This window comes from Elgaria multicarinata, chromosome 10 (assembly GCF_023053635.1).
Source record: "Elgaria multicarinata webbii isolate HBS135686 ecotype San Diego chromosome 10, rElgMul1.1.pri, whole genome shotgun sequence".
Classification (NCBI taxonomy): domain Eukaryota; kingdom Metazoa; phylum Chordata; class Lepidosauria; order Squamata; family Anguidae; genus Elgaria; species Elgaria multicarinata.
Window position 1 is genome coordinate 91744257 of NC_086180.1, and position 144179 is coordinate 91888435.

General features: G+C 42.7%; 2 protein-coding genes and 1 pseudogene across 2 annotated transcripts; 1 reads left to right on the forward strand and 2 right to left on the reverse strand.

Annotated features, from left to right (window-relative positions):
• The first annotated feature begins 14548 nt into the window (after positions 1 to 14548).
• On the forward strand, positions 14549 to 42236 carry NSG1 (neuronal vesicle trafficking associated 1). Its single transcript, XM_063135076.1, has 4 exons — positions 14549 to 14677; positions 21617 to 21733; positions 37909 to 38019; positions 41036 to 42236. The coding sequence occupies exons 1-4, from the start codon at positions 14549 to 14551 to the stop codon at positions 41234 to 41236; spliced, it is 558 nt and encodes a 185-aa protein (XP_062991146.1). The 3' UTR covers positions 41237 to 42236.
• Positions 42237 to 43141: 905 nt separating this feature from the next.
• Positions 43142 to 104542, reverse strand: STX18 (syntaxin 18). Its single transcript, XM_063135674.1, has 11 exons — positions 104327 to 104542; positions 62679 to 62746; positions 60401 to 60516; positions 60068 to 60145; positions 58560 to 58626; positions 57793 to 57908; positions 52617 to 52705; positions 50680 to 50738; positions 50332 to 50401; positions 47738 to 47818; positions 43142 to 44349 (listed from the first exon to the last, which is right to left on the reverse strand). Exons 1-11 carry the CDS (start codon positions 104504 to 104506, stop codon positions 44254 to 44256), a joined length of 1020 nt encoding a protein of 339 aa, XP_062991744.1. The 5' UTR covers positions 104507 to 104542; the 3' UTR covers positions 43142 to 44253.
• On the reverse strand, positions 99945 to 102998 carry LOC134404985 (tetratricopeptide repeat protein 38-like; annotated as a pseudogene).
• Positions 104543 to 144179: the final 39637 nt, after the last annotated feature.

Below are 144179 nucleotides of genomic sequence, written 5' to 3' on the forward strand. Positions count from 1 at the left end.
TCAACTACGAAAAGTCCACTCAGGAGTCACCCTCTCGGCGAGAGAAGGTCGAGCATATCTCCCGATATCGAGAGCTACAATACTACGCCACCTGGTTGCAGAGACTCTACACCGGCCACGGGTCTCGGCATGGACTGTGCAGAGGCTGCTAGGTTTAATATCTGCCACCACTGCAGTTATAACATTCGCACGCCTTTGGATGAGGATCCTTCAGAACTGGTTTCTAAGGAACTTCGACCTGCGCACCAATGCCCTCAGGACTCAGCTAACCCTACCACACTCAGTACGATCATCCCTTCTCTGGTGGCTGTCGACCAAGAACATACACCTTTCCAGATGCCCCCACCATCCAAGACGGTTACCACCGATGCTTCCCTCCTAGGATGGGGAGCTCACTGCGACTCCCTCCTCATACATGGTCGATGGTCCAACTCATTAAGCAAAGAGCATATAAACCATCTAGAATCGCTCGCTGTCGAGAGAGCACTGAAGGCTTTCGTAACAATTTTAACGAACTGCAGTGTCCTAATCTCTACCGACAATACCACGGTAGTATGCTACATAAACCAACAAGGGGGCACAAGATCCCACCCATTAAATCGTTCAGTTATGCGCATCTGGAATTGGTGCATCAAAAGAAAGATCTTCCTGACAGCCATACGTGTGGCAGGAACAGACAACACGATAGCAGATTCCCTGAGCAGATCGTTCAGCACATCACATGAATGGGAGCTGGACAAAAAGACCAGAGACGACCTTTTTCAGTTCTGGGGTCTCCCGACAATCGATCTCTTCGCAACAAAGGACAATTCAGTATGCCCCAATTACTGCAGCAGAGCAGGCCTGGGCCCCAACTCCCTAGGAAATGCCTTTGCCAGGACATGGAAAGGGGCATTACTCTATATGTTCCCACCATTTCCAATGCTGACACGGGTGCTATCAAAGATCCAGACAGATGGATCAGATTGCATTTTAATAGCCCCTTAGTGGCCCCGACAACCCTGGTTCGCTCATGCCCTTTGACTTTCGAACCAGGACTACATCAAACTCAGTCCGATACCGAAGCTCCTAACACGGAGCAACGGCAGAATCAGACACCCAGACGTGGAGACTCTGAGGTTAACAGCATGGAGGATAACTCCCCAGTACACTCCTCGAACATTACAGTAAATAAAATCTTGTTAGCCTCTCATAAGCCATCTACTAGGAGATCGTACAAGTGTAAATGGAAGAGATTTGCACTTTATGCACAACACAAAAGCCTCCAGCCCGATACATGCGGCCTCAACGATATTTTACAATACTTACTTCTTCTGTATTGAAAGAAATTGAAACTGTCATCAATCAGGGTTCATCTCGCAGCCATTTCTTCATTCCATCACGGTATTGAAGGGTTATTATTATTATTATTTATTTATATAGCACCATCAATGTACATGGTGCTGTACAGATTACACAGTAAATAGCAAGACCCTGCCGCATAGGCTTACAATCTCTCACCCTGTAATGAAAACATTTTTAAAGTGTTTAAAGAACATCATGCCCTCAACAAGACATATAGTCCCTACCTGGAGTCTATCCATGGTTCTGAAGGCACTTACAGGAAAACTCTTCGAGCCACTAGCCACGATTGATCTCAGGCTACTGTCATTGAAGGTAGCATTTCTAGTAGCTATAACATCAGAACGACGTGCGAGCAAACTCAGAGCCCTGAGGGTTGACCCACCTTACCTTAACTTCTATAAGGAAAAGGTGGTGCTCCGTACAGATTTAGCCTTCCTTCCTAAAGTTGTGTCGACTTTCCACAACTCCCAGGACATCGTCTTACCTGCCTTCTTCCCTAACCCTGCAACTCCTTTGGAATCTACTCTGCACATGCTCGATGTTAGAAGAGCATTGGCTTTTTACAAATCCAGAACAGAATCTTTCAGACAAACGAAACAGTTGTTTGTGTGCTATGGTGAGCCAAGAAAGGGTCTCCCTGTGTCATGTCAGCGCTTGTCACGTTGGATAACCCAGACTATTGAACTGACGTACACTTTGGCAGGCCTCTGTCTCTCTGAAACTGTCTCTGTCCAGTCTACAAGAGCAATCGCTACATATGTAGCTTTTCAGAGAGCAGTGCCGTTACATGACGTATGTAAAGCAGCAACTTGGTCTGCTCCATCCATGTTCATAAGACATTACAATCTCGACGTCCGAGCAAGACAGGACTGTTCCTTCGGAAGAGCAGTTCTCTCTGAAGTATTCAGGTGACACACCAACCCACCTCCAAGGTACGTCAGCTTGCTAATCACCCATATGTGTGATACGTAGAGACCCCGAAGAAGAAATGCAGGTTGCTTACCTGTAACTGTAGTTCTTCTAGTGGTCATCTGTGCATTCACACAACCCACCCGCCATCCCCTCTTGGTGGTGTGTTTCTTTGGGTTTTTTCTCCTGCACCCCTTTAACAGGGTGTCCTCTGATGTTTCAGGTATTATTTTATCTTTATTAGGTTATGTTTAGGGGGTCACAATGTCGGACTCCTGTAAACTGGCCTTTGGGCGGGAACCACGTGCACATGCGCAGTAGCGTTAGGGGTAGTTCCCGCCTAAAACGTTATACTAAGCTATTGGAGGTTCCGGTTCAGGTCTCAGCGCAGGAGCAGAGCCCATATGTGTGAATGCATAGATGACCACTCGAAGAACTACAGTTACAGGTAAGCAACCTGCATTTGTGGGCCTCACTTGTAAGTAGAAGGTATTGACGTTTAACAGCTTTAAGTGTTAGTCAGCAATTAAGTATAACAATGTTGTAAAAGAAGGCACACATTTTGATATACAGTGATTTTCCTGGAAACACTTTTCTGGTATGATTTCTTGTAGAAAGTGACATAAACGCCACTATATCTGCAAAGCATACTTCACTGGAGCTGATCAAAATGTTGTCTAGTTTCCTTTTGTATCCTGGGGAGTATGAAGGGAGACAAAGTAGATGAAAATCCATTTGTCTCATTTGACCTGTTACTGTAAGACTGTCTTTGCAAACATTTATTTCAATACTCAAAGGATTGGGCAGAATACCGTGCACAAGAACATCACATGGCCTAATGCCAAATGATCACGAGGTTACCAGCTTACCAGTTCCGATATACCCTGGCCTAAGGTTGATACAGTATTTGGGCTGCCATCAGTACCTGACAAAGTCCCTTCCTCATAGTAAAAAGGGGAGGGGGAAGTATCACAAGTAAAAAGAGTGATCATGTTGGTGAATTTACTTAGTAGAAGGACATTAGCACATCTGTTCCTATTTCATTAAATTGTTGTGTGCTACAAAATTTTGTTACCATTATTTTGTTACACCACCATTATTGATTAAAGCAGGTCATCAATGTCTTATTCTTACAGGTCTCATATATAGCTATCCCATTAATCACAATTGTGCTGTAGGTTTCTTTCAAATGATTTTTAACCTCTTTCTTTCAGATAAATCATAAGATTTTGACTGCTGCTCTTTGAGTTCACAATCACTTCCATCACTTATCCTGTCACTTTCCATTTTTATATTTTCTGTAGAAGTGCTCTAGGGAGAAACCAAACAGCTCTCCAAAGAAAACTAAAACGGCATCTCAATGACCATCCCATCCTGCCAGGCTGATTTCTTTGTCACAGAAACTCTTCCAGGTCACACTCAATGCTTGTTGCTGAGAAGCAGTTGTACACTTCAGTAAAGCATGTGGGTTGATCTGACATAGGCCATAGCTAGACCTAAGGTTTATCCCTGGATCGTCCAGGGGTCAAACCTGTTCATCTAGGTGACACACAGGAGATCCAGTGCTCAGGCAGGGGCGAACTCTGGATGATCCCAGGATAAACCTTAGGTCTAGCTGTGGCCATAGTCTACTACTCCTTCTGAAGAACTGATGATACAAAAATTATTGCATCCCCCAGTACTGAGAATTTTGCCTCACCTCCAAATGGCTTTATGAAGAACCATTTAGGGAGCAATCCTCCGGGCCCCAGGCAGTGTCTGAAGGGCCGTAGGGTAGTTCAGATCCCCTAACCAGAGGTTGGAGATAGCGCTCTGACCTTAGAGTGGGGAATTGGAGAACTGACCCTGCTCCCTTGCAGCCAGCATGGAAAGAACCACATCGGAAAGCAGCCTTCGAAAGGGGGAAAGGGGGTATTCAGTTGTTCAGAAGGCTGGAGAGGCCAGAATACAAGTTATCATGAAGCCTCTCGAGCCTCCTCCCCTCCCCTCCAAAATGCCCCAACTAGGCAGGCAAACCCCCCCCCCCATACCATCCAGTTACAAATGTAGGGCTGGAGGGCAGGGAGGCAAAGATTGCCTCCAGCGCTCCCCCCTCTCTGCATAGCATAACTATAAGCCTCTGTTTCCAATAAGTGAAGACTGGCAATACCTCTGCCACAATTTGAAAGTCACCGATGTGAAAACTTCACCTATAGTTTTGGTTTCTTCTCATTCGAGATAGTCAATAGCACTTCATCATGGGGTATGTTTGACTCGCAGGCTGGGTTTTCTTAGCTGCTGTATGCTCATACTTCAATAAGTGCTTCTGCATAGTTCATGTGCTAATGTAGATTGGCAACAAACACATGCACAGCCTGCAAATTGCTATTTCAAGTGGACACATGGTCTTTGAAGAGTTAGGTAATGCTCAAGAACATGGATGCCTCATTATATTCAGAAATAGGACAAGCACTCCATAAAACTTAGCTCATAAATGTATGAGCTGCAAAGTGAATTCAAGTCACTATTACTAGCTTACTAATGAGGTGGTATATATGAATGTGAGTCTTTGTCACTACAGTGCACGTTGTACTCTTCATTTTAATAATTGCAATACAATGCTATTCTTTCAATGGTTGTCTTGTATTGCTAAAGTGATTCACAAACTCTACTTGCTTGCATATTTAGTTATTTGTCAATGATGTCTTCTCCTATAATGGCAGCACCAATTACACAATATGACATTTTTCTCTACTTACAGGCTTACAGGATGTATTATATACAGTTTCATCCTCTCTTTTTTAATTATGTAATGTATGTGCTACTCTTTTTTCCACAGTCCTCTTCTATTCTTTTATGGAACTTGAAATCAACAAATATACATTTAAATTAGGGCTGTGCTCCACCTCGGATCGGAACCCCAAATCCAAAGCAGATCGGGGTGATTCGAACCCCTGAATTACAGATCCAAGGTGGTTTGGGGGATCTCCGAATCGGTCTGAACTGAATCAGATCTTTCTGAATTGATTTGGACCGAAGATTCGGATGCCATTTTAGGCCAAACCTCGTTTTTTCCCCATTGACTTTCATTGGGGGAAAAAACACCTATAACTTCTTTATTTTAAACATAGAAACTTGAAACTTGGTGAGGTTACAGATGGCTTTGTGTATGTCATGTGTGTTAATTTCAGACACAGATGTTCAGCGGTTTCCTTGCTATTAATTTTTTAAAAAACTTTAAAAGGGAGGGGGAGGAGTTTGCAAGGGGTGATTGACAGCTTCAACTCTCAATCGTCCTGAAGCCTCCAGCATTGTATCCCCCAATCCTGCTCAGGTTTCCAGCAGCCACCAATCGCAATGGTGGAAGAGGGCTTTAGGAAGGAGAGATCTTTCCTCATTTTTTCTTTGTGGGGATAATAATAATAATAATGGCAACCCTGTTAATTTTTTAAAGGTTTTTAAGAACAATTATCAGCTAGTGTTACAAAATATACATCATGACAATTATATCAAACAAATTGGAGGAAGTTCTATGGGTCAAAATGCATTATTTAATAGGAATATTGATACCCTTAGGTGTAATCTGGTGAATGAGAAAAATTTCACGTTCTCAGATCCACTCCATATCCCAAGTTTTGTGCCGCCACCAACAGCTGTGTATTGATACTTCAAGTGTGGCTTCATAGTTAACACACCCAAAAAATCAACTTTGTCATAGCACCTCCAAACCGCTCCCAAAGTTTTGTGCTAGTTTTGGTGCTTGCAGTCCAAATATATAAGGGACAGTGCTGTTATCCCTGTAGGGGAACCCTGGCTAAAGGTTGTTTGTCTTCCTTGGGAACTTCTCTACTAATAGGAATATCACCTCCAAATCATCCCCCACAAATTGCAGCAAACTACAGCCCTCCCCCACCCACCCACTGCAAACATCCATCCATTCATAGTCAAACAACCCGGCATCCCATTCAGACATCATCACATCAATGCACACACTGGCAGCACACACACACACACACACACACACACACACACACACACACACAGAGGACCACCCATTCCAAAGCACCCTCAAACAACCAGGCACCCTCACCCATACACTCACTCTGACACACAGACACACACACACACACCCCTTAGTCTTACCTTCTGCTTGCTGCTGCCGCTGCTTCCCCTTCTTCCTCCTCTTCAGCGCTGGGAGGGGGGGTGCTGGAGGCTGCATTGCTGGAAGTTCCTGCACACAGCCCCCAAACACTCGCCTCACGACGCAAGGCGATGGGTGTGGCTGGAGGTTTCGTTCCCGCATTTCCAGGAACACAGCCTTCAGGCCCGCCCATCGCATCGATCCGAGGCTTTTCTTGGCTGGCGCCATTGCGCTGGCCAAGAAAAAGTCTCAGATGTGTGCTGAGAGGCAACAGGTGGGGCTAGAGGCCAGTTCCGGTTGCCTCAGAGATCCTTGTATTTCCGGAGGTCTCCAGGGTTTTCTGGGTCATCTGGTCACCCTAATTAATTTGTCTAATCTGTTTTAAAGAACCTAAGGTAGGGGCCATCTTCACAATCTGTGGTCGTGAATTCCGTATGTTACCTAGGCATTGTGTGAGGATGTACTTTCTACCAATTAGCTTCACTAAATTTTATTATTATGAAAGAGAAAGAAAATTCGCATCATTCACAATTCAAATTCTGGTGTGCCAATTTTTGAGACAGCAAACTTTATTGTTTAACTATGTGCTATATGAAATCCATCCTTTCATTTCTCCTGAATCTCCCACCAATCAGCTTCATGTGATGACTCTGGGTTCTAGTATTAAGAGAGAGGAAGAAAAATGTCTTCCTATCCACTTTCTCTACACCATGCCTAATCATGTCTCCCAGTATTCACCTTTTTCTAAGCTTAACTATCCGAGACGTTGTAAACATTCCTTGTAGGGGAGTTCTTCCTTACCTTTGGGTCTTTTCTCCTGGCACAAGCAATATAATGCGGGCTTCTTCATCCCACATGCATTGCAGTTTATTGATCTAGTCCATACCTATTTGATTTTAGTAATATTGCAACAGACAATTCATTTACCCCCTTTACTTTTCATATTATGGAGTGAATTCATATGACTGCCAGTCAGTAACCCCCCACTACCCCAGATTTCCATGTGGCTGAGGGAATGTAGTATTGCTGGGCTTACCACATGGCCAGAAGCTATGAATGATGCCTCTCAATGTGGTTAGAGCCATCACATTACAAACAGGGAATATGTGGTTATGAGTTGTCTGAGTAAGCAACCAAAATATTTCTTCGACCATTCTTCTTTCCCGAGGAGACTATTGATTTTCCCTTCTGCTTCTCAGGAAACATGGGACAAAATAGATTTTCTTTCACTGAGTCAGATTTTTTTGGTCATGAGCATTGTTGATAATGGCAATGCCACTGGCACAGCAGAGAAATCCATTTCATTAGCTAACCTGCCAGCTGAATGGCCGTCAGCAACAACACATCTAGCCAATTAGAGAATTATGTCCCCGACCCATATCCTTTGGGCAGTTATTCCAAGGCAGTGTAGGCCCCCTATGGATGTGAATCAGTAGAAGTTTTCCTCAGGGACCCCATAGACCCTAAGAACCGCCCAGAGAGCTCCAGCTATTGGGCAGTTTAGAAATGTAATAAATAAATAAATAAAATTCATACATTGATTTTTTAGGATTTTTTAAATTCCCCCCTCTCAAACCATTATCCCCCTTAAACAAACACAGACACACGTTAATCCACCCCTGCACATTTATGGAGGAAGCATTTATCCTTTACTTTGCTGATGCAGAGCTCCACTGCTGCTGGTGGAAGTTTCTACGCCAGCCTTCTCCAACCTGGAGCCCTCCACATCAATTGGATGGAGCCCCCCCCCCCCCCCCCCCGGCAGTGGAAGCCCAGCCAGACAACAGAAGTAATAGTTTAACTGAAATAAAGAGCCTGAGTGACTCAGGTGTAGAAGCTTACTCACTCATGCCAGCCAGCCCAGCAGCACTTTCACTGTGGATGATTGACTTCTATGAGTCCAAGCAGAAATGTGCTCCCTCTCCCCCCTCCCCGCCCCAAGGCCAGAACCAGCAGCCAGTTAGTGTTTCCCACTCCCCTGAACACTGCGATTGGAGGAGATCACGTTCATGGATGGCGCTGTGGCAATTCCTAATTTTTTAGCCACAGATGTCAATATCAAAGCTACCCCTCACCCCACTCAGCGTCTTCCAAATATGGAGATATTCAATTGAGACACACACAGCCGGATAAGTTCAGAGATGTTAGACGCTCCAATTGGGCACATATCCACCCTGATATTAGTTGATGGGTTTGGAAGCGGCCATTCTCTGCTCTGGAATATTGAATATTCTGCAGATATTCAGTTACCAGATAATTCTGGGGCGGAGAGCAAGCCCCTACTGCTAACCATCTTGCAGAAGATGAGTACCAGGCATGGGTACTCTGTCCACCGTGAAGAGAGAATTCTCCCACACACAACATACTAACTCACCATGGATTGTGTTTTTGAGCAATCCGTGGTGGGTAGGTGTGTTGTCTGAACAGCCTCATCTAATTCTAGTTCCACATGTAAAACCATGATTAAACAAGCCTTGGTTGATTAAACCAGGGTTTCTTGTTACATGCAATGCAGGTCTATATTTGCCTCCAATTTAGGTTTTCCAGCCTCCAGTCTGCTGGAGGCGTGAGCCTTCGGCGCGAGCTGAAGCGCGAGAGCACAAGGGCTCTCGGCCTGAGACTCTCTGCCGTGGGTGCGAAGCCGGTCAAGCGGAACTTCTGCTCCGGAGGAAAACCCCAGCCGCGGTCCGGTCGCTACTACTTTCTGATTCAGGACACAATCTTCTCATTTCCTCCTCTCAATTCTTCTCTCCTCATATCCGTTCCTTATGGCTCGTTCCAAGTTCGTCTCTCCTAACTTAGTTCCTATTCGGTGTCTCCCCTCTTCTCAGCTGCCTTTTTCGTGTTCCTTATGGAACTGTCACTCTGTTGCTTCTAAGGCCCCTGTCATTCAGGACTTGTTTATCTCTAGGTCTCTTCACCTCCTTGCTCTTACTGAAACCTGGCTTCCCACCCATGATACCGCCATCTCTGCTGCCCTCTCTCTTGGAGGACTCTCTCTCACACTAGTCGCCCAGAGGTTGGGGTGGTGGTGTGGGTCTTTAATTATCTAGTTTGTGCCAGTTCCAGCCTCTTTCCATTCCACCTTCATATTGTTTTTCCTCCTTTGAGGTACATGTGGTGAGGCTCTTCACTCCATTGCGATTGCGGATTGCAGTTCTGTATCGCCCCCCAGGCTCGTCCTCAAAATTTATCTCTGATTTTGATTTGTGGCTGTCCTTTTTCCTCTCTGATAACTGTCCTACTCTTATTTTGGGTGATTTCAATATTCATGTGGATGACCCTCAAGACGCTGCAGCTCTACGATTTCGCTCCTTATCTTCCTCTTATGATCTTAAGCTTTGGTCTGATGTACCCACACATTCCCTTGGGCACTGTCTGGATCTTGTTCTCACTCGGAATTGCTCTGTTTTGGACTTTTCTACTGCTCACTTTCCATTGTCAGATCATCACCTAGTTTCTTTCAATATTATTCATAATCCTCCTCCTTCACGTCCCGCTTCTCGCTCTTGTCATGACTTGCAATCTATCAATTATGAGGCTTTTTCTCAGTCTCTAGCCTCCTCTCTTCCTTCTGTCTTTTCGGCTGTCTCCTTGGACTCAGCTGTCTCCTTCTTTAATTCCTCCTTATCTTCAACTCTTGATACTCTTGCTCCATCTACAACTCGGATAGTTCGTCCTTCTCAACCCCAACCGTGGCTCACCTCTTTCCTCCGCTACCTTCGCTCTTGTTCCCGGGCAGCTGAACACCTTTGGCGTAGGACCAGGGACTGGGCGGACTTTGTCCATTACAAATTTGTACCCTCCTCTTTCTCTTCTGCCATTTCATTGGCCAAACAGCAGTATTACTCAACGTTGATCCAGTTAAATGCTAGGCATCCTCAGCGGCTCTTTGCGTCCTTCAATTCTCTCCTGAAGCCTAATTCACCATCTCTCCCCGCCTCTCTGTCTGCTAATAACTTTGCCTCTTTTTTCAATGCTAAAATCCAAACTATTCGCTCTGATCTGGCCAGCTCTGCTCCTCTTCCAGTTCCTGTTCCTCATCTGTCAGTTCCTCCTGCAAATTTCTCTGCGTTTCCTTCGGTCTCAGCTGATGAACTGTCTACAATACTGCGCTCCTCGAAGCCCTCCACTTGTTCTCGGGATCCGATTCCCTCTCGCGTCTTTATTAACCTTATCCCTGCTATCCTCCCTTCCTTGCTTCATATTATTAATTTTTCTCTGTCCTCTGGTTCATTTCCTTCTGCTTTTAAACATGCTACAGTCTCTCCTATTCTCAAGAAACCTACTCTTGATAGGCTATCTCTGTCTAACTACCGACCTGTCTCTTTGTTGCCTTTTGTTTCAAAGATCCTGGAGCGTGTGGTCTACTCTCGTTGTCTTGATTTTCTTTCTAGTAACTCTGCTCTGGATCCCTCTCAATCTGGATTCCGTCCTTTGCATTCCACTGAAATAGCCCTTACTAAGATTACCAATGATCTTCTTACTGCCAAGTCTAAAGGCCATTATTCCGTTCTTATTCTCCTTGATCTAACTGCAGCCTTTGACACGGTTGATCATGATCTTCTTTTAGATTCCCTTCATGACCTTGGATTTTGTGGCTCTGTCTATAACTGGTTTGCCTCCTATCTAGCGGGTCGCTCTTTCAGCGTGTTGGCTAATGGCAGCTTGTCTTCTTTTCCCCTTTCTGTAGGGGTTCCGCAAGGCTCGGTGCTTGGTCCGCTGTTGTTTTCTTTATACATGTTGCCCTTGGGTAAGCTTATTCAATCTCATGGCCTCCAATATCATCTGTATGCCGATGATACACAATTATATCTTTCTTCTCCGGATCTTTCTCCTGATGTTCACGATCGTATCTCGGCATGTCTCTCAGATATCTCAGCTTGGTTGCTTCATCGTCGTTTGAAACTTAATATGGCAAAGACTGAATTGCTTGTTTTTCCTCCTAAACCTTCTCCTCATCTCTCATTCTTTCTTACTGTCAATAATGTTACACTTACTCCAGTCAAGGAAGCTCGTAGTCTTGGCTTTATATTTGATTCCTCGCTCTCCTTTATTCCTCATATTGAGGCAGTAGCTAAATCCTGTCGTTTTTTCCTGTATCATATTGCCAGGATTCGATCATTTTTGTCTGTCTCTTCTGCCAAGACTCTTGTTCATGCATTGGTTATTTCTCGGTTGGACTACTGCAACCTTCTTCTCACTGGCCTTCCTTCTTCTCACATCAGTCCGTTGGTTTCTGTTCACCACTCTGCTGCTAAGATCATCTTTTTGGCTCGCCGCTCTGACCATGTAACTCCACTTCTGAAATCTCTTCATTGGCTTCCAATTCACTTCAGAATCCAATATAAACTTCTCCTGTTGACCTACAAAGCTTTTCACTGTCTAGCTCCTTCCTATCTCTCCTCTCTCATCTCACACTATTGCCCCACTCGTGCTCTTCGCTCCTCTGATGCCATGTTTCTCGCCTGCCCAAGGGTCTCTACTTCCCTTGCTCGGCTTCGTCCATTTTCTTCTGCTGCCCCTTACGCCTGGAACGCTCTTCCAGAACATTTGAGAACTACAAGTTCAACCGCAGCTTTTAAAGCTCAGCTAAAAACTTTTTTTCCCCTAAAGCTTTTAAAACTTGATTTTGTTCTGACTTTATACTGTTAGTTTTACCCTACCCAGTGCCTGTTTACCCTACCCTGTGCCTGTTTGGCGCATTCTCTTCCCCTCCTTATTGTTTTATTATGATTTTATTAGAATGTAAGCCTATGCGGCAGGGTCTTGCTATTTACTGTTTTACTCTGTACAGCACCATGTACATTGATGGTGCTATATAAATAAATAAATAATAATAAAAATAAAATAGGAACTAGCTCTGGCTACTCATTGGTAAAAGTCAGAAAACTCCACATATGCTCAGATACTCTTAAATAACTATGCTGCGAGGTTCGAGACTGTGTTCTAACAATAAAGATAATTTCTGGAAATAAACTCCATCTGGAATTAAAACCTATTTTTAGTTACAACGCTAAACCGACAGTTGATGAATCAAAACAGATTTTTATTTTTTGATGTTAGAATTAATATAACTCTGACCAAAGTTCTCTGAACTGGAGTCAAGTCAGCCGGTTTCTTCTTTGCAGCAAACTATGTGTGGCTCTGCGTTTTCTTGGGCTTGCAGGCACGGTGCAAAGACGGGCCGAGTTAGCCGGCGGAATCTGCGGGCTATTCCCTCGCGGAGCGTTGTTCTGAGGTGATCTGAGCTGGTAAGGGCATCTTAGGCTCCGCTCGTCGTTCCCGCGTACAGGCCGCCACGGTCGCGAGGCTGTGGGAAATCGCCTCTCCCACCCCCGCCGTTGGCAGGACCGCAGTGGAGAAAGCGCCCCGCTCCGCCCCGGGGCCAGTGCGCGTCTCGTCTGGAGGAATGCACGAGGTCGGGGGCGGGGGGAGGAGGAAGGGGGGCGCCGGGGGAGGGCGCCGCTCCGGTCAGGTCCCACCCGGTAGGTTCCGCGGAGGTTTTGGCAGTGGATCCCCCCTCCCTTGGCGTGGGCCGTCTGTTGCTGCTCGTGTTTTCTTTCTTACGTTTACGGTTTTCTAGTTTCCTGTGGTTACAATTTTAAATGCTTCTGACACCTTTGCCCTGTCCGCCGCCATAGGATTTTCCTTTTAATTGAAAGGCGGTCTGCAGAAGAAGGGTCACTCAACAGCACTCCGGCGGGCGGGGAGCGGGCGATGCCCCGGGCGGGGGCGGCACGCGGATGCGGGGGAGGCGCCCGCCCCCCGCCGCTCTTGCCCATCAGGCCGACGGGGCGCTTCCTCGGAGCGCAGGCCGTCGCCACCGAGGCTCCTGGCTTCGCAGCGGCTGCAGCCCCCGACACAAAGGCTTCTGCGCGGCAGCTTGCAGCTGTCTCGCAGCCCCGGCACGAAGGCAGCCGCGCCGTTCATGCGCGGGGTGAGGGAGGGGAGGCGGCAGCGGGGCTGAAGGCTTGCCCAGCGCGCCATCCTCCGCTCCCGGATCTCAGGCCAGGCCGCCGTTCACGCGCACGCACACGCCGGCGCCTGCCGCAGCCCAAGCCAGCGGGGCGCCCGATTCCCCGACGCCCCTTTCTGCTCCGGGTGGGGTGGTGGTGGTGGTGGTGAGGGAGCGAGCGACGCGGCGGCTGCGTCACGCCGGAGGAGCTGCTGCCGCCGCGAAGCGCACCGCTGCCAGACGCACCCCGGCGCCGCCACCTGGGCTCCCCGCTCCCTCGCCTCCGCTCGCCCCCAAGCCGCTCAGGCGAGAAGACGCGCCCGCCGCGCCGCGCCGCCATTTCTGCCCCAGCTTCCTTGGAAGAGAGCGCGAGGCGGACGCGGATTCCCTTCTGGCCAGGCAGGCAGGCAGGAGGCGCCTCCGTCCGTCCGCCCGCCGAAGAACGGAGCAGCGAGCGGAGCAGCAGGAGCACGAGGCGAGGTAGCAGCAGGAGCACAAGGCGCGCGCGCGACAGCGCGAATGGATGCGCTTCCCTCCGGGTCGCGAGGCGCAGCGAGTCCCGCCCCCCCCCCCCCACATGGCCACCAGCCCCGGCAGCCGGGCGGGGAGACGCCGGCAGCTTTCCCGAGTCACGTCTCTGCGAAAGGGGACCAGCGGGAGGACAAAGGGGCCGGGGGCGCAGCGAGGGAGGGAGGGATGGAGACCCGGGTCGAGGAGGAAGGGGAGGCAGGCAGCCCGCCGATGGGTCGGGGGGGGGGAGTTGCTGGCCCGAGAGACGGAAGCAGGCAGGCAGGTCCTCGAGGAGGTCCACAGTGATCGGGCAGGAGGAGGAGGAGGAGGAAGGAACCCTGGCGGGGGTGGGAGGAGGCGCGCTCTCCTTGCCCGCGGGGGCTGCCTGCTCCTGGCCACCCCGGGCACTTCGAGCCCGAGCCCCCCGGGGCCAGCTGCTCTCTCCCGGCGCGCTTCATTGCGGTCGCGCAGCGCCCCCGCCTGGCCCCCTCGCTCCTCCGCCCCCCCGCCCCGGCCGATGACATTTGGGAAAGCGGCAGCGAGCGCGCCGTGCCTGCCTGCCTGCGTCCCTGCTCCAGAGAGAAGCCTCCGCCTGGGCAGGCGGCCTCGCCTAGCGCGCCCCTCCGTCCTTGCTGCAGTCGGAGCGTTCCCTTGACCCATCTGCACGTGCGCGTTTTTCAGGACTCCATTTCGTCCAAGAAGGAAAAATGGTGAAGCTGGGAAACACTTTTAGCGAGAAGAGCACAAAGCAGCCCCTCCTGGAAGATGGATTTGACACCATCCCCTTGATCACGCCCCTGGATGTCAATCAACTACAGTTCCCGCCTCCTGATAAGGTACAGTGGGCTTTTCGTTTCCCATCCCCCCCCCCAATCCCCCAACGATCACACCCAGATCTCCGGCCAGCAACAAAAGAATGGGGTGATATCTGGCACAGAGAGCGAGAGAGCTTGTGGAGCAAGATTTTATAGCACAGATTTTAAAATGTTCGTTCATGTTAAGTTCATTGTTATTTACTGTGTATAATTTAAACTACAAAATAATTGCCTGGTGTGTTTGTTTTTATTATGTAATATCTCTGTTCCATCTTTCGATCCCATTTTGGAGCATCTCAGTCTTCAAACCCAACTCCCCACTGCCACATAAATATAACGTGGCTTGCAGTCAGTTTGAACCACATGTGTATGAATAAGGGGCCTATCCTGAATAATGAAGTTACACCCTCCTCCTTAGTGTGGGCACGGGAGCTTCAGAACCATCCTTGGACTTGAGAGAGCAAAACCTGTCCCTAATCGGTTTCTCTAAAGCGCTTAAAGCAGAGCACAGTCCACAAGGGTCTCCCACACCTCAAGGGGCTGCTTTCACAGAGGACACAACTTGCCTTTGTGAAAGGGATGAAAAATCTGCATTGGCATTTTCAATGCCCCATTACCAACATGTTGAAATAAGACATTTTCTTAGGACTGAAAGGCATTCTCAGAGAATGGAGATGCTGTAGATTCAACCTGGTTTCATATTCATTCCTGGGAACGGCAGTGTTCACACAGAACAGGTAGTGTGGGCCTGGCGGGTGGGGGACCATTCCCAGCACCCTCGCCAAACTACAAATCCTAGATTTTGAAGTGAAGCCACACTAATGAAATCAGAATAAAACTAAGATATGTTTGGTGATACCCATACTGTAGAATTCCCTCCCCAGGGCTTTTAAGGTGCCTAGGGTATCTTTTTGGCACCAGGCAAAGACTTCAAGTTGGATCCAGGTTTAGTTGTGTGCAGCTGGGCTGGAAAATGCTACACACAGGGTCAGGAAACTCTGCCGAATGGGGTGGGCAAGTGGTGCAGTGGGGAGGGAGCACCCAAAAATTGGGCAGAAGCAACTTCTGTTCAGAGAAGGCAGATCCTGGATCCAACCTTTACTTATTCTCCTGGTTCATTTGATTTTATTGCTGCTGTATATACCGTATTTCTTCTATTCTAAGATGCCATCGATTGTAAGATGCACACTAATTTCAGTACACCAACAGAAAAAACGCTTTGATTCTAAGAAATAATAAATGCACCCACGATTCTAAGAGGCACCTTGTTTTTAGAGATGTTTATATGGGGGGGAAGTGCATCTTAGAATAGAAGAAATACGGTATTAAAGGGCCTTTTTATTTCTATGTAAGCTCAAAGGACAGTATATAATATTTTGAAAATAAATATTGTTTGGGAGGACATCTAGGGTATGTTCTGGTCCATTTTAACTTGCTTGTAGAGGAAAATTGCAGACAATAATTGGAAAACGATTTTGGGAACTACAGCGTAGAAATGCTTCAGGGCCTGGAACTCCTGGATAGCAGGTCTGAAAGCTGTAGCTGTTGTAACATAGGAGATACGAAGTCTTTGTTGCAGCTGCTATACATGCTTTTGTTCCTGGATGGGTGTGGCTCTTGCCCACCAGATACCTACTTCACAGACATGTACACAATAAGCTCAGCTACTCAATTGCTGCTGCAGAATGTTGGAGGCGAACGCTCCCAATCTTTTAATTTCTTGATATGATAGTATACGGTCTAGAAGCCCATTTGTATGTGTGCCGTGTCCTCTGGAAAATGTTACTGAGTTTGCGTACTTTGTAGAGGCTTTCAGAAGCTCATTGCTTTTGATGAGTGCCTTCCTCACCAGAAACGTATAAATAATTTAATTGACAGATGGGCATCAAGTACATCTGGTAACTATATTCTAGGATGGTTTTATTTGTTCTTATTATCTTGAGGACTCAATTCTGATGTCAGTTTGTATTATTTATTTATTTATTTATTGCATTTCTATACCACCCAATAGCCGAAGCTCTCTGGGCGGTTCACAAAATTAAGACCGTTCAAAGTATAAAACAACAATATAAAACCATAATATAAAATACAATATAAAAGCACAACCAAGATAAAAACAGCAGCAGTGCAAAAATACAAATTTAAAATACAAAATTAAAACAGAAAAGTTAAAATTAATTTATAGACTGTTAAAATACTGGGAGAATAAAAAGGTCTTCACCTGGCGTCTGAAAGAATATAGTGTAGGTGCCAGGCGAACCTCCTTAGGGAGCTCATTCCACAACTGGGGTGCCACAGCAGAGAAGGCCCTCCAACTAGTAGCCACCTGCCTCACTTCCTTTGGCATATGTATTTTGACAAAAATGACATGACTGCAAACTCATAGGAGGTCCAAAAAGTGAAAAGCTTTAGGCACAATCCCTACTGTACTTTTGTACAAGTAAGTAATGAGCACCTCTACCCTGATGTAAGCCCTCTCTGGCATTATTCTCTCCAGTGTTCATCCTGTGAGCACTGGAGATAGTCCGCAGTAGAAGTCTACTGCTGATAATCATGTCTGTTCATAGCATTTTGAACCCACATGGAAGCTGGGCAAAACCGGCTGGGAAATTGGGCCTTTTTTTGCTTATTTTTTCTACATTTTCTTTCTTCTAGATGGTAGTATGAAAGCTTGTTTCCTAGGCGTCTCTCCTTTAATCCTCATCAACCTCTTATTAATTTACACAATTAAGGATTTTATCAGAGGCTGAAAATGAGGAAGCATGTCCAGAGGCTTTTAATGTGTCCATGGCCACATCTACACCAAGCAGGATATTGCATTATGAAAGCGACATGCAAGTGGTATATAAGAGGCAGGAGCCACTCCAAGCAGGATATAGCACTATGAAAGCGGTATATGGTATGTGTCAATGGGCCCCACCAATTGTCAGTGCACTTCAATGCCACTATAAAGCAGTAGTGTGGCTCCTGCCTTTTATATACCACTTTCATACTGCAATATCCTGCTTGGTGTAGATTAGGCCCATATTTCATTGTGAAGTACCCTGATTATTTGAAAGTGAACAATGGTACATGGTAAAAATGCTTGTGTAATTTGCTGTTTGTATGAACAAGGATGATAGTTTTGGGAGCACTGCTTAGAACATATGTTCAAAGAATGTTTGAAACTTACCTTCCGTTTTGTAAATTAGCTTGTAGTTCTTAACTAGTTCTGGATAACCTTCCAGTTGAAGGTTAATTCAGCCAAACAAGAAAAGAGTTCTAGGACCCGTAATGAGGTCCGGAACATTTGATTAAACTTTTGTAAATACAGTTTAGTTCCATTAAATGCCAGTTTGCTTTGTCTGTGAAGACTTAGCTCTTGGGTCGTCTATTTTTAGGATATCAAGTTTTTATGCCAGCATGGGCACAAGACCAAGTTCCCAACTATCAAGATATTTAATATGCTTCTAGATGGCTTTTATAGTGCCATCATCCTGCCTCTTTCACATTGTCCTGGTTCAGACGACACTCTGGGCTTTGTGGTTAGCTTAACCATGTCCTCCTGTGGTTAACGCTAACCACATGCGGAATGCTTGCAGACAACCCTTTTAACCCTTTTGTGGTTAAGTTTTCCTTAACCACATGCTAACCACAAAGTACTGGCAGTTACGGCCATCATTTTAGAGCAGGCACCAATGAAACCAGCAATTACATGCATGCATTGCCCCGTTTAGTGAGTGGTTCCTTTGCTTTCTGCATCGCCATGCCTGATATACCCCTACAGTCATCACAGGGGAGGCAGAAGCCTTCCTGGACGGCTGCGCTAGCTGCATCATCAGGCAGCGCCGCCACAATCATCAGAACCTGAAGGGTGTAATGGCACCAACGAGGTAGGAGAAACAGATGCTTCGTATGAGGAAATTGCAAGCGGGGATTTAAAAAGCTCTACTGTAAGCACGCTCTGTTAAGAAGAGCAAAAATGGCTCAAAAAGACTAATGCGAAACATGAAATGGCAGCTGCAGCGAGCGTATCAATCGGCGTATCCAGAGCAGCCATAGAGCCCGCTGGCTAGAGTGGCCCCGCCTAGTTAGGCAACTCTGTACTGGAAGCTCTATGCCTTAACCCTGGCCCCTTAACCACATACATGTGTCAGTCAACATTTTTAGCCATGGTTAGTGCTGCTAACCATGTTGCACAACATGGTTAGTGAGCCTAACCACGATTGTGATTAATGGGGCAGATGGTTAGGGAAAACGTTTTAGACGACACTGTTAACCATGGTTAAGCATTTCGTTAACCATTTTGAGGTAAGCAGCATGGTTTAGTGTGTCGTCTGAACAGGGCCAGTGTTTTATGGGGAGGGGGATCTAGATGATGTCACCTTCAACTTAGATTCCTCCTGTGTTCTCCCACTGCTTCTTCCATCTTTTTTCTTATTGCAGAAAAACTGTGAAGGAAAAAGAATATGGAATTACTGCACACGGTCTCTCTAGAAAAAACAGCTTCCCAACATTCTGTACTCCTGTCCCAATACTGTGTCACACTCTTGCATGACTCATGACAACAAACTCCAGATGGGGCTATGCAAATATAAGCAGGCTTGATTTGTAATGGTCTGGGATAGAGAGCAGAATTTATCCCTCCAGTGCTCCTGAGTTACTTTTGCTATTTCATAGAATGAGAAAGCTGGATGGAGATTCAGGGTATCCAATGAGCAACTATACATAGCTGAGCTGTGAATCAGGACTTACACACACCCCACTGCAAATTTCACCTCTGCCATGAACTCACACATTCACCTCCATACCCAGATCCTAAGCACCGCCTTGTAGAATCTGTCTGCCAAATAGGAGGAAAGAACTTCCTTAAGGGTTGTTTCCTCCAGGCCGTATCCTTGACAAATGATCCAGAAGAATATGGTTGAGGGTACTGAACACTGTTGAGAGGTCCAGGAGAATTAACAAGGACCTACTCCCCCAATCACTCTCTCAGCGCAAGTCATCTACCAAGGCAACCCAAAACAATTTCTGTCCCCAAACCAGGGCAGAATTCAAATGGATTAAAAAAAAATCAATATCATTCAGGAATGCCAAAAGCTGAACGGTCATCATTTACCCAAGAAAGTAACCAAACAGCTTGAGCCTTGCCCCAAAAAGGGAGGTCTACCTCTGGCTGGTAGGTAGTGCAGCATGGTCCAGGGTGGGTTTCTTCAAGAAGAGCCTTAAAACCATCTATTTTAAGGTGGTTCCTTCTACATGATGCTTTGTAGTGTTATATAGTAGTGCTCAGCAACAGTCAACCAATGACAATAAGATAAGTTGAGTAATGATGTGATTGAAAAAGGGAGCCTTTAAAAGTTTGATTTTAGGGGTGGCTTTGCCTATGAAGAATTTAGTGGGGTAGCAGTTTGCCTCTTCTTATTCATGGGACATTTTGAAGAATACACCTGATAGTTCTCTCTTTGATATTGTTTTGGCAGGCAAATTCTGCCAGGTACAGAGAGTTTGTACATGATAATAATAGTACTTGATATGTATATAGCATTTTGCATATTTTCTCTCACTTGGGCCTTACCAAAGGACTGCAGTATAGATAATTCTAATTCACATTTTTTAAATAGGAGGCTAAGATATAATGACTTGCAAGAGTAACATATTGTCAGAGAATAAACATTCTCAAAGCAATCAGGATACAACTCTGTTTATTGAGATAGAAACCGCAGCTGTGGGAGAGCCAGACATGGGTCTGAATAGCACACCTGAACAAGGAACTTTTATACAGGTAGCTGACATTCAGACGGTGCATGTTACAAGTTGTTTGTTACATGGCTCACAGACATGAGTTAATCTTGCAGTCAAGCATTTCCTGCCAGCAAGGATACTTTATTTTCTGTAGACAGAGTGCATCTTTTGCAAGTGTGGACACATGAAAGAGAAGATGCCCTTTGCTGGATTTTCACAGCTTAGCTAACTTACAGCAGCCTCTTGCGAAGTACATGTGGCAAGAAATACATTATGCACAGTTCAGAGGTTTTAATAGTTGCAGCTGGGAATAACTTCACTCCTTCCAACCCCTCTCATTTTAAGTCTTATATGCCCAGAAATAAGAAATGAATTAATTTTTGGGCTGGCCAAGGCTTAAACTTCTGCCTCTACAATATGTAGAAAAGGCCTTTAAGTATGTGGACCAAATTTGACTTTTAAAGGAACCTTTTGGGTTAAGTTACCTTGCTGCTGTAAGCGTTCGGATATTGTGATTTTTGTTGGCTCTTATTTTTCTTAATTTATCATTTTTGAATTTTATTTTTGTAAACTGTCTTGAGGGTCATTGGCAGAAAGGTGGCACACTGGCGTATAAATGTTGTTGTCACTGTCATCATCCATGGGAACAACTGCATAAGTTCCATTCTAATGAACAGGGGTCCGTTTCTATTTATTTCACCAGGGCTTTTGCAGGAGAATTTCCTGGTGGATTATGCTCCTAGTTTTCAAGTTCCCAAGGAGGGATTTACATGTAGTGGAATAGTACTATTTTGTTGCATGCTGAAAATGTAGCTGTTTCAACAGGCATTTCCTGACCATTGATACTGTAAGCATAGAGTAACACCAGATTGGATATTATGTTTATTATGATTTTTTCTAGTTTTTTTTAATCTTGTTTTTACTGCTGCAATTTTTTGTAGTATTTTATTTCTACATAGCTTTGGATATTTTTAATATAAAGCAGTATAGATAGGTTTTTAAATAAATAAATCATGAACTGGGTCACTTTCTAGATGCCTGTGATATGGTAAGTTGAGGAGCTGTAGAACTAACCCAATTGTTCATGCTTGTGTTGTGGCACTTGGCAACAGTGCAATCCTTATTTAATGAGCGTGTTATGCACAAAGGCACAGATTGATGCATTATTGTATGATGCTGACTTTGGCTTCATTGGTCTAGCTAGTAATTGGTCTCCCATTGATGTTCCTTGAAAAGGTGGTGGTGAAGACAAAAACAGAATATGAACCTGATCGCAAGAAAGGAAAATTCCGTACTCCTAAAATAGCTGAGTTCACAGTCAGCATCACTGAAGGTGTCTCAGAACGGTTTAAGGTAAGTAACATAGCAGCTCATTTTCAAAGACAGCAAACAGATGCCAGATTTGGTTTATTGCATTTATAACCCACCTACCAGCTTGGTGGAGTCTTCAAGGTGGCTAAACATAAACTATATGGCAGATTTTGAGAGAATTCTAAAATGAGGGCTTAGAATCTTTAGTTCTTCAGTGGGTAAATTACAGTGAATTTTGCCAGAATGCCTGAGTGGAAGCAGTGGTGGCACCTGGAAAAAAATCCGAAGTGGTGGACAGAAAGGGCAAAGTATATTTCGAGGTGGGTGGGCTGCGTCTCACATGTTAAGATGTCTGAAAGAAAAATAACGGTGTATCTCACACTGAAACTGCCATCCTAACCATATATTCTGAAATAAGTCATATATTGATAAATTTAGGGGTTTTGTTTGTTTGTTTGTTCTTAAATATAACTTGTATTAGCCAAATTCAAATTAGTGTAAGGAAAAAGGCTTTCAAACAAGGTAGTGTCACTAAACAAGCATTTCCTTGACGTACAGATTAAACAGAACATTTTCTTTAGAAAACAGTTACTTTTGAACCAGTGCAGGCAGAACCAGGAAGGTCGACTCTTAGTGTAAGGAAAGTAAGAGTAAACTGAGGCCTTAGCTAGACCAGCGGTTATCCTGGGCTGATACCTGGGATCACCCCTGTGCGTCCAGCCCCGGGATACAGCTGTACACTTTGGGCCTGTTTTTCCCCGCGGTCTCGGGCTGAGCCCGAGACTGCGAGCATGTGGCCCGTTTCCGCAGCTTTCCTCGGCTCCGCGTGATTACTTGTATGGAGCCGGGAGCCGCGCACGGGGTGCAGCGCTCCTCAGGAGCACTGCACCCATTGGGGCTAGGGTGGGGGGAGTGGGGAAAGTTGGTAAAAATAAAATAAAAAACACTTACCTTTGCACAGGATCAGTGGACCACTCCTGCCTCTTTAAGAATAAAAAAAAATGGCAGGCATGATGCCTCTCTTCTTGAGGCCATCATGCCTTACATGTAAATGAGGTGAGATCTCACGTTATTCATAACGCGAGGTCTCCCCTCCTCTCCCCTGGAACAACAGCTACGTCTAGCTAAGGCCTGAGACACCTGGGCCCTGAACACCTAGGAAACCCAATGCATGTGAAGTACTAGTCTAAAGATCCAAAAGATGACATTTTTGAAGATGAAGCTCCTGATGAAGCTGGGTGTTGTTGTTGTTTATTGCAATCCATTGCCTTTGTAACATGGAATAAAAGAAATAACAGGCATTGAATATGGTACAGATTAATTGATGAGTAAACATCAAGGCTTGCACTGAGAGTAAATTCTCCCCATCCCCCACTCCTGTCCTAATTCTCCGAGGAGAGAAAAAAAGAAGACATGGAGAAGGTACAGATTAATTCTTCCCCCTCTCATTTTTCCTGGCCTACTGTCTTAAAAAAAGGGAAAAGACCCATGGAATAAGCAGATTAATTCTTCCAAGGGTGTTCTAGCTGGCTGGCTGCTGGTGCCAGAGTATAGTTTGGAGAACTGCCAAGAATAAGTTTAGGCATCAGGGGTTTTAAGTGTGATGCAGTTATGAGTGCCCCCACCCCAAACCTCAGTTACCTAACCCTAACTGGTGGGGCGGAAAGAGCCAATGGGATCACCCCCCCCCCCCAAAAAAAACCCCTTTCCCAAATAACACAGAGAAAGCAGTTTGTGGCAGAGCCTGCTTATTGAAAACAAAGGGAAGTGGGAAAGGAAGAATCCCATTTGACACACAGGCAAACTGAGGCAGCAGGCAAATAAAAGTCAATGACTGCAAGAATGTGTGTGTTTGGGTTACATAATTGCAGCATACTGAATTCCCAGAACCAACAGAGATCAGGCTTTTTTTAAAGTGTCTTTAAAAAAATCCAATTCATCCAGTGTACGTCACAACACAGAGAAAGGCATTTATAGCCAAGCCCACTTCTCCAAGATTTAAAGTAATGGGAGACCACAAAACCCATTTTACACGTAGGCAAACTGAGGCAGCAGGAAAATAAGAATCAATGGCTGTAAATAAGTGAGTCTGGGTTACATAATCACAAGTTTAAGAAGAAAAAAGAAGTGCCCCATAAAACAAAAAGAATTTAGCAAAAGGGAAAGAAAGGATTTTTTAAAACAACATGTTCACTGTATGGCTGAGATGCATTATAGCAAAACAAAATGGATTTTAGGCCATATTTACAAACAGTTGAACCCAGCAACTTTTGGGGGAACTGAAAGCAAAGAGGGGAGGAAAACACCAATTAACCCTCTCCTTGCCCAGAAGGGCTCCTAATACCCATTGGCAGTAACTTACTTCTGAGTAAACGTGCATAGGATTGCGTGATAAATCCTAAAAACTGGCACAAATGAAACTCTCTGGTCAGTTCACAACAATTAAAACCACAAAGCACATTATAAATTACAATATAAAATGTAAAAGTTTTCCCCAAAGTTCTGCCTTTTAATTTTTTTTAAAAAAAATGAAAATAACTGGAAAGCTGCAATTAGGAAGAGAGGAAGGAATCTTGGTGAGGGCAGTTGACACTGCCGGCTATTCTTCCTCTGAACCAGCCTTCCCCCAATCTGCTGCTCTCCAGAGGGTTTGAACTTCAATTCCCATCAGTCCCAGCCAGCTTGGTCAATAGTCAGGAATGCTGGGAGTTGTGGTCCAAACCATCTAGACAGCAGCTACCCCCCATCCAACCCACCAGATGCACAGGGGGGCAAGAGAGAAACTAGTACACTCTGTATGTTCCCTAGTGAGGGCAAAAAGCAGGGTTTGGGGCAAGGGGGTGGGGTGAGAGCAGCAATGGCTGGAAAGCTTAAACATGCCCTTCCCACAAATTCTTCCCCTAACTCCTAATTTCACCCTGGGATTTTACAGGGATTTAGTAACAACTTTTTTTAAAAAAAAGTCTGTATACAGCTTGTAAGTGGAAAGTGCTAATAGCCCTAACAAGTCATGATGGAATATAAAAAAATACCTGGAAAGTGTAGGTGATTCTCAGCAGACATCAACGGGTGTCTGGGCTTGCCTGGGACCCTAATCCTGAGTGAGGGGAAAGGACTCTTAAGAGGCTGAAGAAAGAGGAGAGGCTGCCCAGGGTGCTGCTCTAGCCTCGATCTTCTAAAACAGCTGCGCTTTGCCTTCAAGAAGGCAGCCCGCAAGCTGGGCCCACATGGCTCCTTCTCATGGCTCCTTCTCTGAAACTGGAGGTTGTGACAGCGCAGGCGCAGGGCTTCAGCAAGGCTAACTGTTAACCCTTGCCGTGCCTTGCCGAGGCTGCCTCGTCTGGGTGATCCCGCCTGGTAAAGCTGGCTTTGCCAGCAGCTGGGGTGGCAAAGTTTGGGGGGGTGCTTCCACACCCCCAGTGCCCCCCCTGGCACTGCCACTGAGTGGAAGGAACCCCAGACTGCAGAATTCCACGAAGAATTCCATATGCAAAATCCCATAAAATTAATAGGCGCCTATGGCTCAGTCCAACATGAAGTTATTTTGAACAAGTCTCATGGAAATTAATGGGAGCTGCAGGGGAATTCCACATTGAATTGTGTCTACACTTCATTTAAATCAATATGTACTGGTATAACTACGGGCATTTCTGCTTTCCCCCCACATCTATCTTTCTATATAAAACGCTTGTTTCTGTATGTTTCCGTGAAGATTCCAGCATTGCTAACCAACTGTGGCCCTGGCCCCCACTGTTACAGCTCAGCAACTCAAACGCAGGTGGGGAGTGGGGGGGGGAGGGATGACGGTTGGGACTCTAAGACCCAGCGGCTGAGCTGAGGCAGGCAAAAACAAACAAAGAAACCACCCTCCCCCATCGTGTGCCCTCGCGCTCTTTTCCCGCTCTCTTCACACTTGAGCCAGGAGCGGCTCTCCAGCCTTTGCCTCAGCGAGTGAGCGACTGAGTGTGCGCCCGGGTGGGCGGGGCAAGTCACCGTCTCCCACCCACATCGCCCCCTCGCTCGGGCTGTCCTCTGTCGCCCGCTCACCACCTTCTGGCCTTCCTTACCACACATATCCCCCACACACATAAAGACAGTGTTGTATCTGAGAAGAATGAGATTGTTAATTGTGTTTACAAAGAAATATATGCCTGAATAAAGAAATAAAATGCAATTTAATTAATAATCTTTAAGATATGCTAGAACAGCATATGTTACGCTGGGTACAGCTAGTTATCTTTAATTTCTTAAAATGCCTTTCTTTTCAGTGTACATACTGGTCAGCAGGCTACTTCAGAGATTTAGTGCTAGAACTCATGAATTTGCTGAAAACATTTATCCCATGCTATGTGTGATGGTGCATAAAAAAATTTGCCATCTGATTCTGCAAGCTTGCAAACAGCTACTGCTCTCGGCTGCTGTGGCAAGGATGAATTCTGTTCAGGTGATCAGACAGTCAAGCATTTGTAATTGGGAAGAAAGCTTGTTCTTTTTTGTGTTGAAAGTAAATACATTGCAGATAATTGAAATAGAAATATTTTGGCAGTTGGGCTAGTAACAAATTCCACGGACTAGCAATCATTGGAAACCTATTGGTAAGGTTGGGCATAAAGACATTTAGGCTATTCTTTGAAAGACTGGATGTCCTAAGTACGGTGGCGGGTGTGTGTGGTGGGAGAGACTACAAGGGAGTCCTCTCCTCAGGGAGCGGAGCTTGGGAAGGGAGAGGGGCAGGACAAGGGCAGGGTACGGATTCGTTTGCAGGCTGGTTGGGCTGCAGCTCAGGCCAGGTTAGGCCCACAGGCCAAAGGTTGCCCTCCCCTGGTTTAGCCCCTCCCACTTGCAACAGAAGCTATTGAGCATCATGTACCAGCACACTGACTTGTTCACAATAAGCTAAGGTTGTTTTCAATTCTTGCTTATTGTATTATGTGAGTGAGCATTGTGGTCCGAGCCCTTGATGGACTGCCCTATGAGAAGATGTGTGAACAGCTTATAATAACCAGGTGATTATCTCATTAAACACTGATTGTCTCTGTTGTAAATGCTTTGATTGAATCCAGTGGTGTTATTGTCATGTTGCATTGTGTGAGCTTTCAGGCAGCACAAAACATTCATTTGGCCGATCATCCCTGGACTGAAAAAGAAAAAATAAGATATTAATTGCATTTGGATGTAGCGAATATCTTGTTGAGTCTACCTGAGCCTTGGACTCAGTCTACCTGAGCCTTGCCCCCCGCCCCATCCCCTAGGCTAGGCTAAAGTAGCGAACAATAAGCATACATAATCCTCCTCCTTTATGTTTCTATCCGCACAACAACCACCCTGTGAGGTAGGTTGGGTTGAGAGTCTGTGACTGGCCCAAAGTCACCCAGTGAGCTTTTGTGGCCAAGTGGGGACAAAAACCCGGATCTCCCGACTCCCAGTCCAACGCTCCAGCCACTACACCACACGGGTTAGAGGCACTTCATCCTCTGTAAGCTGAAGACTAGGTCCTCTCCCACACTGTAGACCAGTGGTTCCCAAACTTTTTCAGGTCACCGCCCCCTTGGTTCCACAAACTCATGCCCAGTGCCCCCTACCCTAACCTATAAAAATCATTATTCAGAATAGCGGTTTTCAATGACCCACCAAGGAAGATAATAACAATAAAATTCAAAACAGTAGCAATTAATTGAATACTTTATTCAAAATCCAATTGGTGTGCCCCGCCATGCTGGCTGTAAACAGAGGCGTTTTCTCTCATTTCCCTCCCTCCCTCGGCAAGCCTGGGGCAGGTGCTTCCCATTTAGAGGGGATTCTAGGAGTTGAAGGACTTTTTTCGGTCTAAACATGCATAAAATTGTGCCTTTAACTTATCATGTCACACTAGCATGAATACAGGAATCAAATAGGATTTCCTTCTTCAGTGCAACACACTTACTTAGGAGTAAGCACCATTTTGTTATAGGAAAGGATAATGTATTTTAATTAAAATTTTAAAATAATTATCTGCCACCTGGTACAGAGTTTTCCTATGGAAAACCTGGCTGGGACTGAAGTAGAGGGTCACTAATTTTACTGTACTTATTGTCTTTAAATATGGTTAAATATCCCACAGTTACCTTGCTATTCTATTTCTACAATTCATTTTCTCCTGTCTTTTCTTCACCCTCTCTTCGTTTTCAGGCTGAATCCTATGCACATTTACCTCAGAGTAAGTTCTATTGATCTCAGTGGGGCTTACTTCTGAGTAGACATACTTAGGATGGTGTTGCAGCTCTGTTTTTATGGTGACACAAGATACACACATACCATGTTTACCAAAAGAACGCTTGAAAAAAGGGGGTTGGACACCCTGAAATAAGTAAGGAATTGTTTCAGCAAGCATTCTGAAAAAAGGTGCTGCTGAATCTTCTTTAGCCAGGAAGGACCTGGGGAATTGCAATTCTCTCTCCCTCCCCTTTTCTTTTCTCTCCCAATCCTGTTGTAGTCCAGATTTTTGGGGGTGGGGGGTGGGAGCACGCACACAGACACACAGCATATCTCTCTCTCTCTCTCTCTCTCCCTCTCTCTCCAACCCCCCCTCCCCCCAAGCCTCACAATAGCTGCCGGGCTGATTAGGACAGGGGGGCAGCAGCTCAGAGGGGAGATAGCCCCAACCTGCAACTCCTGACGGGGGGGGGGGGGAAGGAGCCTGGTGATACCTTGCAGCAGCACAAGCAGTCCTGCTCCCACTCACCCTGTTCTTGGCAGCTGCTCTGCTGCCTGCTGTGCTCCGTGTGCTCCTTCCTCTCCGCCGCAGGACTGCTGCTCCCGCCTTGTGCGGCAACTATCGCGAGAGGTCTGCCGGGGCAACTTGTAGGAGGGAGCAGCTCTGGCCGAGGGAGCGAGCGAGCGGCGGTGGCTCCAGCAGGAAAGAAGCCCTGGGCCCTCCTAGGCAGGAGAAGAGTGGGCAGAACAGCTGAATTTGCCGCTGTTTCCTGCTCTGCTGCCTCCTGTGGGGCCGCTGTGGGCTTGAGATAGGAGGAGAGAGCGGCTGCGTGAGTGAGAAAGTCCTTCCTGAGCAGGAGCCGTGTGGGGAGAGCAGCTGCATTTGCCGCTCTGTCCTGCTCAGTCCCTGGGTTTTAGGCCCTTCTGGAGAGAGCACCTCGAGCGCCCCCCTGCCGCCCCTTTGCCTGTTAGCGCCCCCTGCCAGCGCCCCCTGCCGTCCCTTTGCCTCTTAACGCCCCCCTATGCAATCCCACTGCCCCCCAAGGGGGCAGTACCGCCCACTTTGGGAACCACTGCTGTAGACAGTGGATCAGATATAGAGACTGATAAATTAAACAAGTAATCGTATTCTGTTGTTAGTCCCGCCCTTTGCAAGGAAAGTATGCTTTGGTAAACACTTCTGAAGAAAATGTTTGACTACAGACATCAAGGAAATTTGTCACAGTATTAGTAAATACTTTGTAAATACTTTGTTTTACACATTGTAAAAGCAAAGTATATACCAAAAGTTGCCTTAAAAGGAGATGAGGTGACTGTTATTGGAAGTCATTAATATATATTTTTAAAACTTCCCTCCCTCAATATTCAGTCATTGCTCTTCTTAGTGAAGGCTTTATTAATGTTCTACATGGTCATTTGAAAATAATTTCAGCATAGTTTTTTGGAGCCAAACTTGCCAAGATGCTGTGAGATGCATGTGTGATCAGTTTCTCCATGGGTGGTTTTTGAGTTGTTGTTTGGGTTTGACCATCCGATTAGAGCAGCAGTAGTGATGGACGGGTGCTTAACTCTTTCCCCTCAGGTTATTCTTTCCAATACAAATTGGTTTGTCCAGCTGCCTTCTGACCTGTGGTGAGAAAAATAAAAGTAACATATAAAGTGTTGCTCAGCAGCTGGAATAGCAGAGCAGTTTGGAAAAGCATCCATGGTTTCTGATAGGACATTAGTGGGATGAAAGATAATGTAGCCTGAGGGCAAGGCTATGTTCAGCTGGTGAAACCATGATTTGCATGTTATATGTTTGGTAGCTCAAACCATGGTTTAGCATGACATCTCAATTAAATCAGCATATTTGGTCCAATTAAGAATGTAGTTTTACTGGTTTCTAGAAAGCCTCTCTGCTTCTTAAGGGGCATCACAATCTTATAATGAAAATGATAAGACATGTAACATATTTAACATGCAGAATGAAGCATGGCAATAATTTGTGGATAAATTATCGACTTCTGCAATGCGCTCAACATAGGGCTACCTTTGTGCCTAGTCCGGAAACTTCAACTAGTTCAAAATATGGCAGCCAGGTTGGTCACTTGTGCACCTAGGGGTGACCATATTACATCAACTTTAAAATCACTTCACTGGCTGCCAATTAGTTTCCGGGCAAAGTATAAAGTGTTGGTTATTACCTTTAAAGCCGTACATGGTTTGAGTCCAGGTTACCTGCGGGATCGCCTTCTCCCGAACAATCCGCCCTGCATAATCAGGTCCTATGGGAAGGGTTTACTCCAGTCAGCCACAACTTGGTTGACAACTGTTACCCAGAGGACCTTTTCTTTTGCTGCCCCCAAGACTGTGGAATGTCCTGCCAGAGGAGATCCGTCAGCTTAAAGCTCACGAAGAGTTTAAGACAGCCGTAAAGACTAGTCTCTTTCGGCAGGCCTACCCAGATGAATTTTAAACCTAAGAATTTTAAGATATTGTGATTATATTATATTATATTATATTATATTATATTATATTATATTATATTATATTTAGTGTTGTTCCCTGCCTCAATGCAGAGGGAGAGGCGGGTAAAAAATAAAGATGATATTATTATTATTATTATTATTATTATTATTATTATTATTATTATTATATACTTCCAAGAGATATTCTAAAGTGAGAGGTCTACCAAGAACTCTCATGAAAAGCAAATCAACAGGTTTATCCATGCAAAAGAGGGAGTGGGTCTTTTCATAGAGGTACAAAGAAGGAAATCAACTATTTGAATTTATTTCCTTCTTTGTAACTGTATGAATTGACCCATTTCCTGAGTAACAATTCAGTCTCATATAATTGGAGGACTGATCAAATGTTTGCATTGTTATATATTGATGGAAGGCATATGAAAAATACAATGTCATGTAGGTATTATTTTACCATTGACACTCTGGGATTACTTTCAGGCTATTGGTTTGTTGGGTTCTGCTGCTAAGTAACAGGTTCACTGGAGAGAAGTTTCTGTAGGATTTTGTGCCTGTAGGGAATTACAGGTTGAATCTTGCTATGGTTATGTATCTTAATGCTGAATAGGGAGGAGGGGAAACCTATAATTGAAACTGACAGCTTTTCACTATAACACTTTCCAGCCCTCAAAGTTCAATTACATGGCTTGAGGCATTTTAGAAAGGACTGCCAATTCCTGTTTATGACCTCCCCTGTTTATAAACAGATTGGTAAATAAGGCTTAACATTTCAAAAGAATAAGGGATCATTGCGCATGAAAGTTTTCTCTGGACCCTTAGTAATCAGAATGTAAAGAGTAAAAGAAGGCTTGCCTTAAAATAATTATTTGTAATGATAAAAAGCATATTGCTGATGAAATACAGGATTTGGATTGCACATACACACAAATATCTTCAGGATTTCTACATCATTTTAGGAATGGGTTCTGCAAAAGATATGCACAGCTGAATAGGTGGCATATAGCAATAGAATTAGGTGCAGATTTAGTATACACTAGCATTAGAAAGTATATATAGTGAAAACGTATGTAGTGTACTTGTTTTAATATGATATGCATTGTAGAATATTTAACAATTATATCTGGAGGGTATGTGAAATTGTTCCTGTTTGACATTTGCCGAACGTATTCAGTATGAACATTGGTTATAGAGATGAGTCTTGTATGAAACATCTCTCTTTATATGCCAATCTGATAAGGCTCTTGGTTTGAGGCTGTGTGTTTTTGCCAGAAAATCATCCTAACAGATGGAAGAACTATACTACTAATTCTACATGGTTATTTAGAGGAGTGTATTCTAGGGGGTTGTAGATGCTGGAAGGATTCACAGGTAGATAGCAAAATGGAAAAGCTTCATCACTTCTCCAATTTATACCTCAGGAAATGTAGGGAAAGCTTCTAGCTATGTAGTAGGTGATTTTAGTGGTGCTGCACGCATACTACAATAGCCCTTGTGCATGGATTTTAATAAGGTGTGTACCCATCGTTCAGTTTCATACCATTACCACTCAGATTTTGCATTGTAAAATATATGCAAATTGTTGGATACAGTCTACAGCATGGGTTCTCAACAAGGGGGGGATTCCCCCCCGGGGGGGGGATTTTAGACTTCCTAGGGGGGAATTGGGACCACTGTTCAGCAAAGTATGATGTCCTGTAGATTATGTCTTCCTACACATGTTATTAAAAAACGTCCCAGAAAAGTGTCATGTTGTCTGCAAAAGCCAGGCCTTTGCTCTCTTTTTCCTCCCTCCCTCGCAAGTTTCAAGCTTCCCATTTAAAGGGGCAATGCAAAGCATGGGAGCTGAGAATGTAAAATGCTTTGCGTTGCCCCTTTAAATGGGAAGCTTGAAACTTCTAGGATTGCGAGGGAGGGAGGGAAAAGAGAGCAAAGGCCTGGCTTTTGCAGATGACATGACACTTTTCATGTGTCCAAGAACAGGCAAAGAAAAAACAATCATAGGTTTCTCATTGACTGTAATCTTCATAGAATAAAATAAACTACATTACACTGGAATTCTATTGAACTTTTTGTTCATTGAAGTATGCTTCAGTAATTTCAGTAAAGTTTAGTCTGTTAAGTAATTAGTTCTGAATATTAAAAAAACTAATTTTATTCAAGTTTTAAATTAAAATCTAGCAACATTTTCTATTGCTATTAAATTTGTAAAACTCTTCTATAAAAATAATCCAAATAAATGTATATGTACTAATATAGAAAAAAATAAAAGATTTTCAATATTATATGCATATTATTTGGAATGCACCTTTTGAGTTAGACTATTTTGGGAAGGGGGGGATTATATTCTGAACAATGGTGAAAGGCAAGAATGGAGCAAAAACGGTTGAGAACCACTGGTCTACAGGGTCTCAATAGGGATTAATAAGAGATCTGTAATCTCTTGCCTGCCTACACACACACACACACACACACACACACACACACACACAGGCAGTGCAGCTAGGGTTGGATTCAGATTTTCACTGGAAAAACTGTGCTGATGGACGTGACAAGGCAGCCCCTCCACTCCCCCGAAAACGCTACACAAAGAGCCAGGAGACTGCTGAATGAGGTGCCCCTACCCAGGATCCATCCCCTGGACGTTAGAAGGAATTGTGCCTCCCTCTCTCCATCTAGTCTTCTCTCTCTGCCAGATGCAAGTTACTAATGCAATGATGGAGACGGGGGTGGGGGGCTGGATGGAGCAAGGGGCATCCAGACCTATGTCATCCCAACATGCCACTTGTTTACCTGGCTGTGCATGTATGTAATTGGGCAAGGGAGGAAACAGGGCTGGTTTGACATCCACGTGAAAATTCTGTGCCTGTGATTCATAAGGATGGTGCTCATCTGATATTCAGTGATTTAAAAAACCAGTCCAGAGTTAAGCAGCAATTCTCTCTCCTCCCGGCACCAATGCAGCCACTGGTTGGAGAAGGCAACTCTGTGCACAAATGACAAAGGCACCGTTACAGGTGGTGGAATGTTTCAGGACATATCTCTGCTTGTTGGAGGGATTTTTGAACTCTGTGACCCTGAGGGTGTGCTTGCAGTAGCAGCAAGGTCCACAAGCGTCCACAATACCTTGGGCATTGGAGCACCAGGTAAAATGTTGAGTGCACTTCTGTCATGTAATCACTTCCGATCTGTAAATTTCTTATATTCCTGGCCCTTTTAAAGGAGACCATAGGTCTTTCCTGACATCCTGTGATAGCTTGGACAATGTGCCAGTGTCTCCTTACGCTTCCTTGCAGATGGTTTGTTATATGGTCATACGTTAGATTGCAGTTGATTCGGTCTGAGACCATTGTGAGTTTTTTTAAGCTAAAAGCTCTGCTTGTGGCTTAGACTCGGCCTTTCTGAGGCCTTGTGTGATCACAGCAATGGCCCCTTCCTTTTAATTGCACAGACAGGGTCTGCGATTCTTGTCTGAAATCAGTTGCTTTGGAACAGTTACGTTTTAAGCCTCAGGAACAGTCCATATGGGAGGCTATTTCTTAAAGTCTGGGGTGGGAGCGATCGTACTGGAGACATCTAGGTGCTCCGTTAGTAGACCACTTTTCAAAACAACATCACTCCTATGCAGACCTAAAGTTTTAGGCACTGAACAAACTTAACATACATGACGAGAAACTGTTACTAAGAAAGGAAATAGAATGGATTCTGAGGTTAAAAACTCTGAATCCCAGTGGCTTGAATGAGGAACTTGAATTTTTGCCACTCCTGTGACTCAGCAATTACTTGCAGATACCTCTATACCCCTGTGTCGCATTCGGAGACCTTGCCCTTATCACTGTTGCATAGAAGTACCTGGCAGAGTCCAGGAAAAAAATGGGGGGGGGGGAATGAACTAGAATATAAGGAAGGCCTTTGAATGACATTTTTCTCAGTCGTCATTGATTATTCAAGGAGACAATCACCTTGCTAGGAGTATTTCTGCAGACTTCTCTTATCAAGTAAGAAGTTGTATATTATATTTTTGTTAAAAGCTTTTTTAAAGATAATTTATACAAGCTTTTATGTATAGGCCTTAGCGCCTATATCTGTGCATAGGCCTTTGTGGCAATGTGCCTAGCTTTAATAATTGTATAATTTTATGTTATGTGTTGTCCCAAAAATGTAATTTTATATATTTTAATACTACAACCCCCAGAAGAAGACATTTGAAAGAACACTGGCTGAAACGTGTTGGGCTTTGAAATAAAATTACTTTAAGCACCCCAAGAACCTGTTTCTTTCCCTTTTTCTGTCCTGACCTGGATACTTCTCCTCCTTTTGGTTTTCTGGTTTTTGTGATGCTAATTATTTGTGTCCCCCTCCCATTTATATAGAATAAAGCCAGTCTATTGCAAACACATCCAAAAGGTTATAACCAGGAGAAAATCATTCTGATTAAATGAATCCATACATCTGACATTTGCTCCAACAGTACTTCTTTCCCCACTCAAAGCAATTTGCCCCCACACATAGCTGCATGCAGCAATCTTAAAAGCAAATCCATTTGCATTAGTATAAATTTGGATTTTTGCATATAAAATTGAGCTAGGAGAAAATGCTTCTTATCTAGCAATACTAATATCAGGGTTTCTGTATTTTCAGAAAATAAAAATAAAATACAAAGCAGCCCAAAGCATTAAGATTTGCCCCCTGGGCTCTGTTCATAGGCCTGTCATGAAGATATAGGTTGATGGGCACTAGAGACAGGGCCTTTTCAGTGATGGCCCTGCAACTTTGGAACTCTCTCCCAAGGGATACACATATGTCTCCTTCTTTATAATCTTTTAAATGGGCTTTAAAAGTGCTGTGTGGCCCTTTTACGTTACTGCTGGCTTTAGCTTAATTTGATTTTTATTGCAGTGCTGTGCTGGGTTTTAACTGTTGTGCTTAGTTTTTGTGATTATAGCCAGATTGCTTTTATGAAACTATTGTTTAATTGCTGTTGTTTTGAATTATTTTTGTATTCGGCTAAAAAGCATGCCTTTACAAAGTGGGATATAAATATATAAATTAAATAACCATTTAACAAAACTCCAAAACCAAAAAAAGAAAAACAACAAAACCGTAAAAAGCACTCTATGCCTTCAGTAGCTGAGAGCAGTGGCAATTGGTAGGGTGGCCGACAAACGGAGCTGGAGCCAATGACAGCTGGAGCCACTAATTTCTGATTTTATCCCCCACCCCCCTTGCTATGACACGGGTGTCGTGGCTCTGTGGTCTGACTCCCCATTGTCAGGAAACAAGACTGTGGATCCACAGCAAGTATCAGAGTGGGAGAGGGCTTTGCCTGCAGAACCAGCCCCAGGCATTTCCCCCTGGCCCAGGAGGAAGACCCCCCCCCAAGAAGATGCTTTAGGGCGGATTCCTGCATTGAGCAGAGGGTTGGACTCGATGGCCTTGTAGGCCCCTTCCAACTCTGCTATTCTATGATTCTAAGAGCTCGTGGCTGCCATCACTTCTCTGTCCTGGGGCCGTTCTCTTGCCATGTGGGCCTGCAGCCTGCGGAAGCACAGTGTCCGTTCCGGTGCCCAGAAAGACCTTCCATAGAAGTTACAGGGCGGGATCTCGAGGAAACCGCTCTTAGGACCCTGCTGGGATTTGTTCAACAGTTGTTCAAAACGTAAAATACATTATTTTGTCTTGTTACTCGAATTAAGCATCTTTGGGAGTTTAATCTGTCCCTACTGATCTGGATGTTCTTTCTAATTTGAATGGTTAAAGTGACATTTTAATTATTGTTGCTTTTTGTGGTTTAAGAATGGGTCAGAAATACTCATTGCACAGTAGCTGGGTCCGGATTAAATGTATTTCATCTCATTTAGTTTTCCTTTCTGGATCAACATCAGGACACCTGGCACATCTAATAAGCCAGTTCTCTGATTGTAGAAAGGCAGGTTCTGTAGCGTAGTGATTAGGACTTTGGTTCAGATCCTCAAACTTGGGTTCAAATCCCCCCCTGATTTGAACACAACCATAAAGCTCACTGGGTGACCTTGGGGCAGTCACCAATTCTCAGCCTAGCTCACCTCACAGGGTTATTGTGAGGATAAATTTATTAGTTTGAAAATATTTTGGGGCCCGGCTCTTTACTTTAATTTCAGCCAAATGTACCTTAAAGCATCCCTGACTGATGGCTGCCCAGCTGCCTCTTGAAGGCCTCCAGTGTGGGAGAGCCCACCACCTCCCTAGGTCACTGGCTCCATTGTTGTACTGCTCTAACAGCCAGGAAGCTCTTACAGGCCAGATTGGGACCTCAAGCAGGCTGGGTCAACATCAAGGGAAACTTAACTGGTGCCCACACTGCTATCTTTCTGGTGCCAGGCTAGGACATCTGTTTTCCTATGCTTTAAAAAAAAGTCTTTTAAAGTATATTTTAAAAATATTTTAGTATTTTTGTGTTTTATTATTTTTGTCCTGGTGATGTAGTTTATTATCCTACTCCCAGCAGTGTTATATTGTATTTTATAATGGTATAAAGTTCATGGCATGTGTTCATGGTGTTTTCTTATGAAAGAAAAACAGCCACCATCTTGGTTAAGCTTCACTAGGGTACTCCGGGACAAATGGAACACAGATGAGTGCCATTAACTAGCAGTCAGTATCATTTATGGACTTGACTCTGTACAAGATTATGTTTTTCTGTTGCTGAGAAGTGGATGAAATTCACCTAACAAGAGATTCCTATTTAACTAGGCAGTAAAGAGCTAGTTCCACCCCCACATTGCTCACGTAAAGGAACCAACTCTTTGCTGAGAGGAGCAGAAAGTGTGCATCTATTCCATCCTAGGGTTCTAGAAGGAATGGAAGGAAATGCACAAGCTCAAGGTGGTCTTCATTGGGATTGAACAAAGCTAGAATTTCAAGTAGCCCTAGAGACCACTTTGGCACAAGTACTGATATTAATCCACCATAGTTGTTTTCATAAAACATTTGACCAGTACAAATGCTAGATTACATTAACTCAACTGTTAGATGCAAGTTAGACATTATTAAGTGCACTATAGGCTAAATAAAGGCTGAAGAGGTAAAACAAGAAGTGGAAAAACTGGCCTCGTGTGACCAGAATTGGTCTCAGGGAGAGCCCTTAATGATAGTTACCTTCTGTTGCTCATCGGTTCAGTTGACGCACTATGTCAAGGCCTCCAGGCACAAGGTGGCAAGCCTCCCCCCTCTCCGATGTATTTCACATCATGTGTGATGCAGGTAGTGCATGCAGAAGCCTGTAGGCAGCGAGTGCCACTTCACAGAGCCCACTCTTCGTTTTGAGGAGGAAGGATTTCATGAATTGGGCGATCCCACAAATAGGACTTCATAGTATATCTTCACTTTAGAAGCACAGCGTGGAAGGGTCAATCTGCTCCTTCATTACATGAATTGGTGTGACAACCTGGTAAATTTCTGAACTGGGGCTGAAGTATAATCCACTTGTTTTTCTCAAGCTGTTATTTTTTTAAGTACTGTATAATTAATAGAAAATTGATCTGTTCGCAAGTAACCAGTCTTCTTTTGGTTTGTTGGCAGGTAACCGTTTTGGTCCTTTTTGCCCTTGCGTTCCTTACATGCATTGTATTTCTGGTAGTCTACAAGGTTTACAAGTATGACCATACCTGTCCAGAAGGTTTCATTTTCAAGGTATAGTATACAGATTCTTTATGTGTGCGTGAAAGAGTGAGTTTTAAAGACAAAGGGTTAAATCTAATTTTAGTCCTATTTTTAGTACAGTCGCTTCTAAAAAAAGCCCTCCCTGGACCTTAATCATTACGGACCAGTATCAAATCTTCTGTTTTGGGGCAAGGTGATCAAGAGGGCAGTTGCCTTCCAATTTCAAGCAGCCTTGCATGATACAGATTTTCTAGACTCATTTCAAACTGGCTTCAGAGCAGGATACAGAGTTGAAACCGCGATCGTCACCTTAGTGGATGATCTATGCCTGAGTATTGACAGGGCAGAGTCTCTCTGCTGGTATTTCTGGATCTCTCCGTGGTTTTCGATACCATCTACCATGGCATCCTTCTGGAACGCCTGAGGGGATTGAGAATCAGGAGCACTGTGCGGTTCCGGTCCTATCTTTCGGGGAGGTTCCATATGGTGCTGCTTGGGGATAGCTGCTCCTCAAAGGAGCTGTTGTATGGCATACCACAAGGCGCCATCCTATCCCCAATGCTGTTCAATATCTACATGAAACCGCTGGGAGAGATCATCCGGAGGCATGGGGCGGGGTGCTATCAGTGTGCTGATGACACTCAAATATATTTCTCTATGCCTTCGACAACAGTGTCAGCTAAGGATAGTGTGTCTCCTCTGAATGAATGCTTGGAGGCGGCAATGGGCTGGATGAGGAAAAACAAACTGAAGCTGAATCCAGACAAGACGGAGGTACTTACTGTTCTGGGTTTGGAAGTGTGTCAACCAGTTCTGGAAGGGGTTACACTCCCCCTGAAACACTGCGTTCACAGCTTGGGGGTACTTCTGGATCCATCGTGCCAAATGACAGCCCAGATAGATGTGACAGCCAGGAATGCCTTCCTAGAGTTGAAAGACTTAAAGATGGTAACTTTGAGGCTCAACTTCTGCAATGCGCTCTACGTAGGGCTACCTTCGTGCCTAGTCCGGAAACTTCGACTAGTTGAAAATATGGCAGCCAGGTTGGTCACTTGTGCACCTAGGGGTGACCACATTACACCAACCTTAAAATCACTTCACTGGCTGCCAATTAGTTTCTGGGCAAAGTATAAAGTGTTGGTTATTACATTTAAAGCCCTGCATGGTTTGGGTCCAGGTTACCTGCGGGATCGCCTTCTCCTATACAGTTCGCCCTGCATACTCAGGTCCTCTGGGAAGGGTTTACTCTAGTCAGCCACAACTTGGTTGACAACTGTTACCCAGAGGACCTTTTCTTTTGCCGCTCCCAAGACTGTGGAACGGCCTGCTGGGAGAGATTCGACAGCTTAATACGCTCTCTGAGTTTAAGACAGCCATAAAGACTAGTCTCTTCCGGCAGGCCTGCCCAGATGATTTTTAAACCTAAGAATTTTAAGACATGATTGTTATTTTAACAATCAAAAGATTTGATTGTTATTTTAATATTGTATCGGTTTTATATGCTCTTTTAACTAGTTTTATGTATTATATTGTATTCAATGTTGATTCCCACCTCGATCCAGAGGGAGAGGTGGTTAATAGATAAAATTATTATTATTAAATTTAACTATCTTAGATCCCATTCATTCAATGGGTCTACTCTAAGTAGGACTGACATTGGATTTAACCCAATTATATCCTGATGTGCTTTCTGTCAGTGGGCTTAATAATAAGGAAAACAATAATGGATAAATGCTAAAGGCTTATAAAATTATGAAAGACATGGAGAGCCTGACTGGATATTTTTCTTCCTCTGAAGTCATTTCATTTATTACATTTCTCTACCACCCAAATTCCAAAGCTCTCTGGGCTGTTTACAATCTTAAAAGTACAGTATTGTGCATAAAATAGAAACAGTTTAGCTACAAACATATAAACAGAGCAGACATGTCCACATATATGCACAACCATACATATCCTGGTTAAAAACCTATCATATGCTGCCGGGAAGGTCTTAATCCATAATTGGGGGGCAGCCACTGAGAAGGCCCTTTCCCTTGTTGCCACCTTCCAAACCTCCCTCAGAGGAGGCACCTGGGGGCTGCTGCCGTGACAGCATCAGGTTGCCTCCGCCTTTAGGGGGGAAAACGCTTTTGTAGCTGCAGGGTGTCATTGGGTAATCCCTACGCAGGAGGCAGTGTGGACTTTCCAGCGGCCATTCGGCTCACTGAGCCTGCCCCCTCACCTGATTTCATGATGACCTCGTTCTGGCAGGAAAAGTTGGGGTATGTCCCCAGCTTTTCTACTGTGCCTCTTCATCTCTTCGCCTCAGAGTGGGAGTGAATTGGCGGCTGCATCATATAACCAGTGCAGCACCAATTCGCAGCCACCGTGGGGCAAAGACTACATTTAGACATTTAGTCCAAAGCTCTCGCCTTAGACAATCAGTGTAACGTATGGGTAGGTTCATGCCGGGAGTGGCCCTCCATCTATTATTATTATTATTATTATTATTATTATTATTATTATTATTATTATTATTTACATTTATGTACTGCCCCATAGCCAAAGCTCCCTGAGCTGTTTACATAGGATAAAAACACTTAAAAACACTATACAAAAATTTTAAACCACAAGAACATCCCTCCCCTGCAGGTGATGGTTCTCCTAGGCCCCCTCAGCCAGCCAGCTAGCTTATATATCCCTCCCAAGAAGGGAGGGGGGGCGGTGGAAATTGTCCAAGCAGCTGGCTTAGTAACTGGGGGGCTGGTGCTGCAGGGAGTGGCAGCCTGCCAGGCAGAAAGTCCAGAGGGAAGAGCGGTGGTGGTGGCGACGGCAGCAGTGGCAGCAGCAGCAATCCTTCTCTCTGGATAGCTCTGGTAATCTTTTGTTTGGATTACTGCAATAAGTTTAAGATTTTAAAATCATTTTTGTTCATTTAAGTTTGTTTTACTTCTTTATGTGATAAAGTTTTATTTTTGTTATCTGCAGTGGATTTTTTTAAAACAACAACAAAAAGTAGTCTCAAAATATTTTAAATACATTTAAATGGTGGGTTGTTTTTCAGAACAATCAGTGCATTCCAGCTGGACTAGAGAACTACTACTCTGAACAAGACTCTAGCGCTAGAGGGAAATTTTACACGGTCATAAATCACTACAACCTGGCCAAACAGACCATCACACGATCTGTATCTCCATGGATGACCGTGCTTTCAGAAGAGAAACTTTCTGAGCAGGAGACTGAAGCAGCGCAGAAATTAGCTTAGAATGATTGACCTTGTTGATTGGAATGTATCAAGAGGGCTTTCATGGAACGTCTCATTGTTATGGATAATTTAGAGGTTACTCATATTTATGATGTAATTGCTTTGGGTTGCTGAAAACTGCTTTGCATAAAGGAAAAATACGAAAATGTAGACCATTAATGGCCAAGTGTATATCAACATTGCTTTAGAGCTTTAGCACCATTTTCTCTTGTAATAAAATGAACTTAAGTACATTCTTGCAAATTAAATTTTTCATTGAGCTATTCAGGGTTGTTTTTTTTTACATGCGAGCATTTTACTATCTTATCTGTACTGGTGTTTTGTTTGTTTTAAATTCAGTTTTGCAATCTGAGTGTTCATAGTCATCATTAGAAATTAGGCTGATTAGCTATGAGCTCTATCTAAAATTGGCTTGCTACTCCAAAATGAGTACCAAGAAATAAACTTGGCCTGTTACGGTTCACTATTCCAGATATGTTAAAGTTAATTAAGTTATTTGCAACAAGGCATGCTTGATTGTTGTTTTGTTATGGCTGTGAACATTTCACTGCGTTTCCACTATGCCTAGAGAATCCTGTATATGGACTTGCACCAAAACACAAAATAGACACTACAGAGATGTACGTATTAATGATGGATAATTATGTTTAGTGAGTGTGTAAGAATGTAAGGCGGAAAAATATTCTGATGAGTAGTGGAGCCCTATGGAATAAATAGTCGGAAAACCTTTCATTGTAGATGTAGCACGCAACATAATTTGTGCAACAAGGAAAGGAGGAGTAATTTTGTGAGAATTTTCTCTTTTTGTACAACATTAAAACATTTCCCTTTTTATATGTTGCAAAATGGTTTTTTGTTAGCAGCACCCTTTGGCATTTTCTAACCTTTAAATATGAAAGCTGCAATCCTAAGCATATTTACCAGGAAATCGATTCCACTGAACGCAGTGGGGCATTCACATAAACATCTATAGAACTGGTGAAAGGGAGAAAATGCATTAAATGTCCCCATCCCACTGCAGTTCCAATGGCATGTAGGGCGGGCAGGCAGGGTGAGGGGGGGCACAGAAATCAGAGACGTGTTGCCTTCTTGAGGTAAACTGAGGGGGAGGGACGGAGGCTATTGTAGACAAGTCTAGAACTATAGGTGCACGTTCCTTGTGTTGACAAACTCCTAAACTATTATGTTTATTATTTAAAAATCATTCAGAATACATTTCATCAATTTTATAGTTGAAAAAAGTGGGGTGAGCATTGGTGGTCAAGCTGCAGCAAAAGCAACAGGGGCTTGCAGCCTGTCTGGACTGAAAACAGGAGAACTCTGAATTGTGGCTTACAGTTGGGCCTGGACTGTTACCCACTTCTCCAGTGCTGTGTGGCTGTGCTATGCCAAGCCGTGCTTCTCAACTCGTGGCACTTCACAGGATGTCAGATGGTAGAGAAGCACCACGGGTTGAAAAGCACTGCAATAGAACAACACTCACTCAAAATTTGGAGTTGACTTGCCCAGCGTTGCTGGACTAAAGCATTTAGCTAACTACAGCTTGCATTTTGTTCATGTTCTGAACGTGCAATTTCCCAGTGGACATGTCAAAAGTTTCATTACTTTTGTAGAAACACGCTTTGCAATAATAAAAAATGTCCCTACATCTATAGTAGAACAAACATGGCCGGTTCCACTTTTGGGTTATGTCTCCTTCCAATACATCACAGTCTGTTTAGAAAATGCCAACTGCTTTTCCATATAGAAATTTTTTAATACTGAGCATAGTTATGTGTTGTAAAATAATTTTTAGTATGTCATCACTGCTGTGTGGAATTGCATAAAAGCAATAAATTATGTGCCAAATATTTCTTTTGCATTTAAAGAGTTCGATCCCATATAAACATATTAAACTATACCATGTTTGTATTTTCTAGTAGTCAGTACTCTATTGAATGTAAATTCACATGTAACTTTTGACATTTTCACTGTGTAAAATAAAGTATGATCATATCTCTCAAACTCAGTATGTTTACACACATGTATATTACATTTAGTATAAATAAAAAATGAAGGATTCCAGTGACTGCATTTGCAACAGAACGTCTTCCAATTTTTCAAGGTTCATTTCCAATGATGATTATTCTATATGGCCATGATGGAAGAATTTCAATTTCTTATTTTTTTATAGTGGTATTTTTTAAAGAATGAACAAGAAAGCACCTCTGATGTAAACTGAAATACCAACTGTGAATAATCTCATTCTAAATAGTCAAACTGTTCCTTTCTAATATAATGCAATCTGGAACTTGCTCTGTATCCCTTGAATCAGCAGATTTATTTAGGCCACTAGTTTAAGCAAGAGTATACTGGTTGGGACAAAAATGTGCTATATTTGGCTTATTTTTGCTATATTTGGCAATATTTCAGCAACTCATATTAGATAGATGGTCTGTATAAAACAATTGTCATACTGCCACAAGTAAATTTTGCACAGTGCTTATTACTAGAGGTGCTAGTACTTGCTATGAATTTCAGAGAGGTGCACTGAGTAATGGTATAGAACTACAACCAGCAACCCATATGTACAACGTAATTTTTATTTAGTGGGAGACCATGGGATTAAAGCTGATATTGGAGAGATGGCTGAAAAGCAATTTCTGTTCATGGACTACAACAGTTTCCTTTGTTAAACATCGTGAAGTTAAACCTAACTTCACGATGGCTTCATATTGCAATAACGAGCGTTACATTTTTATTGTGGATCTTCTGCCGCTTGCTCCATTTCTATCAGCTATCTAAAGGTTTTTCTTGTTGCAGCCTGTTCCTGAGTCGTAATAACAAAATGAATGTGACCAGAACATTTGTCAGAAGAATGTACAGAAATACATGTGTCTGATGATCAAGACATTTCCACCATGGCAAATGCATGAACTACAATAGACCTTTGCAAAGAAAACATCTTCAGCCAATATTGGTCCAGGTGGCTTCAGCAGGCTTCAGTCAAGGTGATACATGTAGTGAATAGGCCAAGGTTAGCTACCGTACCAGTCCAAGAATAACAAAGAAAAGGAGCACATCACAAGGAAGAAGAGGATCCACACACGAAATCCAGCATTATTCTTGATTGCCTGTAGAAAAAGCATTCACATTATTGTTTCCCTAAGCTGGCTTGGATTGCAATATCTAGTTCAAGAACAGGGAAGATCTTTTTATAGTTTTGGTCCCAAATACTTTATGTAGAAATGGCTAAAGTTAGGTCTTTGGGTCCAGCCACACACATGAATCACATGATTTGAGCAGAACACACTAAGGCTGGGGGGGAGAAAGGTTGAACTGCACCACTGCACTTGGGAATCCCCACATTTAGCTGAATCGTTGACCCAGAAATTTGGGGGTAATGATAGAGAACACCAACACACATTTGGCCAGTTGGCATGACACAAACGCTCGTTGTGGGTTATTTATTTAAAATATTTATATCCTGCCCTTTATCACTAAGATAAAAGACAGCGTACAGATAAAAACATACAGTATAAAACAATAAATATACACAGTTAAAAACAAACCATAATTTAATTAGAGTTACTGCACTTTACGGAAGGGGGCCTTCCTCAGAGGGAGGTGGGGTGGTGGCAGTGGTCCTGGAGCGGGCCTGTACCATTGTTGTTTTGGTGTGATGGAGGCACCAAAGACTGGTTCAACTTTTAACAGAATTTGTTGCTATCGCAATATGATGACACCGCAGGGACTCTCCAGGGCCACCTCACTCACAATGCTTTGCTCTGAGGAAGCACTCTGGGGACCTACATAGGAGTGCTGCCAGCCTTCTGCCCTAGAGCAGCAAAAGCTATTTAAATTTAAACAGTATTTGCTGCAGCAATAAAAGTGGCAATGGCATTCCACAGCTGGCTGGCAGGCTGGCCAGACAGCCTGCTAGCTATGAAGCACCATTGCCACTTTTACCACTGCAGCAAATGTTTAATGCAGCATCAGAGAGCTGTGGACAAGTGGCTGATGGTGGGATGTGGTCTGCCGCCCTTCCCGGGGTCATCCTTGCCTGCTCCCGGGATATCCTGTGTGTCATTTACACGATCCGGGATAAACCTTTGCTAATAAGGCCTAAAAGGCAGCATTGTCATTACTTGTCCAGGGCTGAGATTTGATTTTTCCCTTTTAGATTGGCTTCACAAGAAGTGGACCATAGCTATCTTTTACTAGGAAATAAAGTCTGTGATCTGTGTGTCTCAGTAGATCAAGACTGGGTGTACATTTGCGCAGAAGATACAACCAACAATGATGTCAATGTACTTTCAACATAAGAACATAAGAAGAGCCCTGATGCTGGATCAGACCAAGGTCCATCTAGTCCAGCACTCTGTTCACACAGGAGCCAGCCAGCTGCCCTCAGGAAACCTGCAAGCAGAACACGAGTGCAACAGCACCATCATGTCCATGTTCCCCAGCAACTTGTATACATGATACTGAAGGTTGTACTTAGCCATCATGTCTAGTAGCCATTATAATGAAAACCTAGGTTTATGCCTACAACTCCCAGCATGCCTTGGGCGGAAGGCCAGACTTACCAGCCTTTGGCGGCCATTGTGATTTCTCAGGTCCGTCTCGAACATCAACCCAGTTCCACATAAAAGGAAACAACCCACATAAATGGGCTGCATCCATTTGTGGTGCCTCCTCCCACCTGCCATGTGTGGTTTTAAACTCATAACTGGATACAACAGTGTGTCTTTGAGAGGCTGAACTCTGGACATGCTCAAAGGCCCCCCGTCCTGATATCGCTGTTTTCTCAGAAACTGGGGGAAGTGCACACGCAGGCTTCATCCTCAAGAGGGAGGGAGGGGGGAAATTCTGGGCACATGCCCAGAAATAGGCTCAATGAAGGGGGGCAAGTAGGTGGGCTGGCCCTGACCCTTCAGTACAGGCTCCTGGTGGAGCACTTGGTGGGCAAGAAGTGCAGGCCGAAGCAGTCCTGGCAGGACTTGGCTGGAGTTGGGCGCGTTCACTGACAGCTGCTTACCTCCCCTCCTTCGCAATACTCCTCCTCAATCCCCTATCGAAGAGCAGCATCGGCAATGAGAGGAGGGAAGCGCCTCTCAGAGGACGTGGGCACCCGTGTAGTACCGGCATGTAGTACCGGCATGTGCTGTTTGCTGTTAATAACTCTATCTGGGTCAAATAGCAGTTCTGGGGAAATTTGAACCAGGAAAACAGCATGGATGGGTGGGTGCTACAGCCCTGATCACAATTGGGTCCCCACAGCTGCTTTTTGTAAAGAAAGAGAGATGGTCAATCTTAAGCATGCTGTTTAAGCACAATTCAAGTCACATGCCGTTTGGATCTTAATCAGTGGCTGTATCATTCTATGTGACTTCACACAGGGGGTTGGACTCGATGGTCTTATAGGCCCCTTCCAACTCTACTCTTCTATGATTCTATGATTCCTTATATATGCACTTACTGTCGTGCAGATGGTTAATTTATACACGAGTTCATTTAACTAAAAAAATAAAAATAAGAAAGTGCCATGGTGTGTCTTCGGAGCACAAGTATTTTAGATAAAAGGCCCAAGTCACCAGTGGCCTTGACCACTGGTGACTCTCATTGGCTCTCTGCTGAAACCTGTTAAATGTAGATATTATATAGTAAATTATGCCAATAAAGTATTCTGTGTTCTGGCTGCCTTCCTTTTTTTCACAATAATAACTTCAGAGCACATTCATACAACAGTTCCTTGCGTCCACTGAGATCCGCTTCCCTACTATGTGTTATTTAGATATCTGGGCAATGCCGGGTATATTTTGAAAACATATTTTTAGGTTTGCATCTTTTTTCACTAGTAGAAAGGGTGTGTCCTGATTGTTTTTGAAGTTTAGACAGCTGCTCCAGCCAAGGAAAGATGGAAAGCATAGGCATTTCAGGGAAAACAAAAAATGTGGTTTATCACAAAGCTCTAATTTAAAATACAGTTCTTATTAACACAATTTCCCATTTATTCTAACAAAACAATTTGCTAACTCAGCCGAACTAAAAACAGCAACAATGTAAAGATGAATAAGTTGCAGAGAAATTTATTATTTATCAAATAAATGTTATTAACATTATTCATGAACCCAAGCAACGCTTCCCATAAAGCGGAGATGCTCCAGGCGTTTGATCATTTTAGTTGCCGTTTTCTGCACTTTTAAAGAACTACAATATCTGATATATTTTTTTAGGTGTGGTGACCAAAACTGCACACAATATTCTAAATGTGGTCACACCATAGATTTGTATAAAGGTAGTTTTATTCTCAATTCCTTTCCTAATAATGCCTAACATGGAGTTTGCCTTCTTTACAACTGCTGCACACTGGGCTGACATTTCAATCAAGCTGTCCACCACAACCCCAAGATCTCTTTTTTGGTTGGCTACATTATCAGCAGGCTGCTAAGGTGGGGCCTGTCATACTTTGGTCAAGAAGTATTCGATACAAAGCAAGACATTCATTAGGGAGATTACCTCTCTTATGTCTTCATTGCCTTCCTTGATGTTCTCCGTTGCACCCACAACTATCTGGTGGATGTTGTCAATATCAGCTTCCTGTTAAATAAATTAACATACTTTTTAAATTTTTAAAAAAATATTTATAATATTTATATACCATTCTGTATCTAAAATAGATTCTGGAGTGCTGCACGTAGGAATAAAACAGTAAAAAGAAAGTAGATTAAAAACAGCAAATTTAAATTTTCAATATAAAACAAAGGACCAATAAAAACAGTGTCTGGTCAGTTGAGGAAGGCTTCCTGGAAGAGAGTTGTTTTCAGGAGGTGCTGGAAGCAGTGAAAAACAGTACATTGTTAAATTACAGAAACAAAATGAATGGTTTTTTAAAAAAATAAAACATGAAAGAAATAAGTCTTCTCTCAGTTTAAGTGACTGGCCAGAATTAGGCATTAAGAGAGACATATAGTTTGTAGTGGAAATGTGAAAAACCGTTGTATACCAAGGAGCTAGTGGTGCATCACATTTGTTCTCTTCCACAATCCAACGTACCTGAAAGCCTAGCTTACATCTGTGCCTGGATTCTTTATCCAGGCTTAGTGGGCCTTCTGTGTTACGCCTCTTCAATCGTACACATTATCCCAGATTCTAGCTTCAGCTGTCTGCCTGGGAAACAGGGCCCCCAAGGTTGGGCGTAGTTTGCTACCGCCATCTGGCTCGTCTGCCTATCAATGGTTGAAGCTAGTTCTTTGTCCCATGGGGGGTAAGGAAGAGTCCACTAGGTGTATACAGATCTCTGAGGGAGGCCTCAGAAGCAGGACCATAGGCTGCCTCTGAAGCCACACCATAGCCAGAGAGTTCCTACGAGCTAGCCCATTATGGAGTCACATTCGCTGCTGATCTTTTCTGATGTTATCATGATAAGATCCAGGGGATCCCAGTAGATGAAAGGACTGTGCTTTGAAGATACCGTCTTCTTTTTTCTTTTTTTATTAGCCTATTTTGCTACTGGCAAAACAACAGGACAAGCCTAGCTGCCACCATAAACAGCGGCCCACCTCGTTTTCTTCCTCAGTAACATCTGGACATGGCATCATTGTGTGATGATTTTCTCCACCTCTGCAATTGGCAGGCAACAAAGGGACGCAGGGGTGTGGAAACGGATAATGCAGCACTTCAACACCTGTGGAATGTCCCCCCAGGTATCGCTAGGGAGGGGAGAGGGTAAGGTAAGGTGGAGTGGTTGCTTTTGGAGGCAGGAATACCTATGCCCTCACCCATGGCCTTTGGGTTTTTCACAAACATTCAAGTCCATCATATGAAGTCACTTGAAGTACATGGCAAGATTCCAGCTGTAAAGTCCAACAGCCTGTAAAATGACTGGTCAACTTCAGACGGTTCTGGGCCAATTTCTCATCCCTCCACAACAGAAATCCTGTCAAAATTCAGCAGTAATTCAACGGTGGTAAAAAGGCTGCATTTTCCCTTTAAAACAATGTGCACGGACAGCATACACCTTGTTTTAATTGCCAATCATGCTCCTAGAAGCTCCAGAGGGAGTGTGAATTTGCATTAGAACAAGGTGTGCGGTCCCCATGAGGCTTATTTTAAAGTAAATATGTGGTCCTTTTGCTACCACCACCACGCCGCCGCTGAAATTTGGCAGCAGTTTGGCAGCGTTAGCTTGGGAGGCCTCAAAAAAGGCTGCATCCCATAGCCTACCCTTGATCTAAAGGATGCTTCAAAGATGCCTCACCACAAGGATGTGGCATTCAAGTCTCCTAATAACAATGGAAAACCACATGGTATTAAGCTTTGAGTGAGCACCCTTTTAATTTAAACTTTAGGGTCAAAGTATATATTACATTAATTGCACAGAGTGTAGCTGAGGCATTTCTAAAACTCTAGAGAAGTGCATGTGCCCCCAGTTCAGATCTGGACCACTGTGCACAGGGAGGGGAGGATGCTTAAAAAAAAAGGGGAAGCATCCATTTGAACCCCTTTGAACATAAGTGGAGGGGATTTCAGGAAGCAAATGGTGGTGGTGGTGGAAACAAGATAAGCCTCATATACACACTTATGCGTAACTTGCAGTTTGACCCATGGTCAGCAACTTTCAAATTGAATGGAGTGGGGCGAAAGAAGGCAAAATTTGCCCCCATTTACAACATCCAGCACGTGTGTGTCTGAATGTTTTGTGGGAGCTTTACTGTTAGCAGTGGCCGTACAGCAGGCTTTTTCTCCCTTCCAGTTTTGTCTTGTTTTGCTGCCACTGCCATTGCCTGGCCTGGCCACCATTTTGATTTAACCCACAATGTCCCAGGCACAGGGTTATACCTCGGCAACACAGAGGAAGAAAAGTCTGGGCAGTTTTTACTCCCTCCCTCCCTCCCCCTCTTCCAATGCCCTGGAACTAGGCTATGCCCAGGGCCCGCTTTGCCTGCAGTCTAGTCCAAGTCCCCAGGCAAATCATCATGTTTTATCCCATCTAAATCTTACTTGTCTGCTTCTTTTTCCTCAATTACCGAGATACATTTTGCCTTTGCTCAAGAGGGCACTATGACATAATGGAAAAGGCAAGAGTAGAAGGGCCAAATTGTGGTTTTTACCTGTTGTAAGACTTTTTCTGTAAATATCTCTTGAAGTCTAGATATTTCAACCACCTTTCCTTCAATTTGTCTAAAAAAGCAACAAAAAGTCACACTAAATAAGTACAAGCATTCTTCATTTGTATAGACTGAAGTACATACAATATGATACATTCCTGACAGACTGAAGAATTGCATTGTTGTCATTAGCAATGAACTAGCAAACAGAGAAGTGCTGCAAATAGGAAAATGTCCATAAGCACATAAAATTCTGAGATTATTTCTATATAAAGCAAGTGGAACAGGCCGTAAACTATGGAACCTGGAGCAGCCACATATGAAGGACCAGCAAGTAAGAAGAAATTGTACCTCACTTCATCAAACAGGCTGTTCATTTCACCGACAAGGCGTTGGTTTTCCTGCTCAAACTGGGCGGGGGAGGGGCGGGGGGAAGGAGAAAGATAACAACATGAGGTTTAAAGATCTGAAGAGATTTACAGGAAGTTGTTAAAACAAAAAGGAGGATTCTCAAAGTGTTCTTAACAATAGTGCAAGCAGGAGTCCTTTATTTTAATCTCATAATATTTATCACATTTTTATGCCACCTTCAAAGAGCTCAGGTTTTTCATGAGCTTAATGATCGAAGTCTGATACTCTAGCAGCAACCCTTGGTTCTTTATATAAGATCATCTGTGCATGCTTTGCTATGTAAGACTCAAAAACATTTTTCCTTTTCTTTTCCCAGTGACAAGACAAAGCAACAATGAGTTCTTTTTGGGCTAGTGCTGTTTAGTTGAGTTACTCTGAAAGTGCATAATTCTAAAACTCTATGTCCAATGCAAAATAGAACATGACTCCTTCTGATGCAACAGAATTGTGTTGGAACTGCAAAAGTAAGTGATGCACAATATTCCCCCCACCCCTAAACTTGGTGTGTAGCTTAAAATTAATTTCTGTTGATTTGCCTGTATATGACACCTATTGGAATCTAATCCACTTTAGGACAAAAACTCTGCCATCAATGGCCAGTTTATCCTGCTGTTCTCTACTCTGACTGGCAGTGGTTCTCCAAGGTCTTACCCAACCCTGTTGCCCTTATATTTCTATTTTAACAGCAGATCCCAAAGATTGGAAATGGGAGAGTCTGCACAGCAAAGCATATGGTCTACAACCAAACCACAGGCCTTCCCTACATAAATAACAGGGCAATGGGAAGGTGCTTCTGCATCAAACTGCATTGATGGCAATGTTGGCCAGGTCATCAATAGATGAGAACCCTCATCTGCATCTGATTCTATTCTGATGGGCTCTTGTGTGCGTGGTACCCGATCCTGCATCAGGAAGGTCTGCATGTATTTAACTAGCAGGCCTGCTCAAGCAGCAAACTATTGTGCTTCTGGATCTGCATATGGCAAAGGGATGCTCATGCAGAAACCTGTCACTGCAAACACATATTCCGCTGGGTCAGGGAAACAGCATGATGGTAGAAAAACCACCTGCCAAATTCTTGATCCTCCTAGTTTTATTAAAGGTATGAATAAAGGTTTTCTAAAAGATGACCTTTACACATTTTTTTAAAAAAATCCAAAAATATGCAGGGTTTATTTTGGTATGACATGAAAAGGCCTCAAAAGGTTTCTCCCCTTAATTTATCTTTCTATCAGTAGACCCCTTATAAATATTCTTATGTTGCACTATATTCAAAAGAGGCCTCAGGTAGTTACACACATGTGTGTAAGACACAACCCCCACATCCCCCCTCACACCATTGTGAAAGACAACTTTAATACTATCCTATTTGATACACAAATAATTATATTATTCATTCTATCAATGCTCATTACTCCCCCCCTCAAAATGCATAATATATTAAGAAATGGACTGTGCCTAAGAATAATGTAGCTCACAAAAGGCAAAATTAGAATCAGAACATCCTACTTGTATAGGTTCCTTTATATTTCTCTATGGTAAAACAGCTTTTTCTGTTTGTGAATTGAAATAACAATTCACAAGAGAGATATAACTTCTTGAAGAGTAGCACGATTGCTGGAACATACTTGCCCGCTAATATCATGGCTCCACAACAATCTACTTTTTAAAATTATGATTAAAAATGCTAAGCAGTTACTGACAGTAAGAATTTGGAAAGCAAATGGAAAAGCCATGGACAAAATACATTTGTTACCAAGCCACTTAGCAGAAAAGCACAGGACCCTGCGCATGCATTGTGCTTATTCTATATTCAATAGCTGCGGATAGGATTAGCCAGGTAAAACATCAAGTAACAGGTAAGAAATAAAATTTACCATTTGGATTTCTTCAGGTGAAAGCTCATCTTCTCCTTTGCCATCACCCCAAAGTCCAAAATTAGCATGTTCATCTATCACATTCTTATCTGTAAAGGTAAAGAAAAAATAAATTAGCCTTCACAGCAAGCCCAAACTTGCCAGAACCATTTAATACCCATTCTTAGTTAAGCAAGAACTTGTTCATAGCTCTGTTTCCCTAAAATTAAGGGACTTAAAATTAATGTCTCCTGCCACACTTCCCCCTTTTGATGGAAACCTAGAAATATTATCTGAGGGTAGATACCTGCATCTACAGGCTTTCAATTAGATGAGTAAGCATTAGTCACTTAGGCCAAAAGATGCCCTTTCTGTGCTGCAAATAAGCAACTAACATGAATATCAACTCAGGGTTCTGTTGGGGAACTTCAATGAGGAACATTATTTGCATAAGTGAGAAGTTTGTGCAAACGCAGCACGTGTGGCTCTCAGGATCACCGGGAACAGCATAATAGGTTGGTTTAAAACTGTGTAAACATTAATCTTTTAAATGAAGGATCGGTTTAATGATGTAGCTTTCACACCCACCCTACTCTACTCCCTTCCCTATTCTGCAAGCAGCTTCCTGACAAAAGGGCTCAAGCCAAAGGCATGCTTATAGAATCATAGAATCATAGAATAGTAGAGTTGGAAGGGGCCTAAAAGGCCATCGAGTCCAACCCCCTGCTCAATGCAGGAATCCACCCTACAGCATACCTGACAGATGGTTGTCCAGCTGCCTCTTGAAGGCCTCTAGTGTGGGAGAGCCCTCAACCTCCCTAGGTAACTGGTTCCATTGTCGTACTGCTCTAACAGTCAGGAAGTTTTTCCTGATGTCCAGCCGGAATCTGACTTCCTGTAACTTCACCCCGTTATTCTATGTCCTGCACTCTGGGATGATCGAGAAGAGATCCTGGCCCTCCTCTGTGTGACAACCTTTTAAGTATTTGAAGAGTCTACCCACTAGTCTGTGCATTAGCTCCTATTTGGAGGTAGGAACACATATATTCCTATGTATCTTAAGGAAGTGCATATATGTTTGTAGGAAAGATTTTAAGATAAACTCAACTTTAAAGCTTCTGAAACCAGTGGCAACACTGGCAAAAAGTAACACCAGTTAAGGCCCAAATTCATTTCACTGTGCCACCTGCTGGGATATCTTGCTTAAATTTCAAAGCATCTACTGATCTACTTCATTTTATTCTATATTTTAATCTTGCTATTAATTCTGAAAGTTATTTCTTCAAGATACTTGGGTAACAGTTTTACTGATTCACTGAGCACTTGTTTATGTCCTTGCCAGTGAGTGTTTTCAATGAGACTGGCAACGTTGCTGTATAAATCAGATGCTGGCCTCTCTCGGGAGACTGTTCAGAGTGCTTCTGTTTAAAAACAATTCTGGATGAGGGATTATAAAGATGCTCCCCTGTGTATCTAGGCATAACGGCTGATATTACTGTTCACTTCCTTATTCAAACAAAGGCTGAACTCTAGGACCTGTAGAAAAGGCACGCTATGGCACTCCACTCAAGCTAGATTCCTTCTTTCCAGGGTAAACTTTTGGGGGAGAAAACCTGTTCTACAAATTTACAGAAGCCATCTATATACATGGGGTCAGCAATGATGGAGAAACCCACAATGGATTCAAATGAGCCTGGATTTCCAGGCTTCTGCACCAGTTTTGTCTGAGTCACACAGATTCTGTGGATGTACGGATCCTTTCTTTCTTTCTTTCTTTCTTTCTTTCTTTCTTTCTTTCTCTCTCTCTCTCTCTCTCTCTTTGGAGGAATTTGCCATGTGTGCATTAGCACAAATGCACATTGGCAAACGGAACTAAATTCTCGTATATCCGGGGGGTGGGGGCATCAGACTCCATCAATGAGCACACAGTGGAACAAAATGCCTGACAATCCGCCAAACACAGACACAGGCCGTTGCTAGACGAGGTGTTAGCCTGGTGTGAGGCCCGGTCTCCCTCCTGTGCATCCAGGTGACACACAGGGGATCCCAGGGTCAGGCCGGGCTAAGTCCTCGCTTGAACAGGGATAAGCGGATCCGCTTATGGCCTGGCTTTTCCGCAGCCCCGGCCTGAGGCCGGGGCTGCGGAAGGTCTAGCAGGGTCTGTGGCTTTTTCCGGCTGCTCTCTTACTTGCGAGTAGCCGGGAGAAGCCACGGACTGGGCACAGCACTCCATAGGAGCGCTGTGCCCATCGGGCTGGGGGGGGGGGAAATCACGGACAGGGGTGCGGAGGGGGCATCAGACATGACGAGCGGGCAGGGGGCGGGCATGGCGAGCGGGGACGGGCATGACGAACGGGCAGGGGGTGAGCATGGCGAGTGGGGACGGGCATGATGGACGGGGACAGGCATGACGAGCGGGCATGGCAAGCAGGGATGGGCATGGCGGATGGAGGGGAAGAAGGACGGGGAGAGGCCTTGTGGATGGGGACAGGGCCTGGTGGACGGGGGGAGGACAGGCGAGCGAGTGGGCAGGAGGGAGCATCAGGCATTGTGGGGGGGGGAGCAGGGGACCCTTTATTTTTTTTTTTTAAAAAAAACTACCTTTTTCAGCGGTGCGCTCCTGTGCACATGGCCCTTTAAGTGAAAAAAAATGCCGGATGCGACGGGGCTTTCCCTTGCCCCGTCACGTGTTACGTCTTGAAAAGGGTGACAGCGCACGCTAGCTGTAGCGTGCCGTCGCCCCTACTTCCCACCGGATTATGTGGTAGGTCTGGCAAGGCCCACAATGAATTTAACAAAATCCTTACATGGGGCTGACCTGAAAGCCAAAGAAGTATTAATAAGGTGAAGAGGGACTAGATAAATGTATGTGTGGCCCGTGGGGGGTGGGGGGTGGGGAGCAGACATCCTACCTGAAGCATGGGTGAGAGCTCCGGCTATTGGGCGGTATAGAAATGTAATAAATAAATAAATAAATGGGTGGGGTGGGGTGGCAGGAAGGGAAGGGGAAAACAGGTGGCTGAGCCAGCATTCAATTTGTCAGCAGGTACGTTTGTCAATGTCAGTTGTGAAGGCAGATCTCTTTTTATTATGTGGGCTTTCATCCCAATTTATTTTAGCTTGTGATGTTGGTTCAGTTTACATTTCATTAAAAACAACACCACCAAAAGTTTATGACAAGATAATCCAAATTCTGTGCTATGAATAGCTGAATTCTGGAACCTGTATAAAGCATGCAAATTAAGAACATTTTCATAGACTAGTCAGCTTATAAAACTAATAATAAACAGTAAGTGTCCCCTTTATTATCCCATAGGAACCAATTACTTTTAACTACTGCCAGTACTAATGACATGTGACATGTACATCCACTGCTCTCATTGCTAGGCAAATACAACCAGGACAAATATAGAATGAGAAAGAGGAAGGGAGGGAGGGAGAGACCATACAAGTAGTTGCCCTTAGTTCCAACACAGCTTCCGCTGTTAAAGCAGGCTTTCTCCTACATGGAAGACAGAGGAAATGAAGTTCAGAAAATAATGGATGTACTATTTTTCGTAGAAACCAGACCATCACCTAAGTTCTGTTCCAAAGAAAGGAAGTAATTCTGTTTTCAATTATTTGGAGGACTAAAATTGTTTTTTTGTAACTAATCTACCTCCAAGCATGGGTCCGTATGTTGCAGAAGCTCCAAAGGAGAGACAAGGCATCACTGTGTATGTAGGGCTTTCTCCCCCACCCAGCCCACGAGAGGTAGGGTTGGGGTTGGACAAGCCCATGTCACCCTGTCTCCATGTTGCAGAAGAGGGCAACTACAATGATCAAGGGGCTGGAATTCCCCTATGAGGAATAGTTAATTAGCTAGGATTGTTTACCTTGGAAAAAAGGCGAATAAGGGGAGACATGTGAAAAAAGTGGATAGGGAGACATTTTTCTTCCTCTCTCAAAATAGTAGAACCCGGAGTCATTCCATGAAGCTGAGTGGTGGGAGATTCAGGAAAGATCAAAGGAAGGACTTCTTCACACAGCGCATAGTTAAACTATGGGATTTGCTGCCACAAGAGGGGCACCGGGTTGGATGGCTTTAAAAGGGAGTTAGACAAATTCCTGGAGGAGAAGGCTACTAGTCAATGGCTACTTCCAGTATCAGATTCAGTATGCTTATGTACTCCGATTGCTGGGGAACATGGGCAGAAGGGTGCTGTTGCACTCATGTCCTGCTTGTGGGTTCCTCTTGACAGCTAGCTGGCCATTGTGTGAACAGAATGTGGGACTAGATGGACCTTTGGTCTGATCCAGCATGGTTCCTCTTATGCTCATGTGCACTACTTTGACATATTCTTATAGGAATTAATGACTATCATCACTGAGATGGGAGAAAGTAAAGAGATGGTCCTCCGGCACCTTGCTGAACCTGCCCACTGCATCTGATTTCTCAGGGGGATGTGATTTTGCCCCTCCCCTAAAAGCTAATCACTCCAGTTTGCACTCTCTGTTTGAGGAGAAAGTTTGGCTGGGGGAGGAGTTAATAAAGTAGGAATGAAAAAAAGTGGCAGTCTCTGAGGAGGGCAGAGAATGAGCTAAGAGAGAGAGAAATCCATAAAGGAAGTTAGTAGACCATAAGCAGGTCATATCTCAGCAGGGTGGACTGATGTGAATCAAGGTGATTTAAATCATGATTTCAATAAGCAAGAGCAAAAAGCAGTTTGAAGTCAACTTTCCAATTCGTACTTTGAATATTTCTTAAACAATGGTGTGTATGGTCAGATTTATTCTGAATTTTCAGCCACCTGCACGTAAAGCTACTGTCCCAACTACTTCACCTCCAGCAGCTCTTCAGAACAACCACGATCTACTTTGAGTCTATGGAGTGGGAGGGTACTAGGAGTATCTATGTGTCAATTCTTTCTTCTAAAAATTAACCAGGGCATTGACAGGAAGGCTTGCCACATGGGCTGAAAATTCCACGCAAGCATCCTGAAAATCTTTTGGATCCACCAACCTTGAGGATAAAACATTTTAATCTTTGCATATGTCAAAATTCCACTTTTATAGAATACATTGCAGTAGTGATGAAACCAACTGAAATTATGTTTCCTAAACGAACGAATGAATGAATGAATAGGAAGTTATCAATTTGGAACACATACACCCAAAAACTTAAAAAGTGGAGGATGGTACAAGAATGAAATATCACCTCTGTTGCCTTCATAAATGAGTTTTTCCTCAGATTCTTCAGAGGTTGTCTGGCCAGCTCTTTCAAGAGGAGACGTTGCTTTGGATTTATTGCTCTGCTCAGGCTCAAGTCTGAATCTAAAAGAACAAAAAAGTCAGTCAAGTGCAAACATACTGGTGATCACTTGTAGCTATACCTCACTTTTATCCATAATCCTGGTAGGTTGTATGGAACTATCTGGCTCTACCTCATCTCTCTCCTCCCACAGAGGATTTTTTTTGCCCACTAGAGATGTTACATCACAAGGCAACTGACAAGACCAAGGAGGAGGTATCTATATTGTCTTAGTTGCTTTTATGCATCCAGAGCTGCATAACCTATATTCTGTTTTAGGGTTATGCGAAGGTTGTTTAACCCTCACATAATCCCTGCCACCCAAGTTCACATGACATGAGAAGTCACAGTGTGCATCTGCTGTGGCTCACATATTAAAAAATGGTGAACAGTGCACACCTCAGCATAACATGGTGCCTTGCCATGACATGCGAAGTGGCCCATAAGGTAGCAACACCTAAAGACAGGCTCAGCTAACGTGTGTGTGTGTGTGTGTGTGTGTATGAATTCAGTGACAATTAGCTTGCACACAGATTCAATTTTTGTGAACCGCCCAGAGAGCTTTGGCTATTGGGTGGTATAAAATGCAATAATAAATAAATAAATAAATAAATAATTTCTATTAGAATTTCAAACAAGATCCAATTCTTTGATTTAAAAGGAATATTACTTACAATCTTTTCTTATCAACTACTCGTTTGACACGAATTGCTCTTTGTTCTGAATACAGCTTACAAACTCCTGTTAAATATATAGAAAGCCATGGAAACAAGAGGGGGAAAAAACAGAATACATGATCACAAAAATGTCCTGCTGGATTGGATTTAATCCAGAATTCTGACTCCATCACCCACGCACACCTCGAAAGTTCATAAGATGGATATGATGTCAGTGATAACCAGAGGTTATACTTCCAAGCATAAAAATACCTTTTTTCACTTCTGAGCATGATGTGATATTTTGAAATCTCTTTGCTATGTGGTTACTATTCATTTAACTGTCATTCAGCAGGAAAGTGGTTTTTTTGTCCCTCTGCACATTTTACACTTATGTTGAAGTATTATTTATTCTGTTGGGTATTTACCCAGGGCTCATTTCGCTGTGCTTAATGTTTCAAAATCCTATGTAAGTTGATATCATTTGCAAACTTGGCTTCTGCACTGTTCACTCTTCACTCTTGACTCTAAATTATATATAAATATATTAAAACAGTGCTGGTGCCAATACAGATCCTTGTAAGACCCAATTATTTACTTCTTATCATTATGGAAGTCTACATTTATTCTTGCTTTCTAATTCTTAACTAGTTACCAGTACATTTAGGAAACCATATAGAAGTATGAACTAGAAATCTTTTGCCTCAGACAAAAGTCAGTAGAGACTCTTCCAGGGGAAATTACCCCAAACTCTGCCTCCTCGCAGGCTGAATGTGCAAACTTCCACGGGCAGGATTAGGTTAGTAGACTAGAGGTTCCACATCCTCGACTTAAAGAAATAAGTGGAACTGTAATTTCACTGGATGCTCAATGAGTAGTATAAGAATTAGAGTCTAAGAGTTTCATACAACACAATCAAATGAATACTCCAGGTAATAATAGAAGCAAAGTGCTTAGTAGCCTAATACAGGCAAAGAAAGGACATACTGACAATTAAACTATGGAGAAACAAATGTCTGTGCATTATTAGCTGTATGTCAACCTCAAACCTTAATTAATATAGAGAAGGCAGGCTAAATATTATCAAGAATTTGGTATTAATATTATTTTTTAATACTGGAGTAAAACAGAAACAGTGTGGCTGCTGATGTAGAGGGCTTTTCTCCCTCTACAAATGTCTACCAAGTGCAATGTTTCAACAATATTGTAAAGCTTTTCATGGTCTCAGTATTCCCAGAGAGCTAACTTGAGGATACAGAATATGCTGATGAATTGTTTAAAACTGAATGATACTCAGCTCCTGCTTGTTTTCCTTCTAAAGTCAGTTTAAAAGCTGCTCTATAATTTTTCCGCTTTAAGTCCCAGAAGACTTGTGTTCATTGATGCTCAAGGTGCCTTAAAATCCTTACATTAAGGTCCTCCGATTCTGATATCGAGTTGATCCAGCAATGGAACAAAGAAGAACAGAAATAATTCTGGCAATACAATATAAACAGAAATACCAACATTTCAAGAAAAGACAATACTTTTTAAATAGTCTCCAACAAAATCCAAGACAGCTTCTCTATGCTGCTTCACTTGTGGGGAATGGATGTCCTTGTGGGCTAAAATGAAAAGATACCAAACTTTATTTATTTATTTATTGCATTTCTATACCGCCCAATAGCCGAAGCTCTCTGGGCGGTTTACAAAATTAAGACAATTCAAGTATAAAACAACAGTATAAAAACATAATATAAAATACAATATAAAAGCACAACCAAGATAAAAACAGCAGCAATGCAAAAATACAAATTTATACTTCTCAGATAACTCTTTAAACTTATGGCTCAACTTGCATATTATTTAAATCCATTTACCTTCTGTTCTCAGTTGCTGAATTGCCTCAGCACATGTTCTCATAAATATCTGGGCATCTTGGTCAATCTGGTCTCGTTCAGAGTCTGTCATTCGCACATATTCAGACATGACATGGCTGGGAAGAATAGTCAGCATATTATTCAATTCTATATATTTTTAAAAGAAAAGCTTTATGTAGTAAATCTCAGTATTAAAAGTTTTAGGATTTTTTTGACCTACCTCAGCACCACTTCAAATATCATTTCCCACTCAAAACCAAAGATGTTTTTCCAGGCTCTGTCATTCATGAGATCTTTTATTTATTTCCAAATGCTCCCCTTTTGTCTAGCTTATAAATTTACCACACCAACCCAAATAAAAGTGCAAAATAGCAGTCCAAAAATATTTAATTATAACTTGCTCTTTAGCATTACTAAATGTGTTACTTTTCATTTACCATATGGGAGAAGAGGACAGGATTTTTTTACATTGGGAAATGATTATACCATATTTGTGCAATGACCACCTTATTGACCTAATAGGCTACAAGCTCAGCTTTTCCCTAGGATAATTTCACTGGATGTTTTTGAACTACAACTCCCATTATCTGTGAACATTGGCACTGCTAGTTGGGGACGATGGAAATAACATCTGCAGGAGCCTACGTTGGGAAAGGCTGATCTAGGCTATGAGCACAGGCCAAAGGCCAAAAGTGAAGACAGGGTTTGACAAAAGTGTAGAAATTATGTAGGACGGCTTCCCCCAACCTAATGCCATTTGGACTACAAATCCCAGCATTCCTGGATGTTGGCCATGCTGGCTGGGGCTGACGAGAGTTGAAGTCCAAATCAGATTGGGGAAGGCTGACATGGGGTAAGAGAGACCTGACAGGCATTATGCAGAACAGAAGTGAAGTTTAGGGGAAGCTTTGTAGAAGGATTCAAAGAGGGCTTTAAGAGAGACTGCGTTTGGTGGTGGTGGTGGTTGAGTAGTAAGAAGAGAACAAATCCTTCGTTTTTGTAACCACGCCTTACTCCAAATACCACAAGGCATCTGAAACTGGCTACCTCATTTTATCTTTACACAACCCAACAAAGCATTTTATGCAGAAAGACGGTGGCATGCCTAAGGCCACCCAGTGAGCTTCACCCAGGGATTTCAACGCAAGCCTCCCAAGCCTAAACCGATACTTGCATTTCTGTTCCTTAACCATTTTTGCCATTCTATTTTCAAACCTATCTGTGACCATGAGGACTTGAAACAGTTTTCTTTTTAAACAATAAAGCAGGACAATCGCAAATACAATTCCAATAAGCTATTTTGCTAAATTTTTCTAAAAGTTCTTCAGGTCCTATTGTCTACCTCTCATTCCTGATTTCAACATAAGCACTGAAGGAATAATATTTCGCATCGATGTCTTTCATTTTCTTTCGTCAGCTGTAACCTACACAACTCACTCTACTCACAAAATCAACACCATTAATTTTTAGCAGATGAATACTGCCACCTAGTGGTGAGTTTTAACCAATCCAACACATTCCCAAAATAAGTTAAGACGGACTCTGCAAGCACAAAGGGAATATTTTTCCATGGAATCTGTCAACTTTTCCCTTCAGATTTCAAGCCGTTGTCCCCCTGCTTTTGAGGGACAGAACTTAGGACCTGCCTAAATGCAAGTTACCTTTTGATTTGCTTTTATGCTAGGTGTCCGATTTTCTATTCCCCTTCTGTTTTCCTACCCTGATCCTAATAAGCCTTTCTTTCACTGGGTTTTGCTTAAAGTAACTTTCAGGTTCAAAGAACTTCTCATGAGCCTGGCAACTCCTCTACAGGCTACAGGAGGTGAAGGAAAACTGGTGGGCGGAGAACTTGCTCAGCAGGAGAGGCGTGACTGGTTGTTCCCCAAGCTTGCTCAGGGCTTATTCCCAAAGGTGGCTCTGCTCTTGCAGTTTCAAAAATATTTAAGTAAAGCTGGTAAAGCAACTTCCTAGTACACTGGAACAAGTCCACGTGTCAGCAGCTATCTCAAGCCATCACAACAAACAGAATGCAAAACTCTTTTTAAAGAAAAAACAAACACCACTTTCTTTGTTAGCATAGCCTTTCCGTTTCCTGTTCTAGGGGAAACCAATTTAATACTCCATAAATATATATACACATTACATTTAATAATTAGACTAGGAATTTGGTATAAGAGCTTTTTTTTAAAAGGTGATATGGCATTCATCTGTGCATGCCGTTTCTTGCTCCTCCACCACCAACCTGGCCCATTCCTGATATTCCTATTGCAACACTTACCTATAGGCATTAATATAATCTTTCCTGTGCTGCAGAAGAAAATCTTTCAGTTTCCCAATGTTATTCACCTAAATAAAAAAGTAAAATGAGAAATATTACGTTTAATCACAAATAGACAAAGAATATCATTTCTATGTGCCTGGGGTATAATAGCTGGACATGAAAAGTAAAATTAGGGCTCTTTACAAAGATCACTTTGGTTGAACTGATCCATTAATTCCAGTGAGGGAGACCAACTCCCATCAACCACTGCCAGACCACCAAAGAATTAATCCAAACTACCTGCAGCCGCATGGAACCAAAGGCTTGCAAAGGCAGGGGTAACTGCCCTGTACGCTCCTCCCAAACTGCCCAAGAACGTAGCAGCCAAGATGCCACCGCCCTCCTGGGATAAATGGGCTAAGATGGGCGTCGTAGGTGTTTCCGTACTTCCATATGCTTTCAGTATTGCACACACCTGATCAGTGTAGAAACAGAAACTGCCGAAGCCTGTTTTCTCTTCCATAAATAATTAAACTGTACTGAATGGACTCTAAAAAGCACAGACCTGTTCAAGTGTGTACATGTTCTCTAAAGATCATGTTTATGCTAGGGTGACCATAGGCACCGGATTACTCCGGAAACCTCTGGGGAACACGCAGGATCCGGAGGATCTGGAGTGGGCCTCTGAAACACCGGGACTTGGCCGCGGCTGCCTTACTTGCCTGCAGTTGTTTTTTCGGGTGCACCGGTGGCGGGCGGCGGCCATCTTTAATTTTAACCCAAACTCTTGCGAGAATCATGCGAGTTGTCGGCTGCTGGCTGGGTCTGGGAACTCTCGCGAGACCCAGCTAGCAGCTGAGAACTCACGTGATTCCCGCGCCTGGAAGCTGCGCCGGCCGGGTCAGCGAGGAGGCAGCACAGCCGCAGGCGCAGCGGACCAAGAAGAGGCGGCCGGAAGTGAGGTGGAGAGGGGACACAAGCCGCGGCGGAGGCGGAGAGCCGCCGCAACAAGTGCCGCCGCCGCCGCTTGTGCCGCCGCGACAATGGCAAGGCCCTGGCAAGGCAAGCGAGGTGGAGGCGGGCGGAGGCGGTGAGGAGCTCAAGCCGCGGCAAGCTGGCTGGTGGAGCAAGTGCTGCCGCTTGTGGCGCTGCCGCCGCCACTGCCACCAAGAAGACACAAACGCGCCTGTTGCGCCGGCCGGGCGAACCAAGAGGCGGCTGGACCAAGCGAGGTGGAGAGGACACAAGCGGCAGAGGCGGAGAGCTGCGGGAACAAGTCAGTGCCGCCGCCGCTTGTGCGGCCGGCACCAAGACAAATGGCAAGGCAAGGGGGCAGAAGAAGCAGCGGGGGGGAGGGGAAGCAGCGTGGTGGTGGACCAAGGTGGGCAGGACAGCGAAGCCGCGAGGACAACGTGGCAGGGCAAGGCGTGGGCCGGAAGAAAAGGACAGCACAGGCCAAGCGGAAGTGGAAGGAAGGCAGAGGGCATCGACCAGCCACGCACCAGGCAGCAGCAGGACAGGAGGTGAGAAGGGAGGAGGCAGCTCTGCAACGTGGGAAAAGGTAGACCAAGGCAAGGCCACCATCCTCCTTAATTTGGCATGGGGGTGGTGAGGTGGAGGGGGGAGAGGCTGGGACGCAGGGCTAGGAAAGGCGGGGGGGAGGCTAGAGCTTGAGAGAGGGGGCTTCATTGCTTCAGCCACTTTAAAACTGGCTATTTTGCAAGTTTTGTCCCTGAAAAATGAATAATGGGTGGTGTGGCGTTACACCCCACAAGTCAATTCCAAATGTATGTCTGCGGTTTGTAAGTCTCTGGTTTGTAGAATGTTGGCCTGAGTGGGCGGAGTTAGAATGTCTTGGGAGGGGGGAGGAGTGATATATATAAGGGAATGACTGAGGGGATTGAGAGTTCTTGTTCTTGTTCTTTTGAGGGAAACTGTTCAGGGAGACTTGTTAGGTACTCTTAGAGTCTGTAGTGCTCTCTGTATTTATGGTACTTAAGTTCTGGGAAATTTGAGAGTCAGTGTAGTGAGTGGTGTCTTTAGAGTGTGGTGTGCACGCAGTGGAAGTATATTAATCAATACTGATAATAAAGTTCAAGAGTGATTGTGTGAGAAAAAGGAAAGCGCGAATGTGAGAGTGACAGGATTGTATGGAAGGTACCAAAAAGGTTTTTAAATGTTGTTATTTGAAACAAAGCTTATGAACTTTTAAAAATAAATTTTGATTGTTTTGTTTTAAAATTACCACAAAAATCCCACGTGTCTGTTTGGCATTTATCATCTTAAGTTTACACATATTACACCCACTCTGACAATCATTCACCTAAGCAGATATAACTCACAGCACATTATTACATATATTAATAATCCTTCTCCATTTTAAACCCCTTTCTCCACATAGTTTGGAGGAAGGTGGGCTTTATCCCTTGCCTCAGACGTACCAAGTGGTGGTGCTTGGCTTGAGCAGGGAGTAGCCTCGGCTAGGTGTCGATTTCAGAGCCTGTGTCGCCCCATAAGAAGTGGTGGCAGATGTGAGGTCTGGTGTTCAGAGCCTGTGTTGTGGCAGGTGGTGATGCTGATGTTAAAAATGCTCCTTCTCTTGCTGTTGATAATGGGTGGTGATGCTATAATAAGGCTCCGTCTCTTGCTGGTGTTGTGGTAATGCATGGCGATTCAAATATTAATAAGGCTCCGTCTCTTGCTGGTGTTGTGGTAATGCATGGCGATTCAAATATTAATAAGGCTCCGTCTCTTGCTGGTGTTGTGGTAATGCATGGCGATTCAAATATTAATAAGGCTCCGTCTTGAATCTTACCTGCTTCTGAAAAATGGATGCTTTAAATCCCTTATGCTATACTGTGTAGTGGCAGGGTTGTTAGGGTGAGCTGAAATAAGTGACGTGTTTGAGATTGCATTTAAAAGGAACTTGCCTGTGAATTGTAGTTATACAGTTTTTCAAAGTTGAAATCTATGTTAAGGGAAGTGTTGTTGTTGTAGTTCTATCCGTTTTCCCTGCATTTCACGACAGTAATAGATTTGTTGTAGGATTCAGAGATGCTCAGTGATATCTTACTGTCTTGTCTTTTAGATTCTGGTTTACAACACTGCATAAATACATTATCATGCCGAAAACGAAGTGCAAGTTCACACCACAGCTGAGGGCCAAATTTACCTACTTCAAGAAGGGTCGTGATGAGAATGAGGCTGAGTGCACCATATGCAGGCCTGGCACTTATGTGTCTGTTGCACATAAAGGTGCTTTGGATTTGCAAAACCATGTGGACTCAGCGAAGCACAGGGCGGCTGTTCGAGGAGAAAAATCTTCTTGCAAAGTGACTGATTTCTTTGTGAAACCAGGAACCAAAACCGAGGATGAGATCACTGCATCGGAGGGTACAATGGCCTTCCACACTGTGATGCATCACAGCACCTTTAGATCAATGGACTGCACCTCTGACTTGTTCAAGACACTATTCCCTGACTCAGAAGTAGCCCGGAAGTTTGCAAGTGCTTGCACCAAGACAGAAGCAATTGTGAGCTTTGTGCTTGCACCACAGTCTGTGGAAAATGCCCTGCAAGCAATGAAAGACTACAACATTCCATACTGTGGAGTCTCAACGGATGCAAGCAACCATGGTGCGGTGAAAATATTTCCAGTTCTAGTTCAGTATTTTGACTGGAAGAATGGTGGGTTGCAGTCCAAGCTCATCGAACTGAAAAACACACCAAATGAGACAGCAGATACAATTGCAAACTATGTGAAGAGCACTCTGGAGAAGAAGGGCTTGTTGGAGAAGTGCATTGCCTTCACAGGTGACAACTGCAATACCATGTTTGGTGGACTACGGCGGGCTGAGCAAGGGAATAACGTCTTTGCAAACTAAGCCTATGCGGCAGGGTCTTGCTATTTACTGTTTTACTCTGTACAGCACCATGTACATTGATGGTGCTATATAAATAAATAAATAAATAATAATAATAATTGAAAAGGCTGCTGCAGAAGACCACTTTGATTGGTGTGGGTTGCTCAGCACACATTTTGAACAATTGTGTACATTACGGGGCACAGAAACTAGATGTGAAAGTGGAGACTAATATTTTTAATATATACCAATACTTCCACATTTACACAGTGAGAACAGAGAGTCTGAAGGAGTATTGCAATTTTGTGGAAATTGACTATAGACAGATGCTTTCCCACTGCAGGACACGGTGGCTATCCTTATTCCCTGCAATTACAAGGCTACTACAGATGTTTCCAGCCTTGAAGTCCTTCTTTTTTTCTCTAGACAATCCACCTCCTGAGATCCAGAAGTTCTTTGAAGACAGCTTCAGCGAGATCTACCTCTGGCACATGCACGCACACTTGAGCATGTTCCACAAATACATCGAGGAGCTGGAGCGTGAGAACAACTCCGTGGTGGAAGTGTTGAAATGTTTGGACTCTGTCATGTACGTCCTCCGTGAACGGGAGACCAACAATTTTTTGTCTCTTAAAGTTAGGGAACTCCTGGGGAAAAGTCGCAGGGAGGGACTTGATGCACGGTGTGACTCATTCTGTGCCCAAGTAAATCAGCAGTACAAGAGGTGCATTGACTATCTCCAGAAGTGGATGAGACCCCTAGAAGAGTTCTCAATATTCAAATGGATTGCCCTGACTGAGGAACCAAAATGGGCTGATGTGGAGACTACCATGCAGTACTTGACAGAGAGGGGAGTGGTCATCAATGATGTCAGTTGCTTTGATCAGTTTGCAAATCTGAAAAAATATTTTGAAAGTATGTGTGATGACATTGACTTCAAAGACTTGATGGCACATCAAAAGTGGACTAAATATTTTGAAAGTTCAAAAACTGCAGATTACTAGTCTGAACTGCTGAAGATCGCACAGTTCTTTTTTGCAATTCCGTCACACAATGCAAATGTGGAACGTATCTTCTCGATGATGGAAACACAGTGGACGAAAGAAAGGAGCCAGTTGTCTGTGGAGACACTGAAAGGACTCTTACAGCTTAAATATAATTACAAGAAATGGACTTGCAAGCAGTTTTACCGTTTCCTGTTAAACACTCCACCCCTTTTAAGAAAAATAAGGTCTGGTGAAAAATATTCCAGGCCACGTCAGGAAGAAAAGTCTTAGAATTTGTACAGTAAATAAAAATATGTTAAATTCTGAAACTGCATATTAGGCATTGTATTTTATATTGTATTTTGTATTTGTGTTTTTAGTCTTGATGTTTTATTACGTTTTTTATGGTTTCAATTTTTGTGGCAATACAGGCTAAAAGCCTATTGAAAGAAGTTTATGGCAATTGATAAAATATTGTTGAGATTTTGTGATTATATGTTTCTACAATTGTATTTCAAATGCCAAGCCATGGTGGACCTCCTGGGTGGGTTACGCAGACCACCAATTGGGAACCACTATTCTAATGTGTTCTATGACTGTTGTGGTTGTTTATTATGTTATAAAAATAAAGAAATAGTTTTATATAAGTGTTAATTCTTTTTTTAGTATTTAGTACATTATTATAGTAGTTGTGTGCCTTTGGCACTCATTGGTTGCTATCATTTACTTTTTGTGAACCACCCAGAGAGCTTCGGCTATTGGGCAGTATAAAAATGTAATAAATAAATAAATGTGACAGAGGCCACACCCCCTTGGGGGCCGGACATGTTGAGTTGGCTCCGCCTTGAGGGTGGACATGTTGGGGTGGCCACGCCTCCTGAGGGCAGCCATTTTGTCCTCCTTTTTGGTTTCCAAAATATGGTCACCCTAGTGTATGCCAGACCTTTTTCGGCAGATGCAAAGACAAAATGAAGACTATATCAATTCCAAATAGTGAAACAAAGAATTAATCTTGGACTTTGTAAACCTTTGTTAATCTTGGACGTGTGTGTGTGTGTGTGTGTGTGTTTTCAAACCCTACCAACATGGATCCTGTCTAAAAATAGTACAATCATGGACTTTTCTCAAAAAGAGAAGTTGGGTTTATTTTATACTTAACACGATCAGAATATATAAGGTTAACAAACAATCATACTTACAAGTTTTCAGTGAATATGCCTGGATCACCGGTTATGTATTTTATTTATTTATTTATTTATTACATGTTTATACCGCCCAATAGCCGAAGCTCTCTGGGCGGTTCTTTCTGCTGATTGTTACTGATTTTATTAGATGTACCGTATTTTATAGTTGTAATATTGTTACCTGCCCTGGGACTCTTGTGAAGGGCAGGATATAAATAGAATTAAATAAAAATAAAGGAATAAGGTTCATTACTAATTAAAGCCCAAATCAGGACATGAGAATACAGTTCCAGCCAATTTATGTATTTTCCACAAGGATGATATGACAGTGCACTCAAGTAGGAAACCCTCTTGGGAGGAGTAACAGCAATGAAGAAGACAATTTTAAGGCAGAGAAAACAGGAAAATGCATAAATATTCAAAGAAAATTCCAAGAGATGAACCTGTGAGGGTAAAATTAGTGTCTTATGCATACAACTTAAAAAAGAAGAAAAGTATATATGGAAATTCCCTGTGGTTGTTTTCAACAGAATACTTGTTATGGCTACATTTTGTATTTTTGAGTGCTCAGAAACCTTTATGGAATCTCTCCTGCAAAAATTCCAGTATATGTTGGAATTTGTCCTTGGTAGGGTGGACACTGTAGCTGCCACCAAGACACAAAAGGTTTGAACATATCATCATAAATTCTGTGGGCGGATTGTTTATATGCAGTTGAAAGACTGTTGAACCAGTGCAGTTGAACCACTTTGTCAGAGTTTCCTAAGGCTCTGTATACAACCCATTCAGAAGCACTGAAGTGAGGTACAAAAAGAACAGGGTGCAGAGTTGGTGTTGAATTCCATCCTTAGACTGAGGATGGACATACGAAGTATGTTGGAAGTGGTTTGACATTCTCTTGCCTCAGAAAGCCATGAATGTATATTCAAAGTACCATGAGAAGAACTGCAACAGTCAGATCCAACCACTTGGCAAACTAGACCCTTAAAAGCCAGTGTGAGGTAATTAAAATTAGGCAAACCTGCTCTATTTCTATTTTAAGACATACCAAAGTCCTCTATACCTCTTTTAATAGAACATGTCAGCACCCAATGCTCCTCTATCCCCCATACCTGCCAAAAAGGAATACCACTTCTTCAGTGAACAAATAAAACACTCAGTGATGCAATGTACTACTGAAGTGATGTACTATCTCCTTGAACATTTTCCCCCCTTGAGGGACTATTTCATTGTTGAACAGACTGTTCAAGGACAAAATAAAGACTTTGGAGATGCAGAAGAGAGATAACTTTATTTTTTTCTTACTGATTAGCCTTAAGAGGTTCACTAGATAATCAGTCATTTGAAACAGGTAAGCCTCACACATGGTTTTTTTTAAGGAGGACTGTTCTGAGCCAAACAAGTATTTTAGCCCAAGCCCCTGAGGGCACAATACAGCAAGAGTCAAGCAAAGTCCAGGTCAGAGACACGCATTCAGGCAGAAGCTAAAGAAATATTAATATTAGGGTTAGATTCTCTTGGACCAACCGCTGAGGCCATCCAGCCATCCAACTATAAACAAGGAGGACCAACTGCAGGTGTTTTGAGAGCTATGCAGTATATCGTAGGATGACCATATTAAAAGGAGGACAGGGCCCCTGCATCTTTAACAGTAGTATTGAAAAGGGAGTTTCAGCAGGTGTCATTTGTATATATGGGGAACCTGGTGAAATTCCTTCTTCATCTCAACAGTTAAAGCTGCAGGTGCCCTGCCCTCTTTTAAATCTGGTCACTCTAGTATAGCTCCTGCATCTTGTCTCATATACATGTGAACCGCCCACAGAGCTCTGGCTATTGGGCGGTATAGAAATGTAATAAATAAATAAATAAATATACCCAGAAGAAATAATCACAATTTATCATTAAAAAAGGGGTAACCTGGAAAGATGTAGCAGGTTCTGACCACTCCTCTCTTGTAAAAAAAACCCTGCTCTCAAAAGCCATGCATTTTGTGGTAAGGATGGGCCTGAAGGTACAACTGGGGGAGGAGGGAAATACAGAACAAACAGAAACTAAATCCATATAGAAACATACAGTCAGAAGGGTCCATTTAGGCCATCAAGTCCAACCCCCTGCACGGTGCTGGAATCCAGTTTAAACCATCACTGTCGGATTTGCTTGTATACTTCCAGCGATGGAGAGTCTGCCTACCTCCCAAGGCAGTTGATTCCACTGTCCAACAGCTCTGACCAGAGGCTAATATGATTTAATTGCATTAATGCTTCATAAAATAACGTTTTATACAGTTAAAAAATAAGGGCCTTTGCAGTTATTGACAACAACAGTGGAAGGTGGGAACAAGTTTATGTCTTAGTAAGCAATGAGGTAGAACACAGCCTGCACACATTCCCTTGTATTTCCACAAGAAAAAGTGCTAGAAACTTCTTTTTTTAAGATAGCTGAAAATTCAGGGAGGGGGCTGGAAGATCCCTAAGCCCTTTCCCCCCACTCCCAGCCCCACAGCTACACCCTTGCAAAAGCTGTAGCTTGATGGAATGCCAGCGCTGGCTTAGACACGCCTGGCATGAGCATATGGCTGGAGGTGGAGGCTGAAGAAGAGCCTTGGGCCTTAGCTAGACCTAAGGTTTATCCTGGGATTGTCCCGGGGTCATCCTTGCCTGCTCCCGGGATCCCCGGTGTGTCATTTACATGAGCCTGCCGCCTTCTACTGAGAGAAGAATCATAGAATCATAGTAGAGTTGGAAGGGGCCTATAAGGCCATCAAGTCCAACCACCTGCTCAATGCAGGAATCCACCCTAAAGCATCCCTGACAGATGGCTGTCCAGCTTCCTCTTGAAGGCCTCTAGTGTGGGAGAGCTCAAAACCTCCCCAGGGAATTGGTTCCATTGTCATATTGCTCTAACAGTCAGGAAGTTTTTTCTGATGTCTAACTGGAATCTGGCTGCCTATAACTTGAGTCCATTATTCCATGCCCTGCACTCTGGTAGGATCAAGAAGAGATCCTGGCCCTCCCCTCTGTAACAACCTTTCTAGTATTTGAATAGTGCTATCATGTCTCCCCTCAATCTTCTCTTATCCAGCCTAAACATGCACAGTTCTTTCAGTCTCTCCTCATAGGACAGCAAGAAGGAGGAAGGGAGCACCCCTAAAGGCAATATCTAAGCCATAATAATAATAATAATAATAATAATAATAATAATAATAATAATAATAATAATAATAATAATAATAATATAATAATAATACAAGGTCTTGCTGTTAACACATAAAGCCCTGAACAACTTGGGACCTGGTTTTAGGTATTATTATGTATTTTATTGTATACCATAATGTATTTTAGTGTGTTTAATTTTCTTGTGAACCACATAAAGATATCTTTGGATAAGTCAGCAGTATATAAATCTATTAAATAATAATAAATACATAAATATTATTTATTTATTTATTTACATCATTCTTATTATCCAATGGAGTGGCATCACAGATAACCTAGAGAAAGATAGCTTTTATAAACTGGCCAGCAATACAACAGGATTATCCACTAGATGGCAACAAAGGTTTCAATATTAGGCTAGTATGCTGGAAGTGTATATAGTTGTGTCTTAAAATATTTACAAATATTTCAATTTAAAAAATCAAAATAAAGTTTTGAATGTCTGAATCTACCATTTAAACCACATTGTGTTTTATTGCCACCCCACCCCGATCAAATATGTCAATTCAAGTGGTTTTGGCAATTGAAAAAGCCACAAAAAGATCAGACTTGATATCCCTATTGCTAGACTGCTCACCGTCCAGCCAGAGGACAGAATGTGTCCAGCCAGATTCATAATGATCATGGAGCCCCTCAGATCTCTTAGCCTATCCTCAAATGTCAAATTTGGGATGTATGTTGAAGTTATTCAGAACAATAAAATGGCATAGCTGTCAGCCTTAGCTCTATGGAGGGCAAAACATGAACACAATCCATACCCACCGAGAAGCAGTATCCCTTTGGAACTAAGATCAGGCTGCAAGGTGGACTTGGAAGTATTACGATTTGTAAGGGCCACCTGGGTTGCCCTGGCCAACCTGTGAATATAAAAGTGGGGCCCTTGCTTCTGTCCTCTCTGCAGTCCCCTCACTTGGCCAAAACTGGGTGGCAGGTACAGGGTGGATCCTCACCTGACCAATCGCAATTACAACTGCCTTTCTAAATTCACTGACAAGAAGATGATGGCCAAGAAACTCTTGATTATTGAAAAGCAAACAAAGAATTTAGAAACAAGACGCAGTGGCTCTTCATTTCAGATGTCAAGATCACAACAAGGGAATAAGGAGTTAGTTCTGTGGTAAGAATAATTTGCAGCCACAAAATCCAAATTCTGAAAAATATTGTATAGTCAAGTCTGTATGCATCACATAGAGCCTATGGTTTCAGGAAATTATGTTGCCGTGTAATGTGGAATTTAAATATTCAATTTCTTTCAATTACAGACTGGCAAAGAAGGTTAGTCTCATGGAAAATAATGGAATGGGTCTGTGGTATCAAACAGCATCTATTTTAGAATTAAACAGTTTAACTATTTCTGAGTAAAAAAGGGACAGCAAGTTACATCACTTGGTAAACCACTTATTTTAGAAGCTGCAATTCTGGTTTTGATAACAAATTGCAATTTAAAACCATGTAGCAATTTTCTTCTAATCTCATGCAAATGATAAAATGTTTAGTGCATTAGCAAATTTTGGTGTTTTTAAAATCTAGACAGATAAATCTAAATGTGAGGTGGGAAAAATGCTAAGGAATGAAAATTAAAGAGGCAAATAAACTCTGCCATCTCTCAAACTTAAAAATAAAACGGACCTCTTAAAGCCATTCTATCAGTATTATATATTCTATCAACATGTGAAAATTAAAAATAAGGAGTCAAAAAGATTAATCTTTTTTCAAATTTGAACAATTATTTCATAATAATACTGTATAAGAAGCAAAAAAATACCAACTAATTGTGAGCACAACCATCTGAATTATGAAAAATAATACATTTTTAGCATAGGTACAAGTCTCTCACACGATATTGCAGGCCTTTCAGCCTCATCCCATGCATCTTTCCTTGAACTAAATCCCAATGAAATCAGCCAGAGTTATTCTGCAAAATTGTTGATAGCACTACAGCGTTTGTATCTGATTCTTATAGGAAAAATGTCTAAGTAGCTATAATAATTTCTACACTGAGGATTTTAAGAGTTACAACTCAAATGTTCATGTGTATGCACAATTAGCACCTCACTCCCAAACTCATGATCCCACTTCAAGATATATAACTCCAGGATCTGACAACCAAATAAAATAGAATCAAATGCGTTCTATAAGCTTTCAGACACAGCAGCTGTGAAAAGTTGGAGGAGCAGGTCCAGAAGCCTTGAACATTTGTAGGAGTAGAAATGAGATTTATGTCACCAACCTTTTAAAGCAACTGACGACTTCCAGCACTATCCTATGAAGGCTGCAGAGAGAAAGTACAGTATGTCATAATGACTGCTTTTTCAGGTGATTTGCCTCTTGAGGGTATACATTTGGTTTAAGTTTCAACTGAAATGTTAAAGTTCTTAAGATAGGTCACTCAGATCAATTTCTCCAGTAATGTGAAACTCAAAATAGCAAGCAATATCTAAACAGAAGATAGGGGTGGCCGTGCCTTTATGGAGGGTGTAGGTGGGTGTGGAAGGCAACAAGCCGGGAGACAGTCAGCCTGGCCGGCCTCTAATCTCATGAAAAGAGGTGCCTTGTTCAGCTTCTGGTTTACATCAACAAATGGGGGAACAAACAGAGCTTAAAAGTAGGAAATAATTGTGGCCTGTATTACTATTATTAACAGGCAGAGTCTGAACATTTTATTTGGAGAGATTTGTTCTATCAAATGTTATTCCACTTTCTTAACATTTGAAGAAAACAAACAAACAAACAAACAAACTCAAAAAATGAAACCCAAAGTTTAAGTACAAGGAAGAAATAGGAACAAAACACAAAAATAGATTACTTACATCTCTCTCTCTCTCTCTCTCTCTCTCTCTGTGTGTGTGTGTGTGTGTGTGTGTGTGTGTGTGTGTGTGTATCTAATTAGTTAAATGATGAAATAGATGTGATGCAGAGAAACTAAAAATATATAGTTTCAACATTTTAAGTTGAAAGCCTCATAATGCCTTTGGGATAAGTAACAAAACTAAACAAATAAATCCATCCACTGCATGGATAGTACAGAATGTCATCAGACTACATAGCAGAAAATGAATTCAATTAAAATAAAATAACCTGATTATCTTTTTGTTGACTGAGTTATGAGGCAAAAAAAAAAACCACCCTCAGGAAGCATTTATTTCATTCTGTGGTGACAAACTGATTTAAAAACCCAAAGTCCATTGAAAAGGAATGAGTTTATTTTAAAAATACAGATTACTGAGCATAGATTGCGACGAGATGGGCTTCTCATTCCTCGCATACATTCTCATAATCATGGTTTAAGACTTAATTGCTCATCCTTGTGTTCTTTTTCCATATTTCTTTCTCCCCACCCAGTCATCAAACACCAAAGTCACATTGGCTGGGGAGAATGACTAAAAATTGACATAATTTTAACTCTTACAATTTGCATGTCTGCATAATTGGACAGAAAAACTAGACTGAAATCTTAGTTAACTTGCACAGGACATATTTCCCTCAACATTCTACTTTTATCACTACCTGATGTCAAAACAAAATCAGTTCAAAATATGAAAATAAAGGAGAATTTAGAGTTATGGATATTCTATAAAAAATTGAAAGTTTAATAAATATACAACATTTCTATTGTAAAGGGCCGAAATATCCTGGAACAAGGTACACCCTTTCAAATAAGAAATACGGTGCAACCCTAGCTGGGAGAAAAAAGCATAATTCCTCTGTTCACTGTTAAAATGTTACAACATTCAAAAAGCCTTTTTTTTCTTTTTTGCAATTGGGTACAGTTTTCCAGCTTTAAATTATGTTCCTTCCAGAGATCTGAAAGCAGATTTACTATAAAAATGTTTTTATGTGAACCGCCCAGAGAGCTTCGGCTATGGGGCGGTATACAAATGCAATTATTATTATTATTATTATTATTATTATTATTATTATTAATAATAATAATAATAATAATCTTCTACAGTATCATTAAAAGGAAGCTAGAACATTTTGTATGACTCAAATATTTTTCAAAAGAGTGTATCCTACTGTAGTACCATCTCTTACTTTTAATTGTCTTAAGATCACCCAAATGCTAGAAACAACATTTACTATAGGTTGCAGAAGTTGTACAATTTGGGGTGCATGGCTTTTGATGATATTTGATTCTGCTGTTTAATATTTTGTCTGACTTCATTGGGCCCACATTTAGGTGCATGCACCTGGGCAGTTGAAAGCAAACTTTGTCGTCCCCTTCTCCCCATAGTAGCCCCTCCAGCCCCTCCCAAAATGCTACATAGAGGGTCAAGGGACCTTGCTGATCGGGGTAGACTGTTAAGCGGGGAGGAAGGTAGAAATCTCTGGAAATCAGACAGAAGCGCCTTCTGGGAATGTAGCATTTTCATGGGACTGCAGAAGCTGCCATGGGGAGGATGGAGCAATGGAATCTGGTTCTGCCAGCCGAGTTGAATGCTCCTGAATCTGGATTCAACCCAGATCCAAAGACCCCACAGTGAGTAGAAGAGATTTCTAATCATGCAGAGGTCTCTTCCCCTGAGAATTGGCTCCAGAAATTCTGAGCAAACTCCAGAGCAGCTTTTGCGGAGTTTGATGGAGGAGGATGGTGCAGATTGGGGCAGGGGTGATAACAGACTTTCCTTTGCGCAGCAAGACAGTTGAATAGAAGAGCCTGTTGTCAACTTTGTAATGGAGACATTTCCACATCTTCAAACAAACTGCATTTCTACAAGTCCACTGAGCATGGATTCTATGCAAATCACATTAATTAATCAATTTATTAAAACATTTGTATCCCACCCTATATCACTGGAAATAGGAACCTGAAAAAATGCTTGATGGTTTGCCCCCCCCCCCAAGGCAGACCAAGTATTTTCTTACCTATATACATAAATCGATAGATATGAATGTTTGATAGCAGGAGTAGCTTAGCATTACATTCCCGAGCATTTTTATTAGAAACTGTCAGGGAACTGCAGAAACCAAGGCAGTAAGTGCTCTGGAAAGTTAATATCTCCCGTTTCTGGAGGATTGGAATTAGGGGAGCAGTTGAAAAAGTGGGGGACACTGAGAAGGATTGTATCGTCCTTTTGGTGCACGTCCTCCTTTGCCTCAACCCCCCCCTTTTTTGAGGCTTATGAATTGCACTACCAGGTCCCTCCTTCCCCTTAATATTATTTCTCCCCTGATCCTTCACAACTATGTACAAATTAGCCTCTATGAAACTTCCGCTTCTTAACTTCCTTGTATGTTACCCTTCACTGCTCCCTTTGACAGCTGAAACAGGCAAGAATCATAGAATCATAGAATAGCAGAGTTGGAAGGGGCCTACAAGGCCATCGAGTCCAACCCTTGATCAATGCAGAAAATTGACCAGGCAAGACTACACATACCGAACAGCTCTAAGAGCGCCCTGCAGAACACCAACAAATAACAACAACAACAACAACAGCAATAACACCTCCAATTGCACATTTCTGAGGTACCCATCATCATCATCATCATCATCATCATCATCACCATCATTATTATTATAAAATACTGCTGGAGAACAAGTGAGGGTCTTTCTCCAGTGCCTTTTGGCACTTTGGAAGAGCACTCAGTTGCGATATTACGAAAAGCTGACAGCAGGGGCTTTTTTTGCTGCTCTTGCGAAGCAGCTGTGTAGCCCCGCAACCCATGATTAAATCACTCTCCCGGGTTCAGATGATAAGACAACCCATTGTGGGTGAAAATAACACTACAACAAACCATAGGTTCTTGTCGTGGTTTGTTGCCGAAAAATAAATGTCCCCCTGGAAAGCCCTCTGAATTAGGCTGATATGACAGCCAACCATGGCTGGCTGTCCGCCCATGATGGATTGTTGTCAGTAGAGGCTGGTGGCTTTGAAGTATCAGACAGAACCAGTCAGCACCTTGGACAGGTCCTTTAGAGTTCTGAATGAAACCTAGAGCGGATTCACCACCCTACTGACATCGGAGCCATTATCCTCCACTAGTTGTTGTGTCGTGTGAACCCTGGTGCCTACCTCACCTCCAGAGGCAGGGAGTTCCACAGAAAAGGAACCACCACAATGAAGGCTCTACTCTGGGTGAATTCAAAGTGGGCCATAGATTTATGTGGAATAGGTTCATTCTCCACACAAATATATTTATGCATACAGGGAAGATGAAGATTTAAAACCAAAATGATGCTGAACTGAAAAGCAAGAAGGCCCCATCAATATATCAGGGTTATTTGTTAAACTACCAAACAGAAGATCTCTTGTGCAAGCTAGCTTCATTTACATTTCTTCTAGTGTGCACATTTTCCGTTTTACTATTGGACACAACATCTGATTTTAATAAACTTTCCCAATTTTTTTTCTTGTTTTATTGCCCAACTCCAACAAAATCTTTAATATTTATATTTTCACACAACTATCCAAAACCTCACAAAATCCAATACAAAAGCCACAACAGTTGTAAGGAATGATTCAGCTGGGAAACAAAAGCAAATTGGTCAAAATATATGTTTAATGAAATTGACCTTTACTTCAACTAATTAAAAACTCCCATTTCACAATGATTCTCAGTAACTGCATTAAGATTTATTTGTGCTTTTATGTAATTTCCTCTATTTTTGCATTTTGCTCTCAATACACCTACTTCAATTGTTCCCTTTCCATTTGTTTAAAATCCTTATTAAGTCAACAAAGATGAGGGCAACTAATGAAACTTTCTTCTGCCATCTCCTTCACAGAGCCCACATTCATTTTTTACAAGTTACTTCTGCACATACACATGACTCATTACGGAAGAGATCAACACTGCACAGAAGAATAGAGAGCTCATCTTTAAACAAATGTGTTCTTCACAAAAATCAGGATTTATAAAACTATGAGCAGCCTGATCTTATGTACTCACTTGGAAATAAGTTCCCTCCAAGTTCCTTTTCCCAAGCAAAGGATTAGAGGCTGATAGCCCAATAGTTTAGAGTTTTAGGCATATTGCCATGCGTAACCCATTTATGAGGCTGCAAGGATAGCATTTCTGAGGGCCTGTTCAGACGACACTTCAGGCTCTGTGGTTAGCTAAACTGTGGTTTTCTGGGGTTAGCACTAACTACAAGCCGTGCTGTTGCACACAACACTTTAAGCTACGGTTAGAGCCACTAACCCTGCTGAAGACGGTCCGACTGTGGATAGTGAGTGAGCAGGGTTTAGCAAAATGCATTTCACAAGACACCTTAAACCCTGCTGCTTAACCAAAAGCCTTAACAAGCAGGGATTATTAAGGTGTCTTCTGAACAGGCCCTGAGATTCATAACAAAAAATCTTACAATTGATTTCTACAAAAGAGTAACAATTCTGCAGTATGCACTGAATAAAGTCTTTTAATATAGGGTGTGTCTATTGTTGTCTAGCACTTCATAATCTGAATACATTACTCCAAACTTGGTGCCAAAACTGTAAAAATAGTGTGATATGGCTGCAAGAAAGGCAAATGCTATTTTGGGCTGCATTAATAGAAGTATAGTTTCCAAATTGCGTGAGGTACTGGTTCCTCTCTATTCAGCCCTGGTTAGGCCACATCTAGAGTATTGCATTCAGTTCTGGGCTCCACAATTCAAGGACGCAGACAAGCTGGAGCGTGTTCAGAGGAGGGCAACCAGGATGATCAGGGGTCTGGAAGCAAAGCCCTATGAAGAGAGACTGAAAGAACTGGGCATGTTTAGGCTGGATAAGAGAAGATTGAGGGGAGACATGATAGCACTCTTCAAATACTTAAAAGGTTGTCACACAGAGGAGGGCCAGGATCTCTTCTCCAATCTCCCAGAGTGCAGGACACGGAATAAGGGCTCAAGTTAAAGGAAGTCAGATTCCAGCTGGACATCAGGAAAAACTTCCTGACTGTTAGAGCAGTACGACAATGGAACCAGTTACCTAGGGAGGTTGTGGGCTCTCCCACACTAGAGACATTCAAGAGGCAGCTGGACAACCATCTGTCAGGTATGCTTTAGGGTGGATTCCTACATTGAGCAGGGGGTGGGACTTGATGGCCTTATAGGCCCCTTCCAACTCTACTATTCTATGATTCTATGATCTTTCTGTAAAAAAACGCTGCAATATAGTCTGTACATAAATTATAGAAACATAGCTAGGCATTTATATCATGTATTCAACCCCTTTACTCACTCTCACTCTCTCTCTCTCTCTCTCTCTCTCTCTCTCTCTCTCTCTCTCTCTCTCTCACACACACACACACACACACACACACACACACACACACACACACACACACACACACACTATGTACAGACAATTGTGACATGCAACAAAATGTCGCAGCATCTGGCCAATCTCTGCTCAGTGTTCCAGCCAATCAACTATGCCTTCTTCCAGGATACCCCATTTAATTCCTCCTCCTTTCCAGTTTTCCATTACACTCCCCCATCTGAACACTCAGCATGCCAAGCACACTGAGCACGCTAAGTCTTCATTGGACTGTTCCCCCACCCCGATCCTTTGGATCTTTCCCCTAAAAAGGTACTTGATACTTGGGCACACTTCGGTGTTCTTCCAAGCCTCCTGATATCTCTGTCTTTTGTGAGGGTTGGACCATTTTGGTTATATAAGCATCTACAATTGGGGAATGAGAGATTCTCATTCACAAAGCATTCCTTGAAAGAGTCAATATTTAATATGGCATCCTATTATTACTTATTTGTCATTTTAGCTACTGCTCATGACTTTTGTATGGATATCTTCCAATTTCAAGTTACTTCCATTTTATTCAAAATCTTGTTTCCAGACTAGGTAGGTAGGTGTGTGTGTGTGTGTGTGTATGTATATATATATATATATATATATATATATATATGTGTGTGTGTGTGTGTGTGTGTGTGTGTGTATATATATATATATATATAATGAGACATGCTTCAGAACTATTATTTTTCTTGGAATACAATGAAGTAGTGAACTTCTGGGATAATAGCAATAATGTTGTTCATACAGAGTAATATATTTTAATATAGACAAACTCTTTAAAATAAGGAATACCCTTAAAAATAAAACACACTTTACAACCCTATCCTCACCAAAAAGCCAGTTTGTGTAATGGCTAGAGTGTTGGACTGGGCCCTAATCTATATTTCACTATGAAAGCGTTATGAAAGCATACTGCTGTCATACTACTGCTTTATAGAGGTATTGAAGTGCACTGACAACTGTTGGGGCCCATTCACACATAGTGGTATATTCTGCTTGGTGTGGCTCCTGCCTTTTACATACTGCGTTCATAGTGCAATATCCTGCCTAGGATTCATCAGGCTGGGTAACTTTGGGGGAATCAATGACTCTCAACCTAACCTATCTCACAGGGGAAAAAATGGAGATGAGGAGGATTATGTATGCTGTTTTGGGCTCCTTGGAGGAAAATCGGGATCAACAAAACCAACAAAGCAAAACATGCAGATGGTTTCATTGACCATGGGAAACATGTCTTACTGATAACATCAGGAAATAAACTGTAGGATTTCTACATGGAAAACACATACACATGCACGCATGTGCGCGCGCGCACACACACACACACACACACACTTTTTGCTGGTCTGTGACTGTAATAAATAATTGATTGACACACACAAACACAGACGCCCTGTTTGGTGCAAGCCACTTCCAGTCTCCATGAATGTGGCATTTACAGGTTGTTTCCATGACGTCTGAAACCAGGCAAGTGGGATTGTTCATAGGTTAAACAACCCCAAGTTAACCCAAGAACAAGCCATGAGTTATCTTGGGCTTATTTAACTCATGAGTGTGGTTAATTAACTCACAAATCTGCACCGAAAGCTGCCGAACAGGGCCACAGTGGCATGAACTGGCTTCCTGTCCCATACATGAACAACGTTCTAACCTGGTAAATGTACATGGAGAACACTGATATTTCACAGTGTCTTTAGAGAAGCACAATTATGAGTAATTTTCATTCTGTTCAGTAAGAAGCAAGGTAGAGACACATACATATTTTTAAAAAAGTCACAAGAAATGTGTTGTTTATCAGTCAATATCTATTTATCTATATTTTTAAATGAGATGCCAACATTGCTTGGCATTAAGTATGACTGACTGCCAGATCTGTAAGTACAGGAATGCCCAGCTAAAGTCTTGGTACAATGACAGACGGTCATTTTTCTCCTTGCCTTGCCTTAAACTATGAATCCCACCTATATACATATTTAATGTTTACTGCATGTAATTTTATTTCAGAGTATTTTTTAAAACATTTTTATGATGCCTTTAGGGTCACAACCCAACTAAGTGTATGCATTTAAAAGGAGGAAATTTAAAGTAATAGCTTCTTTTAGGAGGAGGCTGTCAATCTTGTTATGAACAAACATGGTATTTTTGGAAAGCAAGCTAGAGATTTATATCCACCCGTAACCATAGAAATTAATCTTCAGCTTAGACAAAATAGCAGAAAATACCATTTATTTAATGAAAATCAGAGTACTGTTACTGTAAATGAAGCTCCTTTTATTGAACAGCGTCTTCTTGTATGCAGCCACAGGATTTTAGTTGATGGGCCACTTCTTACAACTTAATTATATCCACTTAGCCAATCTCTTCTTCTTCTTCTTTTTTTTTAAAGGCAAAATTTCTGCAAAGTCTAATTTTATTAAAAAGGGTGCCAATTGGAAAGGCACAGATCATGCACTGGAAATAAATGCCATACTGCTTAGAACATTCCTTATTGGCCTCAAGTATCAAGAAAAAGTAAAAAAGAAAAGAAAAAAGTAAGGTCAGTAAAGCAACCTCAACTGGGAGGAAAACTGTTAAAAAATGAACCACTGAAGGAAGAGATTTACTAGTGTAGAGTCTCACTGATGTCTACACTAAGTAGTTAAGAGCAACAGGCAGGTATCAAACAGGGACATTACTTCTCAAATGCAATTTGGAGGAATCAACTTCTGTCTTCTGGCTCACTGAGGACAGAGATCCCAGTTATATAAAGTGGCTACAACCTACATCATATATATCACTGAAATACAGTTCAGTGTGTCTCCTGATTGTACTCTTAACTACAAAACAGACGTATACTACACAGTTCCTCGCAGTTCTTATCCACCCTTCCTTTTTCACATAGAAAGCCATGGGAGCCATCCCTTTTTATGAAATGAGGAAGTCTGATATGAAGGCAAAACTTGCCTCCCTTCTCCAAACATGATATACTCAGTCAGATCAATGATATATCTAGTCATGTAAATGTTATAGCATACTCACAATGGAATTTGAGCCCATCTCTTCAGTTTTGAAGCAAGGGCCATTTCTACCCCCACTACACCAAATCCTTTACTTAAGAGAATGCTAGGGTTTAATGACTAGGATCATCAACCATGATGATCAGAGGTCTAGAAACAAAGCCCTATGAAGAGAGACTGAAAGAACTGGGCATGTTTAGCCTGGAGAAGAGAAGATTGAGGGGAGATATGAGAGCACTCTTCAAATACTTAAAAGGTTGTCACACAGAGGAGGGCCAGGATCTCTTCTCGATCCTCCCAGAGTGCAGGACACGGAATAACGGGCTCAAGTTAAAGGAAGCCAGATTCCGGCTGGACATCAGGAAAAACTTCCTGACTGTTAGAGCAGTGCGACGGTGGAATCAGCTACCTAGGGAGGTTGTGGGCTCTCCCACACTAGAGGCATTCAAGAGGCAGCTGGACAACCATCTGTCAGGGATGCTTTAGGGTGGATTCCTGCATTGAGCAGGGGGTTGGACTCGATGGCCTTGTAGGCCCCTTCCAACTCTGCTATTCTATGATTCTATGAATACAGACAAAACCGTAACAGTAGAATGCACAACTTGATTACTCAATTCAGATCAGTTTGAGCATATCAAATGATGGTTTGGACTAACCAGAGTTTAGAACCAAATCCTAGTTTGAGATTCCAAACAATGCGGCAAACTATACTTTAGAGCAAACTATACTTTCTAGTTTGGTTTGCACTCTAGTTTGGTTTGCACTCCCATCTTTAAGTACAGTGGCCTTTGGAAGGGACAATGACTAGAACTATGGTTTGGCATCATAGTTGATGACAGACTATGGTTTGTCATAAACTGAAAGATCATACCAAACCATAGTTAAATTTTCTTAGCCATGCAGACGTCCGAATTGAGAACTATAGCACATAGTACAATGACTGCTTGGCTTGCAACTTTAAATGTGGAATCACAGGTCTGCCCACATTGTTTGCAACACTATCCATGGTGCTGGAGCCTCAGTGGTGGAGTTAGGCTCCATTTATTTCCATGACAGAACACAAGATGGCATAGATATGGTCTGCCATACCGATCCTTGTTTGGGGGCTTCCTCTAGGAAGCGTTAACTCTGTTATGTAAGTGGTAGAACCCACTGCTTTCGGGAGGGAAACAGCAGAGCAGAAGGGGACCAGCAGGGCAGTAAGTGCCCCCGTTTGGTTATTGTCCCGTGGGATCCAACACACTGTACACGATCCACACAAAGACAACACACACACACGAGCTGGAAGTGGGACACTGTTGTTTGTAATAAGGCACATTTGAAAATTATTGTTAATAATTCTTTCAAAATGTAATTCACTATACAATACACATTATACGCCAGTGTTAGCAAATAACCCTAAGAAACCATGAAGAATTGAGAGGGGATCTTGGCTGCTCACAAAAGATGTAAAATTAGAAAAAGAGCTAAACTAATTAAATCTTTCTCTGAACTTTTTCTCTCACTAACTTGTTTTTTAAATATGTGATCACACACAAGTCCAGTAATTTGTATGCACTGGGCTCATGAGTAAAGGCTTTTAAAATCTGATAACTAAGTAGTAAAATGAATCTTTTAAGAGCTACCAAACTGAACAAAATAAAATAAAATTAGTTATAAATTCCTGTTTTAGACTGTGGTCAACTGAGGTCTAGACAAAACCCCATGCACATTCACTGCTTAGTCTCCAGTCTGCTCCAAGTTTGAAAAGGTAATTGAACTCAGTCTGTAATTACTGGATTAGACACAGATGGGCTCTATACATTTCAGGGGGAGAAGCACTGTTTGCATTCATTTTATGATTGCCTGTAAGGTCAAACTTTTCAAAATGTACTTTCATCTGTTAAATGGTTTCTTAAATTCCCCAGGGTAGATCTTCAATAACTGATGTTTTAAGCAATTTGAGCCTATCAGATCCTGTCTTTGAATGTAATAAGTTGCCCATTTTCTAGTATTATATACGTACATGTAGGTTAATTGCTACATCTCGCATATTTTCAAAATTGCTTTAAAAAAAACACCCTGAAATTTTCATTCAACATATATAAATATTGGGAGATGCAATGGTTTGCTTTTATTTTACCATGAGAACCATCTATCTAATAGCAGATAGATACAACCACACACATTTTCTCAGTTATTTATAACAATTAATAATCTATAACAGCAATCATGGTATATAGAAGTGCCAACTGCAGCCCAACCTAAAAATAAAAGCAGAAGTACTGTTAGTTAAAAACGGTGTTTTTGTTTTGTTTTTTATAACCACTATCCAAACCAGTTTTAACTAAAACTGTACCAGTGTGATATAGTGACTAGTATTGGACTTGGATCAGGGATTCGGGAGACCTAGAAGCTCACTGTGTGACCCTGGGCCAATCACATTCTCTCAGCCTACCTAATTTAGCTCATAAGGTTGTTGTGATGATAAAAATGGGACAACCATGTCCTCCAGATATGCTGAAAGTCTTCATTATATATCAAAAGGCAGATTTTTATGGATCCTTCCTGATGCTTAGAAACAAAGAGGCCTAGTTCTCATTGAAGTGTAGGGTGGACAGAAGCAAAAAAACTTAAGGTTACATCTGCTGAAACACCCTCTTCTATACAAATACTAAAAGGTGCAGAAGCCCAATTCTCTTATGCATCTGGCTAACCCTAAAAAGTTATAAGCCTGTCCAGGTTGTTTCACTTCAGACTGCAGGTGAGATACTCCCTTATGAAAAAAACAATTCCTGTGCTGAAGAAGAATCAACATGGCTTCCACAAAGGCAAGTCCTGTCTCACTAATCTACTAGAATTCTTTGAGAGTGTCAACAAACATGTAGACAAGGGTGATCCGGTGGACACTGTTTACTTGGATTTCCAAAAGTCTTTTGGGATAAAGTCCTCCACCAAAGACCCCTGAATAAACTTAGTAGACATGGAATAAGAGGTGAGGTCCTCTTATGGATCAGTAACTGGTTAATGAACACAAAGCAGAGAGTAGGAATAAATGGTCAATTCTCCTGATGGAGGGAAGTAAATAGTGGGGTCCCACAGAGATCGGTATTGGGACCAATTCTTTTCAACTTGTTCATAAATGATCTGGAATTAGGTGTGAGCAGTGAAGTGGCCAAGTTTGATGACACCAAATTATTTAAGGTTGTTAAAACACAAAGGGATTGTGAAGAGCTCCAAAGGGATCTCTTCAAGCTGGGAGAGTGGGCATCCAAATGGCAGATGCAGTTCAATGTAAGCAAGTTTGGGGCAAAAAACCCCAACTTTAAGTATAACCTAATGGGATCTGAGCTGGCGGTGACTGAACAAGAAAGAGACCTTGGGATTGTGGTGGACAACTCGATGAAAATGTCTACCCAGTGTGTGGCCGCTGTAAAGAAGGCAAAGTCCATGTTAGGCATTATAAGAAAAGGAATTGAGAATAAAACGCCCAGTATCGTACCGCCCTTATACAAACCTATGGTGCAACCACACTTAGAATACTGTGTACAGTTCTGGTCACCACACCTAAAAAAGGATATCACAAAGCTGGAAAAAGTGCAGAAAAGGGCAACTAAAATAATTAAGGGGCTGGAGCATCTCCACTATGAAGGAAGGTTACATTAACTGGGTTTGTTTAGCTTGGAGAAGAGGAGGCTAAAGGGAGACATGATAGAGGTGCACAAAATTATGCATGGTATGGAGAATGTGGATAGGGAGACATTTTTCTTCCTCTCTCAAAATACTCGAACCCGGGGTCATCCCATGAAACTGGTGGGATATCCAGGACAAATAAAAGGAAATACTTCTTCACACATAGCTCTAGCAGCACATAGTTAAATTATGGAACTCACTACCACAAGATGTAGTGATGGTCACCCATTTGGATGGCTTTAAAAGGGGGTTGGATAAATTCCTGGAGGCAAAGGCTATCAATGGCTACTAGCCCTGATGGTTGTGTGCTATCTCCAGTATTCGAGGCAATAAGCCTGTGTGCACCAGCATTTATTTATTTATTTATTACATTTTTATACTGCCCAATAGCCGAAGCTCTCTGGGCGGTTCACAAAAATTAAAACCACAATAAACAACCAACAGGTTAAAAGCACAAATACAAAATACAGTATAAAAAGCACAACCAGGATAAAAACCACGTAGCAAAATTGATATAAAATTAAAATACAGAGTTAAAACAGTAAATTTTAAATTTAAGTTAAAATTAAGTGTTAAAATACTGAGAAAATAAAAAGGTCTTCCAGCTGGCGACGAAAGGAGTACAGTGTGGGTGCCAGGCGGACCTCTCTGGGGAGCTCATTCCACAACTGAGGTGCCACAGCAGAGAAAGCCCTCCTCCTAGTAGCCACCTGCCTCACTTCCTTTGGCAGGGGCTCACGGAGAAGGGCCCCTGTAGATGATCTTAAGGTCCGGGCAGGTACATGTGGGAGGAGGCCTTCCTTCAAATAACCTGGCCCCAAACTGTTTAGAGCTTTAAATGCCAATACCAGCACTTATTAGATTGTAAGCCTATGCGGCAGAGTCTTGCCATTTACTGTTTTACTCTGTACAGCACCATGTACATTGATGGTGCTATATAAATAAATAAATAATAATAATAATAATAATTTGAATCAGGCCCGGACCTGGACCGGCAGCCAATGAAGCTGGAAAAGGACTGGCGTAATGTGATCTCGCCGGCCAGTCCCTGTTAGTAAACGGGCTGCCCTGTTTGTACTAGCATGGCACTTCTTATGTTCTTATGTATGCAAAGAAGACATCTCAGGCAGAAGGCTTGGCTTGGACCCTTCCCCACCACATCATCTAGCTTTCTATAGGAAGGGATTTGTTTTGTATGGAGGAACATTCAATCAAGTGAGTCACAACCCCCATTTTGAAGCACCACACCTAAACACATTTGCAAGTGCTCCTCAAACAAAACAGTCAACTTGCAGCATTCACTCTGCCCCCAATGTAATACTGGCAGATCAACAAAAACAAGAAACATAAAGCAATACATGAACAAGCTAAGACCTTGCATGCATGCAGTTTAAATATCTCAGTTCTCCTGTATTCCTCCACTTGTCTACAATTCATAAAGATCAGTTTTTCAAATTCAGATAAAATGCAATATTCTTCACAATTTATCCTCAGAACGCAGAGATTTAAGAAGTGTGTTACTTCTTACATCAAACCCAATTTCAAGAAGATCACATGAATCCACAGTCCATTCCCAAAGTTGCTACTGCAATTTTCCAGGCAAGGGATAATATGTCAAACTATCTTATCAACCACACGTGTACCATAGTATAATGGGTTCAAACATCCAAATACAAGAATAAGAAAAGAAACACACAAAAGATTCATTTTATTCAAAATTATTGTGGTTGTCTATGCTCAACTTATCCACCGTTATTGAACTAGGAAATGCCCAGATTAAAAATGATAGTTAAAAAAATGACATTTGGTCTTTCAATAAAGTCTTCTTAATGCATTGTACAGGATATATGGTGAACACAGATGGTTATTTACCAAGCAGTAAGCTAGGATGGCATGCATGTAGCAGAATAAAACAATGGGCTGTAATGTCTAGCCAGGTGTTGAGAGATGTTATCCCAGTATCTACACCGAAGTCTGGGGCTGCAGGGGTGTAGCAAACTTCTCACTTTGCAGGATGATAGAAATTACCAAAAACAAACAAACACCAACACACTGAACCAGTTCAAATGATCAAACTGTGGTTCGTACTGGTGGCATATGGCAATGGTAGGCTGCAGTGCATGCTAGTGGCCATTTTTATTTTATTTATTTATTTATTACATTTCTACACCGCCCAATAGCTGGAACCTGGGTGGTGGAGATGGTGTGATGGTTAAATAACCCTCCCATAACCCAATAAGAGACCATAGGTTATGTGAGTGTTGTTCACCCATCACACAACCCCACCACCTGGGTTTATACGACACAACAAGCTGTGGCCAGGAGCTGAATATTGAAATCCTACCCAGCGTATGTTTCTTGTTTTTGTTGACCTGAGCCCACCACGGGTCACTGTGATAAGTTATGACTTGATAGATGGTGTCTATAATTGTCCTTAGTCACCATATTTAGGGTAAAGTGTGAAAGATTGTGGAACTAGCTCCATGAATCTACAGGGGCTTCAGACTTGTGTTTTACATGGAAAATCCTTTTGAAACTGAGTATGGTATGAAGAGGGTTAGCTGTGTGTGACTCTTAAGAAACTCTTGGGATTCCAGTCTTAGACTCTTAGGAAAATATTTATAGCCTAGCAATTCTAAATCCACTAATCATGTATATTAGTGGAGAAATAAGATAGTACTACCTTGAAACACATGATGAGAGCAGGTAGAATCTGAGGGCAGGTCTTGTAAACATCTGAGCTCTCAGTGAAAACTGGGGAGATGAAAGAGGTCCAGAAGAGGAATCATCTGATTACTAGTCATCTTGATTTACAAATACTACCCATCCTTCACTTCAGATGTAAAAAAATGAGTAACTATTTTTTCAGTATCTCTGCATAAATTTGTGCAAAAGATGCCACATCAACAAGATCAAACTAAAATAAAGTCATGGGTAGCTAGTTATTAATATAAAGCAAAATGATTTTGATGTTGATACCAATAGTTCCACAAGAATAACTGTGATCAATCACACCATTTTCTAGTTTCTCATAATTAAAAGAGCAGCACTATATTGAACTACAATCCAGGCTAGAAAACTTAATGATTTTCTGCGATGAGTTATCTTCAATCACCATTTTTCTAAATGGACCTGCTCCCACACAAACAAGAATTTAACACACACAGCGAAAGTCAGAATTTTAAAGCAGGTACCATATTAATTCTATCTCATAAATTCTTGTCTTACATGAATTGAACAAGTCTCTTATTATCAGCTTAGAATCCAAAAGGAGCCAACTGGAGCAACAGAGGGTCTAAAGTAAAAGGGAACATTAATAAAAAATCATGTAGCAGTCTCTCTATTTTTTTTTAATCTTGGCAACAAGGTTTTGAAAGAAGACTATCCCAAGAACATGCACATCTGTTTAATATTACAAGCCAACTGTCAACATCCTTACTGAAGTTTTAATTTAATATTTTTCCTTTCTTGATGTTTTACCTTTAATCAATGCCTTGTGAGAGTATCAGCTTTCTATACGAAACTGTTAAATATAAAGAAATGTTATTGCAGCATGTTTATAAAATCATAGTTCGAGAACTTTGTATTTTTCTAAAGTCTGACCACAACTTAATTATCTGCAGGACATTCCAAGTTTGCAAATGTAAGCTCCAGTTCCCAAGCAATTTGGAATATCTACTGTACAGGACATTGGGCTCTCCAAATACCACAGCATGGTTCGGTTTCCAAAAGTCAGCATTAGAGCTTTTAGGCATGGCTTTTATTTTAATTAAATATTCGTTTCGGTGCTAATCATTAAATTGTTTTCATGCTTCTCTTTCATGTTAACTTTGCTGTCCTCAGTTGTTTGTTATTACCTCAAAAGTGAGGGAGCTATTATAAAGGAGGGAACCACGTAATCCTACATCCAGTGTAAAGACAGCAGTTAGAACATGCCCATATTTGGCTCCCATCCCCCCCACCCCCCATCACAATCAAGATGCAGCTAACTCAAGAACAAAAACTGTAATGAAGTTCCCAGGAAACATTATTAACTAACAGTTAAAAGTGGAAGAATCTAGCATTTACTTTGTCTCCATCAGCCCCCTCCATCTTAACACTCAATAAAATTAACTTCTAAGAGAACTGCATGGAAATTTCATAATAATCCTTTCAATACATAAAAATAACCCAAATGCATGATTGCTTTGAACTAATTATGTAATTTAGCTGCAGAAACAAAAATAACTCAACAGGACTAGTTATTCTACATGAATTAAATGAGCAGACTAGTTATTCTAAGACCCACATTACAAAATAGATGCGTAGCCCTAGATCCCGGATCTACTTCACCACCACCGGCTTTCATTCTATCATAATTCTGCCTCTTACTCGAACTGGTGGCTTGCCATGTGTCAGCAGAGATGTTTGCAAAGAAGTTGGCATCTAACAATAAATTCATAATCCATTTACCTTGAGTTACTAACCCCTCAGGTAACAAAACACACAGCCAGGGCCTGTAAAAGGCCCCAGTGCTCTGCCCATCTTCTATGACCTGCACTTCCCTGAATCATGCCGTCTAGGCAGCCATCACTGAGTCACACCTCTCCTGCTACTGCATCATTTCTTTTGCAAGAGGTAAGGTTACAAAGAAAACCAAGTGGTATAAACATTCAAAGAGCAAATTTAGAATAAAGCAAGAAACTGAAAACAAAGCATACAGAACTATGGATATTATATTTTCTTGTATAATCAGCTGTGGGTACCAAACCGGGTGGAGTTTTCTTGTAACAGAATTTCTTTTTTCCTTGGAACAGAATTTTCTACATTTCAGTGCAAAAAATACTCATAATTTCTGAACATGGTTACCCTTGTTAAATGCCTCTGATTTGATGGCTTGTTGGGTTTTTTTAAAGGCCTGGAGCCTGATACATACCAAGGCACCAGGTGAACATGGCTACAAAGGAAGTTCAATAGTTTGGGCACATCCATAAGAACTCCCTCTCTCTGGTAGCCACCTCACTCATCTCTAATGGCAGGGGCACCCAGAGGATAACCTCTGAGGAAGATTTTTCTGCCACTCATATCCACGCAAGAAAAAAATGAACCTCCTAAAAGAATGTGTTAACGACACAGAAACAGAGTCAGTAAAAAAATGGCAACCCTATGCATGGAAAAAGGGAAGTTTGTTTAAGAGCTGTGGCAGTTGAACAGAATTAAAAATAGTTTTTAAAAACTATTTGTAGTGCAGATGGGTCTTTTTTCCTTCTTTCTTTTTTTACAAAAGTTTACCTTGAGTATAATTAAGTAAACAAACAAATACAATTCTGTGTACACTGCACATACTTTCAAAAGGAAAAGTATAGGACATTGTTACCCTTATGTTATGTTATGTTATATTAGCAGTGTCTCTCACTAAACTGTGAGAAATTTTATTTTAATGACACTTCAGAGACATAAATCATGGCTGTAATAATCCTGCTTATCCAAACCTCACCTTTAATATATCCAAGCTAGTAAAAAAAAAAACCTACAGGTCAGAACTTAGCATTTCTAATGCTTGCCTTGCACACACATTGGTGTTTGGCTGACTTCAAAAGCAGTCCCCAAGGGACTATTAGCTGGTCTGAAACTTAATCTACTATTAAACCAGGCATGCTCTTTTATTTTTTAATTAGTTTCTGACATAAATATAACTTTTCATATGATTTCTGGGCCATTTCCCCTCAATAAAGAAAAAGGCCTTCAAAAGTTTTATTTTAATGATTATATCAGAATCAATTATTCTTGAATTTAAATGTGTGATATGGGAAATATTCCAATAAATAAAATAGATGTGTGCAAACACTATGTAAACTACACCAATAACAATGTTATTTAAAATTATTTAAATTGTTAAATGAAGAATGTGAGAATAACTTATTATGATCTCAGCTATGAACCCAGTGTGTAGAACTATCTTGACATTCAAATAATGAACTGAAAGATGAGGCCATTTAAAGTTCCCAGACTCCGAATAAGCATTAATTTCTCTAATAAATATAGATAATTAACACAAAATCCACTATTTTGCAGTACTCGTACAACAATTAGACTTTGCAAACTTAAAGCAAAGTATGTTGCATTATCTTAGTTCCTCTGCTCTGCAAATTGAGACCATCAAAATAATACCTGACAATACTTGTGCTGATAATAGTTCTGGTTTACGCTAACAACGATGCAGCTTCTTTACAATTGATCTAATTCCCACATTGATTTTGACATGGAAAACTGGCTCCCTGACAAGGAAAATATCAGACGTCAATACGGAAGAGTAAAATAGTCACAAAGGAGGTTATCAAATTATGTTTTGATAACTTTACTACATCAAAAATGGACATGGAATCTAGTCTTGTTGAACTTGCAATTTATTTATTTATTTATTTATTTACTTATTGCATTTCTATACCGCCCAACAGCCGAAGCTCTCTGGGCGGTTATCATCTTGTTGGGCGTCGTGTTAGTCAGTGTTATCAGTTCAAGCTTTATAAAATAATTACAACTCTGAACAGGGCATAAGGAAAGGGGGGTGGGTCTCAATTTCATGGTGAGCTAAAAAACTGTGGCCATGAGTTTACATATGACAGCTGATGAGAAAAGTCCGACTTGACATATGACAAGAAAGAAAGAATTACAAACAGTATGTCACGTGAACAGTTTGTGCACAGTATGGGTAAGACAGTGTTTGAAATCTAACATGATTTGCTAGAAAACTACCACACATAAATACTTACCTGAGAATACATACCATTGTATTCAATGGGCCTTACTTCTGAGCAGACATGTATACATTTGCATTACTAGGCTGAGATCCTCTATGCACTGATCCCTGTATAGCAGGGGTGGAAAACTTCTGGCCCATAGAAGGTCACCATCTCATCTGCAGAGACCCTCAAAGCAGGCTCTCTCTAGCACAAGGAGAGGAAACCCCACATCGGAAATAAGAGTGAGGTTTCCCAGCAGTAGAGAAAGGAAGCCTTTTTGTACTAATGGGAGGAAACGCTGATCAGAAATACGAGCAAGGATTCCCTCTCTCCACGTGGCTAGAAGGTTGCCATTCTCTACTGCCAAGGGGGATTTTCTTTTTCTCAATGTACAGAAATGCATAGAGTGTTGCCTTTCTCTTCAGAGAAATCATCTCCAGGGAGCATGTGTGCTTCACCCAAGATGGAAACATTTCTCAATAACTGTGGAATTGTATAGTTACAAAAATGGGGGACCAACGGTCCTGGGGGAGCTCCAAGTGAAATTGTCACTATTTAAATGTCTGCTGACTCTTCTTCCCCCGTTCCATTTCAAGATTGCCATCATGCACTCACTGTGAGTCAGCTTTTTTTTCTCCCCATCCCTGCCCCCACTTTTTGTAACATTTTTCCCGAAGAATGTTTGCACATTTTTGTGATCTTTTGATTGGCCTGGTAAAGGCATTGCACTAATAAAGATTTTTATTTTTTCTTATGGGCAACATGGCTACCTTTCCTTTCATTTTTATAGTTAGCCAACTATGTAGACATATCTAATATTAAATACAGAACACTTTTAAAAGCCTTGGACGGAGCAATCCTATGGTCCCTGGAACATAGGGTTTTCCATTCTCCATTCCCAAAGATGCAGACACTCCTATGACTTTGTGAAGGGGGCTCAGAAATCCGAACCCTCTCCCCACAGACGCTGCAGAAAGAACTGCAGTGCCTGCTTTCTGAGCTTGGAAAAGTGACCTCAGATGACATGACAGAGATCAAATAGGGGGTGTTCCAGTGGCTGGGGAGGAGAGGAGAGGCCAGGATCCACTCTATCCTGTGGCTTCTCCAGCCACAGGATAGAGCAACTCCTCTAGAGAGGCTAAGAGGCCCATTGGGGGTGGGGGTGGTGTAATGCAAAGGATGAGGAAGAGGGGAAATGGCCTCTGCTGCTCCTCCCACCACGCCAGCAGCACCCTGGCAAGGCACAGGATACTTGGAAACCTCCAAGCTTGGAGGCTCCCATCTAGCTGGCAGCAATCCAGGATTTAGGATTGCACCCTAAATTTAGGATTGCGCCCTAAATCTAGGTTTAAATTTACAAGTTACACTGCCTGGTAATAGGAGAAATGGACCATATATAAACACAAATATAGATTAAAATTTGAAGTTGAATTTGTAGCTTCAGTAAGCACTTCCATTATAATTTTATTGCAAAGCCAAGTCTCACTTTGATAGCAAATGACACAACTAAGCAGAAATAAATGCAAGTTGCTTACCTGTAACTGTAGTTCTTCGAGTGGTCATCTGTGCATCACACATATGGGCTCTGCGCCTGCACGGAGCTACTGTCGGGAAACTTCTAAAGCTGAGCTTTTTGGCGGGAACCCTCCCCCACTCCCTAGTGTGCATGTCTAGGAGGGTTCCCGCCCAGCTCCTCAGTTCTCCTGAGACCTTAGCCTCGGTACCGAGGAGGAATTGTTTTATATATTGTAGCACCACACCGAAGCGGGGACGGTGGGTGGGTTGTGTGACTGCAAGTTGTGTGACTGCACAGATGACCACTCAAAGAACTACAGTTACAGGTAAGCAACTTGCATTTCTTCTTCGTGGTCTCTGTGCGTCACACATATGGGCGATTAGCAAGCTGACTTACCAGAGGTGGGTAGGTGTCAGTGCAGGATTGATGACAGGACTGCTCTTCCAAATGTACAGTCGGCTCTAGCTCTCGTATCGAGTCTGTAATGCCAAATAGAGGTTGTAGCCTTTGACCATGTCGCAGCTCTGCATAGTTCTGTGACTGAGACGCCCTTATTGAATGCAGTAGATGTTGCGACTGCTCTGGGGGAATGGGCTTTGACACATGTTGGGGGTGTCATGCCTGCTAGTTCATAAGCCAGAGATATGGTCTGAACTATCCACGATGATATTCTCTGTTTTGATGCAGGCAGACCTCTCCGAGGCCCACTATGGCAGATGAAGAGTCGCTGTGATTTACGGATGGTGTCTGTGCGAGACTTGTAAAATGCCAGCGCTCGTCTAACATTGAGCATGTGAAGTGATCTTTCAATGTCTGATGTAGGAGCTGGGAAGAAAGCTGGAAGAATGATGTCCTGATTTACATGAAACGATGACACGACCTTTGGGAGGAATTGACTATCTGGACGCAACATGACCTTATCTTGATGGAATGTTAGGTACGGTTCGTCAATTCTGAGTGCTGCCAATTCACCTACTCTTCTAGCAGTGGTGATTGCGATGAGGAAAACAAGTTTGAGTGTTAGCAACCTCAAATCAACTGTGGCCAACGGCGCAAACGGTTTGGTTAACAGGGCATGGAGTACAACTGATAGACTCCATGGAGGAACAGGGGATTTAACAGGGGGATGTAAGTTATGAAGGCCCCTTAAAAACTTTTGGACCACTGGATGCAAATATGGAACATCCGTTCAAGTTATCATGGTATGCAGTAATTGCAGCCAGGTAAACTCTTATTGATGAATATTTGAGGTTTCTTTGAACTAATTGTAATAAAAACAATAAAACTATATTTATACTGCATTTTCGTGGGTCAGAGTCTTTCGTTATGGCAAACCTTGAAAAGGCTTCCCATTTCCTCTTGTAAGAAAGTCTTGTTGACGGTTTTAGGGCCGCGTCCAGGATGGCTTGTAGTTCAGGTGCGTAAGAATCCTGGTTCATATAGGCATTAGCCTCCAGGCTGTCAGATGCAGAGAGTCCAGGTCTGGGTGGTGGACTTGACCCTGGCTCTGGTAAAGCAGATCTATTCTCGTTGGTAGCTGGAAGAATCTCCCCTGAGATCTGTCTAGGAGAGGGGCAAACCATGGTTGCCTGGGCCATCATGGGGCTAAGACGATGCAATTGGTGTTGTCTGTTATTATCTTTGCCAGTATCCTTGTTAGCAGAGGAACTGGTGGGTACAGGTAAAAGAAGTCTGTGCTCCATTTGCGGAGAAAAGCGTCTCCCATCGATTCGTGTCCTGTTCCTGCTTTGGTACAGAATTGGTTGCAGACGCTGTTGCCAGTTGTGGCAAAAAGGTCGATGGATGGGGTACCCCATCTGTCGAATACGTTCTGAATGACGTCTGGGTGAATTTGCCATTCGTGTGCAGATGTCATGGTTCTGCTGAGTTGGTCTGCAAGTTGGTTGTGCTCTCCTGCAATGTGAATTGCGGTAATGGTGATGCGACGAGCATTGCACCATTCTAATATTTGGATGGTGAGCAGAACTAGTGGTCTTGATCTGGTTCCACCTTGCTTGTTCAGGTGAAAAACTACGGTTGTATTGTCTGATGTTACTTGAATATGCTGGTGGTAAAGTTGTGTTTGGAACGCCTTCAGTGCTTTTTGAACTGCAAGTAGTTCTAGCATATTGATGTGTCTGCGTTTGTCCTTGCCAGTCCAGCGTCCTTGTACTGTGAGGTTCTTGTAGTGAGCTCCCCACCCCACCGTTGAGGCATCGGTTGTTATGACGCCCGAAGGTTCTGAAGGGTGGAAGGGGACTCCTGTTAATAGATTGTGGCGTGACATCCACCATAGTAGCGACCTTGCCACTTCTGGTGGTACGTGAAGCGTGATTCGCCTTGCGTTTTGCTTTGGATTGAATACTCTTGTGAACCAGAGTTGCATTCTTCGCATTTTCAGACGTGCAAGTCTTATCACCATAGTGGTGGATGCCATCAGTCCTAACATTCTTTGGATGGTGATGGCCTTTTGTTTGCTTCATCCTCTTATTGTTTTTGCTAGGTTGATGATGGTTGTTGCCCTGTCTAAGGGAAGGAATGCTCTGCATAGATCTGCATTGAGGATTGCTCCTATGAATTTTATGGATCTTGTTGGGGTTATGCAAGACTTTTCTTTGTTTATGTGAAGACCTAAATCTTGAAGTAAGAGTTGTATGGTGTTTAGGTTGTGAACTAACGACTGGCGGGATTGTGCGACTATCAGCCAGTCATCTATGTAAGGGTAGACCTGGATTCTTTGCTGTCGTAGGTAGGCACATACTACAGCCATGCACTTCGTGAACATGCGTGGTGCTGTGGACAGGCCAAATGGTAGCACTGTGAATTGGAATGCCTGTTGTCCTATGAGAAATCTTAAGTACTGTTGACTTTGGGCATGTATGTTGATATGAAAGTACGCATCTTTCAGGTCTATGGATGCGAACCAGGCGTGATCTGAGAGCAGTGGTAGTATGTTGGCTAGGGAGACAATTCTGAATTGTTTTGGGGTTATGTAAGTGTTTAAATCTCTTAAGTCTAAAATAGGACGTAGGCCGCCATCCTTTTTTGGTACAGTGAAATAGCGGGAGTAAAATCCCTGATGTATTTGGTATTTTGATGATGGCTCCCTTTGCTAAGAGGGATAGAACCTCTTGCTTTAGTGGTGTTGAGGGGGTTGTGGCTCGAAGGATGCCGGATGGTGGTAGTGTGTCGAATTCTATTCGATATCCCTGTGCAATTATGGAAAGTACCCATCTGTCTGATGTGATGTATGTCCATGTTGAGAGGAATTTGGATAGGTGTTGGTCGAATGGGGTGATGGTTTTGACTGTCCAGTCAAAGCCGCTGTTTGTTATTGAAGTCAGTTTTGCGTCTTTGAAACCGGTTTCGTGAAGAGGGAAATTGGCCCCATTTGGTTTCTGTTGTTGTATTTGTTGCTGCTCAAAGCGTCCTTGTTGGAACCTGGGGCGATCATTTTGGTATCTTTGGTATTGAACTTGTGGCTGTCTATACCAACGTCTTTGCTTGAACTGTTGAGTAGGAAAAGTTAGTCCCATTTTTCTAGCCGTTGTCCTGGCCTTCTGTACCGAGTCCATGGACTCATCGGTCTTGGAATTAAATAATCCCTCCCCATCGAATGGGAGGTCTTCGTTGCGGGTTTTTGCTTCTTGTGATAGTGCCGTCGATCTGAGCCATGCATGGCGACGGAGTGCGATGGCACCAACCATTACCTTTGAGCCACAATCAGTCTGATGCTTTGAGGTGTTAATTTGCTGTTTAGCAAGTCTTACTGCCTCATCTGTAAAGACTCGGGCAAGTTCTCTCTGATCATCACTTAAGTTGTTGCAAAGTGAGGCGATCTTATCAAGTAAGAAAACTTGATACCTCGCCATGGTGGCTTGATAGTTTGATACTTTTAGGCTCAGTGAGGCTGATGAATAGAACCTCCTTCCCATGAGGTCTAGTCGTCTGCCTTCTTTATCCACTGGTGCTGAGTGGATACGTTGAGAGCGCCCTTGTGCTGACTCAACAATAATCGAGTTTGGTTGCAGGTGACAAAAGATGAATTCCGCATCTTTCTCTAGAACTTTATACATATTTTCCAACTTCTTTGATGCAGGTTGTTTCAAAGATTGTTGGATTGTCTGTAAAAGTGTTGGTGCAAAAGGAATGACTATTGGTAAAGCCGATTCTGTATTTATGACATCAAATATTGGGTCATCTAACGCTTGTAATGGTTGTGATATCTGTAGACCCAGGGATTGTGCCATGCATTGGATCTGGTCTGAGAAGTGAGCGAGATCTTCGGGTGGTGAAAGTGGCTTGTGTGGTGCTACTATTCCATCTGGAGAAGCGGTAGAGGGCGCAATAGAGGAATAAGAGGCTGAATCGGATTGGTAGTCATCCGTTAGCGAGCACGGAGAAGCTACTTGTAATGCAAGGTACTGCTCATCGTTTTGCTCTTGTTCCCCTTCCCGCGATGCTGATATAGCAGGCAGATTGCGTGTATATTGGATTGATTCAATGTCTTGTCTCGGTGCTGAGTACGGTATCGATGTAGATTGTTGTGAGTGTGCGAAGGTTTGTTGTCGTGGTCTCCGTGGAGAAGAGGTATATTGGTAATAATTGTCGTGGTGTCGATGTCGACGGGGTTCCTCATAGTATTGGGATGAGATGTCGGAGCGTCTGTCCCTATCCGAGAAGGGGGAACGTGATCGGTATCGATCTCTCGGTATTGTAGAGCGGATAGAGTCTGGGGATTCCCGTCGGTGGTATTGTTGAGAGCGTCCTTGTCTTTCCTGTGGCAGTCTCGGTATAGGAGCTGCATGAGGGCTAAGTTGCATGGGGACTTGTCTCTGGGGTGAGTCCCTTATTTCACCCTCCGAAATGGAGACAGATGGTACAGCATCGTTCCTAGGTGTCAAGGGCGAGGGTGCATTGTCTACTCTCGATGTCGATAGAGGAGGTATGTTGCCCGTCCTCGATGTCGATGGGGATTGCGCGGTCTGGATCCTCGATGTCGCCGGAGATTGTGCAGTGTGTGTCCTCGATGTCGATGGGCGAGGCACGATAGATACTCCCGGTGCCGAGGGAGAATGTCTTGCATCCGCTCTCGCTGTCGAGGGGCGGGGTGCAATTGGTATTCTCGATACCGATGGAGAGCGTCTTCTCGCTGTGGATAGGTGAGTCACGATGTCTGCCCTCGATGTCGAGGGGGAATTTCGAATGTCGGCCCTCGATGTCGAGGAAGTTAAGGTGATCGGTATTGATCGACCCTCCTGTTGGGTTGATTGCTGATGATGGCTGGTCTTCTTTTTCTTTTTCTTTTGAGCATCTGGGGCCTTTGCTGCCCTTGCTCCTTTCACTAGCTTTTTTGCTATTAATTTGGTCGCTGTTCTCCCAGGCGTGGGAGGCGCCTCTCTCGCCGCTGATAAGGAGAGCGGTGGGGTATGAGGCCTGGCCAACGGAGCGTTTGTTTGCTCCCTGTTGGGCGTCGTCGCTGCCATAGTAGGTTTTTGATTTTGGACAGCCTGCAAAGCTTAAATTTTGGAGAAATTTAAGCCGGGAAATTTAGATTTATGAAGTAAAAAATTTTTTTCCTGTAACTTGAGCTTGTTATTCCATGTCCTGCACTTTGGATGATCGAGAAGAGATCCTCGCCCTCCTCTGTGTGACAACCTTTTAAGTATTTGAAGAGTGCTATAATGTCTCCCCTCAATTTTCTCTTCTCCAGGCTAAACATGCCCGGTTGTTTCAGTCTCTCTTCATAGGGCTTTATTTCCAGACCCCTCATCATTCTGGGTGCCCTCCTCTGAACACGCTCCAGCTTGTCTGTGTCCTTCTTGAATTGTGGAGCCCAGAACTGGGCGCAATACTCTAGATGAGGCCTAACCAGAGCTGAATAGGGAGGAACCAGTACCTCTCACGTGATTTGGAAGCTATACTTCTATTAATGCAGCCCAAAATAGCATTTGCCTTTCTTGCAGTCATATCGCACTGTTGGCTCATATTCAGCTTGTGATCCACAACAATTCCAAGATCCTTCTCGTTTGTAGTATCGCTGAGCCAAGTATCCCTCATCTTGTAACTGTGCATTTGGTTTCTATTTCCTAGATAAAGAACTTGGCATTTATCCCTATTAAATTTCATTCTGTTGTTTTCAGCCCAGCACTCCAGCCTATCACGATCACTTTGAAGTTTGTTTCTGTCTTCCAGGGTATTAGCTATCTTCACCCAATTCTGTGTCATCTGCAAATTTGATAAGTGTTCCCTGCACCTCCTCATCCAAATCGTTAATAAAAATGTTGAAGAGCACTGGGCCCAGGACTGAGCCCTGTGGTACCCCACTCGTTACCTCCCCCCAGTTTGAGAAGGTTCCGTTGATAAGCACTCTTTGAGTCTGATTTTGTAGCCAACTGTGAATCCACCTAATAGTTGTTCCATGTAGCCCACTTTTAGCTAGTTTGTTAATCAGGATATCATGGGGCATTTTGTCAAAAGCTTTGCTGAAGTCAAAATATATAACGTCCACAACATTCCCACAGTCCACAAGGGAGGTTACCTGATCAAAAAATGAGATCAAATTAGTCTGACAGGATTTGTTCCTGACAAATCCACGTTGGCTTCTAGTGATCACCGCATTGATTTCAAGGTGTTTACAGATTGACTTCTTTATAATCTGCTCCAGAATTTTCCCAGGGATGGATGTCAGACTGACTGGTCTGTAGTTCCCAGGTTCCTCCTTTTTGTCCTTTAAGATAGGGACAATGTTAGCCCTCCTCCAGTCGTCCGGCACCTCACCCGTCATAAGCTGTTCATAAGCTGTTTTATGGTCCAGGGCCCGTAATGAAGATCCTGGGCCCCTAATGAATGGGAGCAACATTGAAGATCAGGATGTGATCCCTAGCATGCTCGTCAGCTGGTGTACTCCTTTCCACCTGTCACCCACCTTCACACCTTCTAACTGAAGCCAATATAACATGGAGCAATTGTTGACAACATCCAGCATGGTCCCACTTAGTTGGCACCTGGGAGCAATATGAGTGTCATAAATGGTCAAAGCAGCCTCATAGTCACCCTTTTCAATAAAATACAAAGTCCAGTGCCAGTAATTACGGCAAGCAAGCACTATCGTTCCTTTTCAGTTTGCTTCATAAATGCCAGCCCACTCTTCAGATCTGCTTTCATTTCATTCACATAAGCTAAGGTGTGCACAGGCCACACATCTGTCTGGTTAATAGCTTCTCAGCACGATCAAAGAAATTGGTTTCCATCAATCCAAAGGAGTACATGCCTTCTATGTAGCTACTAAGACGGATATCTGGTGTCCAGTGAGGATAAACACGGGCAATGGAGTCTCTCATTTGTGTCTGCTTTCCCAAGTAAAAGTAAGTATTATGGGCAAATCTTAGGGTGAGCAAATAAGTAGCGTGGTTCTGTAGAATTTGATCCCACGTCTCACAAGCTCTAGAGAGCTTCCCATTAGCAAAGAGTTCTATTGCAGACACATGTAATTTCTCCCACTCAGTCAATGTGAAAGTGCCACCATTTTTTTCTTGCATTATCTAGTTTCCTGTCTAGCTGCACTGAACTCCCAGTACCAATCAGAACCAAACCATTGGCAATCACATGGCCCATTAAAAAACTAGGAGCAGATACTAGTAAGTTCAAGAGAGATTCTTCAATTCCTCTTAGACTTTTACCATTTTTCCAAGTCACTTACAGAGGCCTTAGCTAGACCTAAGGTTTATCCCGGGATCATCCTGGGGTCATCCCTGTTAATGTAAATGACACACAGAATGTCCCAAGAGCAGGCAGGGACAACCCCGGGACGGCCCCGGGATAAACCTTAGGTCTAGCTAAGGCCTGAGTCAGTGTAGCATCATACATTTTACAGGCCTCATTACTTGTAGTTGAAAGAACAAGTTCAGCATCCTGCCAGGCCTTGCAATCTCCCCAAGAGGCCATCTCTAAACATAGTTACTACACAGAAGATAATCAAAGTGATTATCTTCTGAGTAGACAGGTTTAGCAACATGGCATAAATTACTAAAGATAAGCTTAACCATTCATCAAAGTGCCTACTATGATAATCATAATATTTCATTAGGTAGGTACAATATTTGCACTCCAGGAATTGAGAAAGAATGGTTTCAAGGAGGAATGTTGTTCTCGTTCAGGAAAACAATGCTAATTTACAAAGTGCTGTAGGCGCAGCCCTATGTCCACTTTCATGGGAGTACTTCTGAATGTAAGTGTAGGATTGCACTGCTAGTCACATTTGGACAAAATGTCCATACTATGTATAGGATTGCACAAAGTCACAAATTAAAAAATAGAAGGAAGGAGCAGATTCACAAACGCCAACAGACCTTTACAACCTGGCAACTTCTGTGCATAGGGCTTAGTTTGTGACAGAGCTGAACTTCAACACCTCTTTTCAATGCATGCTTTTATGGGAATATAATATAATACTTTACACATGTACAGAACACCCTTTCTTCACAACTGAATAAGGACATTCACACTGACATCTGAGATAAGGGGGAAAGGTTTTTCAACTCAGAGAACATGAGAGCCTGATAGGAAGTTGGGAATCCCAGCACACGTCAGTTTAGATCTCAAGCACTTGCCTCTAGGGACTAAAGAGACATCTTGATTCTAAACTTGTCCAGGATTTCGATGGGACGGAGCTATGCAACTTGTAGCAAAGCGTGTCTGCCCAGGATCCACAGCTTTGCAGCCCCAATCCTAACAAGTGACGAGAACTTGACAGCCGCGCAGTACCAAACCGAAGGTCTATGTGGCTCAGTATTCCGCTCCTCACAGTGACCAACCAGACCCTTCTGCAAATATGGCAAAGGGTGGCAGAAGGCCACGACAGCTTCCACCCGCTCCGCGTCCGCCGCCGCGTCATTTTCCGCGCACGCTGCCTCTGAACGTGGCTGCCGCGGAGCACCACGAATCCACGAGTATTTTTTTCCTAAGTAGGCAGAACTAGAATCGCAACCCGATGCTCAGCATGCTCATTCTGGAATAAGGTCCAATGGAGTTCAACGGATTTCTTGGGAGCTTAACTCGTCCATTTCAAGGAGGTTTGTTTCAAAAGGAGGAGGAGGAGGAGCCGCCCGGCCGGGAGCGCAGCCCCGCGCGCCCCTTGCCAAAGCTTCGCCAGCAGCTCAGGCTGAAGTCTATGCATGGATCCCTGCCCTGAGCTCCCCGTCGGGGTGGCGACCCCGGTAGGCCCCGGCCCCGCCCCTCCCTGCCTCCCTCCGTCCTCCGCCTCCGCCACTCACCACCTCCCGGGCCCGGCCGGAGAAGTCGCCTTTGCACCGGGGGCTGCTGCGCTTCAGCAGGAGGGTGTCGTCGCGGGAGCCGTCGCTGCTGCCCCCGCCCAGCGGCACCCCCAGCGCCTTGTTGCGGGTCTTCACCGTCTTCACGCTGGCTTTGAAGAGCAGCGTGATGTCCACCGCCATGACTGACTGCCGGCGCAGACGCCGCCCCTGACAGGCAGCCGGGCGAGCGGCCCTGCCGGGAAAGCCTTCCCCCGCTCGCCACCGAGCTGCGCGCTGAAGGTTCCGCGCCGGCCTCGGCCTGCAGAGCCGCCGGGCCGGGGGAAGCAGCAGCTTCCGCCTCCGCGGGTGGGCGGACGGGTGGGCTGCGGCAGGAGCTTCCGTGCAGTGGTGTCCCCCGTCCCCCCACCCCCGGCTGCGGAAATGCTTCTAAAGATACGGGGGTCGTTTGAGTACTTAGTTGTCGTTTGCCCCCCCCTCTTTGGGGAAGAGCCCCCCGAATTAGGAAAGTCAGCCTGGATGGAACCTGGAAAAACAAAAACCTCGTGTGTTGCTGGAAGCAAACCCCGCTGAGAGCCCCCACCGAGCCCCGTTATCCGCCCCCCCCCACCTCCTCACCCTTTCAGTAAGGTTTACTCGCTGGGCCAGTGGGCTAAAGGGGGGGGGGCGTGATAGTCACCACCTGTAGTATTTATTTATTTATTACATTTCTATACTGCCCAATAGCCGAAGCTCTCTGGGCGGTTCACAAAACTTTTGTGAACTTTTCTTTTCTTTACTTGACAGCCTATGACCAAGTAAAATTATTAACTATCTGTATGGACATTTGTAATGAATACCTTTCGAAACATGTATGATTTGGTTCCACATAGACCACTGGTTCCCAATTAGCTAAGTACTGCGGACCCCTTGTTTTTCCAATACCAAGCCACGGACCCCCTACTTTTGAAAAAAATTGTTATCTCTATGGTAGTTACCTGTGCGAAGCAATTTTTGGGAGAAAATAAGGGGTAGCCCCTAATAAGCAAAGGATGTTAGGTATACTAAAAACAGACCATTAAAATTTGTGGTATTACCACGCAAAAATGACAATGAATTAGTTAGGAATATAAAGACAAATTTAATTTTACTAACGTCTAGTTTACAATTGAACAAATTATGACTTGTCTAGCAGCTACTAAACCTAAATGTGCTGGGAGAAATCATGCCTCTTTTTGTCCCAAGCAATCTCTTCCACATCCAGTTCAATATTTCCTACTTTTAATCTCAAATCTGGATCAACATCGAGCCGATTTGTATGCTTGTTCTTCATATAACAAAATGTCGAAAACACTTGTTCACAAAGATATGTAGAACAAAAGGGAACTAGATGTTTCAAAGCTTTTTCACCTAACTTCTTATAATTAGGAAAATCTTTACCCAGAATTGGTCCACTCTATATTCTTTGAAAAATGATTTCAATGAACCATCACAAGTCACTTCAACAAGTGCATCTTGCTCTTCTGCAGATAGAGTTGTTACCGTAGTTGTATATCACCACATTCAAAAGGATTCCTTATCCATGAATTTTCAGGATTAGGTGCAGGGAAGTAATCTCTGAACCTAGCCGCTAAATCATGCAGGTGCTCAGTGATGTTATATTTTACTTCTGGTAGGAATTTGTCGTCAGTGGACTCCAGAAATGAATGGTGAATATGTGAATGGTGCCCCTGGGTGGGTTACATGGACCCTCTGGGGTCCGCAGACCACCAATTGGGAACCACTGACATAGACCCATCCTGCGATTGGAGTCCACCAGCGGAAGAGCCTTCAGCGTGGTGGCCCCTGCTCCTGTGGAATTCCCTGCCTCTGGAGGTCCAGCAGGCACCAACTTTGTATTCCTTTCCGTGCCTCCTGAAAACATCATTGTTCCAGGAAGCCTTTCCTTAATGACCATCCACCGTTCACTGTACATTTTGCTTCTTTTAAAATTATTTTAAAGTGTTTTATTCCATTTTATTTTATCTTGTACACCACTCCAAAATTTTGAATGGGGAGTAGTATATAAATATTGTAAATAAATAAATAAAAATTATGAGGATCCATATTTTTGTCCCATGGAGGCACCTACAACTGTGGGATCCTGATTTTTTCAGGTACAATCCATGAAGGCAGATAAACTCTGGGAGTGGATTGTGTTTTGGGGTATTTTTCATGTAAAAATCATGAGGATCCCTGACTTGGATGCACATTTTTGCACCATGGAGGTGGCCTTGAATGGTGGATCCCTGATTTTTCTGGTTCAATCAGTGGCGGCAGATAAGCTCTGTGATTGGATTGAGGTTTGGGGTATTTTCCATGTAAAAATCATGAGTATCCCTGCCTCTGATCCATGTTTTTGTTCTGTGGAGACACCACAAGTGGTGGAGCCCTGATTTTTCTGTTTCAGTCCGTGGAAGTAGACACTCCCTTTGATTTTATGGTAATTTGAGGTATTTTCCATGTAAAAATTATGAGGATCCTTGCCTTGGATCCTTGTTTTTGTACCGTGGCCATGCCCACAAGTGGCTAGCCCAGATTTTTCTGGTGCAATCCATGGAAGCAGATATGCTCTGTAATTGGAATGTGGTTAGGTGTATTTTCCATGTAAAAATCATGAAGATCCCTGAGGATTCCCGCCTCAGATTCAAGCTTTTGTGCTGTGGAGGCACCCTGAAGTGGTGAATCGCTGATTTTTCTGCTTCAGTCTGCGGAGGCAGATGCACTTTTTGATTTCATGGTGTTTGGGGTATTTTTCTTGTGAAAATCATAAGGATCCCTGCTTCAGATCCATGTTTTTGTGCCGTAGGTTTGCCCACAGCTGGCAGACCCCAGATTTTTGTGATACAATCCATGGAGGCTGCATTAATAGAAGTATAGCTTCCAAATTGCGTGAGGTACTGGTTCCCCTCTATTCATCACTGGTTAGGCCTCATCTTGAGTATTCTGTCCAGTTCTGGGCACCACACTTCAAGAAGGATGCAGACAAGATGGAGGGGGTTCAGAGGAGGATGATCAGGGGTCTGGAAACAAAGCCCTATGAAGAGAGACTGAAAGAACTGGGCATGTTTAGCCTGGAGAAGAGAAGATTGAGGGGAGACATGAGAGCACTCTTCAAATATTTAAAAGGTTGTCACACAGAGGAGGGCCAGGATCTCTTCTCAATCCTCCCAGAGTGCAGGACACGGAATAACGGGCTCAAGTTAAAGGAAGCCAGATTCCAGCTGGACATCAGGAAAAACTTCCTGACTGTTAGAGCAGTACGACAATGGAATCAGTTACTAGGGAGGTTGTGGGCTCTCCCACACTAGAGACATTCAAGAGGCAGCTGGACAACCATCTGTCAGGGATGCTTTAGGGTGGATTCCTGCATTGAGCAGGGGGTTGGACTCGATGGCCTTGTAGGCCCCTTCCAACTCTGCTATTCTATGATTCTATGAGGTCAACAAGGATAATCAGGGGTTTGGAAACAAAGCCCTATGGAGAGAGACTGAAAGAACTGGGCATGTTTAGCCTGGAGAAGAGAAGGCTGAGGGGAGACATGATAGCATTTTTCAAGTACTTGAAAGGTTGTTGCACTGAGGAGTGCCAGATCTCTCTGAACATCTGGAAAACTTCCTGACTGTTAGAGCAGTATGACAATGGAACCAATTACCTAGGGAGGTCGTGCACTCTCCCACACTAGAGGGATTGTGGAAAAATCAGATGTAAAATTGACACATTCTAAAAGGAGGAGCCATGTAGAGCTTCATCACATCTATCTTTTTTTCCTGGTATGCATCCGTGATTTCTACCTCTGTTTCATCAGCGTGTCATGTGCTGGTCACTTACACGTGTGTGCGTTGTTGCATAATTTTACCTTGTTTCCCTTTTGACCTGAGCCACCTTGCGCTTCTTGGTATCACTACTGCACTCACCTCACCCCACCCCGTTTCCTTCCCCCTCCAGTTCATTGGTGCTTCTGGTTGATGGACATTGTGATGGACATGGGCACCCTCCCTCTCCCCCCACTCTGTTTTTGTCTACTGTTTTAATGATTTAGTGTTTGATTGAGTAGCAATAAGAAAGCAATGAGAGTGGGGTTGGAGCAGCGGAAGTCCATTTGAGCAACTCAGCACAAGCCCATTCATTCAAGCAAGCAACTCAGCATGCCCTCCTCTTTCGTCAGCAAGACCACCCTTCAACGAACACGCCTCCATAAAAGCAGGTTGTCCTGACATAGTGCAAGGATGGCAATACATGGGGATGGAAGAGCGGTTTTATCCTGCATGGACTTTCCCTGCTCTATAAAAACACAGAAAATGGAGGGGAAGAAGTGAGATGACTGCAGGACAGGGATGACATTGTGTGAGTATTGCGGGGCAAAACGGCAAACAAGGCAGGATGAAGGCGTGATAAAATGCTGGTGTGATGGAGCTTGTAGTTTCTTCCCACAAGAAGAAGCAAAGAGTTCTTTAGCATCTTAAAGATCAACATGTAGCATGACAGGTTGTATATCTCTGCCCTCAGGATGTGTTCATTCCTCTTTTAGTCTCAACTTACAAAACGGTTGTGAGATTCATCCAAGCAAACAACTGGTATTCAGTCATAATGTGTAGGATCGTGCATTTTACTTTCATTTACTGAAAATAATAATATGCAGCTTTAACATTTGCATCCAGAACACTATTGCATATTTTAATGGCAGATAAAATGCTAAAATCATGTCTACCTTATTGCATCAAGTAGAAATGCACTAAGCTGGTAGTCTGGAAAATATATATATTTTAGGGTGTTGTTTTTTAAAAAAAGACTCTACAGAGGAAATTCCTGAAATGGTCTACCTTATTATGTACATAATACTTTTAGCTCTCCCCACTCCCATAGAGACAAATAGCTTTGAAGATTGTAACAGTTTTTAAAAGTGCTTCTTAAAATTGCTGCCCAGATGCATTTGAACTTGATCCTAGCTTCCTGTGTACAGTAACTGCATTTAGTCAGGGTAATTTGCACTTCTACAGGTACCTTGTTTTGAAAGTTTCAAGCTTAGTATTGAAGAGAGAAGGTTCCAGTAGTACATACTATAGCTTCATTTATAATGGCTAAAAAGAAAAGCTCTAACCTTGAAATTTAAGATTTTCAGTTTGTACTATATTTCTACAACTGGCACCCACCCACAAAGAACGACATTCTTTAGTTAAACATATAATATGTATCCCCTGGGAACTGTGCTACAATACTGTAGTGGCAACCCCAAATGTTCAAAAGTCATGAGTCAGATCAGCTGAAGTAGCTTTTCCTTTTGTACGTTCTTACTGGAACAAGCATAACTTCGCCTGGCTCTATAATAAAATTATATCCAGTATAATTTATTTGTTCCATACTTTTCTGGCAGGAGAAGAAGAGAAGCTTGCTTGTGTTGAATCCTAATGTTGAAAACTTTTTTTAGATGTAGTTTGCTTATACTATTCACTGGTAATCAAGCCATGTCAACAAAGGAAGTCATATTTGAAAATTGTTGGGTTGTTTGACTAAGCAATATCAGACACATTCATTGGCCCACATTCAAAATAAACTCAGTAACTTTATGGATGTGAAAAAGAAATCCTCTTTAAATTTGAGGAGAAAATTGGCCAACGTTGTGCTCATCAAGCTCCCTGAAAATATGTGCAGAGCATGCAGGAAAAAAGATCTTTGGTTACCTTGGTAGTAAGTATCCAGGAAACAATCCACTTCATCCCTACTGAAATGAATGTGAGCCTGCATAAGAGTACTGATTCATCTCAATGGGGCTTTGCATACTGTGCTTCTTCATAAAACCCAGTTCATATCAAGAAGGCTTGCACACAAGACCTTCGCAAGGGACTGTGTTTTTAATGATAAATAGAATATGCATGTAATTATTGTTATAGTTATTAAAAATAACTTCTAAAGTACTTAACATTTACTCAGTGCTCAGAAGCCTCAGAACTCAGAGGCTGCTGAGATTCCTACGCCCTGCCAAGGTGAAGCCAGCAGGGCAGGAGGAGCAGTGGAGGTGATTTTTGCTTCCCTGCACTTCAATTTTTGATTTTCTCATTAGACAGGTTTTTCTTCCCCTCTAGTGAGGGGAGGGAGAAGGCTCACGATAAATCACACCCTGGTTTCTCTGGTCTCGTCCCCTCTCCACACACTGGAATGCCCCCTTTCCCTCCTCTTCCAGCTCAGTTTTTCGATATCCAAGTTCCCCTTCTGAGGTCAGAGTGCTTCTCTGTCCTTGGAAGAGGTTGTCTGGGCCATCCTATGGTGCCTGTGACACTCACCCAGGGACCATAGGGTTGCTCTCTAAGTGCTGTACCTGGATTAAAAACAAACTGTCCATGCCTGCAGACTTACGATCAAAAAGCACACCACAAAAAGGAAAAGAGAAGAGGGAAATAAATTCAGGCACCTAAAGCAGCTGGTCTCTTGACCAAGCCAATGGACTCAGCCTAGTTCCCATTGCTCCCTCTACTGTAGTCAGGTGCAGTGGTTGCTGCAAGATGATTGTTGGGGGAGAAGAAGAAGAACCAAGGGCAGCTGGCCTCGCACAGAGTCACTGAGGTGGCCCCCTCTGTCTCATCTCTCTTCCTCCTGCCAGCTGCTAGATGACAGTTGAGGGAGAGGAGGCTGGTCTCTCAGTCGAGCTGGTGGAGTGGGCCCATGTCTTGAAAGTGTCTGAAACAAATACAATGCTGATAATGATTATGCTTTAATGCTACTTTTCATTCAACAACCGTCCACCGCCCTCACCTGCTTTCACGCCCTTGCGTGAAAATTCACACATCCAGCATTAATAAAATCTGATTTAATATGCATTGTATGTGTACATAGGGTGACCATATGACCGGTTTTGCCCAGATTCGTCCAGGTTTTTGATGACAAATCTGGGAGGGGAAATCCGGATTTTTCAAAGAGCAGCTCTAATGGGAATTAACAAAAATGCTTATTACTCCATCATTTTTTAAGATAAAGACATGAAACTCGGCATGATGGTAGCTCTTAGGAAGGGCTTTAGTCATGCCAAATTTGAAACAGATCTGTTCATCCATTGATTTTTTAAGATTTTTTTTAAAATTGAGGTTTTAAAATTATTATTTTTAAAATTGTCATTTTTAAAGATAAAGAGATGAAACTTCGCACCATGATAGTATTTAGGTAGAGCTTTAGCCACACCAAATTTGAAACAGATCTGTTCATCCATTGATTTTTAAAGAATTTTTTAAAAATTGAGGTTTTAAAATTATTATTTTTAAAATCGTCATTTTTAAAGATAAAGAGCTGAAAGTTGGCACCATGATAGCTTATAGGTAGAGCTTTAGCCATACCAAATTTGAAACAGATCTGTTCATCCTTTGATTGTTAGGAATTTTTTTAAATTTGAGGATTTAATTTTTTTTTTAAAAAATGTTATTTTTAAAGATAAAGAGATGAAACTTGGCACCATGATTGCTCTTAGCAAGGACTTTAGCTATGCCAAGTTTGAAACAGATCTGTTCATCCATTGAGTTTTAGGATTTTTTAAAAAGTTTGAGGTTTTAAAATTATTTTTAAAAATGACATTTTTAAAGGTAAAGGGCTGAAAGCTAGCACCATGATAGCTCTTAAGGAGACATTTAGCCATGCCAAGTTTGAATCAGATCTGTTAATCCATTTTTTTAAAGGATTTTTTTAAAAGTTTAAAGTTTTAAAATTATTGTGTTTTAAAACTGCTGGAGCCATATCCTTCAAACTCAGGTTGTCAAACCTCCTCTTTGGGGTGTTGCACACTGAGCAGTTTCAGCCCTTGGCATTAAGGGGATCTCTAGTCTTTAGGTAAGAAGTCCTGGGCAAGCAGGGCACCTTTCCTGTTGCAGATTGGTGGGCAGTTGGGCACCTGGAACTCAGCAGAGGCGAGGCATCCACAGATCAAAATGTGGGAAAGCAGAGGTCAGTCAAAGCTGCCCACAGGGCAAAACAGAATGGGCCGGAGGGCTTTTCCTCAAATTTCCACATCATGGGCGATGAAGGGTCATCTTTAGAGAAAAACTCTCACGACCAACAGTAGGGTGCCAGTCGAGAGAGAGGCTCTCTTCTTTGTGGATGCCCTGTTGCTGCAAATGTTGGAACCTGGCATATCATTGCTTTGCTCGCTACCACTTCCCTTCCACTTCACTTTGTACACTTGTGAGCTAGGCTCTGACTGCACTGCTGGGATGCAATGCAGAACATTTGAAATGCATACCAGAGAAAAATAGATAGATTTGTGGCTTTGGCTGGCTGGCATATCTCTTAGAGACAGAGTTAGACTGAAGCCACAACTTCAGTCTAACTCTGTCTCTGGCTGTAGCTGAGCCCTGAGAGGCTGCTGTACCACACAGAGCCTTTTTAAGAGTGTCTCAGAGCCTAGTTTTGGTGCAGGCAGAGGTGGCTGGCGGTGGAGTTTTTTTAAAAAAACAAGAGTCACCGGATGCAACCAAGCCATAAGCTGTTGCCCTACCCCCAGCCACAGGGTACAAGTGCACAGCCTAGCTGGACCATTGGGAGACTTTGGCAGAGAGAGAGGGGGGTGGGGGATTATTTGAGGCTGGAAATGTTGGCAGGCTGGCATAAGGCTGAGAGAGGCTTAAGGCAACCCAGATGCACCTGTAGCTTGGCCCTGAGGCTGGCTTGCCATGCAGAGTGTTTTAAGAGTGCATCAAAGTTTTGCAAGAGGAGAGTAGGTGGAGGTGGCTGGTGGCAGAGGTTTTTAAAGTATTGGGCAAAAGGCGGGAAATAATAATAATAATAATAATAATAATAATAATAATAATAATGTAAGAGTCACCAGACATGACCAAGCAATAACCTGCAATAAGCAATATCCCAAGCAACAAGTGTGCAGCCTAGCTGGACCATTGGGAGACTTTGGGGGTGGGGGTGAGGAGAGAGAGAGAGAGATTGTTTGAGGCTGGAGGCTTTGGTTTGTCTGGAATAACTTAGAGTGAGAGACAACAGAGGCTGCACAGACAACCCAGAGACATCTATTGTAACTCAGCCCCATGGTGCTGGCATGGAATGCAGGGCATTAGGAAGAGGGTCTCAGAGTCACATGTTTGTGCAGGAAGTAGACAGGAGCTCTAAGTCTGGATGTGCGAAGTGGTTCCAACACACAAGCCTTGAGAAGCTAATGTATATAACTTAGAAGTGTGAATGGGCAAAGTAGTGTTCAGTGCCACGACACCCACCCTAATGTTAGAGTAGAGAAACTTGTGACAATTATACACGAGCTTTTTTAAAAAATGAAATTTAAAAAAGCCAGCCATCCGGCCGGCCAGTAGCAAACCCTGTTAACAACAACAGCAGCTTGCAATGAGTGAAGATACAGTCAGAAAAGATATTTGAGGGAAGGGGAGACTGTATCACACAAAGCATAGCAAAAGCTTCAAAGTACAGCAAAACCTACAAAAGTAGGGGTGAGTGAAGTTAATTTCAGATACATTGAATCTCTCACTTGTTCTTTATTTCAGTGATTTTAACATTAAGATGTTATGTAGAAGATATTTGTCTTAAATGTGTGCTGTAAAATCAGACGTGTGACCAAGGCTATATTTGGGTGGGCACGCCCCCTTGGTGCTGGACATGCCCCCTTGGGGGGCGACCATGTTGTCCTCCTTTTTGGTTTCCAAAATATGGTCACCCTATGTGTATGTGTATGTGGGGGAATAGTATGATATCTCTGAAGAAACTAACCACTGGAAAAATATTTGGGGAGAAAACTACATCCTGGGTTGTACATTATTCAATTGTTAATATTTTAAGTTCTTGGGAAGGTCAGAACAACTTACATGGCACACCCAGGACTGAAGCTGCTTAGCTTACCAATATAACAATGAAGTGTTTTAAGACTATTTCACATAACTGTACTCAAAGGTGAAAGTTTTAGTCAATATGTTTAACTGACAGGGGACTTGTGGATCACTCTTCTGATATAAGTGATCATTAACTTTTTGTATATTTGGCTTTTAATGCGGAAAAAGCAAAACCAAACTCTTTATGTGCAGGTTCTCTGTATGCCCTCAGCGAAAGCATTGTCTGAATAAAAATCAGACAAGGATGTCAGTTTCCAAGACAAAAATAAGTTATTCATCAACAGAAAATTTAATTACAGAAACGAAATATTGGCAATCTTGCTAGAGTGACCAACAACTGAAAACAACAACAACCCAAGATTAAAAAAAGAAAAAACAATCTTATTTCTTTCACCGCTGGGATTAAACTCACTAGCAAAGCAGTCTGTGTTTCAGCAGAACACATGCCATATTCTCTTCTAACAACACAAATGACTTTCCTTGTTTATTCCATGCAAGAATGTTTTGCCCCCACCCTCCCTTCATTTTTTTTTACACAACTAATGCATCTCAGATTTCACAAGACTAGATGGCCTTTTGTAGGTTGATGGCTGTGATGGAAGTAATGAAAAAGCAACATTAAAAAAGATGAAATGTGAGAGAAGGAATACAGACCTAAGAAGTGATGAGAGGGTTAGATTGCACACAGGTCAAATTATATTGTAAATGCTGTTGATGATGAAACAAACAGAAGAGACAGATCAAAAGGGAAGCCCAAATTGGACGAAACAGGTGATAACTTCATATGGCTATAAGATAACGAACACTGGAAGTTTGCACACTTTGGATTAGAAGTTCATAGTCTGGCTTTTTAATGTTGTCCTACAAGTGTGAATGAACAAAAATAGAGAAACATGGAAGATATCTTTTAAAACATAGTATTTGGGCTACTGCCTTTTACAGTTAACACAGCACAGACCCTTTGGTTCTGTAAGAGAACTGTGCCTTATTTCTTTCTTTAAAAAAAATCCATGAAGAAATCTGCAGTCATCCCATGCTTGTAGCGTTCACAGACAAAATTTGGGTTTAGATCAAGTCTACACCGCTTGTGACCCAGCAAGCTGAATACAGCCCACAGACTATGTATGGCAGCCTGTCGTCAACTGTCTGAGATTGCAAAAATAAGCATAATACACAACTAGTAGCAGGCTTTATTTGGCTTGGTGATTCACAAATTGTGCGGGTTTGGTTTAGTTTAGAAATGTAGGCTAGCTATGCTTCTAAGGCTGCAATCCTATACACATTTTCCTGGGAATAAATGGACTGAATACAATGGACTTCTGATTAAACTTGCATATACATTTTCCTTCTCCAAACTCCATCCCCCTGATTTAGCAATTCCAATTTATCTTCTCCTATCATAAAGTGACCCCAAAGCATTTGCTTTCTAGAGTCTTCTGCCTTGAATCTTGGTGTTCTACCAAGAATTCCTAGAATTTGCTATGTATGTTCACTTACCTCTTAATGCGTGAGATTATTTATTTTATAAAATTTTATTTATTATTCATAAGTATACAAACATAGCAGATATTATAACAGATTTCCATTATTTTTGTAATTAAAATAATAAATTATTCAAAATTGCATGCTATTTTTTTAAAAAATAATGTGCCTTACATCCAAAATGTATCTTGCTGGTTGTCACTGCACTTGGCCTTTGATTGATTGATTGATTGATTGCATTTCTATACTGCCTATTAGCTGAAGCTGTCTGGGCGGTTCACAAAAATTAAGACCACTTTAATTTGGAAGCATCATTCAAATTTGAAAGTATTGTTTTTCAAAACACAGGGCAGGGCTGTTAATGTAAGGTGTGCTTGAATGCCCATTTCAATATGCATTTGTCTGGACTGAGGTGTTTAGGTCAGGGAAAACGTCTAGACTAGAAACTTTCTCCTTGTCCTGGGTTTTCAAAATGCAAAAAGAAACATTTTCTAATTCCTAAAACACATTTAAACTGTAAATAAAAGACAGGTGCAGTGAAAATGTGACTCTTGTTTTTGTGGTATTAAAATAACGATCTTTAAATGAGCCTAGTCACTCCTGCATATGGTTTAGAATATAAGCCTTAAGTGCAGGAGGATGAATTTAAGCCTTAGATGAACATCCACAATGGACTGAAAGCATGGGAAGCTGTAGCAAGGTAAAACTCTGCCTGCGCAAATTCCAAAATCAATTATAGAAATACTCTGTGAACAATTGGAAGACACCAGACATAGCCAAAGTGCAGGAGACTTCCAAAATGAAACTGGGAAAACCCATCCAACCCTAATGTGGGTGAAAACAAAAGCAAGACATAGGCATCTTTTATTCTGCTGTCATCCCTGGTCAAACAAGTTTTAATTCACAGCACTATTTAAAAAAAGAAAGAAAGGAAAATCTATGAAGAAACGTAGTGGGATTATGGTGCACAGCACAAGAATAATGCCTCCATAATGCCACTTTTGGGGAATTTACAAATCTTCTGTTAGCTTTTTTATTTCGTTCAGTGGACAGAATAATCAACTTTTCTGCTAATCAGTTTTTCATTCTGATTTGCAATCATAGTCTTCAGTTAGTTGCAATCATAGGCCTTAGCTAGACCTAAGGTTTATCCTGGGATCGTCCCTGCCTGCTCCTGGGATAACCTGTGTGTCATTTACATGAACAGGGATGACCCCGGGACGATCCGGGATAAACCTTAGGTCTAGCTAAGGCCCTAGTCTTACTAGTTGATTTTAACACTTGCCTAATAACTGGTGTTGAACGTAGAAGGAAGAAAGACAGCCCCTGTACAGTTGCTACTGGATCCTTTCCTCTAAAAGAAAATCAGTCTTCCAATCATCTAATATTTGCTTGTTTCTCGCATTCTTGTTCAATATAATACTAATAGATAAATCTAAATTGTGGGATTTTGTCGCTGTAATATAAATAGGGAGAAACTTTTGATTACAAAGGCTAGAGCAGAAATAGAATGTAACTCCTATTAACACTGATGATTTACTGTAGATGTGTTAATAGGAATGACGTCCCCTTTCTACTCTCGCCTTTGTAACAGTGGTACAACTAGGGCTGGACCTTAGGGCCAAAGTCCAGGGCCCTGCAGCCCAGGTGCTCCCCACAAATGATCACCCAGAGAGTGGCAGGTGGCGAAGGCAATGACAAACAGACCTGGTGCCAACACTTGTAGACATATAGTCGGGCTGGCTGGCTGGCTGGGCGTGATCATGGTTACAGATGCTCATTTTATTATGTTTACTTAAAAATATATTATCATTTTCTACAACAAAGTGGTGATTATTCCCAAGTAAGTGTGTTTCACATCAGGTCAGCAAAAGCACACTGCATTTTATTTCTGCTGTCATCATGGTGCTTTGATTAAAGTGAGTTTAAAATGAGAAATTGCACATGCTCAGAATATTACCTTTTTAAAACACACACCAGTGTGTTCCTTATTTTTTGCCCAAACATGTCAGGAATGTAGAAGCAGTTGTAAAGCATAGAAGTGGGAGGGATTCATGCTTGACAACTGAAGTAATGTGCATGGACAGCTAAAGGTGGGAGGAGGGCAGAAGACCATTCAGTCCAGAGTCTAAAATCACCTAGCTGCACCACTACATTCAAATCAACAATTTCTCCCTATTTGTATTATAGCAACAAGATTCTAAAATTCAGAGTTCTCATATATTGCAGTTCTCCTTTGATTACCACTATGTTATAGGCATGACGTGGCACATCTTACAGTGCAATCTCACAGCATGTCTTACCCCACATCATGCATCTGAGGAATAGACATTATTTTACAAACGTTTATGCCATAATAAATTTGTTAGTCTTAGAGATGCTAAAACACTATGTTTTTTTACTAGGTAATAAAAGGAATGCTTTTCCATACAAATCAAGCTCAAATAGTTTTATACATCCATAGTCCTATTAATATTTCTACTTCTGACCTGTGCTTATATCAAATTTTGTATACTAGTTTAATCAATACATTCAAAACTTATTAAATCTGTTAAGATAATATAACTTCTACATTTAATTTGCCTTTATATGATCTTCAAACCATTTCTGTTTAGGCACAACTTATCATAGTACGCAAGCTCAGGGACCCACATAAAAGATGTTTTAGCAGAACTTCTTCACGCAAAACATCTAACAAACTAGAGATATCTTATTGATATGTTAATATTTAAAAATTTAAAGCAAATGTTAGTAAGTATATATTAAAGTGTATATACCGGGTCAGAGGTACTGCATGTTCCTATTTTATACTCAACAGTCCATGGAAAGCTTCTGTATGATGTAAATTTCCTTCAGCAGTGGGAAGAAAACCAACTGTATGAATCTTTTAAAAAATATAGATCAGAAAATTTATCTCTGCTCCAGATTGAAGCACCAGAGAAATCTCTCCCCTTACACTGCCCAGTCAGCAACGTGCCTCAGGAAAAAATGCCCCCTTTGTTGTTTACCTCAGAAGTGGGACTTCTGAGCATGTGCAGCTCTCTGCAGGGCATTTCCCTTGTACTGGAGAACCTTGCGGCACATTGTGCCTTCATTTCCTTTAAATAAAAACTGGAATTCCCAGGATTCTTTCAAAAGTTCACAAGCCATACGAAAGTGTTAGGGGGAGGGGGCTTCCCCAAACTGCTTATCCCTGAATTAATGGAATAAAGCTGAGAAGAAAACATCAGTACATTTGTGAAGTCACTAGAGGGAGCTAAAAGGAAATGTAAGTGAAGAAAAAACCAGAACAACAACAACAACAAACCGGGCAAACACTATTTGGCAAACTTTCACAAGAGCCTTGACATATTTAGAACTTTCCCTAAAGCCCAAACATTTAAGATCTCTGATTATGGCAGACTGAAGTATTTCCCAAAGGAAAGTAAAATTGCTTTAAAACTTATTTTTACAAATAGAATTGCATCTGGAGCCTAGGATTAGACATTACAGGATACAAGTGCTTGCTGCTGAAAAAGCGTCACTCCTCCTTCCTCCTCCTCCTCCTCCTCCTCCTCCCCACTTAGGTCACATAATACAAAACATCCCCACTCCACTTCATTGGTTGCATCTTGTGGAGGACAACAGTCCTTGCTGGACAACAGTCAGCTGTTTTTGGTGCAGCCACGTGCCCTCTTATGTCTAGTTGTGGCATTACGAAAGGAGTTGGTTTTATTTAATTGCACTTCTAAAATGCTTAGCACTGCATGCTAAAGTGTTGGACTGGGGCCTTTGCTAGACCTAAGGTTTATCCTGGGATCGTCCCGGGGTCATCCCTGCCTGCTCCCGGGATATCCTGTGTGTCATTTACATGAACAGGGTTGACCCCAGGACGATCCCGGGATAAACTTTAGGTCTAGCTAAGGCTTAAGAGTCGGGAGATCTGGGTTCTAGTCCCCACTTGGCCATGGAAGCCCACTGGGGGCGTTGCTAGACGTACCGGGTGTTCCGTCGTTGAGGAGCGGTGAAAGCGGCTTTTCCCGTTCAGCCGTGACGCCTCATCATCCACACCTGCCTTCGATTTGTGGCGGAAGTTTGCGCCGGTTGTGCTGCTGCCGCCGCGAGAACGGTTGCGCAGCCACACCGGCCTGATTGCCGCGGCTTTTTTTTTCGCTCGCTGCACGGTTTGCGCACGTCCGAAAGACCGCAAACTTGCGCAGCCGTCAGCGATGCTGCCGCCGGCCCTGGCGGCGGCAGCGGCGGCAGTGCCAGTGCCAGCCGAAGTGCTGCTGGTGCTGTTGAGGGTCAACATTGATGCGCTCACTTCCTGATGGGGGTCGTGGCGGGTGTCATATGACCCGAGGTCAATCGTCTGCATGGCCACTCTGTGCCTACATCTCCCATCATGCCTCTGAGGTGTCGGCGGCGATGATCGCCTCTGTGCCCTCTGCCCCATCCCAAGGAGCCAACCCACATCTGGCCGTAGCCATGGCAGCAGCCCACAAACAGCTCTGCCCTCTGCCAGCCTGGTACCCACACTAACAGGCAGCGTACAGCACCGCCATTATGCGGCCACGGTAGCTGCCCACCGCAAGGAGTCACCAGCCACTTTTCCGGTCCTCCGTTCCTGCGCAAACTGTCACTGGGGAAATAAAAAAAAAAAGCCGCTCCGCCGCGCTGCCCCAGCTGGCGGACTGCGCGCAAATGGCGGAGGCGGCTTGACCGAAGCCGCTGACCACTCCCCCTTAGCACGCCTTTTCCTGCCCAGTGCGGACCGCAGTGACCTCACATCCTCCCACACGTACTCCGAATTACCGCGGGACAGCAGGAAAAGGCGCCCTAAAACTCACTTTTTTAAAGTCGGGAGAAAGAGGCTTCACCGCGGGATAACGGCGGATCCTCGTGAACGTCATCTGGAAGCCTCGACGTGACTGCGGAAGGTAACGCGCGCTAGAGCCTCGTCTAGTAACGCCCTGGGTGACTTTGGGCCAGTCACAAACTCTCAGCCCAACCTACCTCACAGGGTTGTTGTGAGGATAAAATGGAGGAGGAGGAGGATTATGTATACCGCCTTGGGTTCCTTGGAGGGGAAAAAATGAGATATAATTGCAATAATAAAAATAAAATGAAATGATTAAGAAAATGCTTTTCATTTGTTGGTTGGTTGCTGTTTGCTTATATAGTCTACAAGAATAGAAAGCAGATGAACTATTGCTTTTGACAGACATAGATGTCTTCATACATGTGTAGTAACATTAACGTTCCATGTTAGAAAAAATATACATAACAGAGAGAGTAAGAAATGGTTTTTTTTTAATTTAATGTTTATTTGAATTCTTTTGTTATTGGTCACTTGGCTTCATTCTCTGAAGTATGATACTTCATCTAAAATATTGGAAGAAGACTGTGAGAGGATTTTGGCAAACTGTAGTTATACAGCCCCTAGGAAAATACAATCATCTTTGGTGGATATAATGAGGAGGTGTCTTATTACATAATTGAGGAGACAATGTCTTTTATATGCATTTTGGTTTCACTTTTCACACTAAATTAATCATAATAAGCATCTGTTTTGAATAAAGAAAGTTTTGTGATAATTCAACCATGACCTCTCTGGAAGCCCAAATGATTTTGCTTCACTTTCTCAGACTGGATTACTCTTTTGAAATGTTCTCTCTTTGCTCTATGATAATCACTGTGTTAACATGAACTGATTAATCCCATCAGCTCAACATTGATATAATGGCTCAAGTGGACTTTTTCCAGCAAGCCCCTGGCTATGACACCACTGGTTTCATCACCCACAGCTGAAGAAATTCAGTGGTGTTTACAGCGCCAGTCAGTTCGAAGGTTGAATAGAAAACGGAAAGAAAAATATATATGACATTCCTTCCCCTAATGGATGAATGGTGGTGCCATTATCAAGAATGTGTTTCACATGGAACTAGGCTAAGAAGTGCCTTCCTTTAAAAAGTTCATCAGACCCAGCATAATTGTTAGGCTGAAATGAAATGAGTCCCATTTAACTCAATGGGCCTTACTTCTGGGTAAAGTTGCTTAAACTTTTTTCAATTTATCCTTACCTTAGTTGATGATGAGTTGGTGGCTCAAAGTCTAAGACCCACCCCAAGAAATTGAAATGGCTCTCCCTCTTTCAGTAATTAATGTTATGAATATAATTCTCCCATTGGAACCTCATCAAAATGAATGGGAGCTATGAAACAGTACAGTAGATTTTGTTCCATGGTCAGATCTGTCCGTCTCCCAGTCTGATGCTCTTAATGGTGCCCAAACTCTACCAGCCCAAGCAGAGACCTTATCTTGGCTTGTTATGAGGCCATCTGTGTTTCAGTGTGGGCTGGTGCCCTCCTGTTCCAGTAATGTATAAAGGTAATGACATCTAAAGGTAAAGGAACTCAAAATATGTATATAAAACTTCAACCATTTACCTTTTTTTTGCATTCTAGCTTCTAAACTTTTAGAACCGTGTTTCCCAAGCTTCCTATCTTTACATCCATCAAACCTAAAATACTTGTGAAGAAAAGGAAGTTATGATCCATTGAAATGAAGACAGATCTCAAACATTGTGACACAAACCTGCTCAGCCTCTTATTAGCAAACCAAACACACCCTTTGTTTTGGTGCTGATGTTGGTTTTTACTGCTGTCTGAATGACCTTTTATTGTCTGCACTATTGTTGCATGGCTGCCCTGCTTCGCTGCTGCATTTAATGACTCCCGTGTGAGTTAGGCTCCCTACCCATTTGTTCACCAAGTCCAGTCATTGCTTAAACCAAAAGCTTTCCAAAGAGAAGGAAGGACTTATCAAGTAAATAGTTGTGACGAAAACACCGAGTGTTAAGCTGCCACTACAAGATCCAAGAGGGCTTGTTCTGACTGGGCTGATTAAAAGGCAAAGAGCAAGATGGATGGAGTCAGTTGCGCTCAGAAGGCTGCAGCGCCCTGCTGTGGGCCAGTCTCTGCCATTGTGCAGGCCTCTGGGTACCAGACTTGCCAGGGTCCTCTCAGCTCTTAAAGGAAAGTGGGCTTTGTTTGCCTGTAAGCATCTGCAAACTCTACTGACACATGATCTGCCCTCTCAGCAAGACCACTCATTAGACTGATTATCACTTCAAAGTTTTCATTATCATTCATCTCTAAAGGCAATTAGGAATGGGTGGCTTTGAGTATCAGACGCTAGGTGACACGATGTGACTCATCTTTATTGATTCTTTTGTGCGAAAAGACAGTGATTGAGATGATAGGATTGCGGCCTACCTGCCCCTTTGACTGGTAAAAGCTGAAGGAAAAAATGGTGTATAATTAACTGACAGTTAATATAGGTTCTGTTTAGTGTTCCGGGAACACAATAGGGGCGGTTGCCCAAAAGGAACAAAGTAATGAAAACTCCTTTGACAAGTTAAACTCTAAAGGCAACTGTGTAATTATCTGACAGTTTAAAAAGACAGGGGCTAAAGAAGACCTTCTTTTGTACTAATGAGACCAAAAGAATTCCTGGGGGTGGACAATAAGGAGTCACAAACAATAGCAAGAAAAGGTGTGTGTGTGTTTGTGCGCGTGTGTGTGTGTGTGTGTGTGTGTGTTTATCTAAATAAGAAGTGAAGGGACTGTTTTCATGCCATGAGTGTTTGAAAAAAGAGTCGAAATGCGAGTGATCTAAAATTTCAAGGATCCTACTCTAACCTAATTAAGGTACTTACACCTTTAATTTTTCTATCCTCCTTCTACAAAACAGACCAATTTTATCAGCCCTGCATTACAGCAGACAAAACTGTGATAAAGAGATATCGAGTGAGACACTTCAGCCTCCTCTTCAAAAATTCTAACGTTACAACCAATGTCTTAAGGGCTAACAAAACTGCAAACAGATTGCCTATGGCAGAGCAAGGGATTGATCCCAAGACTCACAAGCTGTAAAGAGGTTCCTTAATTTTTATGGAGAGTTTTTGTACAACCATTTTGTGAAATGATGGAGCTTTCTCTGATGAGATGAAGCTACTTCAGCACTGCAGGAGTGCAATGGTTTTCCCAAATACACAAAAACTACACAGAAATTAGGTTATCAATGGCTTAACAATGGTCACAAATGAAGAATATGACAGTGTTGAACTTCCTTGACAATATTCCACTTAAATATATATTTAATCTGATAGCACTGATTCAACAAAACTCACATCTAATACTAGGACCTGGGTGACTCCATTTAGAATTAAATCTGAGGTTGCCTCCCTCTGGTTGGTTCCATGACCAACTGTTGTAGAGCACAGTTGTTTAAGGCACCAAGATACTTAGGGAACAATCCTACAGCCCCTAAACAGAGTCTGAGGGCCATAGGATAATTCAGATTCCTAGATCTGAGGTCAGAGACAGGGTTGGAGACTGTGGATCCAGGAATCTGCACTCCCTGCCCCCTTTCCTTCACAGCCAGTATGGAGAGAACCACAACGGCAGCTTCTCCAAGGTCACAAAGGCAACCTTGAAGAGGGGGTGAAGGGGTCATGCTGGTGGACAGGGAGAGTAGGGGACTGGGGAATCTAGGATATGATGTATACTGAGGCCTCCCCAACCTCCTTCTCTCCCACTCTGATGGGCAAAAAACCCCATCTAGCCAAAATGCAGAGCAGAAGGAGCTCAGAAGATTGCCTCCAGCGCTCTTCCCACTCTGCATAGGGTGCCTGTAACTCTCCAACTCTCCTTAACCTCTTTGCATTTATCCAGTCAATGTGGGAGTAATTTAAATCATCCGTTATTACAACACTTCCTCATTTGGAAGTCTCCCTGGTTTCATTTTCCATCTCAGGATCACCCTGAGCATTTGATCTGGGAGACAAGAGCATGTTCCCAGTACTAAATTGGAGCCAGCTCTACTTTATGACCTCTTTGACGTACAGAGCAATTCCTCCTCCAATACCCTCTTCTCTGTCTTTCCTATACAATTTCTAAGCAGAGATGACCATATCCCACTGATTCTCTCCATTCCACCAGGTTTTCATAATGTCCACAACATCTACGTTCTACTTTAAAACCAGGGACTCCAACTCCGAGAGCTGTAAACTGCCCAGAGAGCTTCGGCTATGGGGCGGTATATAAATGTAATAAATAAATAAATGCTCCCATTTTGGCCTGGGGGCTTCTAGCATTTGCACAGAAACACCTACACATCCCTTCCAAGATGTCTCTGGCATGTGCATCTTCTACTATGGCGCTTAAGGCCTCTTTGACTGGCTATCATGTTTCATGGCCTATTTCCTTCCCATCTCCATTTTGGCAATCAGAACCATTTCAATATATGCATTTTACCCCGCCACTCCCCAGCTCCCATTGGGTTCAACCCAAACTGGATGCTTCCCAGCTCCTGTTGGGTTTTTCCCAGGGTTCATTTTAAAAGTTCCCCTGCCACCTTTTTTATGTTTAATTCCATTTTGGTTCAAGTGGAGCCTGTTGCTCTTGTATAGGCCAGGCTTGTCCCAAAATGATTCCCAGTTCCTAACAAATCTGAACACCTAAGTCATTGGTCTTATCCATGCATTAAGACTTCTCAGTTTCACCTCTCTAGCTGTCCTTGTGCATGGAACAGGTAGCATTTCAGAGAATGCCACCTTATTGGTTCTGGATTTCAACTTCCTACCTAGCAACCTAAATTTGGCTTGCAGGACCTCACAACATTCCCCAAGTCATTGGTACCAACATGGACCACAACAATTGAATCCACTCCACAACTCTCTGCAAAGCTGTCTAGATGGCACATAATAACCAAACCAATTACCATGCAGTCTAGATGCCCATCACAAACCCACTGGTCTATGTGTCTAATGAGCAATCTCCCACCACCACAACCCCTTCGCCTGCCCACCCTTGAGGCACATCTTCAGCACGAGAGGATATTTGTTCACAGAGCTGGTACACTTCTAAGGGATCATTTCCCTCTTCCTCAAAATGATGTCCACCTTCCCCCCACCCCATTCTCTGTGACCGCAGAGGAGCTGCCACCCAGTGATTGGAACACTGCTCTTAGGTCCCTGAAGGTCTCATCTACCAACCTCTCTTAGCTTCTCCAAGGGGGGATCTACACTACTGCTTTTAAAGCGCTTTGAAAACGTTTTGAAACCTGTATATGCAGTGTGTCCTGGGCCCCAACAGTTGTCAAAACTGTTATAAAGCGCTTTAAAGCAGTAGTGTAGATCCCCCCTAGGTCAGCAACCTTGGCTTCTAGACAACAAATGCGTTCCCTGAAAACCAGGAGCTCATTGCACCGAGTACACACCCATGACTTCTGTCCCGCTGGGAGATAGTCATACATGTGGCATTCAGTGTAATATACTGGATAGCCCTCAATCTCGCCTGGCAGAGTTCCCCAGGTGGCCACATCCCTTTGCCCCAGACCCTTTTGCCTTTAAACCCACCCATCATTGGAAAGGGGTCCCGGAGAGCTTCTCTGAAATTGAATTCAACCCTCAGGCTGAAGGAGGTTCCCCACCCCTGGGTCAGAGTGTTCTCATACAAAATGAATTCAGATCAGTGTAATCCATAGGGCACACAAGTGGGAGAGGCAGCCAATCGTTACAGTGTATCATTACCTTTAACAGACCTGTTCTTGTTTAAGGTCCCAGACCAAGACAAACAAACAGGAATAATATCCTGACTACACAAACACAAACTTCAATATAAAAAGGTCACAACAAAGACTACAAATTTACTAGAAAAATAGGGAAATCCTTACAGAATGCAATAAAATACAACGAAGTATTGTAAAGTCACCAAAGATTGCAGTTAATCAACGTTAAAACATCACAATCACAACCTATGCATGCAGAACGACAGCCCCAGCTAGTATGACCGATTGTCAGGGATCCTGGGGGTTGAAGTCCAAATATCTGGAGGGCAGAAGTTTGAAGAAGGCTGCAATCAGTTGCCAAAGTCTAAAGCAGGGCATTCCATTCCTTCCTCGTTTTCTTTCCCATCGGACACTCAACATTTTGTGAGTACATGGTCAGCCCTTATTGGGCTGGTTTTTTGTAGGAGGTTGCCCTCAGGGGTTGTACTTCAAGTCTTCGGGATCCCAAGGAATGCTGATACTTCCTTTTCTCCCCCCCTCCCCCAGTTTAGCTTCCAATTATGCCAGCACTCACCACCTGAATCCACCATTCAGGGGAGTGGCAATAATCTTTACATTTGGAAAATTCTTATGCAAATTCCAGTCCCCTACTCTCCTGGTGGTTCCACATAGCCCCATCCTATGACTGGAGTCCACCAGGGGAAGAGCCTTCAGCGTGGAATTCCCTGCCTCTGGAGGTCAAGCAGGCACCAACTTTGTATTCCTTTCGGTGCCTCCTGAAAACATCATTATTCCAGGAAGCCTTTCCTTAATGACCAGCCACGGTTCACTGTACATTTTGCTTCTTTTAAAATCTATTTTAAAGTGTTTTATTCTGTTTTTATTTTATTTTATCTTGTACACCGCTTCGAAATTTTGAATGGAGAGTGGTATATAAATATTGTAAATAAATAAATAAATAATCCACACACATTTTATCAAGAATATCAAAATGCAGGTTAGCCACTTTAGATGACATCACCTCCTTCTTAAACATGAATTGTTACCCTGCAACTGATCCTGTAACCTTCAGAATAAAATCCATATTTTTGTATATGTCATCATTCATTTAAGTACCCAGTGCATTTTGTAGATTTCCTATGATTATAGCGCTGCCACTGAATATTGACTCAGTTCTGTGTCAGAAAAATAATTTATTTGATACATTTTGTCTGGAACAAAATACATCAGCTTTACCCTCTTTCTGCAGGAAGAACATACCTTTGAAAAGTATTTTGCAGTGCAGTGTAGTTTACTGTTACCAAAGAAAAACAGGTTAACAGTGGCGGTTGATTCTCCTTGGTCTCTTCTGCATCTTAAGTTGCTTTAAGAGCATCACAAAATGCACTTCCATCTGCAGATAAGAGAATGATATTGCTTGAATCACTTCATTACGAGAACGGCTCCCCAGGGGCTTGTTGCTTCAGTCTTCAGAAGAATTATCTTGGCTGTGCCTATACAGTAATTAATTAATAGTGAAAACCTGTTTTTTCCTGTCAGACTTTTTTTTTCTTTACTGTTTCAAAAATATGTCTGTGGATAGATTAAAAGCAATGCCTCCTCTCATTATAATCTATAGTGGTTCAGGTCATATATTTCTTTTAAAGCAAGAATGTGAGATAAATGGGCTTGGAACTTGCAACATCAGCACTCATTTCCCAGATGACCTTCTCAAATAGGCTCAGCCCATTTCCTGTCACTAAGGAAAAGAACCAATGTCGCTTCTTATTGGTGGAGTTGCTGAAGTCTTATATGCAATTTTAACTAGATCCCCACTATCTGAGCAGCATAGGCTGGTTACATTCCATCTCAGAGGATGCATCAGCAGCATCCTATGGCAAACAGCTATGCAATTCCAGGAAACATTTGCCTCAGGTTCTGCTGCTCATATACACACTCAAAGCCCATTTCACCCTGCATGCTCTGAATATGGTTGATACTTCTGTATCAAATACAGAAGTAACTGGTTCCATCCTCTTGCATATACTGGGAAGGAGATCAGTGTAGTCTGATCTGTATTTAAAGAAAACAAAACTTTTGCTCCAATTTGAGACACCTTTTAGCAAGCATCTAGCTAATGTCATCAGAACTGAAAACATCCAGAAATTCCCCTGTTCCCTTTCACCAGCTAGGCGAAGAGAGCCATTCTGATACATGATGTATTCCCAATGCTAGCATAAGATATGGATCCATAGTTTGAGCTGTGGTGTTCTTCTAGATGGGGTGTTCTTCTCTCCTGCTCCGTTAAAAAAGATCCACAGGGACATGTGTCGGAAGGCATGTCTGTTGTTATCTGCCATGCTAGACTTCTGACGCTTCTTCCAGGAGTGTCCTTTAGCAGCAAATCCTGATTGCTGGTGAATGTACAGTCAGCAAGGATGGGCACTTGTATTAGGGTGACCATATTTTGGAAACCAAAAAGGAGGACAACATGGCCGGCCCCCAAGGGGGCATGTCCAGCACCAAGGGGGCGTGCCCACCCGAACATAGCCTTGGTCACATGTCTGATTTTACAGCACACATTTAAGACAAATCTGTTCTACGTAACAACTTAATGTTAAAATCACTGAAATAAAGAACAAGTGAGAGATTCAATGTCATTTTGATTTGTGGATGCCTTGCCTCTGCTGAGCTCCAGGTACCCGACTGCCCACTAAATCTGCAACAGGAAAGGTGCCCTGCTTGCCCAAGACTTCTTACCTAAAGACTGGAGATCCCCTTAATGCCAAGGGCTGAAACTGCTCAATGTGCAACACCCCAAAGAGGAGGTTTGACAACCTGAGTTTGAAGGATATGGCTCCAGCAGTTTTAAAACAAAATAATTTTAAAACTTTGAACTTTTAAAAAAAATCCTAAAAAAACAATGGATGAACAGATCTGATTCAAACTTGGCATGGCTAAATGTCTCCTTAAGAGCTATCATGGTGCCAACTTTCTGCCCTTTATCTTTAAAAATGTCATTTTTAAAAAATAATTTTAAAACCTCAAGCTTTAAAAAAAATCCTAAAACTCAATGGATGGACAGATCTGTTTCAAACCTGGCATAGCTAAAGTCCTTGTTAAGAGCAATCATGGTGACAAGTTTCATCTCTTTATCTTTAAAAATAACATTTAAAAAAAAATCCTCAATTTTTTAAAAAATTCTAACAATCAATGGATGAACAGATCTGTTTCAAATTTGATATGGCTAAAACTCTACCTAAAATCTATCATGGTGCCAACTTTCAGTTATTTATCTTTAAAAATGATGGTTTTAAAAATAATAATTTTAAAACCTCAATTTTTTAAAAATCCCTAAAAAAATCAATGGATAAACAGATCTGTTTCAAATTTGGTGTGGCTAAAGCTCTACGTAAATCTTATCATGGTGCGAAGTTTCATCTCTTTATCTTTAAAAATGATGGTTTAAAAAATAATAATTTTAAAACCTAATTTTTTAAAAAAATTCCTAAAAAATCAATGGATGAACGGATCTGTTTCAAATTTGGTATGACTAAAGCCCTTCCTAAGAGCTACTATCGTGCCAGGTTTCATGTCTTTATCTTAAAAAATGACGGAGTTATAAGCATTTTTGTTAAGTCCCATTAGAGTTGCTCTTTGGAAAAATCTGGATTTCCCCTCTCTCTCCCGGATTTGGCACCAAAAACCTGGACAAATCCGGGTAAATTCGGTCATATGGTCACCCTAGCTAAGGTTTGTGAAATCACAGTGAAGTGCTTTTTTCCTCCGGTTAGTTCCATTTGTTGCGTTTTCAGGTGAATGGGCAAATGTTTAGCTTGAGTGTTTGATGTTAGCAAAGGATTTTAAAAAAGTCATTCATTATCTGATATGGGTGTTGTTCCACGTTTAATCTCAAACTGTTTAACATTTCATTTTTAAGTTGTTGCTTGTCCAATTTGTAGTTATACTAGCTTTACATGTAGCGCCTGATGAAGGATATTTTCTGAAATGCATAGAGCAGGTTGAAGAACTCATTAAAGAATAAAGAAAAAGATTGTTTTATTGCACCAGAGCTTGGCTCTCTTCCCCCTTCCCTCAGTTTGGTGGTGCTCTTTCCCCCCTCTTTTGTACCTACTTCAGAGGAGCCCTGATTCATTACAGACATCTCCCAAATCTTTCTGAATCAGCCTGATTGGGTATTGGATTTGTCTGAATCTAATGCACAGCTGTATTTTGAATCCTATGCCTTCAATTCGGGATGTTGGAGAATCCCTAAAGGGATTGAAAGGGCATTGGATTCCTAAGAATCCAACCTGCCGAATTTACAATGGACTAGCTCCATCAGGGAGAGGGTCGTGTCTGGCTTGCAGATTTCATGGGCTGCAATTTATGCATAACTAAGCATTTTACAGCTGCAATTTGTGCAAATTATACTGATTATGGTTGTAATTTGCCCAAGATAATTTGCATATCTTGCTGATTTTAGAGAAACAAAATATGGACAAAATCTGCAAGCCAAGCTGGGAGATCCGGGAAAATCCATCTAGCCCCAAGAAGGTCAGATTTTCCCCACTATGGACATCCATCTGACCAGATATAGGCAGATTCGTACACCCGTACTTTCAATATGGGACTTATCATGTTCTTCAGTATCTCGCATTGGAATCAAAGACTCCTAAAAGTGCTCAATTTTGGTAGGATCACCCCAAATTTTGTTTAGATAGTGGGAAAATGGATCTTAAATGGTTTGCTTAAAACAGCATTTGCAAAACAGTTTTCTAGCTTACATGTGGGTTCCCTTAATGGCCAGCATTTTGCATTAATGTGTCGGGTTTTAAAGGGCTTCACCTTTAACCATAAGTTGCATAACACAAGAGGATGCTGTTTCAGTTTTTGTGCTGTAAGACCAAGGGTCTATGACCTTGGAACCTTTGAGCTGGACAAAACCCAATCAAAAGAGGCTGCCATCCCCAGGTCTTGCCACCCTACCTTCAAAGCATCTGTGGGTGCTCAAAGAGCAATTTCCTCCTCTATAATCTGACAATTACAACGTAGTCATGGAGTTGTCTTTCTCCATCTCTCCCTCCCCAAACAGCCCCCTATCTTGGTGCCTTTTCCAGCTTTAAATTGTTAGAAGTCTGGCTTTTTCAGTCTGAGGGCAGACAGATACTGATAATTTCTCTTTTGATCTATTCTTGGAAAAAACAACTCCATCAAGGGTGGGGGGAATACTAGGTTATGTATCTGCAGGAGGATGGAAGGTGCGAAAGGCATTAAACATTCCCTTAAGTTCTCATTTTGGTGATCAAAAGCCAGCATGAAGCTTAATTAAACTGCCATGACTATACAAATAATTACAGTGGGTTTTCTGTCCTTTTTACTTTCCTTAAAGCATTACTTAGATTGCTCAAAGTTTTAGAACTGAACTGTTTGGAAGGAGGAAAATATTAACTTCATTTCTGAAAGACAGGATCATCATCATGCACCACTATTATCTATCTGCATAAAAAACACTTGGCAACATCCCGCGAATCTCCTTCTCCCACAGTTTCATCAAACTCTAGCATAGCCAAAAAAAAACCTGGAACTTTTAACAATCCCCCTTCAGGTGTTCTCCCTCCGGTGGTAAACAGCTGGGTGCAGGGGAGAGTGGGGCTGCTCTGGCTGGTCCCAATCTTGGTTCACATCCCAGGTGCCCGGCTCCATCCACATGAAGGGTTCCAGATTATCGGAAGACCCTACGTGCATTCAACAGGCTTCCCTACTGCAGACATTCCCACAATGGTGGAGGGCGGCAGGTGCAGCTGATGCAGTCAATCAATTGAGAGAGGGGCTTATAAATATTTGACATGGATAAGGTACCCATGGCTCACCTCAGAGTGGCTTCTTGGAAATAAGATGAGCCATTCCCCTTCCCCTCCCTCTCCCAATTGGGAAATGGAATTTAGGAGGATATTTTATACCAGGCCTGTAGTGGTGGCTGGTGAATATTGGTGTGATGTAGTGTGGGTGCAGGAGTGCTAGATGTGTTCTGTACAACTGATATGCAGGTCATGTGATGAACATGATACAGTACTCCCCAAAAAACAAATGACCACTAGTAATGCATCCATTTCATACTTTTTAATATAGATTTTTATACATTTTTAAATTCAATTTTTTTAAAAATTATAGCTTTACATTATTTAAGCATATACATATATAAATATATTTTAAAATGTGAAATGCTTTGGTATAAACACCAGCTTCAGTCACAAACAGGAGTATGCTACAATACTACTTATAAGTTGAGCCAGAACCAACCAGGAACAGGCCAAATCTCAATGAGGGAACATGGATTAACAACCAACACTTTTATTCAACATCCAATCAGGTGTCATTAATAAACATCACGGCTTGTTCCATCTCATCCTTTACTTTGATATCAGGTTCCATCTCATCAATGTTTCATCTTTGCAGGCAGCAATGTTTATTGATAAGCTGAAACCTGATACCAATGTAAAAGATGAGATGAAGCAAGCCATGACGTTTATTCATGTAGCTTGATTGGCTGTTGAATACAAGTGTTGGTTGTTAATCCATGTTCCCTCATTGAGGTTTGGCCTGTTCCTCAGAGGATATACACGTCCTTTAGATTACATCATCCACCTCCCACACGCCTCCTGCGCCTTCCACTCATTTTTCCATTGCAAAATGGATTCCTTTTAATCCGTCTTCTTTTAAAAAAACAGAATGTGACGCCATTTCCTGCTGTGTGCAGGAAAAGCAGCATGATAAAAACAGCCCCTGAATAGGCCACGTGGTCATTGCTGCTTTCTCTTCCTCTCCCCGTGTAAAGAGATCCATCACTATTGTGGAACAGCAGCAGGAGGCCATAGCGATGGCAAGGAAACGCAAAAATCCACCCGTCTTGATGACGCTCTGAAACTGCCTATAGGAAGCAAAGCTTATCGAGTGATTCTCTCTGCAACTATCCCGTATTTTTTCTTGTTCCAAAATGAGGGCCAGCAAATGAAAACAAGAATATGATTGATTGGTGGGATGATTGTACTCTTTAATTCTCCCTTCTCCCTGCCAGAGTTTGTAAGAGGAACAGCACAGCAGGGGAGGAAAAAGCAACATCTTTGACCCATGTAGTGATGTGTTAACACTATTTTCATTTTTTCCTTTGTTCTCAGGGTGGGCACATCCTCCCCCCCATACACACTCACCCTCTGCACACCAGAGTAGTATTGCTTATTCGGGGTGGCAGTGGCTCTCCAGGATTTCACATCATCTGCTATCTGACCTTTTTGCAACTGGAGATGCCAGAGATCGAACCCGGGACTGTGCCTTTGACTTGCTATCGCCTCCCTAAATGGCTTGGCTCATTTCTGAGCCAATCTGAATTTGAAGCCCACACCCAAATGACAGGTTTCTCTAGGCAGGAAAGGGGACTGTCATTTGCAGGCAGCCAAGGACTGTGGGAGAGATAATTGTCTCCGTTGGTTTACCCAGTAGGAATGATAATGGCTTACTCCAAGGATCCTGGCTCAGGCTGGGCATTTGCCCCCATCAATGGTTTTCAGGAACGCAGCTTCTTTCTGGTACATTGTGAACAGCCTTTGGACTACTGAAAGTTTTACTCGGGAAACATAGCGTATGTTTAAGGACAGCACAGTAATGAACAATAAACTAACTACAACTTATATAGCCGACAACCAAGGGCCTTCCTAGACGAGGCCTTAGCGCGCCTTCAGACCCGGTTTCCCTCCTGTGCGTCCACTTGACGCACAGGGGAATCCGGCGGCAGGCCACGCTGAGGCCTGGTCTAACGCGCCATAAGCGAATTCGCTTATGGCGCGCCTTTTCCCCAGCTCCGGCCTCAGGCCGGGGCTGGGGGAAGTGTAGTGACTTCCGAGGCTTTTTGCAGCTACTCGCTTACTTGCGAGTAGCTGCGAAAAGCCGCGGACCTGGCACAGCGCTCGTCCGAGCGCTGTGCCCATCGGCCCGGGGGGGGGAAGAGAGGGGAGGGGGAAGGATGGCAGGGTGGGTGGCAAGGGGGGGGCGGGTGAGATCGCGCCGCACGCCGCCGCCGCCTGAGCAAGCAGGCGAGCGGTGCTTGCCCGGGCAATGCCTGGCATGGGGCGGCATTGCCCGGGCAAGCGCCGCTCGCCTGCTTGCTCGGGCGGCGGCGGCGCGCGGCGCGATCTCACCCCCCCCTTGCCACCCACCCTGCCATCCTTCCCCCCCCCCCCGGTAAAACACACACAAACAAAAAGGACTTACCAGTCCGCCGTCTTCGGGCCGCACCCGGCCCCTTTAAAAAAAAAAAAAAATGGCAGACGCCGCAGGGATCCGACGTCCCTGCGCGTCCGACGTCTGGAACCCTGGGCGAGGCGCGCTAACGTTAGCGCGCCTCAGCCCCACCTCCCTGCCGGGATAACCCGGCAGGTCTAGCAAAGCCCCAAGTTGCTTGCTTGAGTAAGAATTTCCCAGTAAATGCTCCATTTGCTTCCCTGTTTCAAGTCTAGAATTCTCAGCCAAGAATGAAAGAAATCAAAACTGATACCACATTTCCAAGGGAGATTTCTGCCTCCTGACTTGGTGGGCATCACTTTTGAAATGTCTTCTCCTTTAGGCTTGCATCAAACCGATTCCGTCCTCTTCAAATTAACGTTACATTTTATTGAAGTAATTGTTTTACAGAGCTTTGTCTCTGTGGCATATTTGTTCTTAGTCCAGAGGCATTACTCTTCACTAGTTAAGAATCTTCATTTAGATGTTTTAAGACAATTTGATTAACAGATGGACTTATGAAACCATCTGTGATTCTACTATTCAGTTCTACTTCCTTCTTGTCTCAAAGGGGTGTATTGCCCCTACCATGGGATATTGCCACCCACACTCTGAAATGGACACTGCTACCACCAAATTTGCTGCATCAGAAGTGTGCCCCTTGTTTCTGAGCAGAACGGCCCTTCTGCAGGCTCCTGATCCACCTTTGTTGTCTTGCAAAATCACTGTGATTTTTGCCTCGGCTGCTGTGGCAAATTCAGTGGTGTGAGCAGGAGGCTGCAAAAACAGCCTCAGGGGAGGTGCTTGTGTGACGCTCACCCCTGCTGTATTGCTGCTCTTGCACAACTATCTGCAACTATTCATATGAAACCTGGAAGGTTTGATTCCCTCGGAAGGGGGCAACTATCCCCATACATTTTATTCAGTTCCACCAAGATATTTTTTAAAAGGTAATTGGGAGTTTCCTTAAAAGTATATATCAAACTTTAATGGTGGCTAGCATAAAGTTATTGCACCCATTTGTTGGAAATTTGAAAGGGTTCATCCCCTCAAAAGGGGACACTATAAGCTCCATCACACCAGTGTTCTAGTCTGTTGTCACAGTGAATTGCATGCAAATGACTCAGATGACATTCACTATGTCCTGCTGTGATTGTGGTTCTCCCCCCCTCTCTTAGTGACATATTTTGGCACGCAGAAAGTCTGGTTCGTTCGGTAATGCGAAAGCTCATCGCTCAAACGTCAACGTTTATTTTCATCCATCATTTTCAATTCAATGTTCTGTGGGTGTGTTTTCAAGGGGAAGTATTGCTGACGAAAGAGAGGGGTGTGCCTTTTCTTCAGTGGGCTGCATAACTTCTCTCCCCTACCCCCTCTCCTTTTCAATAAAATGGGGGCTGCATGTCACCCTCAATCCAAGGCACTGATGTGACTTACTCCCACATAAGCATGCAGGATTGCAGCTGGGCTTCCCTCCCACAAAGCAAGCCGTCCCTTCCTTCCTGCCTTCCCTCAGCTCAGTATCCAAAGGTGGAAGGGGGGGTTTGAGCCCATTGAAATGAACAGGATGCAACTGTGAATAAGCGTGCCCATGCACCTGGGGTCTTTCGTGTGACTGGAAGTGCATGACAAGGGGAACACTATGCAACCTCCAGTGGCAGCTAATAGGAGTTTTAGTTGATTAATCAATTAATCTATGGATTAAATTTGCTCCCTCTGGAGCAAGAAGAGGTCCCGTTAAACTCTATGTTCTTACTCCTCAGTAGGCATTTTCACCTTAAAAGAAATGTGGAAAATGCACCCTCCTTGCTAGCAGTGCCCTCATTTTTAAAGATAAAGAGATCCAAATTGGCACAGTGATATCTCTTAAGGAGGGCTTTCAGCATGCCCAATTTGAATCCAATTGGATCATCCCTTGATTTTAAGAGATTATTAAAATGGAAATTAAACAAATGCTTACATCTGTGTAAGTTTTAAAGATAGAGATTGGGTCATCCCTTGATTTTTTAAATTCCCGCCTTAAATTCTTTTCCTGTTTTGCACCAGGTGGGGGGAACCGGGTTTGCCTGGTGCCCTTTCCACAAGGCTTGGACACCAGCTGTCTCCGCAGTTGGCTGAGGATACCAATCCCGGGAGGGTCGCAGCGGCAGCTTCTTTCCTTATTCCAGGTTGGCCCCCCCTCTGTTTTGCATCAAGGGAAGGTGGAGAGGCAACCTTGAGTCAAGCAGTAGCGAAGTGAGAGCCCCGTGTCTCTTTCCATCGTGGTGGGCACTTTACTGAAGTGGGATTCTCTCTCTCTCCACACACCTTTCCTTTCTACCAGCCTGATCCCAGGCATTGTTCAGTGTTCCTAATCAGGACTTACTTCCGAGTAAAGATGTGTAGGAGGGCGCTTAATGACTTATAGGGGATATCCATGAAACTACTTAGGGGACAGAAGTCCTTGTTTTTCCCAAATTTGTTCAGCAACAAGAGAAGCTACTGCTGAGGAAAAAACAGAGCCACACCTAGTAGCCCCATGTCCATCACTGTCAGTGCAGGGGGGCGGGGAGTTGTCCAACCACCAACAACCAATAAAGTGTAGGGGGAGGTATGAAGGAGAACTGCAAGCAGATGCAATAGCCGATTCTCAGGTGCACAGGGGAGGAGAGGGGTAAAGATGCATGAACCCTAAAAGTGCACAGGTGTAAGTGATCAGGGCTTCATACGCTATGGAAACGAAGGGGGATAATACGAAGGCAAAAGTGTAGGTTTGCTGGAGCTTTATGCCTGCAAATTTCTTCCAATTCTGTAAATGTTTTAGCCAGCCCCAGCATTGCAGGGGGGTTATAGTTTATAGCCAGAAGTTGATCAGAAGTGGTCTGGAAGGATTTGGGGCTATTCACCTGTGGAATGTCAGAATCAGTGTGAGCTTATCTGTGTCAGTACTAAAGCTCCATCCGACGAGTGTTTTACTGCACGCTCATTACTGGGCACTTGTGAATTACTCACATGATGTCGTCTGCCTATCGTCTGTCTTCCGCCCCTTCTGGCCATTATTGTGCTTCAAAAAAACTCTCATTAAGTCTGGTTGCTGCTCTCTCCTACTGGACTGAATGGGGCTAAATACTTCTTGTTTTCAGGAAGCAATGTGGGATCAGTGACAGAAGAAGCGAAAGTAGCTGCACACTTGGTTAGAAGCCTCATCTCACGTACACTTTTGTTTTGGTTTACCCTCGAATTATCCCATTTTGCTTATATAGTGCTTATATAGCATATGAAAATTTGTAAACTTACACCTTTGCTGTAGTGCATTGGGGAGATCTGTTGAGGTTCACTCACACGTGTTGTTATCCCCATGCCCCAGATCTTCTTTGTACCTCCTACTGTTTATTGGCTGTGTGAAGTGGGACAACTCCCCCTCAGACAACAGGGATTGGGATTTGCTTCTCTTGTTAGTGAACACCAAAGCAGAATGTAACATAAGACTGCAGTCAACTCTTTTGCATGCTTACTCAGTAAATAAATCCCATTGAGTTCAATGGAATGCATTTCCAAATTAAAGCCCCTCAGATTGCAGTCCTAATTTTTGAGTAAAGTAAATCCCATTGAAGATGCATAGTTTCGGATGTTCAAAGGCATGGAAATGTGATCCTAAGTTCCTCCGCACTAACAGACTATAAGCTCCAATGCATTTGAAGGAGGAAATGTAAAAAATCAATGAATTATCCAATCTGGTTCAAATTTGGCATGCTGAAAGCTCTCCTTAATACCTACTTCTGTGCCAATTTGGATTTCTTTATCTTTAAAAATGAGGGTGCTGCTGGCAAGGAGGGTGCATTTCCCACATTTCTTTTAAAGTGAAAATCGACAAGTTAAGATGGAGAAGCAGGAGGGGGAAGGATTTGAATTGGCAATTAAAAACACCTGCTGGAGACAAGACACACCCCTTTCTTTCATCACCAGTTCTGCCCCTTGAAAACACACTCACAGAACACCAGATTCAAAACAAGGGATGAAAGTACATGCTGCAGTTTGAGCGATGTGCTTTCGCATGCCCGGAAGAACCAGACTTTCCCTGCACCAAAATATTCCACATCTTTTGGCTTTATAGCACAATTAAAGCAGGATGCATGGGAGTACTTCACAGTAAAAGCAGATTTTTAGCTAGAAAACTTTGGAGTCCTTTGCACGCAATTCACAGTGATTGCACAGTATAACGCTGTTGTGATGAAGCTAGTATGTCTCCTTCAAAATTGACTAAAATGTATAAAGGTGTGTTGGGAACTTGTTGGAAATATAAAGAACAATATGAAGAACTTTTTATCATATATGGTAGACTTGTAAAAAAGCCAAATGCTTTTGGATAGAAATACACTCGTTAATTCAGAAGATACTAAAGACTAAGATGCAATTGAAGCTGGAATACTTTCTTCTGGGATTAATAGATGATCAGTTGCAAAGGAGCCATGGAACTCTATTCTTATATGTGATAACGGCAGCGAGATTACTATATGCACAAAAATGGAAAAGCTCTATATTGCTAACTACGGATGAATGGCTATTGAAGATGGTGGGGTTGGCAGAAATGGCAAAACTTATATCGATAATTAGAGAAAAGACAACATCTAGGTTTTTAACTGAATGGAAACCTTTAATAGACTTTTTGCAGGGACTGGAAAAATGTTTTGTTTTTTCTGTGGATTCAATGATTAAGAAGAATTGTAAGATAAAACAAAGAGGGGAATTTTGATTTCTGTAACTATGGTGGAAGAGATGGTCACTTTTTGTTGTTGTGAAAATCGGAAGTTCATCTTTGTTTTTCTATCTCTGTGTTGTAGGTGGTTATTTTTGTAATTGTTCTTTCTTGTGTACTGTGTGTTTCTTAATTGGTTTTGTGTGGAAATTAAAAAAATGAATGATATAAAAAGATTCTGAGGACTTCAGTCATGCCACTTCTATGTCATTGCAACCCAAGGCTGCTGAAACAGACCATGCTCCTTTAAGGGAGAAGAAGGCTTCAGAGAAGTGGGGCTAACCAGGATAAAGGAAGCCAGAACCATACTTAAGGCATAGTCACAATCTGCTGCTTGTTGGAGTAACATACAGGCAAACTTGTCTGACTTCTAGCCCAGCATCACTCAGAGTATTTGAAGAGTGCTATCATGTCTCCCCTCAGTCTTCTCTTCTCCAGGCTAAACATGCCCAGTTCTTTCAGTCTCTCTTCATAGGGCTCACAGAACACCAGATTCAAAACAAGGGATGAAAGTACATGCTACAGTTTGAACGATGTGCTTTCACATGACTGGAAGAACCAGACTTTCCTTGCACCAAAATATTGCACATCTTTTGGCTTTATAGCACAATTAAAGCAGGATGCATGGGAGTACTACACAATAAAAGCAGATTATAAACTGGAACACTTTGGAGTCCTTTGCACACAATTCACAGTGATTGCACAGTATAACGCTGATGTGATAAAGCTCTGGATGTGATGGTTCTTTTACTCAGAGCAGAGCAGGTAGGAGTTAAGTTACTTCCATCTAGCTGCTATCCTTGAAATTGATAGGGGAGGAAGCTGTGAGAACCTAACAGAAGAGGTGGAGAGTTTTCACAGGTGTCACACAGGTTGAAGCGTCACCCTTGGAGGGCAGAATCAAGATGTCCTGTTTGGGCAGGGGTCTCATTAATGGGCAAAACCCCACCACCACCCTTATCTGTTAGTTATTCAGGAGGATGGCTTTTGCAGCCACGTCTTCCCTTTATAGTAGAGCAGCTTGGCATCAAAATCGTGCACACTGTGATACAAATATGAAGTTTTGTATAGTGGTGATTACCATGTAGGTTAAAATTAGATATGGGGCATCTCAGAAAATCATTGTGATCATCTTGGGAAATGGCGCCCAAAATTCAATTTTTGCACTCTGTTATTTGTAATCTCAAAAAAAAAAAAAAAAAAAAGGGGGTGGGGAAGATGTCTCAGTACAAAATTAAAGAGAATAAAATTTGCTACCCAAAAAACTCATTATAGAAGCAATCCTTGTCAAGATATTATGGTTTTATTCATACCCATTGGTTGGAGAAGTCAACAAGATGCAACTATTTCACCCTCATTCCAATCTTGCACTTTGTGTTGCAAGCCTGAAACTTTCAGAGGGCATATTTTACACCTTTTTCAATAATAATATGTATTGAGATATCGATTTGGGGGAGGGGGGTTGGAGTTAGTGAAAATAATGCGGAATTTCCATAAGAGGCTGATTTGTTATTTCTGAATCAGGGTTTCAATTCATTATAGAAATCTGTTTACTGCATAGCAAATGTATTAAATTATCTTGCAACACAAAAAAATTACATTTAACCATTTAAAAAAAACAGAGCTTAAAAACTTCTGTTTTTAGTGAATTTAGTTTTTATCATTTAGCCTTGACCACATTCTCCATCACACTGACACATCACAGTACATGGTAGTCCAGTACTACTGCATTTGCATCTGTTATTAGCGTCACATTTTGTTTTAATGCCACAAGAAACTAACCTGAGGCAGGCTTTTGAAGCAGGAGGAAGTGATTTTCTGAGATGCTCCTATATCTAATTTTAATCTACACCAAATTTCACACTTGTATCACAATGTGCAGGATTTGGCTAGAAATTGTCATTAAGCCGCTCTACTATTAACGCAGGTGTCCAGGCTAGGAGCCTTTCCTAGGAACAATCTCATCCCTACTGCCCCAAATCTTCTCTGTTTGGACTTACTACCATCTGAGCTTTTTGAATAGGGCTGTCCTTGACTTGATATTGACCAATAGGGATGACTTAGTGGATAAAGTGGCAGTTACGGGATCTCTGGGGGAAAGTGACCGCATCATACTTGAATTCTTGTTTATGAAGGAGACAAAAGTTGAGTGTAGCCATACACGTACTCTGGATTTTAGGAAAGCTGATTTTAATAAACTCAGAACTATGATAAGTAAGGTCCCATGGCAAATGAGCCTAATGAGAAAAGGAGTGCAGGATGGGTGGGAGTATTTAAAAAAGGAAATTTTAAAGGCACAGTTACAAACAATTCCAACAAGGAGAAAAGATAGAAGACAACAGAGGAAACCAATGTGACTCCACAAAAAGCTTAGAGATGACCTGAAAACAAAAAGGGATACATATAGGAAGTGGAAGGAAGGCCAGGCTACAAAAGAAGAGTACAGACAAGTGGCGCAGAAGTGCCGAAATGGCATCAGGAAGGCTAAAGCTCAGAATGAGCTGAGATTAGCGAGGGATGCTAAAAGCAATAAAAAGGCTTTCTTCAGATACGTGAGTAGTAAAAGACAGAGGAAAGAAATGGTGGTTCAACTGCTTAATGAGGATGACAAATTGATAACAGATGACAAAGAAAAGGCTGAAGTGCTCAATTCCTACTTTGCCTCAGTCTTCTCCCAAAAGCGGGTCTATGACCCCCCTGGAAAAAGTGAAGCAGAAGTTGAGGGGGCAGGATTACAGTTTGAGATTGATAAACAAATAGTCAAAGAACACCTAATTTCCTTGAATGACTTCAAATCTCCAGGGCCCGATGAACTGCATCCTAGAGTAATGAAGGAGCTAGCGGAAGAACTATCAGAACCTTTGTCTATTATCTTTGCAAAAAAAAGACGGGTGAGGTGCCGGACGACTGGAGGAGGGCTAATGTTGTCCCTATCTTTAAAAAGGGCAAAAAGGAAGAACCTGGGAACTACAGACCAGTCAGTCTGACATCCATTAGGGTGACCATATGAAAAGGAGGACAGGGCTCCTGTATCTTTAACAGTTGCATAGAAAAGGGAATTTCAGCAGGTGTCATTCGTATATGGTGAAATTCCCTCTTCATCACAACAGTTAAAGCTGCAGGTGCCCTGCCCTCTTTTAAAGCTGGTCACAGTATAGGTGCAATATAGCTCCTGCAGCGTTAACTGTTGTGATGAAGAGGAAATTTCACCAGGTTCCCCATATATACAAATGACACCTGCTGAAATTCTCTTTTCAATACAACTGTTAAAGATACAGGAGCCCTGTCCTCCTTTTCATATGGTCACCCTAACATCCATCCCTGGGAAAATTCTGGAGCAGATTATAAAGAAGTCAATCTGTAAACACCTTGAAATCAATGCGGTGATCACTAGAAGCCAACATGGATTTGTCAAGAACAAGTCCTGTCAGACAAATTTGATCTCATTTTTTGATAAGGTAACCTCCTTTGTGGACCGTGGGAACTCTGTGGACGTCATATATCTTGACTTCAGCAAAGCTTTTGACAAAGTACCACATGACATTCTGATTAACAAACTAGCTAAAAGTGGGCTAGATGGAACAACTATTAGGTGGATTCACAGTTGGCTACAGAATCGGACTCAACGAGTACTTATCAATGGAACCTTCTCAAACTGGGGAGAGGCAATGAGTGGGGTACCGCAGGGCTCAGTCCTGGGCCCAGTGCTCTTCAACATTTTTATTAATGATTTGGACGAGGAGGTGCAGGGAATGCTTATCAAATTTGCAGATGACACCAAATTGGGTGGGATAGCGAATACCCTGGAAGACAGAAACAAACTTCAAAGTGATCTTGATAGGCTGGAGTGCTGGGCTGAAAACAACAGGATGAAATTTAATAGGGATAAACGCCAAGTTCTACATTTAGGAAATAGAAACCAAAGGCACAGTTACAAGATGGGGGATACTTGGCTCAGCAATACTACAAACGAGAAGGAACTTGGAATTTTTGTAGATCACAAGCTGAATATGAGCCAACAGTGCGATATGGCTGCAAGAAAGGCAAATGCTATTTTGGGCTGCATTAATAGAAGTATAGCTTCCAAATCACGTGAGGTACTGGTTCCTCTCTATTCGGCCCTGGTTAGGCCTCATCTAGAGTATTGCGTCCAGTTCTGGGCTCCACAATTCAAGAAGGACGCAGACAAGCTGGAGCGTGTCCAGAGGAGGGCAACCAAGATGATCAGGGGTCTGGAAACAAAGCCCTATGAAGAGAGACTGAAAGAACTGGGCATGTTTAGCCTGGAGAAGAGAAGATGGAGGGGAGACATGATAGCACTCTTCAAATACTTAAAAGGTTGTCACACAGAGGAGGGCCAGGATCTCTTCTCGATCCTCCCAGAGTCCAGGACACGGAATAATGGGCTCAAGTTAAAGGAAGCCAGATTCCAGCTGGACATCTGGAAAAACTTCCTGACTGTTAGAGCAGTGCGACAATGGAATCTGTTACCTAGGGAGATTGTGGGCTCTCCCACACTAGAGGCCTTCAAGAGGCAGCTGGACAAGCATCTGTCAGGGATGCTTTAGGGTGGATTCCTGCATTGAGCAGGGGGTTGGACTCGATGGCCTTGTAGGACCCTTCCAACTCTGCTATTCTATGATTCTATGATCTATGGCAGCTCAGAGAGGAGGCTGGCAGCTCACTGGTGTGTATGGAGGCCTCAGGTAAGTCCCATGGGTTGGTGTCGTTGAGCTGTGGGGAGGGGGGGGCAGAAGCTGGGAGTGAGTGGAGGTAGCATCTAGGAGGGGTGGAGTCCAATGTCCAGTTTGTGGATTGTTAGTTCTCTGATTTTAAATGAGGATATGTATGTTAATTGTTTTTATTTGAGATGTTTTGCATGTTAAAATGTTTACATTGTAAACCTCTTACAATGTAAGATGTGTTTTTAGATATAGTCAAACAGATGTGTTTTTAGATATAGTCAAGCAGACCATATATTGAT

Excerpts from the sequence above, each read along its gene's own strand:
- NSG1 (XM_063135076.1), top strand. The coding sequence starts at position 14,549 with ATGGTGAAGCTGGGAAACACTTTTAGCGAGAAGAGCACAAAGCAGCCC. Across the intron at positions 14,678-21,616 it reads AGTTCCCGCCTCCTGATAAG|GTGGTGGTGAAGACAAAAAC; the intron begins GTACAGTGGGCT and ends TTCCTTGAAAAG. Across the intron at positions 38,020-41,035 it reads CAGAAGGTTTCATTTTCAAG|AACAATCAGTGCATTCCAGC; the intron begins GTATAGTATACA and ends GTTGTTTTTCAG.
- STX18 (XM_063135674.1), bottom strand. The coding sequence starts at position 104,506 with ATGGCGGTGGACATCACGCTGCTCTTCAAAGCCAGCGTGAAGACGGTG. Across the intron at positions 57,909-58,559 it reads GTAGTTGATAAGAAAAGATT|ATTCAGACTTGAGCCTGAGC; the intron begins GTAAGTAATATT and ends TTGTTCTTTTAG. Across the intron at positions 44,350-47,737 it reads GCAATGAAGACATAAGAGAG|GCAATCAAGAATAATGCTGG; the intron begins GTAATCTCCCTA and ends CTTTTTCTACAG.